The sequence below is a fragment of the Mytilus edulis genome, chromosome 10 (genome assembly GCF_963676685.1).
Source record: "Mytilus edulis chromosome 10, xbMytEdul2.2, whole genome shotgun sequence".
NCBI lineage: Eukaryota > Metazoa > Mollusca > Bivalvia > Mytilida > Mytilidae > Mytilus > Mytilus edulis.
Genome location: NC_092353.1, coordinates 21,203,315 through 21,342,675, shown reverse-complemented (window position 1 = coordinate 21,342,675; position 139,361 = coordinate 21,203,315). Strand labels below are relative to the sequence as shown.

The window sequence follows — 139,361 nt, the reverse complement described above, 5'->3', positions numbered from 1 at the left end:
CAAGACCTAAATAAAGTCAAAAGTAGTATACCGCTGTTCAATAGTTATGAATCGATTAAGCGAAAACAAAAGCAGGTAACAATGTGAACACGCAAAGAACTATATAACAAGTGATATTTGAAGAAAATAACTCCATTATATTCGTGCGACCGGCGGTATGTTAGATATAAATATACCAGGAACAGTAAAATTAAAAGAATATGCGAGAACATATATCAACGTATACATACGTAGAGGTAGCAACATATTTGATAAAAAAATGACAATAAAAATAATCTAAACCAACTTAAGTCAGCTTTGCATAAGGGAGCGAAACAGTTTGTAGTTATGTCAGATAATAGGGAACTAGACTAGATTTATCTTGGCACCGCTACCTACGTCATGGTCTATTGTATTTATCTAACATTGTTGAGCAGTTACGCTATGTGATTAGATCAGTTTAAGTTAAGCTTCTATTGGTAAGTCAATGACATTTGGTTTGCAATAGTATTAGCATTTGCAGTTATAAAATCAATGGAGATTTGTTTGGCCTCGAATATTCAATGCTGGTCTGTTCACTTTGAAACTTTTGCAAATTTTGAATGTTTAAGTTTTTTTGATTGGGTAAGTCTACGATGAAACTGTTCTGGTAAGTGATATTTGATAACTAGTTGTACTTGCATTTGCAAGACATTTCCATAATGATTAATGACGCCGCTTATTTCATTCGACTGTCATACTAGTGAGAGGTTTATCTAGCTAAAAAGGCAGGTATAATCCACCATTTTCCTCATAAGAAAATGCATGTACCAAGTCAGGAATATGACAGTTGTTATCCATTTTTTGTTTTTGCTCTGTATGAGCTTTTGATTTTGCCATTTGATTAGGGACTTTCCATTTTGAATTTCCCTCAGAGTTCGGTATTTTTGTTATTTTACTTTTTCTCATAGTCCAGTAAGTTTGAAACTTTAGGGTAGTGTATTTTTTATAATGGGTCAATAGTGTTATATTTAGTATGAAGTTGTATTGAATAAACGCAACAGTAGTAATCCGGTGTTCAAAAGTGGTATGTCGATTGAGGGAAAACAAATTTGGGTTACAAAATAAAACCGAGGAAAAACATCAACTATTAGAGGAAAACCAAGGAACAACAGGAACAACGAAGTGCTACAAGAACAAATGACCACATACATGTTAAAGAGTTATTTACCAACTGTCATGTTCTTGACTGGGTACAAAAATTTAGGAAAAATTGTAGGTTGAACCTAGTTTTATGGGTAGCGAAACCTCTCGCTTTAATGACATTCTGAAACATATTGCTAAAATGATAACACTAAGTTACAGATATACAGCACACACACATGCAATGACACGAATCACAGAGAAACGCACAAACTTATAACATCATAGTCGACACAACAGAAACACAAAACAATCTTCCATCAACGACAGACAGCAGGACATCACAAGCAGTGAGGCACTTACGTAACGAACATGCAATCTCGAACTTTATACAATTATTTTCACAATACCAGTCCAAACTATTTTTATGACAATGATTATATTGAAAGTACATTTTATAAATATTTGGAGTATAGACGATACAACATAACACATTATCCAACCGAAACCATAACAGAAAAATCAAAATTGAATTCATGAATAATGAATGTACAAAATACCTAGACAAGTCGTATAGCAATGCGAAATCACACTCGGAAAAGTCATATTCAGGAATAATTCTCGTTCGATACTAAGCAGACATACGACATAGTTATTAACCACACTAGGTGCAATCAGCAGTTTTTACTATGACATCATAATTGAAGGGACCATGCATAAGTGAAACTTAGTGGTGGGATGCTAAATACAGATACTTGTATAAAACTAGATATCACTGTAATCAGAATTTCTCTAGATTGTAATCTTGCTTATTGTTTATAAATAAAATGTACTTTTAAAATAACAAAAAAAAGTTCTATCTAGAGAAAATGGGGAGAACGTTGCCTTATCTGAACAAACAAAAACTGAAATCAAGTCATTTGCATACCCATGTAGACATGATACAGGCACATTAATTTCACATGCTCAAAACTGTATGAAATTGATAGGTTTTTACCTGGCCTTTCAAAAAAATCTCGCTTCATAGTGCAGTCTCCTGCTTCGAAAAGAGCTACCGTTGCTGCAAATAAAACCATTTTTAAATGTTCAATGTTTACAGTGTTGTCTCCCCTCAAACTTGTATATTCAATCTATTTTTAAATTATTTTAATCATTCAACCTGTGAAAGTTATTTAACTACTTTTTACAATGAAATAAAAAAAACAGGATTCTTTTTCATCAACTAAGTAAATAAAAAAATGGATTTACCTCTATGGTTATTTTTAGTCGGGGAATAACCCTTATTTATTTTTATACGAAACTGTGTATAGAACCCAATATAAAACGTGGTCAAAATATCATTAGTTAGTTTAGACACAGACACATCGTATAAATCAATCAATTCGTGATGGTGTCCATAAAACTTAGTTAGTGTGGATTGGTATTTCTCATTTTCATAGAGGTGATTTGGCCATGCACCTTTAGTTATGGTTTATTGACTTTGAATGTTTCGCATACTGCTTTTTTTCAATTTTTTTTTTATTGAGTTGCATAATTTGATCAGCATTGCATAAAGGCAATACATACCTTTCTGTCAACAGCGTATCTAATAATCTATCAGTTTTTCAATGAAAATGTAATAGCAAAAGTACTTGATGTATATGCCAGTACCGAAGCACCAACTACTTAGCATTATTATACAGCCAATGTCAACCTAATGGAGGATATAAACTAATAAATCTGAAAAACTGATCAGAAAAAGGTTTAGCAATGAGACAGTAATCTTGTAGATAAAGGACATCAAGACGATCAAACTCGATGACTTTTTAATTTTTTGCAACTCCTCTATATCAAGCTGCTGATCAATAAAAAGAATTTTACGAAGCGTTTCTAAGAAACATTTGACGAACATACATACTTGTTTGACGAATAGACGAACAACCGAAACGACTGGCAGAAACGGTCATTGTCATATGATCCCAACGTCAGAAGTAGTGTTATGATAGGGGATTTTTGAGGAATAAAGAAATTTACATTGTAAAAACGTTTGTTTGAGAAAGTGATCTCATATAACTAAAACCACAAAGACTTTTTTTTAAATGAGACCCTCAAAAATCATTAAAGCATCAATACAAAAACAAAAATCTTCTTTATTTGCATCTAGTTTTTTTATATTTAGCTCCCTTGTCAATTACCAGGTCATTATCCTCGTCTTTGTGGTGTGTTCATATAACAAGGCCTATAGATAGATATAGGAAGATGTGGTGTGAGTTCCAATGAGACGACTCTTCATCCAAATAACAATTTATAAAAGTAAACCATTATAGGTCAATGAATTATGTTTATATAAATCATCCTTTATGACCTTGTAAATGACCTAGTCATCATCATCGTCAAAGTGGTCTGTTGGTATAGCACTTTGAGCCAACTTTTTTATATATCGTCGTTAATGACCTTGGCGTTTCATAATCCCAAATATAATTTATACGAACATATACCAAAAGGGCTAATGAAGTTTAGTTTTTAATTTAAAAGTTACTGTAGGCAGATATTCAAATTTAAGTGTTAATTGTATTATAATTATCATTATTATACTATGTATATAGTATATTTCAACGGTTATTAAACTAGAAATCGATATGAGATCATATCTAGGGATTAATCAAACATCATCAACAGCTGAATTATTGTTATACTTATAGACTCATATATTTTTGGAAAAAATTTGTATTTGGAAAAACTTTTTGGAATTTTGGATCCTCAATGCTCTTCAACTTTGTACTAGTTTGGCTTTATAAATATTTTGATATGAGCGTCACTGATGAGTCTTATGTAGACGAAATGCGCGTCTGGCGTACTAAATTATAATCCTGGTACCTTTGATAACTATTTACACCACTGGTTCGATGCCACTGCTGGTGGACGTTTCGTCCCCGAGGGTATCACCAGCCCAGTAGTCAACACTTCGGTGTTGACATGAATATCAATAATGTGGTCATTTTTATAAATTTCCTGTTTACAAAACTTTGAAATTTTCGAAAAACTAAGGATTTTCTTATCCCAGGCATAGATTACCTAAGCCGTATTTGGAAAAACTTTTTGGAATTTTGGATCCTCAATGCTCTTCAACTTTGTACTAGTTTGGTTTTATAAATATTTTGATATGAGCGTCACTGATGAGTCTTATGTAGACGAAACGCGCATCTGGCGTACTAAATTATAATCCTGGTACCTTTGATAACTATTTACACCACTGGGTCGATGCCACTGCTGGTGGACGTTTCGTCCCCGAGGGTATCACCAGCCCAGTAGTCAACACTTCGGTGTTGACATGAATATCAATAATGTGGTAATTTATAAATTTCCTGTTTACAAAACTTTGAAATTTTCGAAAAACTAAGGATTTTCTTATCCCAGGCATAGATTACCTTAGCCGTATTTGGAAAAACTTTTTGGAATTTTTTATCCTCAATGCTCTTCAACTTTGTATTAGTTTGGCTTAATAAATATTTTGATATGAGCGTCACTGATGAGTCTTATGTAGACGAAACGCGCGTCTGGCGTACTAAATTATAATCCTGGTACCTTTGATAACTATTTACACCACTGGTTCGATGCCACTGCTGGTGGACGTTTCGTCCCCGAGGGTATCACCAGCCCAGTAGTCAACACTTCGGTGTTGACATGAATATCAATAATGTGGTCATTTTTATAAATTTCCTGTTTACAAAACTTTGAAATTTTCGAAAAACTAAGGATTTTCTTATCCAAGGCATAGATTACCTTAGCCGTATTTGGAAAAACTTGTTGGAATTTTGGATCCTCAATGCTCTTCAACTTTGTACTAGTTTGGCTTTATAAATATTTTGATATGAGCGTCACTGATGAGTGTTATGTAGACGAAACGCGCGTCTGGCGTACTAAATTATAATCCTGGTACCTTTGATAACTATTTACACCACTAGGTCGATGCCACTGCTGGTGGACGTTTCGTCCCCGAGGGTATCACCAGCCCAGTAGTCAACACTTCGGTGTTGACATGAATATCAATAATGTGGTCATTTTTATAAATTTCCTGTTTACAAAACTTTGAAATTTTCGAAAAACTAAGGATTTTCTTATCCCAGGCATAGATTACCTTAGCCGTATTTGGAAAAACTTTTTGGAATTTTGGATCCTCAATGCTCTCCAACTTTGTACTAGTTTGGCTTTATAAATATTTTGATATGAGCGTCACTGATGGGTCTTATGTAGACGAAACGCGCGTCTGGCGTACTAAATTATAATCCTGGTACCTTTGATAACTATTTACACCACTGGTTCGATGCCACTGCTGCTGGACATTTCGTCCCCGAGGGTATCACCAGCCCAGTAGTCAACACTTCGGTGTTGACATGAATATCAATAATGTGGTCATTTTTATAAATTTCCTGTTTACAAAACTTTGAAATTTTCGAAAAACTAAGGATTTTCTTATCCCAGACATAGATTACCTTAGCCGTATTTGGAAAAACTTTTTGGAATTTTGGATCCTCAATGCTCTTCAACTTTGTACTAGTTTGGCTTTATAAATGTTTTGATATGAGCGTCACTGATGAGTCTTATGTAGACGAAACGCGCGTCTGGCGTACTAAATTATAATCCTTGTACCTTTGATAACTATTTACACCACTGGGTCGATGCCACTGCTGGTGGACGTTTCGTCCCAGAGGGTATCACCAGCCCAGTAATCAACACTTCGGTGTTGACATGAATATCAATAATGTGGTCATTTTTATAAATTTCCTGTTTACAAAACTTTGAAATTTTCGAAAAACTAAGGATTTTCTTATCCCAGGCATAGATTACCTTAGCTGTATTTGGAAAAACTTTTTGGAATTTTGGATCCTCAATGCTCTTCAACTTTGTACTAGTTTGGCTTTATAAATATTTTGATATCAGCGTCACTGATGAGTCTTATGTAGACGAAACGCGCGTCTGGCGTACTAAATTATAATCCTGGTACCTTTGATAACTATTTATGGTGTTTTTTTTAATAGGTTTTGTTGTTTTTAAGTATCTAGTTCGTCTTGACTCTTTTGAAGGAACATAATTACAATCATCTTTTTAGGATGTCCGCAGATATATATTACAAAAAACAGCATAGGAGAAAATAACTAATATTCCTCAATTGCTCTGCGATAAAAGCACTAAATTTTCCTATTTTACGACAAAAAAACCCGCATCGAGTGGAAGCTCCGAAAGTAACAAATCTGATTACAAGAATTATCATAAGAAATGTTTATAACAATCTTTTACAGTGTATATCATCATTTTATTCTCTGTCAATTTTATGATATTGCATTTGGTCTTTTGGTTTTGTTTTGTTTTGTTTTTTTATTTTGTTTGGGATTTTTTTTTTGTTTAACAAAATTACATGTTCCTATAAGACAATGATAACATTCTTCTAAATAACATCATAAATGTAAAACGACTGCTACTAGTATCACATCTCCGTCTCCATCTTCGACACATACTGTTTATCAGTACGTGCTCCGCAATACTCCACTGATATATACGTGGCAGTTTACAGTTCGGCCAGCCCATTTTTTAACAGTGTGAAAGTTTTCTTTATTATCCATAGCGACAAGTAATGTGTATGAGAAAAACATAATCAACATCAACCATATAATTCACCTTGTGTCTCTTAATTCGTAGAGAAGAATAAAAAAACATGTAGAGGCTTCTTACGTCAAATAGAAATGTACTGTTTCATTAAGAACGCGGGAAATTTTGACGATACTCTCATATTCTATAAGGAAATCATTATTTGAAATTGATTTGTTTTCCTTATTTGTAATATATCGATAGACAAAAGTTATGTCTATTTTTATAAAGTAATGAATGTTGAATACAATGAGCACCGTTGCATTACTAGGGGAAATATTTTTGATTTTTTAGAATTTTTCTTTTTCCCAAAGTGTGAAATTTTGTGGAATGCCTCCTTATTCTGTAGTGTAACGCTGAACATATCCACTATTTGCCAGAGATTATAGGTTTGTTAAAACCCTTTAAATGTATAGACTTTTTATATTCGAATTTAGAAATGAAATGTAATTAAGTCATGAGCTACGTACACTAATGTGTTGTTCGGTCACTCGTTGTATATGTTTCTCTATTTGAATTCTTCAATTAGTTATTCTATAAATATTTCATGGTCAAGCCTTTTTTCAATTCAATGATGTATGTATTAAAATAATTTAAACCTTAAAGCAAATGTTTTTAATAAAAACGAATTTTGCAATACAACAGCTTGTTTTTTTCTCAGTTTAATAACAATTTTATAACCTGAAGCACGTTATATTAACAAGTTTTGAACTTTTGGACAGCTATATAAATGTCCAACTCCAGCAACAGGACACCAATTAAACACTAAAGATGAAGATCGCTATTGTATTCTGTCTTTTGGCTGCTGTTGTGACTGTTCAGGCAGCATATTCTTCCATGAGGAAAGCAGATTCCAAAGTCAAAGCATTGGCTGTTAAAGTGAGTAGAATTTATGTTATTAAAAAATATTAACACGTAATGATTTTATTTGGTTTACATAGTATTGTAATTAATTATCATATTTTTTATAATATTTTAAATTTTTGTAATCAAATGACAGAAAATAAAATTTGATGAAATTGGTGAATTTTACTATCATACAATACTTCTTCTCTTTGTACTTGTACTTTAAAATAAAGATAAACCTGCTTTATCTGTAACAATGCTGGCATGCACAACATCCATTTTAGTTGTTATGTTCCGGTGACATGTTTTGGAACAGGAGCTGACATTCATTATTTAACATTCTCCATGGGACTTATGCACCACATACAAATTAGTAACTCGAAGAATGCAATGTGTAGAAAAAGAATTGTTCTCCATTATTTTTTAACGTTCAGGTGTAATACCACCAAATCATGGTACGTCACATCTGGTTGTATACGAAAATAGGTCGAAATAAAATATTCCCTTGAACTTGACAGTTGAAGGTAATTAATCCTACATTTTATTGCAGTAAAACATTTCTGTGTCATAAACATATGTCTTGGGTATTCAAAGCACCATTATTTTTTATTTGGGATTTCTATAGAATGTTTTATAATCTAAAGGTTACATGGTGAATAAACCTTGTACACAAATAAAATAAGGGGATACATTTGATTGGTTAACTTTCAGTGATGGTTATTTTCTTATATGCAATGAAATGTTATGTGAATTTTTTCTTTTTTTTTCATGCCAAGTATTTCTTTATTTGAAACAAAGATAAATTCTGCACATTTTTTTTAAAACACTAATAGGGGAACATCAATGGTGGTATTACACTATTAACTATGCTTGACACTCAATCATCGAGTTCCTTTAATGGGTTCATATTCGTAAAATTTGCTCCTTAGCATTTTAATTATGTTTTTGTTTTAATATATTTATTCATTTTTTTATTATTTTCGTGATGTTTGACTTATATACTTTCAAACCGTTTAAAAATATTCGTTTCCTAAACATTAATCGATTTGGTAACTTTTGTGTAATTAATGGTATACAGTAATCTAGTGGTGAATAATGTATTAACTAAAACTTTCAGTCAGGATTCTACTTCTTTATGCTTATCTCTCTATTACTTCAACTAATATTGTGCAATCGTAAAATTTTAAGCCATAGTAGAAATGACGTTCTTTCAATTTAGCTCTTTAAAACCTATATATATATATTCACAAACAAATCAATTACCCTCGTTATTGTGACAGTTGTATTTTAAAAACAATTGTATTTGCAATTTATTTAGCATCATTCAATGTACTTTTTTGCATTTAGTTAACTTAAAACTATTGTATGATCCGTTGCTAAGGGTGATTTTCGAAAGTTCAAAAAGAATTTAAAAAAAAAATAATTTGATATTTCGTGAAAGAGTAGAATAAACACAGGCAATAGAAGTATACCGCTGTTCAATAGTCATAACTTGATTTAACTGAAAGAAAGTCGGGTCACAAACCAAAACTGAGGGAAACACATCAAATTTAAGAAAGTAAAATAACGAAACAACAGTTACACTGAACTGCCACCGAAACAAACACCAACACATAATGAAACGGACTATTTAATAACACCTGCCATGTGTCTTACTCGGCACAGGCAGAACAGTAAAAATGTGCAGAGGTTGAAGAATGATAATCTTAGATATCACATACAAAAAATAAAGTAATTTAGGAGTAATTCATTTTTAAGATCCAGGTGTAAAGTCTGTTGTCAAAGTATTAAGTAAACATTTGTTATTCAACCACATCTATTATGTTGTTAAGAATCATTGCAAAGGCATATCACTTAACCCACATATTTTTCAGTACTTTGAAATTCAAATATTATCAAATTATCCTAAATAAAAAATGATAGAATCTAAATCGAGATGATGTATCAAATATGTTTGTTTCATGTGTTTTAATAACATGAAAGTGAACTCAAACACAAAAAATGTGATGTTATTTCATCAAACATCTGATGAAATTCATTTATATGTTTTGGTTTTATGCATTTCCAAACAAAGGACAAGGTACGATAAGGCCTGTTTTTGGCCCCCCTATTTTCTCATTTTTCAAATTCTGTTTGGGAAAGCTACCTATCACGTTAAAAATATTCCCTTATGTTTGAAGTTTGTTTGGCTGAACTTCAAAACCATTTATTTTCAGAAAATGGGTGAGGTTAGGGGGTTAAAGGGCATAAAAAAACGCCAAAAGAAGGAAAAATTACGATTTTTGGTCATTGTTTCTTAAAATTTAATAGGGTGCGCCTACCTGACCCAGAGAAATTTACGTCGATTTAGACAGCAAAAACAGTGCTTATGACATTCGAATAAAAAAATCCTGGGTCACGTTGGTGCAGGCACTTAAAAACTAAAAAAAATGTTGTACAAAAGACCTGAAGAGTGAAAAATAATTGCAATATTTGAATAATAACAGGAAGTTTAGCCCCTCACCTCACTCAGTTGCTAAAGTTATTGGTTTTGGAGTTCATTCTAACAAGCTTCAAGCATTAGGGAATATTTTAACATAATAAGTAGCTTTCAAAAAAAGTAGGCCTTATCGTATCTTGTCCTTTGAAATACCTATACAAAAATAATATTCTTAGACCAAAACTTGACCTTTTTGTCCTTATTACTTTGGTTTATTTTGTAAATAAGAACAAATTTTTTTTCATATATATATATATAAAAAGAAAAGAAAATATAAAATTTGACAACGGCTTCAATTCATTTTGTTCAGGTAGAAGGCGAAGTAGAGAGTGCGATGGCAACTCAGTACCACGGCTTCATAATTATTTCCTACAGAGAAGAGGTATCTCGAAGAGGAACAAAGTATTTGCTTAAGGTAAGAAACGGTGAATTTCCGTTTTCTCGTAATAAAACAAAAAGCAAACACAAGCACCTTTATTCTTAATCATAATGTATCCATAATATGAATCATGAAATTTTGAAAAGAAAATACAAACTTGCATTTTTCGTATATAAATGATGGTATCTGCAATGGGTAATATCATCTTTAAAAAGGACACCACTATTTTATTCGCCGAATCAGGCACATTTCTGTGTCATTTGGTCACTTCTGAATAGTTGTCTCATCGCCAATCATACCACATCTACTTTTTTATATAAACAGCTCTTTTGTCCTAAGTTCAAATAAAGCGACGATCATTCCAGGTCAAAACAACACCATATGGTGTATTATACTGAATAAAGTCAACATACCTTTAATTGCATATAGTAGACAATAGTTATCAAAGGTACCAGGATTATAATTAAGTACGCCAGACGCGCGTTTCGTCTACATAAGACTCATCAGTGACGCTCATATCAAAATATTTATTAAGCCAAACAAGTAAAAAGTTGAAGAGCATTGAGGATCCAAAATTCCAAAAAGTTGTGCCAAATACAGCTAAGGTAATCTATGCCTGGGATAAGAAAATCCTTAGTTTTCGAAAAATTCAAAGTTTTGTTAACAGGAAATTTGTAAAAATGACCACATTATTGATATTCATGTCAACACCGAAGTGTTGACTACTGGGCTGGTGATACCCTCGGGGACGAAACGTCCACCAGCAGTGGCATCGACCCAGTGGTGTAAATAGTTATCAAAGGTACCAGGATTATAATTTAGTACGCCAGACAAATGGTTCCCTAAACTTCGATTTTACCGAAACAGGAACTTCAGATCTGACAAACATGACAAATGTACCCTTCTTTTTAAATTTCATGCAACTATTTTCATTTAAAAGTATAAGTCAAATGTTGTCTACAATAGTCACCAACAATTTAACTTTCATTTGATACCACAATTACCAAATTATTCCACAAATATTGAATGGTAAACCAATGCGTAGGAACTTTTTTGTGTAAAATATGTTCTTATTTCTGGTATGTGCTTTCTGACTGGGGTCGAATAAGTGCTGTTACACCTTAAGGGTCAATTACTCATCTATGGGTCAATTGGCGATTTCAACCATGTTGCAATATTTGTTGAACTTATATTTAAGTTAACCACAGCGGAAAGCTCATATGACAGTTTAGTTCGGAGCCATTAATTCAATGATTATCGTTTGTTGCTGTCTGACATATATGTTTTTATTCCAATGCCGTAGTCAACTGGCGAATTTAGTGTTACCCTTGATCGTCAGTCGTTTCTGATCCGCACACTCACATGTCTAACGTTATTGTCCTCCAAATTTTATGACACTTAATACTAAGAACCAAAACTCGCAGACAGATTTCGCATTCTTTGGCAGTGAGTCAGTTACTTTCTCAAGTAATGCCACCTTTCTGAATTGGAAAATTGCAAATATTTTCAACAGCTCAAATGACATTTCATTCAAAAGCTATTAATTCAGTGGTGTCGTTGGTAACTGTTTGCCATATTTGTGTTATGCTCCGCCGTAGGAAAGAGGGGCATAACGTAATACCATTGACAGTTTCGTTTCCACATCTTATTGTTATGAAACTCATACACAATGCTAGGAACTAAAATCCGTACACAAAGTTCGAATTATGACAGTAAATGACTTACGATTCTAGAGTTATACATCTATATCTTTATATAACTTATAGGTATAGCGGTAGAGTTCGTATACACAGACTTTTTCTTTTATTCTTTTAATGTTTTTGCATACCGATAGTATGTTTATCTCGAGAGCAACCTGTAACTTTTGTACACGCTCACACCTTTCAGCACTATATAGAAAGGGGTTTTAATGTGTTTTAAATCATTTCTGTTTCAACTAAGATATTTGGTGAAAAATTTTCAGATCTTGTCCAGCTTATTTTTTGGGAATGCTCATTTACATATGCAAGGCAGACTTCTTTAGAAGGGAGTTACTATATTCTTCCTGAACATTTATTTGAGAAGATAATACAGAATGTTCTACTTTCCTATTTTTCAGGTAAAGACAAAAAAAGTATACTTGCATGTAAAAGCCTTTGTGAGCACGAGCGGTGCTGTTTCGGCAGTTAAAGCGGTTCTAAAGAAGAAAAATGATCGTTTAGAAGATTTCTAATAAATTCAGATGTCGAAAAGCATATTTTGATGTTAGACTTCGGATTATCAATCATCTGTCTTTTTTTATTACAACAAGGTTGATACTTGAAATGATGCAAATGATAATGCATTTGATTTATTGCATAATTACTTTTTTATATTTCGGATATTTGTAATGTTGTAGAAAACCTGACGGAGAATTATTTTGATGTCAATTATTTTTCAAAGGAAAATGTTTGTCGTTTTTAATTATCTATCTTTAATATCTAAAATATCTTCTAATGTTCCATTTGCTTAATTCACCTTTACCAGGAAAGCTTAAACCTATCATTTTGATATTTTCTCGTGTTTTTGTCTGGAAATGCTCCGACAAAATGATTATATATTTTACTGTATGCAAGCTTAAGATTGTAAGTTATTGATCAAGTTCCAGATTCTTTCTGATTGGATAACATTTGTGAAAGATATTGCCCTAGGGAATTGAGAATTGTGCCCAATTTTTTTAATTTCTTACAACTTGTAAGGGACATTTTATTACAAGAGTACAATGATTAGACGTACCTTGCCTAAAGTCAGGGTTGGCTATTGCAGTCCTATGAAGTCCATCAACTGTTAACTTTTTTGTGATACAAAATATGACCGAACGTTGCAGCAATTTTCCTAACAAGGTTCAATTTTATTTCATCTTCTCAAAAAGCACAGACAAGACACAAAGAAAAACATACAGTTACATTCTCCTTCGAACATTCAGCTTACAACATATGTAGTTAACTTACATGAAATTCCATTTATATATCTTTTGAATGGATGATGTTATAAGTAGAATTTGTTTCCATGGTAACAATACTTGACGATGAAAAATTACAGTCAGAATCTATATATTTCTATGCATTTTCTCTAAGGTTTGGAAACAATTTAGGACATTAAAGTTTTTATACTTCGAATTCTACAAATAATAAGTTCGTTTCCAAGAAAAAAATATATGTTGCTATGTCGATAAAATTAAATAGGGTCCCAAGCTATATTTTATTTATCTTGTTAAAATAATATTCAAAACTAATTACTACAATAAGAGCTATGCTGTAGACATTTGCACTTCTCAGAGAAACACACACGAGAAAATTTGATAGTTTCACAAATTTCTATGATTCAGATAAGTAAAAAATATGCATGAGTAGCATACTATACGTTAGGTTCACTGCATCTGAACTACCGTGAATTTTAAACCAAGTTTTATCAATTTATCGTATAAACGTTATTAGAAAAGTAGTGATTTAGCCGAGTTTTGAAAGATTTTACAACACTTAACTACCAGAAATAAGAGTGTCCGTTACCATGGCAACGATTTATATTTTCCACTCAAATCTTATTATTAGCAGTATTCAATCACTGCTCCTACCAGTTAGTATATAAAAAAAACATTAAACTCTTCTATACAGTGCACTTAATTAATAATCACTAGTAATATATATGTCAATGCATGATAAAACAGAAAACTATGTACGTTCACAATACCATGATGCTGGTAAACACTGGGCTGAAATAAGTAACCTATTATACATGCTCAAACCCTTCATTTTGGATGTAAGGATGAATCAGACCTCAACACTCGACGAGTAGTAAACTAGAGAGAGACTAAGAGACTAGGCAAAATTCCTCTAAGGTCAACTTTGTCTCAGGGAGTCGGATCCTTATTTTGCGTACATTTTAAGTTGATAAATTGAAAAAAAAAAAATCTTAAATTTAAGTCCCTAAGGAAAATCTTGCAATTTTTCTGTAATTTATAATTACGATGCGATTTTCTGGATTTATCTTTATCTGGAACGCTCATACCAAAACTAAAAACTGGGGATGTATAATTTTTTTAGCACATAATGAGCCATGCGATCATGCAAAAAGGACATACAAGAATAACCAAATGGAATCTAGTTAACTTTGCATGAGGAAGTTTGAAACTAAATTTTTTGTCTCGCCCCTTTGAAGTTGTAAAATGGGTCTGAGGCGCGCTGTTTCTGGAGGAACGTCGCCGTTATCATTGTATAATTTTGTGATACGGTCAGTTTGAGGGCAACTATAAGTAGTTACACAATGGTATTTTTTAAATAGTATTATTATTTGCACTTCGTTATTTATCCCGTCTACCTCAGTCATGATTATTGACTTTGAACTTTTTGCTTAGTTCACTTGCTGGGATAAATGGGAAACCACTATTGATAAGTCAATATCAATTGGTATTCAGTTGTATAAGCATCGGTTTATTTTATTTTCATTTAGGATAAGTAAATTTTGTTTAGTATGCAGAACCAGGCGGGCTAACCAGGAGCGTCTGCTGTACACAATTTGAATGATGAGTTTAATTAATTATGAAAGGTTATTGCACAGTGGGTAGTACATTTGGTATACATATTCTATATAAGTTGATGAAGAGAAAAATAAGAAACTTTATTGTGCACTAGTTGACTTTGCAGAAGCAGTTTAATTTGTTTGCCGATTTGGTCTCTTGTCAATTGTTTTTAATTGTTTATCGTCAGAATATCAAATCGCGTATTCATTTAAGATCCGATTTTTTGCCTTGTTCCAGAGAAACCTTTAACCTTTGTGGGTTTTTTTTTTTTATCTATCTGGACATTTTTTTTAATTTCAAGAGGCATTTTGATGTCAAAAACAGGGAGTAAATTAATTGTAAATAAAAACATCAAAATAATGGACATGATTAAAACTAAAGTGAAAGCACATATAGGTCGATATAAATGTATAAGAGTAGCTTTTGGTTACAACTAGCTGTCAGCTACTTCAAGCATTCCCAGATAATGTACCTAGTGTCCTTTTTGTTTTTATGGATAAAGTCTGAATAGATTCCCTGCAATATCCGGTCTGTTTTTGTTTGATGTTTTTCTTTCTATGTATTGGTCTGAGTATCATCACTGTCTCCATTTAGGGGAAGCTTGAGTGCTCACGAGCATGTTTCACTCCACCATTTCTGTATGTGCCTATCCCAAGTCAGGAGCCCGTAGATCAATGTCTGTCATATTTGTTTTTCGTTAATTGTTGTTTTTTTTATAAATTAGCCAGCAATTTTTGTCAATTGAATTGCTTTATATTTTTCATGTCAGGGACTTTTATAGCTGATTATACAGCTTTTTCGCCTCATTGTTGAAGGCTGTACAATTGCCTAGAATTGCTAACATCCTTTTTATTTGAACTTTGGTGGATAGATTACTTATTGGCAATCATACCTCATCGCCTTATTTTTATATTACTAAGGCAATATAATGTTTATCTGAATCGGAAATCAGCAACAATCCTCATTCTAGACAAATCACATGGATATTAGTACTTTTTTACTTGTACTATAAAAGCAACTGTTCTATTTTGTAGAGGACATGGGTAGTATGAAAATATCTTTTACTGCATAGTTTTAAGTTGATATGTAATTTCACAGTTCCATTTATCTCTTTTTAGATATAGAATCAAAAATAGTATTTCATTGATAGAATTATGTTGGGGTTATGTTTTTTAATCATTTATACCAAAAATAATTTTATGGAAAGATTAAGATAGGATAATATTTCAGCTTTAAAATGAATTACGAATATCCTTAGGTAAAATTTTAAAAATCTAGATTTTAGAATTAAAATAATAGAAGAGTTACAAAAAGAGCGAAAAATAATGATAGGTTATATAGCTGCTTGAAGTGATATTTATTATTTTTTTAAATGGCGGGAAAGGCTTAATCGGACTTAAACCTTATATTCGCTTTGTTTATAATTTAGGTATCACGACCTTTTATGACATATTGAAGTCTTTTTTGAAAAGAAACATGAGTTTCGGGTTATGTTTTTTTACCCTGTTAAGTAGGAAAAAACAATAGTCCAAACATTTGACAAAAATTCCTTAACCTCATTTAAGCACAACCTTAAAGATTTCAAAGAAAACAATAAGAAGTTTTGAGGAAACTAATTTTTAAAAATTGAAAAGGCGGACTGTATTGTTACCTTAAAAAGATCAACAACAAAGTGTACATTACTGAGTGAATAAATTTAAATGTCTATATATGCTTTCCAACATTATTTGTGGAATTGTATTGCAATATGTAATCTCCACACTTTTGTAATAAATGTATAAGTGAACCTGTGCGCCTCTTCTTGTCGATCTCTTCTTATTTTCATATGAATCGGAGTTCCTCCAGACACTTGTCAAAACCAAGAGGATCAAAGAAGCCAGATTATTTAATTTCACTTTCAGATATATTGATGATGTTCTTTCCTTAAACAATCCGAACTTTTCTGATTGGGTTCCATTAATATATCCCCCAGGACTAGAGATTAAAGACACAACAGACACGGCTTCCTCCGCTTCATTTTTAGACTTATATCTCGAATTTGACTTACACAGTCATCTCAGTACCAGAATATATGACAAACGAGACGATTTTAATTTTGAAATTATAAATTTCCCCCACCTTAGTAGCAATATACCAGCTTCACCTGCATACGGGATATATATTTCCTAACTTATTTGATATTCAAGAGCTTGCAGCTCATACTCAGACTTTGTAAAACGTCATCAGTGTCTGAGTAGAAAGTTGGTGAAACAGGGGTATGTCAAAGAACGTCTCGTTCTTTTTCTAAAAAAGTTCATCAGAAGGTACCAAGACTTTGTTGATTAATATTCCGTATTCACAGATAATACACGATGTTCTTGATGTGTAGCTTCTGCGTACTGATGTTGTTTATCATCTTAACAATGTGTTTTATAGTTATTTGGTTTGGTCTTTGTTCTATTATTAATATTACTTTTGCTGTTGAATGGTTTTATGTGATATTCGTTTGACGTGGCTCGGTGCTTATACATCTCGTCAATGTGTTTGTATTGTCTTACGTTTTTTTGGTGGTGTGTTTTGTATATGCGACTTTTTGTATTTCTTTGGTTCTTATAACGTGAATCTGTACTTTAAAAGATCCCATCAGTATGATATTGTTCTATTTTATGTCATTATGATATATTTCTATTATGAATTACAATATTCGTTGAACCACAAACGTCAAAATCATTCAATCGCGTAGTGGAATTAACTATTTGTCGGTTCTGATAAATTCTATATATAACTTTTGGACTAGTTTAAATCTATTTCTGAAATTTATTCTTATACTTTTGATTTTTTAACCCTGTATGCTAACATTGCCTAGGTGAATTTTAAAATTGTTTGCATGCACATTGAAAGACAAATCTATGTGACGTATACAAATTTCTGACGTCAGACACACAAATCAATCATGTAGATAGATGTTTATGTGTTCTGTGAAATTGTTCCTTTTAAAATTGTTATACGATGATAACTGATGTACCCATATTCTGACTATTTTATTTATTGTGTCTGTTTAGTGAACGCATCAATGTAAATATAACGGAATTTGATGAGACTGTCGTCAAAGTGAGAGGTTAACGCTATAAAACTAGGTTTAATCCACCATTTTCTACATTTGGAAATCCCTGTACCAAGTCAGGAATATGACAGTTCTTGTCCGTTCCTTTTTTGATGCGTTTTGTTAATTGATTTTGCCATGTGATTATGGACTTTCGAATTGATTTTCCTCTAAGTTCAGTATTTTAGTGATTTTACTTTTTCCCTACATTTTACATATTGTTCATTTAACTACCACGAAATATGTTCCACTGCCTAGAAACTTTGAGTGCTTAACAATATCAACTGCAAAGTTAATTTTCAAACACTGCTTATCATTCATTACACTTATTTTGATTTTTTTTACAAAGTGTCAAGTTTCGCCACTGGGTCGATGCCACTGCTGATCGATGTTCCTTCCCCGATGGTTTCAGTAGTCCGATAGTCAGCACTTCGGTGTTGACATGAATATCAATTGTATGGTCATTTTTTTAAATGTCCTGTTTACAAAAGTATGATTTTTCGAAAAACTAAGGATTTTCAAATCCCAAGCATAGATTACTTTAGTCGTATTTGGCACAGTTTTTGGAATTGTGGGTCCTCAATACTCTTCAACTTGGTACTTGTTTGGCTTTATACCTATTTTGATCTGAGCGACACTGATAAATCTTATATAGACGAAACGCGCGTCTGGCGTAATATATTCAAAAAAAGTACCTATGATAACTATCTAACAACCTACTTTAGATTGATCTGGTTTGATGACCCAATTTGGAGTCAACCTGATAAGTAGCATAACAATCTTGGTGACGCCAACAAGTTCATTTCAGAAATTTCAAAGTTTCGACAAATAAAAAGTAGGTATTTGCTGGATCCGAAATTTGTTCACACGTTCCACCTCGTAACCATCAAGCTGCAGGGAAAGTGATTTCAGTCGGTTTAGAATTTTGGAAAAATAGTGTACCGGAAACTTTGTTGGGTGAATAGAGGGGTGGGCGGACAGAATGACGGAAGACAAAGTGTATTGAAATGTAGTACCAACTTTCAGAGTGGTTTAGGAGGTTAGAAAGAATAAAGAACTTGATATTGCGAATATATTGTTCTGATCACATCTGAGGTACACATACAATTAAGATCGCATAGATATTTGAAAGTAACAAAAAAGCACAAACAGAGAATAAAAAACTCTTCTGTATATTTGATTACGACCTTGATTACTAAAACATGCTTATATTCATAACCTTCAATACTATTTATGAGAACAAATGCCACAAGGGCAAATATAATATAGTTTTAAATTTAAAAGTTACCGCAGGCATTTAACACAGGCATATAAACAGATAATAATGATACTATATTTGATGATAATAATGAATTATCATTATTATTATCGAATATAGTATTTGTCAAGGTTATCAAAAGAGTAATGAAAAATAAAACAGCAACAGTAGCCCAATTACTTTGTTACTCGTGAACAGCAATATGATGTAAATTGCATAGTTAGTTGTATATTTTTATGATTTTTTTTGTACTCTAAGATTATTTGTACATAATGATAAGCTTATCAATATCTGTTTTATTTAAAGTGTTCAAAAATGATAGGTAATAAACCTTAATACATTAAAGTATTGTCCTTAAATTCAATTATCACGATGTGCTGTACCATATTTTTTTGTTTCAGTTATTTGTAAGTGTAAGAAGACACTTATCTTATTAGTTGTTACGGTATCATGAATTTTGACGTTACGATTCTTTTTTAATTTTGATCCAAAAAGGACATAACAGTCACATGTTTCTGTACCAAGTCATGAGCCTGTAATTCAGTGGTTGTCGTTGGTTTATGTGTTTGATCTTTGTTTTTCGTTCATTTTGTACATGAATTAGGCAGTTAGTTTTCTCGTTTGGATTGTTTTACATTGTCATTTCGGGGCCATTTTACAGCTGACTATGCGGTATGAATTTGATCATTGTTAAAGGCCGTACGGTGACCTATAGTTGTTAATTTGTGTGTCCTTTTGGTCTCCTGTGGAGAGTTGTCTCATTGTCAATCATACCACATCTTCTTTTTTACATTACGAATATGCCGAAAAAAATAAATTTATGTAGCAGTGGAAATTTGCATTTATAATATTTACAAAAGAGGGTTTAGGGGTCAGGAGTTCAGGGATTTTAGTGGTATGTCCGATTCAGGAGAAGTGTCAGCTAGTTATCATATAATTGAGTATGAAAATGGGGAATTTGTCAAAAAGACAACAGAGCCAAAGGTCACCAATAGGTCTTCAACACAACGTGAAAATCCCACACTCTAATGCGGGCGTCAGCTAGCCCCTGGACAGTGCGTACTAGTTCAGCGAAAACGGACGTCATACTAAACTCTGAAACAGATAAATGAAACAAAATAATTTTAAAAATAAACATTCAATAAAACAAAAGCCCGAGGTTGCTGATTTACGACAATCTTAAAAAAAATATTTTTGGTGAGATATCAACCTTCTACATTTAATATATATGAGTATAAACACACACAAAACAATACGCAAAGTAAAAATCAGTTTTCAAGAAGTCCGAGGCCGATGATAAAAAAGGTAACAAAATTAACTAAGCGTAATAAATACATACTTACAAAAGAATACTAGCAGATATTGGCACGCCAGCTCCAGACCTCAATCAATCTTATTGAAAGGTTATGTCCTCATCATATGAAAATGAAGCACAATTCATTTCGTGAGAAGTTAAGGATCATAACATCATTTATAAATTATACAAGAAGAGCATTATACGTTTCATGCCAACAACTGATTTTAGAATAATGTGTTTAATTGTGCAAAGTCCCTATGAGTGAATCAATACTTATTCCAAACAATCCAATCTTTAATGACCCTGACAACAGTATCATAAATTAACCTTCTGAATAAATATGCATATGTTTTTTATAATTAAATGGATAGTTTTCATTATAAAACTTATGTACATATACTTTTTTCTGAGGAAAATTCTTTAATTTGTCCAAATTTAGAAGAAGTTTGCTTATTTCTAATTACTTCCTTCCAGGAAGCAATTTGCCGACATATTTTCCGTATGCATAGTGACCTTAGCGTAACCCTCCTCGTAAAAATCCGGTCGTCGCAATACGCATGGATCTGTCATTAAAATAAACAATTCTCTGATTGTACATGTTAAACACGTGCTTAATATCCATGTTTTTGTTATTTGTTTACTATAAGGTGATAATCGGTAAACTTCGGCTTCAAAACACGGCATTTAATGAGCAGCCATATTTGTTAAATCATAACACACAGAGAGAAAACAAATTGACGATTCTACGTTATTTTTGCGTAAAAAATGAGAACATCACTAAGTTTTTGATATATACATGCATTAGCAAAAGAAATGGATAAACATTTGTTTTCACCACTCACTCGTTTCATATGACTTGAAAGGTTTCAAATTGGTTAGCTTTTGATGTGAATGACAACCTTTGCCAATGCTTACATTATAAAAAAAAAAAGATGAAGTACTGGGGTTTTTTTCATGATAACAATTGATACAATCTAGCTAATCCGAAAACGGTCCTTAAGTAATCCATATGTGCAAGTAATGCGTATGAGGCCAATTCATTGACCAAAATACAATAAAGGTTAGGGTGAAAATTAGCAACTATTTAACGCTATTAATATGAGGCCCTGTTATTGGTTGCGCTTCGGTTTGAGCCAAGGCTCCGTGAAAATGCCGTATTTTGACTTCTAATTGTTTACTTTTTTCACATTGGAACTTGGATGAAGAGTTGTCTCCAATTCCTTCAATTCGTTAAAACGGATTAAAAAAAAGTACTTGCAATTGTTGGCATCACTTAGAAATTTTGTATTTCAACGTTGGACTCATCTTATTAGTACACATGAAAATTTGAAAATACGCTAGTTGTTATGTGCTCACATTTTTACAACCAAAATTTATCGATTGTTCTCATTTGTAATAAATCGATAAAAAGTTCCTCCTATAGTTAGTTTTAGAATATTGAATAAGATGGTATCATAGCAATACTGAAGAAAATAATTTTGATTTTGGCTTGTCTAGAGAACGATTCCAGACCGTAAACAAGAGCTTCATTTGTAAATTTTTTATATTTAAAGACCTCTGTTTGAATATATGTATTGTGTATATGAGTTAAATTCAAATTAAGCACATTACAAATTGTTATTCCTTTTTTTCAAATTAATAAATGTATAGACTAAATTAAATTTCAACCTCAAAGCGAAATCCAACAGCTTGATTTTTTAATTAAATAACATTTCATTACCAAACCTCGATTTTTTTAGATTAATTACATCTTTCTCACCTCAAGCCCTCAATATTAACAAATGTTACAAATGTTAAACGTTATATAAACGTCGAACTCCACCAACAGGACACCAATTAAACACTGAAGATGAAGATCGCAATTGTATTCTGTCTTTTTGCTGCTTTTGTGTCTGTTCACGCTGTATTTTCCTCCGCAAGGAATGCAGATTCTAAAGTTAATGGATTGTCTGTCAAAGTAAGTAGAATATATTTTATAATACCTGTGTCATTTCGATCTGTAACGGTAAAACATTTATTATGCCCCACCTACGATAGTAGAGGGGCATTATGTTTTCTGGTCTGTGCGTCCGTTCGTTCGTCCGTTCGTTCGTCCGTCTGTTCGTTCGTCCGTCTGTCCCGCATCAGGTTAATGTTTTTGGTCAAGGTAGTTTTTGGTGAAGCTGAAGTCCAATCAACTTGAAACTTAGTACATATGTTCCTTATGATTTCATCTTTCTAATTTTAAAGACAAATTAAACTTTTGACCCCAATTTCACGGTCCACTGAACATAGAAAATGAAAGTGCGAGTTTCATGTTAAAGTTTTTGGTCGAGGTAGTTTTTGATGAAGTTGAAGTCCAATCAACTTGAAACTTAGTACAAATGTTCCCTATGATATGATCTTTCTAATTTTAATGCCTAATTATATTTTTTACCCATTTTCACGGTCCATTGAACATGGAAAATGATAGTGCGAGTGGGGCATCCGTGTACTTTGGACACATTCTTGTCATTCAAATGTTTTATTTGTTTGCAAAATGTTTTCATAGTTTAAATAAATTTTATAATAATTAATGTCATCATTTGATATTTTATTCTCTTTTACTATAAAAAGAGTAAAGTCTTGATTTATATGTAACAATTCTGACTTAATAGTTTTGATTTCAAACTTTGATGAGTAACTAGTTGTACTCAGGTGATGTATTTTAACATTCATTTTAATATTCAAAGATGACGAGGAACCTACCACCTATTTGTTCCCATTTCTCAGTCTTGATTTTGTTTATTAAATAAATTTTATCATCTAGGGTAAAGTATAACGAGTATTAGTACTAGTAGAACAGAAACGGTATATAACCCATAAGTTATAACCGTCAAAATTACTCCTACCTTACTTAACACAAAATAATTACATTTAGTTTGAACATCCATTATTAAATCTTGTAAAATCCATGTTATCTATTCATAGTTTTACCAAGAAATAAGGTGCCAATTTTTAATGTATGGAAAATCTAAAGGGAATCATTTGCCGCCAAATTTTCAATAACTTATACCTCAAAACTATGACACCAATTCTACATTGTTTCTGCATATCTGCATATTAACTGAAAACTACCATCAATTTATTACAGTCTTTTTAAAAGATTTTTATTTTTATAACTGAGAAACGGACATCCTTTAGACATTTTAGGTTTTTCTGGTTAGTCCTTTTTATTTTCTTAAACGTTTCTTTTTTAGTGGACAGTTGTCCCCCAGGGACTTTATAAAAGTAATGCCAGAAACACGTGCTGTGTACAATATAATATTATCCTAACATTTTAGTAGCACTGATATATGATATATAAGGATCAGTTAACATACCAATATGTGCTCACGGAAACATCGTACCATTATTTTTACTTATAAGGTACGTTTTATTTATGAAGGTTTATTTAAACAAAAAAGGTAATTAATGAATAATAATGAATGTTTAATGTTACAAGGGATTGATATTATCTATTTCAGTTTGAAAGTGAAGTAGAGAAATCTATGAAAACTGACTACAAAGGTTTCATAATTATTTCCTACAGAGAAGAGGTTTCTAGAAAAGGAACAACATATTTGTTAAAGGTAAGCAGCGCTGAACTTTTTGTTCTTTGAAATGAAAATACAAATACAAGTATATTTTTCAGAACCATATGATACCTATAATATGAATCACGATAAGTTACAGAAATTAATACAAACCAACATCTTTGTTTAAGCTAAGCAGCGCTGAACTTTCTGTTCTCTTGTAATAAAATGCAAATATAAGTATCTCAATTCCGAACCATATGACACCAATTCAATGGATCACGATAAGTCAAAGATAAATACAAACCTACAGAGAACAGGTTTCTAGAAAAGGGCACACCATATTTGTTTAAAGTAAGCAGCGCTGAACTTTTTGTTCTCTTTTAATAGAATACAAACACAAGTATCTTTATTCTGAACCACACCAATTATATGAATCACAATAATTAGTTATAAAAGGTACCAGAATTATAATTTAATACGCCAGACGCGCGTTTCGTGTACATAAGACTCGTCAATGACGAACAGATCAAATTAGTTATAGAGTCAAACAAGTACAAAGTTGAAGAGCATTGGAGACCCAAAATTCCAAAACTGTGTGCCAAATACGGCTATTCCTGGGATAAGAAAATCCTTAGTTGTTCGAAATATTCAAATGTTTGTAACAGGAAATTTATAAAACTTACCATATAATGACACTAAAATACACCATTGCTCAGTTTTTATTTTAGAATGCATAGCCATTAGTGTGAAGTTGAATAAATGTAGTTTCAATCATATTAACAGAAATCAATGTATTTTTTATATATACTGTGTTTTGTTTTCGATAACTAATAATATATAGTAGTTCGGGAATATAATTCTTCAAAATCATTAGTATAAATCCTGGAGGTTTAGATTGAACAACTTAAGAGAAGCTTTGGAAAATTTTGTTAAAGAAAATTTTTCTTGATATATGATATAAAGAAGACATGTTAACATCAAACTGGTTTCATTTTCTACCATACTTAGTTTGAAATATTTAAACATTTTTTTTTATCAATTAAGGAGTTTCTCCTGATTTCAATATTTACAAGTTTTTCGTTCTTATTTCCTTTGTTTTGAATCTTAAACTGTCGTTATTTATTCTAAATTCTACTTTTTAAAGGTTGTTCATAGTTAAAATGTTTTTGAATTAACGAATTATGATATATAAAGTATAACATAAATTTGTTCAGTATATTTTTCTTACAATGTGAATTACTATCTGCATTTCAACTTTCTTAGAACTAAGGTTATACATTCCCTCTGAACATTTATTTGGAAACATATCACAACACTTTCTACATAACTATTTTTCAGGTAAAGACAAATACAGTATACTTGCATGTAAAAGCCTTTGTAAGCAAGAGTGGTTCTGTTTCAAAAGTGAAAGCAGTTATCAAGAAGAAGAATGATCCTTTAGAAGATTTCTAATAAATGCAAACGTCCAAATGCATATTCTGCAAATGACGTTTAGTAATCAATCGTCTGCCTTCATCTTTTGAACAAAATTAAGAGTTAAACTAATGCGAATTATAATGCATTTGGGTGTGTGTAACTGTAATTGAGTGTACGCGTTCATGCTTTGAACAAGTTTTAAAATCTACTGTAGAAATCTGACTTTTGCAAAATATTTAAATGCAAAATGTATTGGTCAACAGAAAATGTTTGGGGTCGTCAATTTCCTGCCTTGGATTTTTCAAAATTTCCTTCATTGTTTAATGACATATCATGACAACATCGGCATTAAAACTGACAAATGTTAAATCATCTATCTTTCGGTCAAATCAAACGCATTATTAAGTTTAAATTTTGATTGAGGCTACAATAAGTGATCATATCCATTTTCGTATGACATGTTTTTTCATTGTATATCTTTTTTTTTCGAACGGGAAATGACGTACGAGTGAAAGTAGACTGCATAAGTCGTTTTTTAATATTTGATTTGCTTGTGCTAAAAATTAGGAGATGTGCTACGATTTCCAATGAGCCAACTATCCGCCACAGTTAAATTTGGAGGCTGTAGCTTGAAAGACCTCGACATGAAACATATAAAACAATTAAATCGATAAATCTAACGGCTTCTTTTATAACAAAACAATTAGCGAAAAACCAACTATGACAGAATTGACCAATGACAACCACTGAAATAAATGTCTGGACTCGGACAATGGTTTTACAGCACACCATAACAACATAGTATCAAATTCAGTTGAAAAGGGCTGCATCAGATCTATACAAATCACAAAACATGTTACTGTCAGCTAGTTAAAAGCCAATAAAAACTCAAATAAAAATAAAATATCTAAGACTTTCTTTTGACATAAATATGTGATTATAAGACTTACCGTCTTGTTTTGTCAAGACATTTGGTTTTATGAATATATAGCATGTATTACATTTAGTTTGTTTAATAAACTTTTGCTATGATATACTGAAAACGAAAACATTAATTGTCTTTTTTGTTTGGAACTGTAACAAATGTGTCAGAAGTAAGTTTTCAAAAGGCGGAATATACAAAAGAATGATACTGAACAGTCGAGAAAGACCCGGCATTATCAAGACAAAAACGAAAAGCAACACTCTATAAAACTGCACATAATAAACCACAGTTGGCTTTACTTTTTGTTTTTCTTATTAAACATAAATTCAATAATTTATTCATTACAGTGACAGCTGTTTATCACACCAGGTTTAATCCACATTTCTGCATAAGGAAATTTCTGTATCAGGTCTAGAATACGACAGTTGTGTTCCATTCGTTAGAGCAATTGATTTTGCTATTTAATTAAGGACCTTTCCGTTATGATTTCTCCTTAAAGATCTTTTTTTTTTCGTTCTTTTACATCTTTATATATATGTGTGAAGCCCAGATGGTCGTGTGGTCTAGCGGGACGGCTACAGTGCAGGCGATTTGGTGTCACGATATCTCAGAAGCATGGGTTCGAATCCCGGCGAGGGAAGAACAAAAAATTTGCAAAACCCATGCTACTGAGATGTCGTGACACCAAATCGCCTGCACTATAGCCGTCCCGCTAGACCACACGACCACCTGGGCTTCATAAAAATGAAGCTTTCGGTGGCCGGATGTTACATTTCTACGTCAGTTTTAATCTAGCGTCGTACTACATACAGTACATGCTATATAAGGCATGAAGATGTTATATATATGTGTGTACATATTTATAAGGAAAATACATCTTTTTACGTACGTCTGAACTTGGCCGGTTTAAAGGCATCGATTTATCGTTTACAGTTCAAATGTTTCAACTTACTGTTCGTAGATGAAGAAGAATAAGTATTGAAAAATTCAACATTTTTTGTCGGATACCAGTTCACAATAAACATAGCAATAACAAATGTGATTCAGTTAAGTCACGCCATCACCACAACATCTACAATTAATGCTGATCGTTCACTAGTAAACCGTCAAGTTTCTATCTATTTCATTGGTGGTTTTAGTAGCAGTGCTATGCTAGGTTTTATCTGATGAATGTTAATGATAGGAAAAAAGAAGTTATCTTATTTGTAGAAGTTTTCGGTTATCTGCTTATACTATTTCCGGATATGATGTAAATAATCTTGTTTTTGAAATATTCTTATTTATATGTTCACATGGAGATATAAGATTAAAGTTAACACTCTTATAAGGATTTTTGAGTTGATAGACATGTTGAACATGTATTTGAAACAGAAATTGAAGTATTTGCTACATATTTTTCTTCCTGTCTTTTTGTTTGTGTGTGTGTAATAGTACTTTTAGAAATCGAAGGTGCATTAAAAGTCCCGCATTTTGATAATTTCTGTTCACTATTTGTTGCTTTTGATATCAGGATTATCCGCACAGTCGGTTTTTTTTATATTTGGAATAACAAATGTTTTAACAAAACAACCAAAAAGATTTAAGTAATGTATATTATTCAATATCGATAAAAACACCGAGTGAGGGAACCAAATAATGGGGAAATTGTCCAACTTCCTAAATATGTATTCAAAGAACATAAAACACTGATTACACAACAATAACCGTTGCAAAAACAATGATCATATGATCGATATGGCATTGTTGGACTTACAATGACATTTGCACTTTGGTAATAGGTAAATTTCAAACATACCAGTTTTGTTCATGCTGAAGCACTTTTCCGACAAAGAGTATCATATACTCCAAGATCTTTCTAATGGAAAAGGATTGATTGAACAATGATCAATATTTTTGCGTTGTATTTCCAATTCTAAAAGAACAAGACCAGAACATCTGAATTGAAGAAAAAAAGACCGGAAAATATAGAAATTATCAATATTTAGTGTCAAAGGTTGAATATGGACTATGAAATATGACACGAATATACATTTCATAGAATACCAAATTGACTGCATTAAATAGGACATATGCGTTTTATTTTAAAAGATCTCGTTCGAACGATGCAAACTGAAATATAAATACTGAGAAACAAAGAAAAACGTTTACAAATTTCAATATATTTTATGTATTTGATTAATACACTTCACTGAAAGTAAAAGTCATGAAAATACTTTTTTAATACTAGGCACAACAACACTGAGTACATTACATTGCGGTTATGGTGATCCCATATTTTGAAATTTGTATCTATTATGTCTGTATATTTTGTTCACACGTTAATGTCAATAAAATTGGATTTTATTCGACTGTCATACATGTGAGAGGTGTAGCTAGCTATCAAACCCGGTTTAATCCACTATTTTCTACATATGATATGCCTATACCAAGTCAGAAACATAACAGTTGTTTTCCTTTTGTTTAAAGTGTTTGCGCATTTGGTTATGCCATTTGATAGGGACTTTCCATTTTTAATTTTCCTTGGAATTCTGTATTTTTTTTTTAAATTTCTTTGTGGATACAGATTTTGGTGTAATATGATTAGTTTTAAATGTGTGTTTTTATTGGGTTTTTGGAAGTTGTTTTTTTCATGTGAGAGAACTCTAAACCGACATTAATTAGGTTGTGCCCTGTATAGAAAACTTTTTTTTTAATTTTTAAAATTGACCTTCTCGATCAGAAAAGTGACATCTTCTTTTGAGTAAACCGACATAATATTGGTGCACCGGAGAGAGTACATAGGATGTGGAAATATTGTAAATTTTAGTTATGATTAAGCTTTTCAAAATAAGTTTATTGTAAAATAAGTTCAGGGGAAACCTACTCTTATTATTTGGTGAACGAACTTGACATTTTAACTAAAAATAAGGGATCCCCAAAAATCAAACATTATGAGCAATAAACCCAAATAGACACCAAAACACTTGAAGGAACATGTGTCGACTAGACTATGATGATCACCTTAAATTAAATAATGTCTGCATCTTTTTTCTGAATTTTCTTAAGTATACTCATACAAGTTTAAACTTACTCCACAATCCAATAGCGGATTGAATGGAATCAAATGAATACATTACATTTATTTATTCGTATGAAATATATATATATATATATATATAAAAACGGATTCTTAATTAAGAAAAATATATCTTTATTCAAATGAATAGTAAATGTGTATAAGAGTTGTGGCATATAATACATGCATTATGCATTAATGAGGTATATCGACAATCATTTTGTAAATACTTTATTTGCAAATATCAAGTTATCTTTTGGTCTATGATAAATAAAAGTTATATTGGTGTCCAAATATTTACGACCTATTTATCAATTGTATGCGCACAAGCAATTCAAAACTGATTGTGTTATTTAGCAGTGCATACATAACGTTGAACAAATAAAATATAATAACCATTGTCAGGTTTGACTCGTCCGCTTATTGGCTTTTAAAGACTGCAGTGATTTATTTTTTTGTGAGGGATATTATACCTTGTAAGATGCATTCTTTCTTCACATTATTTGATTAGATTGACCTAATTACTCCTAGTGTTTTAATGCTAAAACAAAATTGCCTATCAAACTACCTGTATAAGTATTAGAATCTGAGGTCTGACTTTTAATGTACTCCTTAACCAAAGTCAAAAATATTTTAAAAAAAAATGCGATTGCTGTATGGTTTTTCTGAAATGTGCATTCGAAAGTATTTTTTGGGATACTCTGTGCATTATTGTATTGAAATTGTTTCTGCTATTTAAGCAAAAAGAAAAACTCATGTCTATTGCATAATAAGTCTAAAGGAAATACATGTAATACCTAAGAATATATGTAAGAATGTGAACAGTAGACAGAGCACGTGTTAAAGAACACATGTTAAGGAACACAAGTAAAAGAACACACCCAATTAGTTATTAAAACATACCTATTTCTTCTTCCTAAATTGTGAAGAAATGAGAAAGATGGGGAAAAGTATCGAAAAAACCTCACATAAAACTAACAATTAATAGAAATAAATAAGTCCAACATTTTTTTGCTGGATTTTAGTTTGTTCGAAATTGGATTTTAAGGTTCAGCTAGTTTATTCAAAAACGAGCTGAAGTAGTCCTAATGGCAAAATGTTTATGAACGATCACTTATATCCGTTAATTATGAGTACATTCATGTTAAACCAGAAGACTGTTTCGGAACCAGCCGAAAATACATAAAATATGAATAATATGACAAACATGGCTGTTAGGCGCAAACAATGAACACCTATATATAATACTAAATAATTTTACTAGGTAACAAAGTGAGAACAATTATACGTAGAAACATAAAGTATACTAAAATATACATGAACATGAGACATAATTGACTAATTGACAAAGAAAGTTTGTCTACATTATGCGTGACAGGCGAATGTTCAATAGAATATATATTCACCATGTAAAATGAGTAATTTATAACTAAGTTAGGTGCAAATCTGTTGAAAGACAAGTACTATCTTATTGTATGTCAATTTGATCATTTATAGGGTGACACACTGATAGTTTCCCCTATATCGAACACAAACGCATTTCCTGATGATGAAATATTGAAAATGCACATATGGTAATTTTAAAAATATTGAAACAAAGACAGATGTTGTAATCTGATTTAATTTAACACACCAAGCTATTTATAACACAGGAAATACTTTAGACAGGTTTAGTTCAAAGCTGAAATGATAATAGTATTATCTGTAAAAAAAATTCTAAAGACCAATAGTCTTTGATATAACAAGGTTCAGAATGGGTCGATATAGAACTCTTTGCTGGTTAAAAACTAGAAATTCAAAAAATACTTTTTAATATTCTTCACTGTATCTGGTCCAACATATTTCTCCTGAACTTCAAACTGCCACAATATGCCCTTAATATTTATTATTATGTTCAAATAGATATAAAAAGATGTGGTATGAGTGCCAAAGAGACAACTCTCTATCCAAGTCACAATTTATAAAAGTAAACCATTATAGGTCAAAGTATGGTCTTCAACACGGAGCATTGGCTACACCAAACAGCAAATTATAAAGGGCCACACAAATTACTAGTGTAAAACCATTCAAACTGAAAAACCAGCGGTCAAATCTATGTAAAAACGAGAAACTAGAAATATTTATGAACCACATCAACAAACCACAACGACTGGAACGTCAGATTCCTGACTTAGGACATATGCAAACAATTGCAGCGGTTTTAAACGTTTTGATGGTACAAGACCTTAACACTTATCTGAAACAAAAGTGTAACAATACAACATAGAAAGACACACTATAAAATATCAATTGAAATGGCTTAACTCAATCAAACGACATATCAACACAAGTAAACAGACACTAAACTTAACAATTTGATCCATGATACAATGTGAATACAAAATTAATAGAATAAGGGATGAATAATTTAACAGTATTATACCGCTGTGAAATGTTAAACAATTTCAGAAAAACAAAAAATAAGCTTGAACAAAACTCCGCCATTTGCAATAATGTTAATATCTATATAACACAAGGAGCCGTGTTATGATAACTAATTAAACAACTTTACACCAGAAACTACAGGGCAATGACTGAAACAAATATAAACAACGTGGAAATCCCATACAGAATATTAAGCTATAAAAGATCATCATATGTCAAAAATATAAATAATTCAAAAGCGAAAACCAACGGCATAAATAAACTTATTAAAATAAACAAATAACAAATATACAGATAGATACCAACGACAATCACTGAATTATACGCCCATACTTTGGGACTGACAATTCTCCTCTAACCTGGAACAGTGATGTTACAGCACAGAGTAAGAACAAACTGTACAAGTCAACTGTAAAGATGTTGCTACATCAGATCGGTACAAAGAACAAAACACAAATTGTAAAAAAGACGAAAGAGTGAAAGCGAAGTTTCTGGAAGCTAGTTTAAGTCAATTACAGTTGATGTAGAAACTAGAACACACTTATGTAATTAAAAATTTATGATCATTGCAATATGAAATAAAATAAGTACATGAACTTCATTTTCACCTTCATTCGCAATCATTTACATATAATTAAACCTTGTGACCCTAATGGAATTAATAACATGCATGTGTCTGTAATGATTTGATCAATGTCAACCTTAATGTATACCATAATCAAATAATTTTAACGAATTTAAAAAAAGCATTTAAAAGGATATCAGATTATTTGTATGCTAATGTTTCCTCTATATATTTTTAAATCAATCACTTCTAGGAGCCAACAATATTTTTAGAGCCAATTTTCTATTTTCAATTTAAATACAGGATGATAAGCAATAGTCAAAACGTTTTTGTGTCTTTTATGGAAATATCGACCTTTTTGTAGTATTCGATTTTATCTAGCACTATTTTATCTAGCACTATTTTACCTCCACTTGAAGCACGGAATTCAGTTTAAAATACTACTGAGACGTTTGATTATTTGTCCCAATGTAACCACGAATTAGTCGTCTCCCTGTGCGGATGTTGATGTTGGTGTGTGTGATGATGGTTTTGATGAAGGTGATCAAATGATGAAAGCGGTGGCATATGTGCTGCTGCTGGTGCAGATGTTGATATAATTTGCATATGCGGATTAGTAAATACTCCACTAGAGAAGTTATCATCGTCAGTTCTTTGTGTCTGATGAACAACGACACCTGGTGGTACGGTAGTCATAAATAAAGAAGGCGATGTCATTTGTCTTACACGTAAAAGATTGGACAACAAAACCTGATTTTCTCGAAAGTTTTTAGAATTTGTTCCTTGTAATCTCGGCTGAAAAGTTGTAAACGACTCGGAATGTTGTCTGTGTGACGTTCTTCTCTCGTTTTCATCATCGGTATCAGGTTTCGTTTTTGAACCAGTAGCTGTATCATCGTTTGAATCTACTAATAGAATGTCAATTGGTTTTGAAATGAACCCATCTCCAAAGTTGATGTGTGGTGATTTTGCTGCTTCTGACATTTCTCGTCTCTGTGATAAATTATCCCTGTTCCCTACTATGACTTCTTTGAGGATATTTCGAATTGAATTAACCTTATTACTTTCACTAATAGTTAAATCCCTATGACTAATATCTTTGTCGTTGTCAGTATTGGTGTTTTCATCATTTAATTTGTCACTTTCATTATTTGTTATTTGACTATTATTGCTTGTTATACTGTCTTTGCTGTCCTTTTCACTACTGTCATCACTTTTATAAATGTCTTCTGTTTTGCTTTTCACACTGGTATCTTCCTGTTTGATTTTATCGCTTTTACTACTTGTACTGTCATCACCATTTTCTGATTTCAAACCACCATTTGAACTGTTTTCGGAATTTTCACTTTCATTGAGATCATCCTCAGTGTCGTCACTTTCGATCTTCATACTTTTTTCATTATTTTGGATTGTACTTGTATTATCTTCGTTGGTCCTTTCAATATTGCTACTGTCATATTCGTCGTCCGAAATGTCGGATTTTTTGTCTTTCTTCAAAATATTTGCAATATTACGTTGACCATTAGGATACCTTTCATCGGTAGATTCGTCATCTTCAACTAGTTTGTGAGCAGCTTTTGTGTTAATTAAGAAATCCGAAAGAGAAATTGTAGTGAGGACACCGCTATTACCAAAATTTAAACCTGCAAAATCATTGAGATTGTTGATTTTTGGTTTTTCTTTCAGAGCAAAATCGCTTTCTAAAAGTCTATTTATTAATTGACTAGCTACCATGTCATTGCCATTACTTGTTTTCATATCACCAGCTAAAGCTAATCCATTTTGAAAAATATTAATGTCTTGTTCGTTTGATACTGTACCTGTATCATGAAATGGAGCAACTACAGTTCCCAGTTCAAAGATTGATTTAGCCTTTACTTCACCGCTTTTACTGTCAGCACTTTCATTACTGGTCGGTTTTTGTTGTTGTTTTTCATGGAATATACCTTTTTCTTTACTATTATGCATCGTTGCAGTTTCGTGATTATCGATGTTTTGTTTTCTTTCAATTTTACCAAAATCACTTTTTGCATTATTCATTGTAAGCGAAATGAAATCCATAGAATTATCCTTTTCGTCAGACTCGGCAATTACTTTTCTATCATTTATATTGTCAAAACGTTCACTGATCTTATCATTGCCTAGTTGGATGATAATTGGAATGTGTTCATTTGAATCTGAATCAATTTTAAGTGATTTGGGTTCAACTGTTGACTCTGAATTAGACTCTATTTCATCAGAACTAGTATAATATGAAAATGAATCGCTATTATCTGAATTTGAATCGCGAATATCTGATTTTGTATCACTATAATCTGAAGTTGAATCGCTATTATTTGAAGATAAATCGCTATAATCTGAAGTTGAATCGCTATTACGTGAAATGGAATCAGTAATATCTGAATATGAATCTGTTTGATCTGAAGTTGAATCACTACTATCTGGAGTTGAATCGTTACATTCTGAAGTAGAATTTCTATTTTCTGATGCTGAATCGCTATCATTTGAAGTTAAATCACTATCATTTGAAGTTGAATCGCTATCATCTGAAGTTGAATCGCTATCATCTGAAGCTAAATCACTATCATTTGACGTTGAGTCAGTATCATCTGAATATGTCTCGGTATAATCTGAATTTGAATCACTATTTTCAGTACTTGAATCACTATTATCTGTACTTGAATCATTATTATCAGTACTTGAATCACTATTATCAGATGTTGAATCGTTACTGTTTGAATCGGTAGTACCTGAAGTTGAATCACTATTATCTGAAGTTGAATAACTATTATCTGAAGTTGAATCGTTATTATCTGAAGTTGAATCGCTTTTTTCTGAAGTTAATTCACTATCATTTGAAGCTAAATCACTATCATTTGACGTTGAGTCAGTATCATCTGAATATGTCTCGGTATAATCTGAATTTGAATCACTATTTTCAGTACTTGAATCACTATTATCTGTACTTGAATCATTATTATCAGTACTTGAATCACTATTATCTGATGTTGAATCGTTACTGTTTGAAGTTGAATCGCTGTCAACTGAAATTGAATCGGTAGTACCTGAAGTTGAATCACTATTATCTGAAGTTGAATCACTATTATCTGAGGTTGAATCACTATTATCTGAAGTTGAATGGTTATTATCTGAAGTAGAATTGCTTTGATCTGAACTTGAATCACTATCATCTGAATCTAAATCACTATAGTTCAAAATTGAATTGTTATCATTTGAATTGGAATCGCTATATTCTGAAGTAAAATCACTATCATCTGAAGTTGAATCGCTTTTTTCTGAAGTTAATTCACTATCATTCGAAGCTGAATCACTGTCATTTGAATTTGAATCATCCGAATTCGAATTATTCAGATTTTTATCAGATGATATGGTACTTTTATTGAGTTCTGGATTATTGGCTATATCTAAAACATTGCTTTCTACATTCATGAATTCTGCCATCAGTGCTTCAAAGTTTAACTTGACAGATTCCACGGGTGTATTTTCGTCGCTGTTATTATTGACATTGTCTATTGCAGTACTTTCCTGATCAGCTTTGTTACTTGTATTATCTATATCAACTTCTTCATTGCTGCTTTTTTCGTGATTTTTGTTTTCTATTTCAGCGTTTTTACCTTCAGTTACACTGACGAGTGAATTTTCATTTATTTTCTTTCTTGTAGATTCATTACTATCACTGTCTCGATTACTTTCGCGGTCAGGGTGTAAATCCTTCTCATTTGAATTTGAATCGGTTTCATAAGTGTTTGACACACTTTCATCTGAACTGGAATAGTAATCAATTGACTCTGAGTTTTCTTTATCCGAATTTTCATCTGTTTCATGTGAATTCGAACTGGAATCTACTGACTTTAGATCTGTTTTACTTGAAACTGTTTTGCTTTCCTCCGAATTTGATTTACTTTCTTTTGAATTGGAGCCAATCTCATTTGACTTTGATGAGTCATTATCTAATTTTGAAAAGTCGGAATCCGAATTTGTGCCATCAGATTTTGAAATATCTTCTTCTAATTTTGAATTGTTTTCATTAGACTTTAAGTTGTCTTCGTCAGACTCTGAAACGTCCGTTTCTGAATTTGAAGTATCTTCGTCTGAATTCGAATTATCTTCGTCTGATTTTGAAGTATCTTCATCTGAACTTGAAGCATCTTCATCTGAAGATGAGCGGTCCCGATTAGAATTTGATTTTTCTGTTTCTGTACTAAAGCTGCTTTCGTCGGAATTTGAGTCTTGTACACCCAAATTAGGAATGCCTTTATTCAAATTTGAAATGTCTTCATCAGACTTTGACTTTTTTTCATCTGCATTTGAATGGTCTGCATCCGGCTTTGAATAGTCTTTATCAGATTTATCCTCATCTGAAATTTTAGTATCTTCATCTGATTTTGAGCTGTCCTCATTTGAATGTGACTTGTCTTTGTTGGACTTTGTTTCGTTTTCATCCGTCTTTAATATGTCTTCATTTGAATTTCGATTTTCTTCGTCTGAATTTGAGCTGTCTTGATTTGTAATTGAACCGGCATGTTTGGAATTTGAGCTTTCGTCATTTGAGCTGTCTTTGTTTGAATTTGAGCTGTCGTCGTTAGAAATTGAGTCGTCTTCATCAGATTTGGATTCGTCAGTTTTTGATGTGTCTTCATCAGGCTTTGCCTTGTCGTCATCTGAACTTGAACTGTCTCCATCAGACTTTGAGTTGTTTTCATTTGAATCTGAAATGTCTTTATCTGACTTTGAAATATCTTCATCTGAACTTGAATTGTCTTCATTAGAATTAGAGTTGTTTTCCTTTGAATTTAGGTTATCGTCATCCGAATTTGAATTGTCTTCATTAGTTTTTGAGTTGTCCTCATTAGACTTTGAGTTGTCGTCATTTGGTTTTGTGTTACCTTCATCTGAACCTGAATTATCTTCATTAGATAATTTAAACTTTAAGTGGTCTTCCTGTGAATTTAAATTATGCTCATTCGAATGTAGATTGTCTTTATTAGACGTTGAGTTGTCTTCATCTGAACTTGAATTGCCTTCATTAGACTTTGAGTTGTCTTTCTTTGAATTTACGTTATCATCATCCGAATTTGAGTTGTCCTCATCTGAACTTGAACTTTCTCCATCAGATTTTGAGTTGTTTTCATTTGAACTTGAAATGTCTTCATCTGAACTTGAAATGTCTATATCTGAACTTGAAATGTATTCAACTGAACTTAAATTGTCTTTATCCGAACTTGAGTTGTCTCCATCAGACTTTGAGTTGTCTTCTTTTGAACTTGAACTATCTTTATTTGAACTTGAAATGTCTTCATTTAAACTTGAAATGTCTTCATTTAAACTTGAAATGTCTTCATTTAAACTTGAAATGTCTTCATTTAAACTTGAAATGTCTTCATTTGAACTTGAAATATCTTCATTTGAACTTGAAATGTCTACTTTTGAACTTGAATTGTCTTCAACAAAATTTGAGTTGTTTTCACTAGACTTTGAGTTGTCTTCATCTGAACTTGAATCGTCGGTGTTGGATTTTGATTCATGTTGATCAGAATTTGAATTGTTTTCATCAGAATTGTCTTTATCCGAATTTAAATTTCCTTCATTAGACGAATCAGATGACTCTACAATGCTTCCACTCACGTCTTTATCAAAAACAGTGTCAAGGTCACTTGAAACATTTGTTTCCGATATTTGTGAATCTTCACTAGAACTATTTGTGTCTGATATTTGTGAATCTTCACTAGATGTATTTGTATCCGATATTTTCGAATCTTCACTAGAACTATTTGTATCCGATACTTGTGAATCTTCACTAGAACTATTTGTATCCGATACTTGTGAATCTTCACTAGAACTATCTGTATCCGATACTTGTGAATCCTCATTAGAGCTATTTGTATCCGATACTTGTGAATCGTCATTACTATTGTCATCAGCACTTAAAATGTTCAAATTTTCTTCTGATTCATTCAATGGGTGATTTTCATTGGAATCTTCAATATCTTCTTTGGATTCTGAAATTGATTCCGATGTTTTTATTTTACTTTGTGCTGAGGCATGTTCAATATCATTTTCAGAAACAGAATCCCCATTCAATTGACTGTCGCTGCTGTCCTCAAATTCGCTATCGTTATTTTCACTTTGCGATGTTTCTATTGAATCATGTGTATCGTCTGCGGAATTCGAATTAGATGAATCATCAAAAATATCGTTTTCATCCTTTAAACCCTCTTTTAAATTGGTGACTACAATATTTGAAACAATATCATCCAGTTTTGTATCTTCGTGTATAATTTTATTATTTAAATCAACTTTTGATTTTATTGTTCTTTCTTTTTGAGTTGTTGACAACTTTTCTTTCAATAAGTGGTTTCCTTCTAATTGTGATAAATGAACTTCTGGAGGTTGCTCTAGAATTCCATTTAGTGACTTCCTGATATGATCTGTTGTTGGATTAACGGTGACTGGCAAAACAATATCCTGTAAAAATTAAATCTTTATTTCAATTACACACTTAACGTAACAGTTTTATAAGCTTTAAAAGGTGATAAGCTTTCCGGTATAGAAAAGAAATGAAGGAAGTGAAAATACATCTAGAACAACCCGGTTGCTGTAGATATAGATATTTGTTGAAAATTGACCTATTACGGTATGAATCTTGCTTGTATATTTTCCATAAAAGTACACTTTTTAAGATAAACTGAGGTACGTTATGTCGCTGGTTATAGTAGTATATATATAAAGGCATTAGTTGTATACCGCTGTTATGTTAATAGTATTATTTTGATTCGACAATTTTATAGGAGTTACGAAACGTTGATCATGTGACATACACAGCTTTTGAACGAACTCCTCTTGGACGGTTTTACATAAAACTTTCATACTAAGGGGATTGTTCATGTGCAGTGTACCATATCATACCGTCATTTTTATTTGGCCATTTTATATTTCCAATAAACCAATTATGAATGGTAATGGGACTTAGTTGGGTTTTTTTTTAATTTTAGGAACATTGGTACATCTTGCACGCAAACCACATAAAATCCTTGGACAAAAGCCCTCATACTTGACAGGAATATTTTCCACCATATGTAATTGATCACATTTTACTGGATTTTGATAGAATCCTTTTGGGAGACTTTTACCCACAATGACACTTTGTAAACGCATTTGCTAGGATAATTGGACAGAAAGTCCCATACATAATAGGATTGTTTGCCATCATTTTTTATTGATCATGTTAAATCTTCATTTTCAATCGACCATTTGTGTTTGTTTAGGGACTTCCACTATATATCGGACTACATCCCACATCTTGGGGTGGGCGTGGGCATTTCCTATTTATTCTTTAAATAATTTGGCATAACCGGGGGGAAATCAAAGTACAAGTTATATTTTATTTAACTTCATATCATATAACAAAAACTTACAATTGGCAATAAATTATCGTCTAATGTTCTTGAATCTGTGTCATCGTTTATCTTTGATCCATACAGTGCATCCTGTCCATATCGTGGTTGGTTCTGGAAATAAGAGACTTATATTAACTTTTAAATAACATGCACTGATTTATCAATTCTAAAAATCCTACATTAATTTATAAAGAAATTTATTGATAACATTTTTTTTTAATTTACTGCAAGATTAAAAACAGGCATATTTGCGTTGCGTTGACACTATTATAGATACATGTCTATATGTTGTGTACAAGTTATCATTTTGTACAAATTATAATTTATATTTTAACTATGTACAAATTATAATTGATATTTTAACTATGTGCAAATTATAATTTACATTTTAACTATGTACAAATTATAATTTGTATTTTAAATTTGTATAAATTGTAATTTGTACAAAAAGTGTTTGTACATATTACAATTTGTACAAAATTCGACTAAAACTCACTTACAACTTACAATAATTCAAAGTATGGATTTTTTTATAAAAAAAATAATACATACACACCATCACTTTTTTATTCAATCACAACACAATAAATCTTGTTTTATAAAATACCAAACATACTGATATATGTCAGTTTGCGTCTTCGAGAATGTTGCTTCATCTATATCATGTAAGGGTAATATACTCTATTTGTTCTATGTATGATCAAAATATTGCAGTCTTTCCACTTTTTTCTTCCAATTTTAAAACATTCTACAAGGCAAGTTGTTTATGGCACGTACAGCAATGTGTAATATGAATTTATTTATTTAACAATAATGTTTATTATTACATTTATTACATTGTAACGATTGTCTGTATTGATTTACAGCTTGATCGATATTTTGTCTAGTTCCGGGACATGTAATGCTATTATTATCATTGGATACATTAATAATATGTTAATTGTTACGTCATTGATGTTGCGATATAATTTACGTTATTGTTTATATAAAATCGCTTGGAAATTTCCCAAAAACAAAGTTTTTATAAAAGCTAAGATTAACACTGACTAAAAATAAATTTAAACTGTTCACATTGTATTAAATCTAAACAGGTTGTGCCTGTTGCTTAGTCACTTTTATCTAGGACTATTGTACTAGTGTAATAGTCCCAGCTTTTTATACTAGTATAATAGTCCTGGCTTTCATCTACTTTTATAATTCATTGCATATGCTCGAATTAAAATTATGATCTGGGACTATTATACTAAAATAATAGTCATAGCTTTGATCTACTTTTTAATTCATTACATATGCTCGAAATAAAACGCATTAATCGATAAATGTATAGCACAAAAATATTTTGGTATCAAGAGTAAACATTGGTTACAAGACTATCAACTCTTATGTAGTTTTAAAAAAAAATCATCAAATGACAGTTGACAAGTTTAATTGAAACATTTTCTCCTCAATCGACATTAACATCCTTAAATTAATTGAATATATAAGTAGATATCAACAAAAAATTATCAATATCTATTTAACAGTTGTCATAATCGTGACCTACAAAACACATTTTAAGTATCAGCTGGTAATTGTTTCTTGTCAAGATGTACACAAAATGCGTAAAACATGTTCGGAGATAATAGCATATTGATAATACCATGACATCGTAGGTTGTCTTTCTTAAAACACATGTAGTTATTCTTGAAAGTGAAAGTAGATGTCAATTAATATATCTGACACAGCATTTTGATATTTGTCAATTGATGTCTAAGTTCTATGCCTGATTAGTTCTTATTGTATAACAGTTGTATAATCTTTCCATTCTCATACATTGTGATCTATTACATAGTGCCTTGTCCCATTTGTTTAATATCTCATATTTATTTCAATCCTTCATTACTTACAGCTATCTGATTATTTTCCTCCTGTGTTCTACTTAGGTTTCCAGTCAAATACATTCCAACAAGGATTCCGGTCACCGCAACAACAGCTAGACTCCCAGATATAACTGTGTAAGCTATCCATCGTTTAGCTTGGGCGTGAAATTTTAATACAGTTTCCTGTGACAAAAATAAGATATAAGATATAAGATATTTAATTTGAACAAATCAATATATATAGTCAACATTTACTCGATCATAATTTTTTTCTCAATACTTCAGATGACATATCTGAAATTGATATGTATTATTATTATTATTTTTATTTGCACAATTTAAGATAATTCATTATAATCGTTTATAACTAAAATAATTAAATTTTTGTTGTAATTTCGAATTCGAATTTTTCCTCATTAGACATTCAGTGAAAAATAACGCAATAAAAATAGTTCTGACTTTTTAACGAAAACAAAAACATTTAATTTACATAAATTTACTTCACATCCTTGTTTATCGTTAAATCTAATTTGATTTATAACAACTTTGACATTATGATAGTAAACGACAAAGTTTCCAATACGTAGAATGTTAACTTAATTTTCAAGACCTCCCGTTACCTCTTAAGATGAGAAACATCTTTTAAAATCATATGACGTGTTATATCATTTACGAGAGTATTAATAAAATATTCTGATCCGATGCTTTTTCAAACATTTTTATAAGACAGAATCAATTTTTAATATATTTTATCTGTTTATTTCTACATTATGTTGCTAGTATACTCTACTGCAAGACTTTATCGTACATTATCGTACATTATTTAGTTATATTTTCACACAATTCAAGAATGATTGAAACCACAGGTATATGAACTCATTTGTATAATTTAAAAGTGTTGAAAACGTTTTCTTTTTACACTAAAACTTGTGACAAGGTTGTCCTGTTTGTGTTCTCTTTTATAATATCGCATAAAACAAAATTTCTTTAAAAAATTTCTTTGTCAGATTTTTTAAAACTTAAAAGTTTCTAAACTTGCAACCAATATAATCAACATATTGAAAAGAATGACGATATACATGGAGAATTTACTTTTAACTATGCGGATTGTGAAGCGCTGTGTTACACAATTCCTCAGTCTGTGATTAATGTGCAATATGATTTAGTATGGTGATGTCAAAAAGGTTGTAAAAAACGGTTGTGTGATGCGTTATAATTTAATTTCGAATCACTTTCGGATTCATTCCCTTTCAAATTTTTATTATTCAATTCCAATGTTAACGTAACTAAGGTTTGTATTTAAAAAGATTTTTTTTAAAGGCAGATTTGTAAAAATAAACAATATTTTCATCCTTTAGGTATAACAGGTTCTTGTTGCTAGTCCTTTCGTACTATATATATGTTTTATAAATGAGGGTAAAGTAGATCGATGAATTCGTAAAGTGGGAATCAGTTCTGGGTTTAATGTCTACAAGTTTCTCTAGATTTAATTCTCTAAGTGTATTTAGCGGGTTCATAGTTGTCGTTGCCAGTAAAAGTTATATATACAAGTCACCTAGAGCAATTATACAAGGCAGTGCATTTTTCATATATAATAAAATAGGATATGCGGTAACAAAGCTTTCAAGTTGACAAATACTTCTAATATTTCTTATATGAAATAAGACCAGAAGGCGAAATTTTTTACACGCTATTTTATGGGTTTTTTTCAAAAAAAAAATTCTCAAAAAAATGTTTAAACCGAAAGAAAGAAATATAACGAAAATACCAATCTCAAAGGTAAATGTATAAAGGGAAGTCCATAGTAACTGATAATGTTGAACGTTATTTATCAAGTTTACAGGGTTTTTTCGTTTCGACTGTCAGAACTTAAAACTTGAATTTAAAGGGTTTGATAACAATTTGGAATGTCTTTGCAGTTATTTAGATACTCTGAAATTGAGTGCCGATTTTTTTTACATCAATTACTGTAAAATTTTGTCAATAACACGGTCTTTTTGCACTTTTTTACGTGGCCAGAATGCATTTACTTTGCAACTTAATCTTTTTTCTTTTGATAAATTAACAATTTTTTCCTTTTATATATTTTATGATAAGTTGGAGTTCAAAGTCGTGTATCGTTACTTTTGTTGACAAATATATTTGTACTACAACTGTGTCATCTTGTCTGTCAGTTGCATACGCCTATAAAAGATTTAATTACAAGTTGACATGATTGTTGTTTGTGATGTAAACTAATTATATTTACAACGTAAAATAATTATGTAATATAATTAATCTTAAACACGCCCCTCAAAGAAATATTACGGACTTTTATACATAGTCTGACAATTTCATGTTTTAACCATTGATTCTTAGTTGGTTGAAAAAAAGTTTGCGTTATTCAGGGAAAAGTAAAATTATAAAAATACTGAATTCCGAGGAAAATTCAAAAAGGAAATTCCCTATTAAAATGTCAAAATTACAAGCTCAAACACCTCAGAAGTTATATTAAAGACTGCTCAGCTAAGGGTCTCAATAATGATAATTAAAACGATGTGTCCGGGAGGAAAGGCACGTTTTCCTGACAGTGTGTACTGTTACCCTTCGAAATAACACGTGATAATGCAGATCAGTGTGTTGCTCTAGTACAAGACGTAGTTGGCATTTGGCATTCGAAGTTGAACATTCACCTTTATAAAATTCTTCGTAAAATAAAAAATAGAATGCTACCATTTATGAATCAGAAAAGTGTTATGTTTGAGAACAACTTTGACTGCAATTCAGAAATATAAAGAATCAAATAAAATAATAATCTTATTTTGTACAACGGTTTGCATCTAAAATGATTCCAAAAGTAAAGCTACGAACAATTTCCAATGTATAACAATTTTATTCTGTAGGCAAAGGCTAGTATATATTGATTAGTGCTTGTTATAATCAAGTAGCAAATATTTCTGGCATATATCGAATGAGAACAAATTATCAGTTGACATAAAAGGTTGTTCCTGTAAGGTATAGGCTATGATGAAGGGCAGCCAATTCGGACTACCACTGGAAAACAAAGAGTATGGTGTATGGGAGCAAAAATGTTGACTTGCAACTTATTAGCTATAGACAATTCGAGGAGGGTTTTTTTTTCTTTTCTTTTTTGACACTCTCCATTCACGGGGCACTATGGTTTAACATCAACATTTTGTCATTTTGCTATTTATCAAATACCGTAAGACGCATTTCAAAAGTATAAATACTGTCAGTTTATTTTCGATTTATGAGTTTGACTGTCCCTCTGGTATCTTTCGTCCCTCTTTTATATCTTTCTTGTCATCATCTGAAAGTTGTAATTTGATAGATATATTATACTTTTTATTTTTTTTTTAAATGGGCCAAAATGGTGAATATGTAAACCTTGTCCTTTCCGCCTTTATCCCTGTCGGCCTCATTAACAGGACCTGCTTCTAATTGTTAATTTGGGTTTTTTTCAGCATACATGTTAGTGAAATATTTGCCAATTGTCGTTAAACTAACAACAAATAATCAATAGTTCGACATATATTTGAAAACATTTCCAATATGAAGAGTTTACATTTGAGGGTGTGTACCTTAAACGATTTCCGAAATATCCAAAACCGTTGGCATCATGCGCGACGTGAAAGTATGTTAACATCGTTAACTCCTACGATTTAAGTGTGGGTGCAAGGATATCCATTACAACAACGTATTTACATAATGTTGTAATGGATGTGGTTTTATTTTAACACGATTACAATTATCATCAGCTCAGTAGTTAGTGCTTTGGTTCTGAAAAAATTCATAAGATATGTTTCTAATATTTTTCGCTGAATTTGGCTAGGGTGGGGACGACGATTGATTTAAGCGTTTCATGACAACAATTTTGTTTACAATATTATTGTAAATGATGGTTTAAGTGATCCTATGGTTTAATATGAAGGAAGAAAATAAAACGTCCTATTAAAAATTAATAATTTTATTTCAATGTAAACTCGCTTACACGATGATAAATTAATTTGATGCTTCGAGCTTGGTACGAACAGTAAATGGTATCATGTTCCAGATAACATCCAGTTAATTAGTATTTGTTTCACTGTCAAAATCAGATACGTGTTGAAAGCGAAGGAAAAGTTAATATCAGTGGGGTTTAATAAGTATCCGGAGCACCTGAGATCACCCCTAGTTTTGGTGGGGTTCGTGTTGTTTATTCTTTAGTTTTCTATTTTGTGTCGTGTGTACTATTGTTTTTCTGTTTGTCTTTTTCATTTTTATCCATGGCGTTGTCAGTTTGTTTTTGACTGTCCCTTTGGTATTTTTCGTCCCTTTTTTACTTGTGTGTTACTGTTTATTATTATAGTTTGGTTTGGGTTTTGTTTTGTATACAGTTATTCAATTATTTAATTTTTATTTTTTTATTATTTTTTTTTTGGGGGGGGGGGGTGTTAATATCTGATATCAAACGATCATGACAATACATAATTTTAGAAACTTTATGATCGTATTTTGCTTTAAAAGGACATATTTTGATTTCGATAATTACTCAATTTATTATATTTGCAAATCTGAGCAATCTTTCTGCATTTAAAATTTGTTCACATGGTCAAAATATTTGAAATTGTTGGAATATTTAAGTTCGCACTTCAAAAGTTAATTTAGTATTTGAAAATAGACTTTATAAATAGTTTGATATAAAAATAAAATTTAAAAAAAGATATTGGGCAATTGGTTCTATCTCATTTTAAATCGAATCCATATTATAAAACTATATCATTTTTGTCATAAGTCAATCTATATGTATTGATTACCTGTGTCTTTCTGGCAGATTCCACATCATCGTAATGACCAGCTTTCATTTTTCGAATTATCCTTTGAAGTGTTAATTTAACTGTTTCATTCACACAAACGATGGACAGCCACTTATGTTCACACACCACTTAAGTTAACACCAAATGTTGACAATTATAAATAGATAAGACACCATTAACTAGTCGTGTTGTAGAGGCGGTGCCATATATAATGATAATATGTATTTTGACAATTAATAATTACGTTTGATTGATGTTCAGGTATACAAAAGGGAATTCTTGTACTGCATAGACTGCGTACAACGAGAAAGACGTGCTAGTTTGTAGTCTTATTATTATCTTGTTATTATTACTATTATTATTATTATTATTATTATTATTATTATTATTATTATTATTTTTTTTTTTTTTTTTTTTTTTTAACAATTTCAGATGGATTAAACAGGGTGCTACATTATAACACTGGATAGGTTAAAAAGAACAAGAAAACTAGATGTATCAATGCTCTATATTTTATTTTAACTTTCTTAGAACCTACCATTTCAGGCAATCTCAGAATATAACAATACTGATTTTATGTCATAAAGCAGATTCTCCGTCCTACAGTTATCTTAGGTGTTCTGTCTGTTTCTATGTTTCCAATTTCATAAGTAAATGTCGAAGTATGGTTTAATTTCTTTCTCCTCCTAAATTGTTAAATAGTATTTTTTTGTATTTGTTCATCATTTTAATACTAGAATTTAAACATCTTATTAAATATGTGTTTCCAAAAAAGATCTTATTTAATCATAAGTTTCATATGAATAATGAACTTTTCTTCGCTAAAACATGTAAATTTACCTGTAATTATTTAAAAAAAATAAAACAGTATATTTTATAATTACATCTTTTTTTTCTTTCCTTGTTGGAATAGAGAGAGTGTAAGTAACACAAAAATGGGGGGTTGCAGGTAAACTTTCTTTAATTTTACATTGATTCACGATTTTTTTCGTCATCATTAATATATGTGCATAAAATGTCAGTTGTATGATATTTGCAGGTGAATAATCAGCCACACATTCTTCTGATTCCCTAGACAAACATTGTAGATTCCTCCCCTATAAAAAAAATAGCACTTTGTAAATAATTAAAACTGTGAGTAGTCGTTTTAATTCAACAAAACTGTATTCCCATTCAAATATTGCTTCTGAACTTCTCGTTAAAATGAATTATGATTGAAAATATGTTTTAGCGAATAGAAAATTTCAAATTAAAAATATGTTTGTGTGTGCCTTTTATTGATTTATTTTACTTTTTTATGATGATTCTTGTGTACACTGGATAGCAAAAAAACGAACACAATAGAGAATACTTTTCAGCCATGGGTCATCTTGATACTCATACTGATACCAAATCGAATGCCAAAAAAATGTCTATCCAATTTATTTATTCATTTCGTTTCTACCACAAGTCCAAAACTGTCCTTAACATCAAAGGGTTAACTGTTAGTTATCCGTTTGAAATTAGAAAAAAATAAAATCACAAAAAACTGAACTCCGAGGAAAATTCAAAACGGAAAGTCTCTAATCCCTTATAGCTGTGTATGTGTGTGTGTCTTTTTTGTGAGTGTATTCAATTTCTACTTTCGGTGCCTTAAGGTGTACACTACAATCACTACTGTCTTGAAGAAACGTCTGTTTGGCAATGTAGGATATATAAATATTACGACAGTTATAAAACATTGACTTTAAATGCATATGCGAGAGAATAGCAGGGTGGGTTCTGTAATCGCACAAAGATATATGATAAATAACTTCGAATATGTTCATTTTTATCATCATTTCTACTAAAATAAAAAAATAAGTGAAATTGTTTTATGAATATAAGAAAAACTTTTCAGATTTATCTAATTAAATATGTTCGTGCTTCTTTTAAATTTATGGTCACAAACATTTAACCACCATTACGTCATGAAAAGGGCTTTGGTCACAAGCAAGTGTGTTTTTCTCACAATATGAATATTAATATATAGCCACATTTACCATGCGTGTCAATAATAATAGAAATCATGTGTTAAAACTTATAACCTCGTGATGTTTTACATGACTTTATATTACCTTAACGTATTTACAATATGTCACTGGTACAGCTAAATATTCGTCTACTTCAGTTCTAATGACAGAAGATTCCGGATAGAACAGGCGAATATACCTCACAGACAGATATTAACTTTTCTAAAATAGTCCCCAATTTATTTTTTTTAACTTTTTTTCTTAAGAGAAAGGTAATTATTGTGAGCCAAAATAGATACACTAAATAAGCGTTGATACGGTAAAAAAAAATGTCCTGAGCCCAGACGGCAAATGGCTTATCCACTGTGATGTTTATTTTAACTATTGTCATGAACTTCCTAATATATTAAATCCCAAAATTTTCAAATAAAACATAGAAATACACCCAAAAAAAAGTACGTATAAGTGAATATTTGGGTCTAAGAAAAAGCTGTATAGTTGTTACACTTAGCACAGTGTTTTGACAATCTATATACAAATTTCCAATGCGAAAGTTATTATTTGTAGTGGTAAAGTGATTTCAATTACACTGGTATTAAACTAATAACCGTAACTGGAATTACGACTATCCCAATATGGCGACGGCAGATATAGGTAAAATCTATACAGTCATTTTTCTCAAATGTAGCATGTTTTTGTCAATAGTTACTCAGCTGCAAGGTTTGTCTATACCATTACATCATATTTGAATCGTAACGGTGCACTTGAATTGTCTAAGCGCTTTGAAAATTTCCGTTGAAAAATTCGGAACTGTCTTCATATGATAATGCTGTTAGTTGTTTAGGATTTTAATAATGGCCATTTTCTCTGTAGTAAATAAACTCATCATAGATACCAGGACTAAATTTTGTATATACGCCAGACGCGCGTTTCGTCTACAAAAGACTCATCGGTGACGCTCGAATCCGAAAGGTGTGTTACAAGGATATCCATTATTACCCAAAATATTTTGATTTTTTTTGAAGGAATTTGAAGTCTACAGCTTATTTTGGCTAAAATTTGAGTACGCTCATTAATCTAGTGATTGTAGATGACACAATTATATTTTCTGTGGTTGTTGACAGAGCTACATGTATTGAATTCACTTTATAACCATCATTATAAGTATAACCTTAATTACTGTACACACAATTTGAATTAAGATAGGGGTTTTTTCAGAAATAATGGTAATACTGAAGTAAAATGCCAAGGGATGAAATGATTGTATAAAAGCGAAACGATTGAATTTGCTGGTCACTATTTACATTTTTGAATTACTTTTCATAACCACGGAAAGTTTAAGCAAACAGAATAAAATACAGCTGCTTAATGAAGAAAATGTTTAACTAGAATGGATGGTTTGTGGTCAAACAAAGCATACCGATATCTGTATGAATGAGCACACAAGTATGAGCTTATAGGATTTTTACATTTAACTGGTATCATCAAATAAGTTCGAAATATGGGATTTTTTATGATGCATCGGGTATAGACTCAAACTTGAATTTTGTAAACATATTTTGACTGTAGAAAGCAACATTTTGGAATGTTTTCCCTTTTGTTAACTCGCTAAAAAAAACAATGCTAGTAATGAAACTTGGATTCTTCTGTTACCATCGTAGTATTATTCGAAAATGATTAGATTGATTAGAAATGGTAAACGTAATTTTGTTAACCTTTTTCAAGAATAAACTCCTGCACAAATTGTTAAAAGTCTATTGAAATGGTAATAAAGACCATTGGTCAGAGAAAAGTAAGCAGTTCGTTCATATTATAAGAACCTTATGAGCAACGTCATTTTTAGTTGTATTAGAACGGTGAATATATATACAGATCATAATGTTGAACAATGACAGAATCTCTAAATATTTGACACGATTGTTACTTATACCTTATACCGGGTACATAGTATTGTAAACTAACCAAGCATATGTTTTTTCGAGAAATTATCCTTTACGATCCGATACTAGGATTTTCATGCTCCCGATCGCAACATTAATCACCGTTAATTATATGTATCGAGTGACGGTCGTGTGACTATACGGTGTACAGGTATAATAAAGAAAATCTCCTCAACATTTACTAGGACAGTCATAAAAATTTCATTGTGTCTGGTTTATCCGATTTCTTTTGCATACGGGTTGTCGAATTAGGCAAAACATTACACAAGAATGGGTATTAATATATGTGTTGAGTTAAGTTTACTTGTAATATTAAAAATAGTTAATTTCAAACAACACAAATGTTGTATGTAAATAAAGGCAACAGTAGTATACCGCTGTTCGGAATTCATAAATCGATTGAGCAAAAAACTGAGTAAAACTGAAGGAGAAGCATCAAATATAAGAGGAGAACGACGACACAACAGACTTGGTACATGACATGTTAGTAGAAAAAAATATGGTGGGTTGAACCTGGTTTTGTGGCATGCCAAACTTCCGCTTTTATGACAATATTAAATATAACATTAAAATGACAACATTACATGACAGGACTACAATACAAATAAATGGGAGAACATATAGGACAGAGAAACACACGAATAATAGTTAAATAAAAATAAATCATAATCTTTTGGTTAAACCTTTAAAAAGTTCACATTAATGTCTGTCCCTTTTAATCACAAAAACGTGAAAACACGAAAACAAGTTCAAATCCGCCTAGGAAATAATCCAAGGAATTGCATCAGAAATACAAGAATAAAGATATAAAAAGTATAGGAGTTTTGATCTTTTAGTCCTCTATATCCCGCAATAGATAAATACCAGCTGAAAAGCTATCACGAATATAAAAACAAATATAAAGCATTAACATCGGTAAAATACACGAACGAACTGTTGACACAGATATATGCCTCGCCTGTCGGCATTGAATTAAAAAAAGACAATCTGGTAGACAGCAACTTTGTTGATTATTTCCAAGTCGCTGGACCATGAATTAGTTGACAGAGCCTCCAAATGGTCAACACACTTAGATGGACTGACACTAAGACATGTATGTGACTTTATAGAAAATATCGTTGTTTATGTTGAGCAGTTTCTATCAAACTAGTTTAAGCAGAAAACTTAACATTGAAAATTGGTAATTAATTGAAAGTCACTGGATCTTGAACTTTGGGGAGCAGGACCTAAAATACTCGGCAAACTGAAATGAACTGATGATGGCAATTCTATTGTATATATAATAACATTGATCTATCACAAATAGTTCCTATTAAACTAGTTTACAGCAGATTCTATTGAGTGTGTAGCGAAAGGTAATATCTTTGGTTAGCTTGCTTGTTAGCTGAACCGTGAAGTCATTATTAGGTCAGGTATACTACCCTCTTTTCGAAGTAGCATAGTCCAACAGACCGATTGATTGGTTTTTTGTCGGACTAGTCTATTCTTAAAATAGGGTAGTTAACCTAACCTAACAATGACTTCACGGTTCAGCTAACAAGCTTGTAGGTGCCAACGACTCTGCATCGATACTATAACACTGATGTATGTCGCCTTCAAGGACACGATGCCTTTGCAATCACGAGAAATGTTGCAATTGGGTCATCTTGGTTTTCTAATTTTTGTAAGATTGAGAAAATTTATTGTATAGGCAGCCATGATTATCAATTTGCAGACATATTATAGATGATTTGTTTTACATAAACACCTAAAGGATGTTCATGGCTAGAGACATTTTTCTGCAAATGCTTATTTATTACTTTCTAAACTGTAGTTGAATATCAATTAAGTTAACTAAAGAACTGCAACACTATGACAAGGAGACTCACAGGATGTGCTCCTTATACAAAAACTGTTCTATATAGTGACGAGGGAAATAAACTGAAATTGCAAAGCTTATAATTTAACGGTAATTTTCGGGAATTAATTGATCTATACGTTGTGTCGGCGTTGTCTCAACTCACTTGCGACATATGTTAACGTTGATTTAGGTCTTCATATACCGGTATACTAGTTATTATCTGATCTGTAATTTTACCAATTATTTCCTGCTTCAACTTCAGGCATTTTGACTGTGTGTGGCGTCATATGCATGTTTAGCAATAGACGCTTACCCTACCGGTTTCGCTCCATGTGAAATTCAAACCTCGGCGTTACCTTTTTATCTCGATTTGTCTCTCCTTTATCGATCTATGATATTATATACACCGGTGAACTACTATTGTCTGAGCAGATACCTGTACTGGCAATTTATCTGTAGAAACGATGTGTCTAAAATAAAATGCTGCTAAGTAAAAAGTAATAAGTAAAATCACAAAAATACTGAACTCCGAGGACTATTCAAACCGGAAAGTCCCGAATCAAATGGCAAAATCAAAAGCTCAAACACATCAAACGAATGAATAACAACTGTCTTATTCCTGACTTGGTACAGAAAAAAGTGTATTGAACCTGGTTTTATAGCTCGCTAATCCTCTCTCTGGTATGACCAATTTTTCGAAAAGCTAAGGATTTTCTTATCCCAGGCATAGATTACCTTAGCCGTATTTGGCACAACTTTTTGGAATTTTGAATCCTCAATGCTCTTCAACTTTGTACTTGGTTGGCTTTATAAAATTTTGATATGAGCGTCACTGATGAGTCTTATGTAGACGAAACGCGCGTCTGGCGTACTAAACTATAATTCTGGTACCTTTGACAACTATTTGAGAACCTTTTGAATAGGCTGCTGATAAAAAAATGTTATTAGTCTTTTGAAGTGGTAATAACGACCATTGGTCAGCGAAAAGTAATTTGGTTATCCATATTATGATAACATCTGTTTTAACCTTATATATGTCATTGGAATAGTGATGAGCAATCAATATTTTGTAGTTTTATTAGAATGGTGTATGTTTTATCATCTAAGTTAAAAAAAAAATAAAAAATCCTGTTTACAAAACTTTGAATTTTTCGAAAAAAACTAAGGATGTTTGTATGGCAGGCATAGCTTAACTTAGCCGTTTTTAGCACAATATTTTGGAATTTTGGGTTCTCAATGCTATTCAAATTCATACTTGTTTGGCTTTTTAACTATTTTGATTTGAGCGTCACTGAGGAGTCCTTTGTAGACGGAACGCATGTCTGGCGTATAAAATTATAATCCTGGTACCTTTGATAACTATTTACAGATCAAAATGTTAAACAATTTGACAGATTTTTTAATTTTTCACATGATTGATACTTATAATTCAACAATTGTATTTTAAAAAAATCTCCTTAACATTTACAATGATGGCCATAAAAATACCTAGTCCGAGATAACTCTGACTTCCAATGGCTGTTTTGTCAGACAAGCTGGGGTCAGAATAATCTCGGACTAAAAGATTTCTATCTTTAGTCATATTTATCCCACAAAAGATAAATGTCGTCTGAAAAAGTTTCACGAATATAAAAACAAAGAAAATGCATCAACATCGATAAAATACACCAACTGTTGACACAGATATATATCTCGACTGTCGGCTAAAATAAATCTTTAAAAAAATCTGATAGACAACAGCATTGCTATTAAATTTATTTTAAAGTCGCTGGACTATACACTTGTTGGCCAAGCCTTGAAAAGGTCAACAAACTGAGATGAACAGACAGTAATGTGACTTTAATGATTATATCGTTGTCTATTGAAAGCAGTTCCTATCAACCTAGTTTAAACAGAACACTTATCATTGAAAATTGGTAATCAATTGACAGTCTGGACCATGATCTAGGGGATAGGGCATCTAAATCGTTGTTAAACTGATATGTCCTGATAGTAATTCAACTATTTTAACAAATATTAATGATTTATCACAAGAAGTTCCTATCAAACTAACTAAAGCAGACAACTTAACAAATGTTGGCGTCGCCGAAAAAACAACCCCTATGTGTCGCTCTCCTCGACTTTCGTCTCAGGCGACACAAAAACTAGAGGTGCCAATTACCCTGCATCGATAACCTTGATTTATATTACCGTCAAGTACTTGATTCAATTACAATCAGAAGCAGTCTGCCTTAAAAGACGCAGTGTATTGCTTGTCACTTGTTCTCGATATAAGGTTTTAAATTTCTATTTTTTCATGAATTTTGTTGCAATTGGGTCATCTTCGATTTCCAATGTTTGGTATATTCTGGCTATTTATAGTAAAGGTAGCAGTGTTCATCAATTTGCATGCTTATTATAGTGTTTTTTATTTACATAAAAACATAAGGGATGATCGTAGATAGATACTAATTTTGCAAATGCTTATGTATTACTTTCTACAAGGTAGTGAAATATCAATGATGTGAACTAAAGAACCGCAACACTATCACAAGAAGACGAATAAACAAACGACTTCGTTTACAGGGCAAGGCGTACATCTGATATGATAGAACGAGTTGGAGGTCCCTTGTTGATGTCTTATGTGTTCAAGAACATGAAGAGGATTAAGAAAGAGTACATCTGCTACATGCAAATCGGTTGACGCTTTCCCTGTCGACACTCATAAGTCTCGTTTCCAGTCTAGCTCCTTGTAAAATTCATGCTATTTCCTCAATATTAGCTTATTATCTTGATTTGTCTCTCCTTCAACAATTTATTAGATTTTAACACCGGTATTTAACTACTATTCAATAACAGATACCTGGACTTGCATCTATACATTGACAGTAAGTGTCTGCTAAGATCTTAACTTTACCTTGCACCTACATACAGTCCTTATATCTCCCGGTTATTGAGTTTCCATATGATTTTACAAATATATTTGCTGCATCTAACGGAAGGATTCGTACCTTTAGTTTTTAATTGCAAAGTTGAAAAAGTTTTACTTGCAAAGAACAGCACGATACGTGTTACTACTGGAGCAGAAACTGCTTCCCCATTCCCGATTGTGACATGTTGAACGAATGTGGATTTTTGCTCCTATTGGGAGGGGTTCATGAAATTTCCGTCGCTTTTTGTTAGTTACTTTGACTTGGTCGTATCCTATCGATTTGTGACATTTGAACATCTGTAAACTACTGTTGCCTCAATTCACCATTCTGCTTACCAGAGTGTTGTTCGGTCTTATTTTACTATTGTTTGCCAGTTTGTTTTGATTTTTACTTTTAATAAAACTTTTGACAATCAATTACAAACAAATTAAGGTTTTTCACAAGACAGATTTGAAGAACATCTGAGTTTTGCCCTGTGTGGAACAGTCATTGTTGTCATTAAATGCTACAGAAGGTATATAAGTTGTGATATTTACATCTACAGCAGTATTCCATCTACATTTTTAAAACTTTGCCTTTGTGATCAAATGGAGAAATTGAGGGATGTTCTTTAAAACAGCACTATCAGACAGGTTCAGGCTCGACATGGGTTTTGAATTAGAATTGGAACAGATAAATTAATATGGCTAAGTTTGACCATATGGTTTTATTTTAAATTTTCATGCCTTTTTATTTCTATATCGATTTTGAAATTCCAGTTACACAGTGCACGAGGCTGCCCATTTGAACAAGTGACACTAAATGTCGACATTATACTTCAAACAGGTCAAAAATGGAAGTTTTGGTGAGAATTGACAAAATCGACTGAATTCAACCACATTTGGCCTAGGAAACAGAATACAGAATTCAACACACAAATATGAAATTTATTTTTTCCAAAGATCTTTTTGGTTGACATTTGCCCTTTATGCATCTACACTTGAGATTGTGGGTTTAAACTCATCATATGGCAGATGTATTAGACCGCTTTCAAAATGAAAAAAAAAATGTCAAAGATTTCCAGCCAAAGTGTTTGGTTCTCTCAAGGCTCCTATATCAATTCAAACTGACCACCATGATAATGCAAATAGTGTTGTGGGTGGTTTGTTACACTAACAATCAGTCAATCAATTTGGACAGTTTTAATGTAGTTTGTTATAAATATGGGTTGTATATAAAGTCATCATAGATACCAGGATTAAATTATGATATAGGCCAGACATGTGTTTCGTCTATTAAAGACTCATCAGTGACGCTCGAATTAAAAAAAGTTAAAAGGCCAAACAAAGTAAGAAGTTGAAGAGCATTGAGGACCAAAATTTCTAAAAGCTTTGCCAAAAGCAGCTAATATATGTTGATGTTATGTTACATCTTACAATGTTTACCCAGTATTAGTTTTGCTAAAAATTCCTCTCAAGCCTTTGCTAGGGGGATTTTTTTTGGCTCTGAGTTTAAGGTTAATTATGACTTTGAGATGAAGTTAAGCAATAAAAAAAGCTGTTCCTATGCTTTTTACATGTTTTTGTTGTGCATGTACTGTTTTTGTGCCATATTCTCTATTTTTCTATTGTAACATACGTTTCTGTGAATTCTACAATTCTACAATTTCATTGTATTAAGTTTTTTATAAGTGTGAATCAGTATGTCTATCAAGAACAATTCTGGGGTAAATGGCCATGACATTGATAGAAATGATAAACAATAATTACACCACAGGAAAAAAATCAACAATAATATAGTTTAGTAGAATTTTATTTCTTGTTGATAATTTGCATTTCATCATTATAATTAGATATGATAGTGACAATGAGACAATGGTCTAGTCAAAACACAAACAGAAGCTTAGTAAAAAAAACATCTTATCTAAACTCTAATAGGTGGTACTTCAATTTCCATTTATTTGATTTATGGCTGAAACAAAAAAAAAGTTAGCTTCTTGAAAATATCTAGAACCTTTATCATATGTTAATATGACAAATATCTAAAATTTCAGGAGTTTTATTTACAAAGTTTTGAAGACTGAATAATACTCAAAGCAAAATAGACAAATCAATCTTAACCAAAAGGTGTCTTTAAAAACATAATTCCAAGCCAAATAATGTCAGTTCCAGAAACAGTCAAGATACGATAAAAGTTTGATTATAGGTGTTAGCAATTTTATACGTTTGTGACTTTACAGAAAACCAGCATACACCATGGTAGACCATACATCCCCGAGACAGAAAAAAGATTATATAAACTACTCCTCAAACAAATAAACTTTTATATATTTGATATATATATATACCACACAATGGAATGACAAGTGAATTTGTCTAACTTTAGGCAAAACTGGCATTTAACTAAAATAAAATCAGTACAAAAATATATTTTTCTTCAAATTATCCAGTTCTGCATTTCTTGTGCCATTATCCACAGCTGTGATACTAGCTCACAACATACAAAGAATATTTCTTCAGCATGCTTAATAAAACAACAGATACTTATTCAATAAAAGCTGAATAAATCCTCGGGAATTTTAAGTCAATCAATTTGAAAAGTTTTGTTATTATCACTTATATCATTTTTGTCGAGAATGCCTTATACAAACTAGCCGAAGCTAAATAAAATCACAAATGTCAGTATATAATAAAAACTACAATGTATAAAGCTTGCACTTTTATGTCCTAGCAGATAATGAAAATGAAATGATAGATTAGACAAAAGATATTAATCAATTTTATAAATAATCAAAAATAAAAAGAAATTGATATGCACATTAAATTCTGACCTTCTTGAATGAGAATAAAATGTTAATCATACAAGCATTAAATTATAACAATTGGTTTCTAATATACATTCTATATAGACTAAGTACAGTTAATTTTGTCCGATTACATAGATTTATTCGTTTCAAACAACAAAAAAAGTTTTTTAAGAGGATATTACAACCAATAACTTACATATTTAGGCTAGCCTACATCTTATTTCTGAAGTGCTTAAATTTTCACTTTTCCTGTAAATAGTTACATTGCATCCTTGCTTAAATTATAATCCTTTCTTGAAAACTCTAGGCTGTTTAGTTATAATCAAATAAATGCATAATTCTCAAGCCGAATAAAAAATTGCCATTTAAACAGTAGTTTTTATACTGTGTGTAATAAAATTATAATAAAACTCTAGTCATGATCTATGTTTATTTGACTAATTAAATGCATTGTACAAATGAGATATAATCCTGATTACTTACTTAAAGATCAATCAAAACTATAAATAAAATTCTACTTTCATATTTATGAGCACCATTATTAGCTGCAGTAACTAAGAAAAAGTGAAATTTTGTATAACTTTTTCCCCACAAAGTATCCAAAACAAGCCTCATAAATCATCCAAAATGAAACTAGGTAGAATTCAAAGCAATTGAGACGATATTTTAGACTTTAAAGTCATCTGGCATATTTACACGTGGCTAATATCATTAAATTCCAAGCTGTCCCTTATTCAAGAGAATATTTCTACTTCCTTAGTATTTTTTTCAATATTTTTAGTTACAAAAACTATTTAATATGGGAATGCAATGAAATATTTGAACACAGGCTTTTTGAGATTTGTTGCACTATTGTATCAGCATAAATATATAACTAACAGACTTAAACAACTTCTTGAAAAAAAGAAACTCAAATTTCATTTGATACTTAATTTAGGCACAAATCTAAATGATAACATAAGAATTTGTTCATTTCCACACACAGAAAGTGAAAATCCATAGGATTATGTACGCTTGATCTTTCATACATTATACAAAACAGCTTGGTAAAAATATGCAATCACAGTTTTTGACTTGTTTATATTATAAAGTGTACACTTTTTTACATGCTTTCAAATTCGTCAATTCTTTTCTTGGTATTTCCTTGTCGTATCTGCTTCAGTGTCTTGTACTTGTCTCGTCCTTGTTTTACATTTTCAGCATGCAACAAATCAGAGGCTGTTTCTTTGTCATCTATTTTTGTATTCTGAAGCTCTTCTTGTAGTGACTGTAAAGAAATAAATTGTATTTAGGAAACTTATACCAACCTATCACTAGATACTAAGAAACATTATAGCGGTTTTTTATTCAATTAATTTGTCAAAATCAGAGGACCACCTTATCATGGATAAATAATATTGCTTCGTAATTCATGTCCTTATGGAAACTTTATCCTATATAACAAGAGCAAGACCTGTTTTAAATAATAATCAAGAGCAAGGTAACTTACACAAATTTTAGGTTAAAACACTATACAAGAAAAACTTTGTTATATAGTGAATCCACATTTCTGATTATAAACTGGGATGGTTATTTTAAACAGAAACAAATCAGTAAGAAGAAACATCAACATTCACTGATATGGTATAACCGGTTGCCTCTATAATCTGAGTATTTTGTCTTAGTCATATGATACCTTAAATGTAACAAAATAAATGGGGAATGTGTCCAAAGGACACAGATGTATGTACACAGATGATGCCCCAGCTTACATATCATATAAAGTTATAAATGAACATAACTGAAGAACGGTATAAGTAATACTACCCAAATGTGTAGTTGATCTGGGTTTTGTGGTAATAAGCATCATGTAAAAGTTTCATAACATTTGGTTGAGGCAAACTTAAGTTAGTTGTAAAGGGGCATAACTCTAGAACAATAAAAATTCAAATTTGATCTGTATTTTGTGGTAATAAGAGTTGTGTATAAGTTTCATAACATTTTGTTGATGCAAACTAAAGTTAGAGAACAGAAACCAATAATTCAGCAATATTTCCATTTGTAAAGAGCATAACTCTAGAATAGTTTAAGTGAGGCCACCAAAATTCAAACTTGATCTGTTTTGTGGTAATAAGCATTTAGTATAAGCTTCATAACGTTTGGTTGAGGCAAACTGAAAGTTGAAGAATGGAAACCAACTTTAAGCGTATGGACGGACATATGGAAAAAGGTCACTTATAACCCCTTTGCTATGGCTAGGGCATACAAATTAAGAAATTTAATACTTGAATGGCTTAGTTTTACTATCAAACATGTGTTCCAAGACTTTCTTCAATTAAAAAGAAATCCTTTTTTTTCCCCCCAACTCTTCATAAATGTCATAAATACTTGCTAATCAGTATTCATAAACAGCTCTAGACATACAGAAATAAGACAATGTTTTTTACACATACTTCAGTTATGAAACTTTCTAATCTTTCAATAATATGTTGTTTGACAATACTGAAACGTGTAAGACAAAAGTCACCAATCATACCTTAAGTTGAGCCTTCATGCGGTCATTTTTCTCAGCTTCTGTAAGTCTTTCTTCCTCGGGTCTGGGTAAATCATCTACCTGTTCATAACTGGCTAGATCAGCACCTAAAACAAACATTAATAAATATTAAATACCCATTCATACTACAACAAAATAAATTTTCAAACTATAAATGACCTTTTATAGCGGACTCTGTGATATGGGTTTTGTTCATTGCCTCGTTTGGATAGTGGTCTCATTTAGCAATCATACCCATTATTCTTTAATTTTAGAGTTTAAATTATCTATTGTTGTACTTAACTGCATGTAACTTCACAATGTAATTTCTATTAAAAACAGAGGATTGCTTTACTTTTCAATGAGATATGATAATAATGAGCTTTTGAGATCAAGCAATTCAATCTATTCCGTAATTGCCGAAAATTAACACTGGTATAAGAATTATTGGATTCAATAGTCCTTCCTTAATAATTTTTTTTTTATTATGTTCATTAAACAATCACTAGCAAGATTCAATCAGGATGTTCAGAAGACTAAATATAAAAATTCATTTAAAATTTGATATAAAACAGCGGTTTAGATCTTTATATAAATACTGGGGACCTGAAGAAATGTGCATGAATAAAAGATAAATATGTGGGGTTTTTTAATTCAAGTGCCAGAACACCATGGCACTCACATACAGAGATTGTGCTCAAATAAACAGAGTGTCTGACTACTAACTACAAGTATGTGATAGGAATAAAACAGCTATTTATGTATCACATTTAGTACAATTGTATAAAACTGAAATATGTGTTTGATAAATATTCAAAATAAATTCAACCATAAATGCAGGTCAGGATAACTATTAGTTATCTCAAATATTTCAGAAAAGATATATTGTTGTAAAAAGTCATAATACATGTGGTTTGGCTGAAGATTATGCTCCATCCAAAGACTTACAAGTTGTTCGTGCCTTTGGTATAGTTTAAGAAAAAGATGCAAACCTACATTAAACTTAAATTCATAATGATGATGAATATACAAAGATGGATTGAAAAAAAAAATGAAAAAAAAGTCATACTAGACATTTCTATTCTATAATATATCAAGCAATTGATAAATAATGCTGATAAGCTAAACATCTCTTAAAAATATTGACATGCATTTGACTGAAAATGTGTACATGTTTATGGCTTCATGCTCTTATTAAAGGAAAAAAACAATCAAATATTTGATATTGTATTAGCATGCTTTAAGTTATAAAACTTGAAGAGACAAAAAAAAGGTCAAAGACTCAAAGAAGAATTTCACTCATGCATATATATGTACAATTTCATGAACAAACAAACAACCTTGTTGGCTGTGTTTCCATGACAAACATGACAAAGGGGATTCTAAAAATTGTATAAACTTCAAGCTTAAAAGGGGACATAACTGTTAATGATGAATCCTCCCTTTGATAATTGATTGCTTGCTGAATATTCAGTGGCAAATATTTCAAGCATATTTGAGATTCTAATGTTGATATTTCTAAATCCTAATCCTTTATTATTAAACCAATAATCTATCTTTTTATTTTCACTTTTACTGTTTATAGGTTTTTAGTATTTTCCAGGAAACTCTAAAATTGAAATTAAATACAGCAGTTTATCTGGAAACAGTACGATTAAATTTGAGAGTATATGTTTACATTCTTTACATGCTAAATAAATACATAAAAAAATGAAATTCTTAAAAAATTTACAAACTTGCTTAACTTTACACTTATCAATCACTGAAGTCTTTAAAGTTATTTTTGACAAAGGCATTTTTATTCATAACAAATTAGGCCATTTTTTTAAATTTTCTTTTTTACATATTTCTTTTCAATTCATTAACTATTTATTATAATGATTTTCAGATACTTTCAACTGAAGCAATCTTACATAAATTTTTTAAATGAAAGCATAATGTCTAAAAGCATACCATAATGTTAAGATGTTAATGTAATTTGACTGTACCCTGAATTATACTAGACCCACAAGTTTTAATTCTTAAATACTATTTATTACTTATTATACTTCTTATAGCAGGAAAACTTGCAACCTAACAGGACAAAATATACTTAATCTTAACAAAGCAGTTTTCACTTACATCTAAATGCTCCAAGCTTGGCAAAGAGGTTAGTCTTTGCACTTCCTTCTAAATACTGCATGATGGACGGCAATTTGGAGTTTATTAATAATTGACCCCACCAGGTGAAAAACTCATGAACCGAATAAGAAACAGAGCATGCTTCTATATGAACACAGAAACAGTAAAATATGTTATCTAACTTCAATCTGTTTGAATTATATAAGTCTCTGGGCATTAGAATTACACCTTTATCTCATTTTACAGCAATGAATGGTTTATTACAAATTTGTAATGTGTTAACATTTGTTAAGCATTTGATTAAAGCAGATCCAGGCTGTGCCGATGGTTATAAGGATCAAATTTATGTGCAATATCACTTTAGAATTGCATTTTGTTTCCTATTCAAATTTCCTGAATCTACCCTAAATCTGTTAACATTAACTTAGTATACTGAATACAAATATACTTTCAAATTTATATTGTTTACATCTTTTTTTTCAAAATTTACCCTTATTACCTGAAATACAAAAACAAATCATGGTAAAAGATACTTTTTGTATTCTTATTACATAATGTAATGAACATTTATTAACTGATAATTTCCTAGGAATCTTATCAATTTTATCTAAACATTTATTTACATGGCTTTGGGGAGATAGAAATACAAATTTATGTTTTCAAAAGTTGAATGAGTTTATAAAATTGTATATAAATCTCTACTTAAATTTTAATGAATTAGCCCTAAGAATACTTTTTAATTTAATTTAACACATAGATCTGTCTCAGACAATGCATTGATCTTAAGGCACAAATAGATAACTGGTTGCTGAATAATTTTATAATAAACAAAGTTCCTTTTAATTCTCAAAGTCTAAAAACTTTAACCATATTTAGTTATATCAACTATAAAGTGTTACTGATGAATTGAAGGCTTCTGGGACAAAATATTTAATAGTTCAGCATTTTTTTAACATGCTACCTACCATATTTGCAACTTTCAAACAAACAAAAATGGATCTAAGAATTTTTCAATGTTAAATGGTACTATTTTTCCACTTTGTTTTAGAATATAATCAAATGATGAGATTAGAATATTGAAGTGATAACTAACATTGGTAATCTTGTATTATTAATGATATCTGAAAAAGCCTTAGAAAATAGTAATTTATTGTAAAGTACAAAAATAATCCACATCTAAAAACCGTGTTCTACCCCTGTAAGTAGTAGCCTACAAACATTTGTTTCTGTACGACAGCTGAAGCTAAAGGCATTAGTGCTGTCACATGTTCACAACCAACTTACTGTATTCATGGTTCATTTCCTCAATTGTGTTTTCCTCGTAATCATTTTCAAATGTCATTTCAACGCTATGCATGGTGTCCACTGATGACTGAACGTGTTCGCCTATTTTATCAAACAGAAAGTAAAATTTGAAACACATTCAGCTCTCTGTAGTGAATAAATGCATATTTGCACTTGAAACACTCAGAGCATTTCTGGTCAAACATATTATCTAGCAAAATGTGCACTTACTGTTAACATCAATTCAAGACAGCTTGAATAAATGTACATATTTAACACAAGTTGGCTTATAATCTGGCAACTAAACCCCTGGCTTCTACCTTGTGCAGTGATGTTCAGATTTCTGACTGAAATTTGATAATTATGGCAAATTTCTTCTATCAAGCCATTTGTACAAGTATTGTACACCTCCCTACAATACATGAAGCTTTGCCTTTGCACCATATAAAACAAAGACACGTTTCAATTTTTGTTTTTAACTTTTGTAAGGTTGACATGCAAAACAATGAAAGGTCAAAGGTTAAATTTCAGGAAAAGGTAAATATAAATCCCATTCTGCAGTTTAATTTGATTAGCTATTGCAATAAATTCCATGCAAAAAGCAAATAGGTATAGTGATTTTCATGCTTACAATTTTTTGTAATATTCTGATATGCATGATCATACAAGTGACTTGAATTCTCATAATGCTATTTAATGTAATCCCACGATGTGTTTAGTCAGAAAACTAGATTGAAATGTCTATAAAAGTATGACAGCAATTTTCCATTCTAATTAAATGCTGTGAATGTATAAATTATCCAACAAGTTATATTTTACAATTTTTCTTGTCTGTTTACAAAAATATATTTCCATTGATCTTCAATTACAGAAAGTAGGTTTAAAAAATATATGCTTTTAAAGATAGATATTTGCTATAAGAAAAGTTAAGTTATGGAAAATTGCAGTCAATACTATGGAATGGTATAACTTAGCCAGAATTTTCAAACTGAAGATGAGAATGTATATACATATATATAAATCAAGGCCAGACTTTAAAATGTAGTTATGTTTGCCATAGCCTGACTGTTATTGGATATATTACATTATCAGACCAAAATTCAATACAATGTATATAATGACAGAAGAATAATATGTGAACTCAGAAATATGTCACACTTTGGTTATATAATCACAAACTTAAATAATTGCTCAATACTTGAAACAGCATGCTAAAGTCAAAAGAAAAAATAGAGAGAGAAAAAAAGTAAAATAATTTTTATTTTATGGTCAGACTATGGAAAACATCTTAATTCTAATCCTGGCCTTGTACAACACCAAAAATATAAGGTATACTGAATTGACTTGGTTAGTGCAGTGCCCACAACTGCTATACTTTCTTTGACCATTTCCATATGAAAACAACTGAGTTTGTGAGGTAGAAAATAGTTAAAACACAAATATTTTTACATTCAAACCTGCCAACAATTTTTTTTTCTTTCTTTCTACATGTATAATTATTAAACCATTTGATTTTTTTAAATTTTGAATCCTATAAACTTAGCAAACATATATTTTTAGCAGTAAAAACCTAAAGTCAACATATATCTTACTGGCACAAACAACACAATGGTTATTTGTAAAAATGCATGCATTTAAGTACTAACTTTTGAGTGAAATCCTAAACAAAAGATGAACTTGAACCGGGACCATTCTCTTGTTTGATATAATTTGTGTCCATAAACCATGCAAATAAATTGTACTTTAAACATAGCTCAAGTGATATATGTGAAATAAAATCAGTTTCTATTTGCAGTTAACAATAAAATATTTTGAGGGCAGATTTGAATATTGATATCTGTCTGGCATAACCATTTGTATACCTCACAAACCATAAACAAAACAATTAAAAACCATGGTAACAGGTGATTAATGGAGGCTTACTATATTCATGGTTAACTTCCTCTACTGTATTTTCTTCATGTTCTGTTTCACGGACATGGATAGCATTCATTGCTTCAATCAGAGCTTGTTCTTTTTCTTCACGATCTCTCTGTGCTTGTTCTAAGCTTGACTGCATAACATTCATCTCAGATTCTTTTTCTTCCAAAGTTGCCATACTTCTCTGAATTTCTTCTTGAGCATCAGCATATTGTTGGGCCTAAAAAAGCAAGATATTGTTATAATTCACTGTGTTATATAAGTACTCAAATCAATGTATGTCATTATTTATATTATAATTCAAGTTAATACCGAAAGTTAATATTAAACTAAAATATTCGTTAAAAATATGCACTTTTTCATCTGAGGGCTATTCCAGTAAAAAATGTATGGGGGGGTTGGAAGGCAGATTTTGTCAGCACCCGCCACCCATACAATTATAATTGAGAATTATAGTGCATTATTGTGTGAAAAGTTGCTCTGATACCCATCACCCATGTATTATTAATACAATGTGCCTTCCAACCCCCCCCCATACATTTTTTTCTGGAATAGCCCTGAGCTCAAACAGAAACTTTTATTTTGTCCTTGTTCAATCCATTTCCAGATCTAAAAATCAAAATTTTGAAATGATACCCTATTACAACCTGAAAATAAGATTTCTGCAGACATTACCTACTTTTTCTACACATATGAAGTGGAGGTGAATCTTATGTATAGCTTTACATGAATGAATGGATTACATGTGCAAATATATTTGTTATAGACAAAATATTTATAGTTTGTTGTTCTGCATCTGTTAGTCTTAGTCAATATAAGATTTCCATGATAAAATTTTAATATTTAAATAAACCATTCTTTCCATAAGTCATGCAATATAAACATGATACTGAAGCAGGAGTTATTCAGGCAAAATACTTGTTACTAGACCTGGCGATATATTTTTAATCAAATCTAAATAATTTACCAGTTATCTGCCCTTAGATCATTCAAGCAGGGTTTTTTTCAACAGTTCAAAAATTAAATTTCAAATGATTCAACTTTTGAGCAACATTACAACATACATATTATATTCCTTTGAGGTTTACAGCTTCAGTAAAATGTTGTAGTACATGTATATATTTTGTTCCAATATATTTACATACCAATCTTTTTTTTTCAGCAACCTGATCAATCTATAGCAATAAAGCAACTTTTACCAATTTTGTTACTAAAACACAGCTACTATTGTACGTGCCTAACATTCATTGCAATTAATGTTTGAATAGTCCTTCAGACTGTTCAGCTGCCAGAACTGTAAAAAGCAACCAATCCCAAGCAAAGATAGTAACAATTTAGGTCAACTTATGGCATTACAATGCATTAATGATGAAAACTGGTCTCTAAGCATTTATCAAATCCAAATGCAGATTTTAAGACCATATACCATTTATTTAGTAATCAAGTCCTAGATTAAAGCAGACCTACTTTTAATTGTACTTCTAGTTTTTTTTTTATTCTTAATGCCTATTATAGGGAATATTACAATAAAGCCTAATAATACATACAAGTCTGTCTTTTTCTTCCTGTGCCATGTGTGCACTTTCTTCATACTGTCTACGGAGCTCATCTGCGGCTCTTCTCTGTTCTTCAAGCTCTTCTTGTTGTTTTTTGTAATTTTCCATTTCATCATTCATGTCTCTTAATCTTTGTTCTTGCTCAGCCATTTCTAAGAAAAATTCAAATAACTATAATTATCACATTTTATTCACAAACATGAAATAAATACATACAGAATGAGTAAGTTGAGATGTTATTAAGAAATATTCAGACAGTTTGATATCATTAAAGAGAAAAACAAAAACATATTCTTACACAATTTAGGGAGTAGTTTATTTTCATGTTATAATAAGACAATCATATTTTTTCTTTTTATCAGTTGTAAAACCAAGCAATTAAATCTAATTTTACTTTACATCTATTGTGTATTCTTTTTCATAATTTTTAAAACTTTCTTCGACTTGTCTTGGAACTCTTGATCTTACTAAAAAGGAAGGACAATCAAACATCACACAGATAGTTTATCTAATGGTTTTTTTTTAAACCAGGAGAAAAATTTTATACAGACTCTTATTGGAACAAATTTAGTAAAGCAGACTGGAGAAGCCAATAGATATATGAAGATGTGGTATGAGTGCCAATGAGACAACACTCCATTAACATCATAATTTGTAAAAGTAAACCAAGCCTACTAAAGGACTCTATATTAACTTACCTTTTCCTCGTCGTTCACTCTCCTCCTCAAATCGCCGTAATTTTTCTTCCATTTCTTTTTGTTTCCTTTCTGCCTCTTCTCTGGCAACTCTTTCTGACTCTAACCTCTGTTTTTCTTGTTGTTTTGACATTTTATCTTCCTTGGCTTGAGCTTTCATTTGTTGTACTTCAATTGTATCGGGTTTCCTTCTCCTCATATATAGTTCATGATTACCCATACATAAAGCTAAGATTCTTTTGTTTATTCGTAGTCTAGGTGCATAGAACACAAAATCCTAAAAAGAATAACAATGTAAAGAATCAGTAACTATTTCTGAATTAAACAATTCAGAGGTTAAATACTCAAAATATGATCTGTAAAAATATATAACAGTCCATTCATTTAAAGGATACCTTGCAATATATATTTAATTTATTACAGTTTAGTGTGAACAGACTTCATACTTCATTTTTTAAAGTGATTTTAAAGATAGTCCAGTTACAGCTGCTTTTTTACTGCTCCTGTTAATTCTTACCAAATATATAGTGTTTTCATGATTTAATTTTTATAACATTATCCTGTGGATGTTTTTTTCTAATTTGTTCCCCAACATCCTCCGAGGAATTGTCGTGTTCAATCTTTTAATATATGTGCTATCCTTAATTTTTTCTGTGTCAAGTTATATGTGTGATAATCTAAAGTGTATCAACCCATTATTATTTGTATATCTGTTTCATTGCATTCTTGATATTTTTTAACTTAAGAAATTCAATACTTACTGGAGCCTTTTTGTCAATTGGTTTAATTACAAATTTCTTGTCGTTAAACGAAATATTTCTAATTTCACTCCATGGGAAACCTATTTTTGGTGAAAGTCTGAAAAACAAAAAAACATGTTAAAAAGTATAATTTTATTAAATAGATTGAAGAAAATTTCAATGTGTTTATAAATGACAAAGATTGGAATCTAAGAAATGACTGACATAGAGTAACATTTTATTACCAAGCACCTTATGTATGTAACTGGTTAATATCAATCCGCAAATTTGAATGATTTAACATTTTTACAGGAAAACAATGACAAGAATATGGACGAAACAAGGTTATAGTGAAGCACCTGTTACATATGATATGTTTAATCATCTGTATACTTACTTATCATCTTTTTCATAGACATTGAGACCAAGAGCGTCTACACCTAATAACAGTTCTGTTCCTTTTTTGTTTTTGATATCAAAGTAATTAACTCCATACATTTCTAGATCTTGGGCTATTTTTAAATATTCCATCATAGCATCTTCCCTGAAAAGAAAGATAAATTATTTGACAGTGATCATGGTGATATTCAAGATTTGGTCAACAGTTTTTTTTTTAATTATTTGTATCAAAATCAAGCTCTTTCAATAATCACCTGAGTCAACAAATGAAATTGTAATTTTACACTTTTGTTGATTTTATCCAAAAATATTAGCAAATAAGCTACTTGCCATAAGGGCTATTCCAGAAAAAAATGTATGGGGGGGTTGGAAGGCAGTTTGTCAGCACCCGCCACCCAGACAATTGTAATTGAGAATTATAGTGCATTATAGTGTGAAAAGTTGCTCTGATACCCATCACCCATGTATTATTAATACAATGTGCCTTCCAACCCCCCCCATACATTTTTTTTCTGGAATAGCCCTAAGTAAATCATATTCAAAACAAACTGAATTTTCTGCACTTTTTTTTATGAACATGGAAAAATAAGTTTTATTTTGATGTCATCACAATGCTTTACATTACTCTGAACCTATCTCAAGTTCTCATTTACTTCAGATGACTTGCTTGTGAATCAAGGGTATAATTACTTAACACCTCAGCACAAACTTCAGTTACACAGCAGGTTCAAAGACAGCAACCCAATGATGTTTCATGTTGGCTTTTTTCATACGTATTACCAGTAAGTTTCTATGTATTGATTTCAGCAGATTTTCAGAATGTGTTATATAAATACCAGAGCATGCCTTGATGTTATATTTGTAATACCTGAGCATGCCTTGATGTTATATTTGTAATACCTGAGCATGCCTTGATGTTATATTTGTAATAACTGAGCATGCCTTGATGTTATATTTGTAATACCTGAGCATGCCTTGATGTTATATTTGTAATACCTGAGCATGCCTTGATGTTCACTCCACCAGTTTGTTATTCTTTCTTCCCACTGTTCTTTGGTCATTTTGTGTTGTTCCATCACTCTGTAATATGAAATAAATAAGGTCAAATACAAGCAATTATCATACTCAGTACCTAAACTGATCCTATTTATATTTCACCCAATGTTTTGGGTATTTGATTAGGATAGCAGGCTCAATCATGCACTATAAACATTTAGAAAAATTTCTGTTTCAAGACAACAAAAAATATTTTCTACTTTTCATCTAATCCAGAATGCAGAAACTACATTTAAGTATTTTGAAGCATTTTGTGACATTTTAATAAAGCACTCATAAATATAAGTATTTCGTATTTAGGATAAAAATGAGGCCGGTTCAGAGTGTTTTTATGAATTATTTTAACATTTACTTAAGTATAATTTAATTTTGGATGTAACACGTCTTCTGATTGGCTGACGTTATTTTGCTATCAGCCCATAGACATAATTTAGTCATATGACATTGATGTCAGCAACGTTTTTTCATGGTTTTCTACGGTTTAAAATGGAATTTAGAATCAAATTTTAAGAAATTACTGTAATATTTTTCTGTCTATTCAAAATAACATAAAAAATGTGGTGCACACTGTTAAATAACCCACTACGCACGTTATTCAGTGTGCACCAAATTTTTTATGTTATTTCTTCATAGACAGAAAAAATATTACAGTCATTCCTTAAATAATATAATATGTAAAGTCATTTTATATTGACCCCTTTATTATAAGGCTTTTTGACAGATTTTGCAGTAGGCCTTTTATTAAAGGAAGTTACTTACTAAATTCATATTTTTTTTATGAATATAAAGTAGCCACAATAAGTGACTAAACAAACTTTTTGTTTTCTACATGAAAAAAAAAAATTTCCTCATTACACACTAAAGAGAATAAATTTAAAACTGATTAAATATGTATTTCAATTTAAACAAAATACATAACAGCTTTTTACACTTGATCAATTTCTTTATATCAATTTGACAGTAATGATGATTTTTTATAGTTCTAATTTGACAGCAACAATGATCAAATTAAAAACCTAATAAACATTTTTTTCAAATTGACAGCAATAAAAAAATAATAAATTTAATAAAAAACAGTTATCCTTTAAAAAAATTATACAATTCATCTTAGAAAAGGTAACCCCACACACTGAGACAATTAGAACTTGCTTAAGTCTTACTACATAACCTTAAGAGAAAGGAATTTACCTAAAAAATGAATATAGCTTTAGCAATTTCTTAAAGGAAAATTGGAAAAAAAGTTTCAGACAATTATACCCCTTCTTCAGCACAAACTTTAAAGTCATTTCAGGATATATGTGTTATTATCGTGTTTTTTTTCTTTTAACCATCATTGACCATCAGTGCTTTCAACATAACGATATATTTGTCATTTAACAGCTAACAGATAATATAGCTTTTCCTGATAGCTAATACAATTTGTATGTACCTTTGTGGTAATAATCTTTCATTTGCTAAGAATCCATTAGGATGAGTTTCTTTATTGTAGTCAGCAAACTTAGCCTGACAAGCATATGATGCTAATAACACTGAGGTTTCTGGTGGACAGTAGATCTCATCACTTAAAATACAGTCTTTTACTTGTAAGAAAAACATTCTCTGTAAAGATAAATAATTGAAAATCACTTGAAAACAATCTTTCATACATAAGAAAAGCAGACAATACACAAGGTCAGCATATTCTTAATCCCAAGAACAATCTCTAATCTAAGAAAGGGCACATAATTTTTTTTATGAAAAGTCAATAAGTATTTATCAACTTTAAGGCACCGTATTTAAGAAAACAAAAAATAAACATAAATCATTTATCCAGACAACAACTAAACTGCATGACTACAGGCAACTGAATTATTGTAGTTCATGATAAATGTTGAAATAAAATGACATTAATTGTTTGAATTTTTTTTTTGGAGATTTTTGTAACTTAAGTTTAGATACCAATATATATATTTAACTAAAATCTATGAGGTTTAACTGGGATATTAACATATAAAGTTGAGATTTCCCACATCTCAACAGTAGGACTCAATCTGATGTGATGCAATTTGGCTGTGCAGGATATAAACTGGTCAATTAAAGTGCAATTTAATCAGCCTTAATGAATTCATAAGCATATAAACACATTTTAATAAATTCCGCGAGGTGAACCAACGCCTGTGAAATCGTTTTGGTAGAGTCCCTGAAGTGGATACCTTGGTATGCCGGGTTGTCAAATCATGCAAATGAATGCAATCCTTAAATAATAATTAAAATTGACAACAACACTACATTTTAATAAAGTATAACTTTTACCCCCCCCCCCCTTTTTTTTCATCATAAAAAATAAAATATAAAACAATTAATAACCTGTGTGATATCTTGAATGAGTTCTTCAGACACATCTTCTGGGAAGAATTTTGCTCTAAATTTAAACTGTAGAGGTGTTTCTCTTTTAACATCTTGACTTAAAACCTGAAAACATACAAATAATCATTAGTGCAAAAAGGGTGGATAATTTTCAAGGTTGATTAATAATCAATAAATAACTGCTCTAACTTAAATCATAATATCAGATTTGATTTATTGCCAAAAGCATCAACGATTTAAAATATAAGAGAGGTGTTATGGCCATCTTAACTTAAAGATATTTCAGGTGATTTCTATACATGTACATATTGTGTTGCATGTAGAAGTTTGATGTCTTTCTATGAACGTCCTTCTGTAAAATTGTCAATCAGCAAGCAAAGTGATCTATTTTGAATGTCTTCGGAAATACATGTGTACTAAATGGATAAAGGTATTGATAGGGAATAAAGTACTCATGTGTGCTAAGAAAGGGATTTAATCTGTTCTGTTTACCGATAGACACATATCATGAGAGTCTTACATTCTAAATGATAGGGGCACATTTCATCATTTTTTCTGGATGCTTTGATGAGTCGGTTGACTGCAGATTTTTTTTAAGTGAAGATCTGTTGTGTTTGTTTTGTAAAGCTTGTGTTCTTTCTACCATTACTGCGTAAGATTTTGGCAGAAGTAATACACCCTCTATGTTACAGGTGCAGCTGATAACTTGTTATCATTTAATACAAAGACTTTACCCATTCCTGGGTTTAAGTAGGCCGATTACATTTCCTTATCTCTCTGTGTGTATGTAGGTTGTATGTTATTTTCCCTTATTTTTCATATAATATTCTATGATAAGGGCTGTTCTAGAATTAAAGAACCTTAGTGAGCACGCTCACATACCCCACGTCCCCACATTGTCATTGGAGAAATTAAATAAGTATAAGAAAAAAAATTATATAAGAAAAAATATTGAATAATAATTTCCTGTCAATATACATAATATGTCCTTATTATCTACAAAATTTCATGAAATTCTGTTGTGTGTTTTCAGAGGAGTTGAGATGAAAAACTGTTGCAGAAGTACATTGAAGCAAATAAGTTCAAAGGGGCATAACTCCTAGAAAAAAAATTGAACTGTAATTTCCTATTGATATGCACATCTACATAGTATGTCCTTATTATCTACAAAGTTTCATGAAATTCTGATGTGTGGTTTGAGAGGAGTTGCGATGACAAACTGTTGCAGTAGTACATTAAAGTAAATAAGTTCAAAGGGGCGTAACTCCTAGAAAAAAAATTGAATCGCAATTTCCCGTCGATATGCACAACTACATAGTATGTCCTTATTATCTGAAAAGGTTTCGTGAAATTCTGTTGTGTGGTTTGACAGGAGTTGCGATGACAAACTGTTGCAGTAGTACATTAAAGTAAATAAGTTCAAAGGGGCGTAACTCCTAGAAAAAAAATTGAATCGCAATTTCCCGTCGATATGCACAACGACATAGTATGTCCTTATTATCTGAAAAGGTTTCGTGAAATTCTGTTGTGTGGTTTGAGAGGAGTTGCGATGACAAACTGTTGCAGTAGTACATTAAAGTAAATAAGTTCAAAGGGGCGTAACTCCTAGAAAAAAAATTGAATCGCAATTTCCCGTCGATATGCACAACTACATAGTATTATCTGAAAAGGTTTCATGAAATTCTGTTGTGTGGTTTGAGAGGAGTTGCGATGACAAGAAACAGGACTGACGGACGGACGGACGGACAGACTGACGGACTTCGTTGCGTTGGGTATAATTAAATGCATGGGGCATTGGAGTCACTTTTTCAAGAATCAAGCCTCCATTAGTTTCCATTTTACTTATAATTCTTAAACAATTCAAGGAAAATGCAACTAACTATATTAAATCATTTTTTGTGCCTCCCACCACCCCTCTGGATACATTATGGAAATGCGCTAAGTGACTCATGTAGATACAAACCTTTTTGTTGAGTTTCAGCCATGTGGTATAACCTTTACTATCAACATACTGTAGACCAAAGAACCAAATCTCTCTCAGACCGATTGTTTTAACAACCTGAAATTTCAAAAACACAAATTCAAATAAAGATGTCTTTACATACATGTATATATTGATATACATTTTTTTTTAAATGTATACACTATGACAAGTTGTAACACTTATTATAATAGAAAGCCAATAAGTTAAACTATTCTTGTACAACTCATAAACTTGAATAAAGTATCTGGAGTTAATTGTCTGTGAACATTTTTAATGTAGTTTTTGTACACTTGTGGTTTATTAGCTTACATCCGTAATATGAATAAATGGTTTTGTCCTTAATTCTTTTCATTGTTAAACAAAATCTTAATAAAAATTCTGCAGGTTAAATGCATACACTTATATTCTTTTATTAAATCAAACTTATAACACAAATACTTTACTTTGCCTGAATTGTACTGAATAAAACCTGATCTTTTTATGAGAATTTCATTGAAGCAAGAAGTTTTGAATTTCATTTGAGGAAATGTATATAACTTTACACTTCAATTGTGGGTATTTAAATGTCCCTAAAGAAGAACTTGTTTATGTTAAATACTGACAATATATTATAAACTGCTGAATAAGTGATATCAAGTCTACATATAGGTTATAACTTTGAGGACAGTTGAAATCAGGTCTCTTAAACATGTGCATGATAAACATGATAAAAGTATGATGTAGCTAAAAAGAAAATATATGTATTGTCAAAATGTGTTTTGTTGAACAGAAAACAGATAAATTAGGATCAATAGGTCACCATTTATTATATAAAGGAGTATCTTTAACAATGACTACTTTGTACTTTTCTGAAAATATGTTCCTGTCAACAATGAAAGATAAGGAATGGTACACAAAAACTAAACAATACTGATATAAATCATAATTCATTTTTTGCTAAACCTGGCTATGTCTAACAATAGTTTTCAGAGAAGGTGCATAGTCATATTAATAAACAGAAGGCTTTAAAATTTATTGTTTGTAAGCCATACCATAACAGACCAGAGTTCATTCAAGTTTTTTAAGATGAGAGGCCTTCAAGGACATCTTATATTAACTGTCAATATGCTTCACTGCACAATATATATATAAGATGTGGTATGAGTGCCAATGAGACAACTCTCCATCCAAGTCACAATGTATAAAAGGTTAACTCTTATAGGTCATAGTTTTTCTTCACTAGGTGCTGATCTTAAACTAAAGGTCTGTGCCATAAAACGGACATTTCTAGCATCATACAGGTCCTAGAAAAATACTTGTTTTGTAACATGTATATATGTATCAGAAATAACTCCAAAATTATTATTTTGCTCATGGTGGTTGGGATTTATAGGAACAAGCTTCTTTTCAAGTTTTGTATAATTCAATTCAGGTCCGACAAAGTTTTTCAAATTTACAAATTTAAACCACAGACCAAACCTTAAAATGTGGGCTGGAAAAAACTAACAAAATTTACTTGTAGGGAAAAGGTTAAAGATGGTTTAAAAACTTTAATCATAGACTGTATATAAGTTTAAACTGCAAAAATCTAAGTGCATAATTCACAACCAAATTCAGGACCATTGCCAAATAAACCACTAGACCTCATTTAAAATATATCAGTAATAATCAGGCATTCCCAAATACCCAAATAAACCCCTATACCTGAACTTATTCAATATATCAGGTAAACTAGATTTTCTCCCCATTTATCAATACAAGTATACAGATAAAATCATTTTCATAGTGTAAACATAACATCATGAACTGAATTAAACAATCAACAGTTGAAACAATTCCATATATGGTAAATTGTACAATCATACAATGCATATATAAATAGATTTGTAAACAGGAAGCTTTAATTGCTATTGGGTCGATAATTTTAATAAAAAGTCACATTCCTGAGACAAACATACAAGGTTGCTTGGATAACTTTCAATATCTTGATTCTGGGCACTTCTTATACAGAAAATTCAATGAAATTATCAAAAGAAAAGATAACACATGCCTGATTAATTCAATAGCAAGCAAACTCCTGTGTATAAATTTAAATCTGTCAAAAGGCCTGTACAACTGGAACAACCACAAATGTTATAATTATATCAATTCTTCCTGTTATGGTAATAAAAATATTTTCATAATAATGATGTTTCATCCTTTATATATCAAACTATTGACATATTTGTCATAAATTTGATTTTTGTAAATAGAATTACAACAGCCTGTCTTTCATCTGAATTAATCAAACATAGAAATAAGAGATATATATATTATTTTATAGATGCAGTTCTGATGAATTATTACATTTATATTAAAAATTAAAGGTCATCTTGCAAATTTGTAAATCAAAGAATCATTTTTATTATATCAATTTTCATTAAGACTGATGAAGGATTTTAAAAGTTTTGTAATGTGTTCAGAGCACTTAAACCCCCCTACCCCCTCCCCCAAAAAATGTAGGGATAATGTTTTATATATTTAAATTTTATGACTATCGGCTAGACTAAATTTCAGTATCTATGAGAGACTATTCAAAGTATATCATTTCTGCTTAACCAGTTGTATTTGTTTTCGGTGCAGATTTAAATTTGCCCAGCCTATCAAAACTATTGTTATCACTTTTATAGTTGGATATGGTTGCCAAGTACAGTACGCTTAAATCCAATATACTTTCAAATAGGAGGACATTTTACATCGAATCACTTGAAAGGGGGAAATAAAACCAGTTGAACAATAAAACCTAACAACATAATAAAGTCCTCTCAACTATTAGTCAAGTAGCCAATACATTTTAAAGTATTTTGTCCCTGTAAAAGAGGTGTTCTTTCTATGTACCTGATCAAAGAGCTGTTTGCCTGTGGTACTGGGCTGGATGGCAAACTCCAGCTCAGCATCCATGGTCGTAACCCGCACATTGACCTGAAAAAGAAAAGAAAAAAAAATTAACAGTCAACATGGTGAACAACCTTTAAACTAAAAAAATAAAATAACTTAATCAAGTTAATGGCAACTGTACATGTCATATAATATTTTAAGAGCATCTAATGTCATATCTTAGGATTTAATTACCCAAGTTTCTCTCAACAGGAACTGGTAATGAGGGCCTGTCATTAGTGTTTGGTCTCAATCAATATTAAAGTATATGTTAAATTCAATTTATCTACCACAACTCTTAATTTAAAATCAATAGACGAAAAGATGCGCTTTAGAGACATACTATTATATAAGCCTAAATGACATTTCTCTTTTAGACTAACAATGAACCATGTGAATGCTGCCTGCTCCATCTTAGCATTTAAGTGTATTATATTTCCTCTCAAAATAACAAGATCTTGTCTGACACTGAGAGTTAATTCTTAGTTAAATTTGTATCATAACATAGTACTGAAGGATGAGGAAAAAAACCTGTTTACATCTAAAAAAAAAATTCATATTAAAGAAAAGATGTTCTGGAAAGACTAATATACTATTTAGTACAGGACCATGACCTTGAAAGTTTGGTTGTTAGTTACATGTATTCCTGAAGTACAAGACCATGACCTGAAATGTCTGGCAGATGAACAGGTATAAAGCACCTGTACAGTAATTACAGCTTTTTATACAGATATCTAACATCCTTCCAACCTAAAGGAATACTTGTAAATTATAAGATGTGGACAATACTGAAACTTAAATCTTGTTTAAATTAAAACTGCCATTAGCAAAGGTCAAATAATTCATAATGTCACATATACTGGTTTTTCTACCTTTAGGCTTCTAATGACATCATATTATAGCCCAAACAAGTGTATCACATCTTTGATAAAATCATTAGTAATGTTTAGGTTCTCCAGGGGGAAGCTTTTACAAAAAACATGCATTAATGTTTTCCTTAATTTTCAAACATACAGGTTAGACTAAATAAAGTACCAAATAATTTTTTTTTTTATCTATATATGTCAGAAACTGGTTGTTCAAAGGGCAGTAAATCTATTACTGCCTTTATGATACAGCCAACTTGTCCACAAGGAAGCAGGAAATAGAATCACATTGAAGAGAAAAATATTGTTTTCAATTAATAAAATAAGTCAAATAGCAAACATCCATTTCATTTGAACTCTGTTTGATATATATAGTTGTTTCATTAGCAACCAGACCAGGTTTCCTTTAATTTTGTGTAAAGGAAACGTGGAAACGTGGAAACGTAAAAAACGTCATTGCATTTCACATTTCAACCTTTATCAAATCTGATGTGAAAATAATAGTACATGTAGCACAAAAATGTAGACATCCAAAACTCATAAGGCAAAATACAAAACGTTCTCAAAACTCTACATAGAAACAAGACTGCAATATATGAGCCCAAATAAAAGCTGCAATCAACAGTCATAGAAGTAAGTATTTTACGACCTTGGGAAATGTGGTAGGATTAACAATGGGACATCAAAGGACATTAGGCAATAAGATTGAGGGTGAAATCTCCCCATGGTAACCCTCAACAAGTAATGTATACTATAAAATAATTATATAGACCAATCCATCACCTACTCAAATTATTACCTGATAATTATGTTATCTTATACAAGGTATTTCTGCTGATAGACAAAATTATTAATATCACAAACTAAATACCCAGATCTATTTGTTGTATATGTTATAATCTACCTATGCAATTATTCAGGGTGTGTAAACGTTGATAAAACTTTATCAAAGTACTGCAAATTCTGACAGCCCAATACTTCCAGAAAACGAACAGTTAATTTTTTATTCATAATATAAGGCTTTTAAATAAATATGTACAATATAGGTACACGTATATTATTTCATGAGGGTCATTATTCCTAATGTGTTTCACAGAATTTGTTCCCTTATGGTGTTCATATATGGGCTATTTCAAAAAAAATGATGCCTTTCCTTTAAACCTTTGTCAGTCTCTTGTATGATACTATATATGTAATGTTTTTAGGTCAGATAATGTATTATGATTAGTTGGTCCTGACTACCAAAGATAATAGCAGTATGTGCTCTGTTTAAAAAAAATTGTCCAAAATTGTACCTCAAAATGTCAGGAGTGTAACGCTTTTAGTGTGACATTTAGAAGAGAGCATGTCCATTCATTGATGATATAGAATAAATAAGGGCAGATACAATACCAAACAATATCTTTCATCCAACTATTATATCTTGACTATGATTTCTTGTTCAATTCTTCCATATATTTACATTTTTATGAGCCTCATAAGGTAAGTCAAATAAGTTTGTGTAAAAAAAAAAATGTTAGTAAAAGTCAATATGCTGCCAGAAAATGTCTTTGTAGGTGAAATAACATGTTTCTGTACATCTTGCACGGTTTATTTTTTTTGTTTAGTATCATAGCTTGGCACAGGTGCATCCAATTGACCCTGAAGTTCTACTACTGGATTATTATGGTTACAATAAGAGGACTACCCAGGTCTGTCAGGAGTGTAACAACTGGGTTAAGATGTATTTTTTTTTAGAAATAATGTTGTTATAGTTGTTGTTTTTTCTTGAATTTCAGTGAACATTACCTGTTACAGTTTATCAGTAACAAACATGCCATTATTATGGCCTTCATTGCTTTTGTATGCTCAATACTTCAATGTCAGGAGTGTAACACAAAAAAATGCCTTATTTCAATCTTATTAGCAAAGGTAAGTTATTGGAAGAAAAACAAGCTGACAATTATTATAAAATGACATTACCACACCTCAGCTTAACACAGAATACAAGTCTACATCATTACTTTTGAAATGTTTGAACTAAAATTGCAATTGAACTAGCTTGTTTAAATGTGTTACAGTCCTGACATACAAGTATTGAGCATAAACAAGCAATAAAGGCCATAATAATGGCATGTTTGTTACTAAAAATATGCAACAGATGGTGTTCACACTCAAATTCCAGAAAAAGAAAACCAATAATAACAACATTGTTTCTATAAAAAATAACATGAATGTTAAACATTTTAAAGCGTTACACTCCTGACATTTTTGGGAACATTTTTGGACAATTTTTAATATACAGAGCACATACTGCTACCATCTTTGGTAGTACGAACAAACTTATCATAATACATTATCTGACATAAAAACAGCATATATATAGTATCAAACAAGAGACTGAACAAGGTTTAAAGGAAAGCCATTTTTTTTTTTTTAAATAGACAATTAGCAAAATTTGTAAATATGTAAGAAGTATATAATTTTTTTAACCTGTTCTTAATTTGCACTAAAATAATATGTGAAATATAAACACTCTAAATGATTTCAGGTCAGTTTCAGGTTAAAATATGGTAGCAATAAATTATGGTCAGGAGTGTAACATGTGTTACACTCCTGACAAGTTTCTGATGTAGCTTATCTATAACAAAATTCAACATGATTCTTTATTAAAATAATTGTAACATCTTTACAATGTAATGAGAAAGCCGATCTGTCTTGTAAAAGTGATTTTTCTGCACACTATTCACCAAAGATTCTTAAAAATTAAAGTGTAATTCTCATTAAACATGTTAAAAGTTTGCTCTTTGCTCAGAAATCAAAAAAATATGTAATCAAATATCTAATAAATTTATTTATTTGTGAGATTGTAAATTTAAAATAGATATCATTACTGATTTTCTAAACATTCCATTAAAAAACAGTCTTACAGTTACTGAAAAAATATGTCAGGAGTGTAACAAAAGGATAAAAAACACATGTTTGTATTTTTTAAATGAAGAAAACTTAGAATTGACTGAAGCAATTGTTGTGAAATTTTCAGAGGATGTAATTAGATCATATATGTTTGCTTCCTTATACTTTTTATATAAAATTAAAGCTTTTGCAAAGAGATATAAAAACTTTTGAAATAAGATATTAAAGAATACACTAAAAATTGGTGAAATTTACATATTTAAAAAAAAAAACTGTTTATAAGTAAAAAAAAATTGCAGGAAAATCATTTAGTACCTTTATTGCAACAAACAAAAAAATTACATTGATATTTATATTCTTATTTATGTTTGTCAGTTGATATTATTATTGTGTTGTTTCCTTTGAAAAGTGGATGAATTCTTATGAGAAAAATGTTGTTAAAATTTTTGTTTTTATTATTTTGCATTAACCCTTGGTAGTTTTGTAAACTTGAATGTCTCTGGATTAAAGAAAAATTATAGAAAAAAAATTAGCAATGACTTAATTTTTTACCATGTTTGTCACACTTTGGCATCATTTTTTTTGAAATAGCCCATATGGAATTGTAATTTACTTATTATCATTAGGAATAAAGAGTCACCCTAACACTAAAGGGGTCAATTTTCTTCCTGTTTAACACTAATTATTACTTGTCTGACAGGAACAATTACATGGTTATATCAACAGCTGTTTACGACATAATAATGTATTTTTTGTCTTTTACCTTTTTCCCATCATGGTAGAAGAGATTTATGTGTAATTTATGCTAAGTACAGCCTAACTTTTGATTTAATCAGGTATAAATTGCACACTTGGATTATTTCTTATTCAGTGACTTCCTCTTTTCTGCTTAAATGAATACTTTCACCAAAATTATTATCCTGTTACATGTACTTGCCGTAATTAAACTTTACCACAAATAAATACACAAAAGCACATTCTGTGTATTAAACAAAATGCCCCAGGATGATTTACTTCACACTGATTAAAAGGTCCATTAATAGCAATCCACTCCCTTTGACCACTACCTTTTACAAATTACACTTTCAAATTTGTTTAACCTCTTTTGTAAAGCCTACAAGTGGTTTATTTAAATGTATATAAAAAATCGTTGAATTCCAGTGGTTAGTAAATATATATAAGTATATATACCTACAATGAAGATTGGTACTTTATGAGATACCGGACTGAAAGGATGAACTGGTGGTTATAATCTTTTTATGGGAAAGCCTGTTCAAACATGTAGTATAAAATTTCATTCATATTTTCTTCAACCAGTTACCTTAAACAAATATACATCAAGATACAGGGTCATACCTTAAACTCTATAAGTGTCTGCACAGGTGAACTGTTAAAAGTGACACTGTTATCAATGATTTTGCCTTTTAAAAATATACAGTACTACATTATTTATACTTATATGTCAAGAAATATTTGGATTTATCATCTAATACATTGTATTGCAATTAATTAGGAACAACTAAATTTAAAATATCTTTTGTTAGTAAACTGATCATACACAATGCTGTCAGTTTTTCATTAAAACGTTTGATGTCAGCTGGCTTAATCTTTTCCTGCATGTTGCAGAACTACAACCATATAATGTATTTCCTTTCTCTCCACTGTTGGATGTATTCCTTAAGTTACTCAACTTTGAATTTAACAACTTTTGAAGCATTATGTTGTACCATACATGTCTTTGTACTTTGTACATGTCCAAACACTATCTTGGCATTGGCCTTGTTGGTTCTTGATTTGTCAAATAAAACATTTATATTGTAATGGACTAAGTAAGTAGGGTGATTGAAATGAAAACTCAATCAAAGGGGTTCCAAACTTTTTCAGGTGTGTATGTACTGAAACCATTTGGGAATTACTAACCAAAGGTACCAGTTTCATTAAATAAAAGTTCAGGTGCTAAAAATTTGTACAGGAGAAGAGATTTTCTGAAATTGAATTCAGCCTTCATGTAAGGACACAAAGTTGTTAAAAATTTATATTGCTAGAGATCTAACAAAAAAACAAGGCAAGAAAACTGTAGAAATCTATCAACCAGCTAAGCCCAAGGTTTTTTTTCTTCAGATTTGACCTTACAGGACAAAAACAGTAGTTACAACATGTAAATTGATGTATTCCATTAATTTGGTCATTACAGCCTTGACAGTGAAATGACAGTTTATATGGTCACTACTAAAATATATATTTATTACCAATTGATGTCCTTAATACAATACATGAGTACTGATATTAACCCAAGTTTTCAATTAATTAATGCACTGACACATTTAATCACTTTAAAAGGAACTTATCAGATTGATTTGAATTTTGTATCTGAAATCAGAAATTTCCATTTGAAATCACCTTGAACATGTAGAGATAGATTTTCCAACTGTATCAAGCTGTAATTCCAGTGTATCTAGCAATTAATTCAAACTTGTCATGCTTCAGTGAATCTCTTCATAAACAACAATTTTTCCCACAAAAGAGGGGGGGGGGGCTTCACCACCCTAAATTTGCCTCTGGACTAATTTGAATTATTTTGGTAAAAAAATTAATAAAATTAATGTTGTATGTCATATATGTGTAAAACTATTGAAAACTATAAATGGCTAAAATGGCACCAATCATACATCGTGACAAAGATTTGACTCAGTCCTTAAGTTAAGGTTATGACACACTCATGCATCATCTGGGTAAACAGATGTGGAAATACATATGGCTGAGATCCAATCATCCTTTACATGACATTAAGGTTTAATTTGCATGACAAAAAAAAGTGAAGAAAATAAATATGGCCCAGATTCAATCATCCATTACACACATTACATCGTAAATAATTGAATAGCGGATAAAAGTTATCATTGCATAATCAGTCTTACACATTTTCTACACTAAATCTACATGGATGGAAAGACTGACTTAACGTTTTTTTGCTAAATCTGTACCTTTCTCTGGGGGAGTATGATTTTTAAATATCAAAAGTCTGAAGGTATTACAAATCTGACTTATATACAATTCAATTCTATTTTGTGATGAAATCTTTTAAATTTGAATCATCAAACCTATTTTGGCGGCAGTTTAGAAGTTGAATTACAGTACATGTTGTCTGCTCGTTCATTTAGTTGTTCAAAGAATATCTTCTCCAGCAAGCTATATGTATATTAAGACTAAGCATATTTTTGGCAGAATGTTAGAGGAAATGATGTTTAAATAACTGACACAGAACAAAGAACAATGGGAAAATACTTGATTAAACAAGCTGTTTTATTTCCTACATTTACTGTCAGTTTCATTAAACAGTGAGGTTTCTTCTGTGAAATGAGATCATATTAACATCCTCCTGCACTTACACTAACTTACACCACTTAATGAGTAGCATGACATCATCTTTTTTTTAAATAAGCTGCTATTGTACAAAACTTTGGATTGATTACAAAAAAGTGAAGTCTTTTCCACTACAATATGCTTGTAAAAGTTGGACTTTATAAATAAAACAAGATTTCCCACACTACCTCAATGGCTGACAAAATTGTACTTTAAACCGGCTATACCAACTTGTAATCTATCATATTAACTAGAAACCTTTTGAAAACAATAGAGATGTTATGCACATTCCTGACAACATCTTTGCATAACATAATTAGGGAGGGGGTTAACAACTATGACTACCCAAAATGTCTAACACAGTTGGCAATTATATACACAATATACAAAACTATCTCAGTTTGTGTAAAATTCATCTCATTACAAATGTATATGTTTGTATGCACTTATCAAAACAGTTTTTTTTTCTTTACAAATAGACCCATTGATGATTAAGAACACATACATTGTGTACATGTATAAAATTGTCACCAAATGTTAACACATTCTTAGAAAACTTTTTGATTTACATGCCTAAACATGCTAAAATGAACTTAATTCAAATGGCTTGTGAGGCCTTATAGTCAGGGTAACTCTATCGTAACTTTTTAGGATATGACTGTATACAGCATTGTACAATATATCCAATCAATTGATTTAAGCAATAACAGAAAAATTTTGGAAACAGTAAATTTAAAGAAACTATAATAGATAAAGAGCTGTTAATTAGTATATCTGTCCTATGTGCCAAGGGTATAAATTATTAGAATATGATAAACATTAAAAATATTTTTTTGCTATCATTTCATGTGTTACCTATTCTGATCATTCCAAAATGTGTTATTTTTGTACTTTTCTGTATCATACTAACAAAAAATTTACTCAATTATAACTTGACTATCCACAGCGGTCACAGTTATATTTGCCTGATCATATAACTCTTGATCACTATAATATTTGGCTAGGCTACCACTTGAGTATTTAAATTTCCATCCCTGATTCATGTAATGTGATTTAAATTTTTGATGCATTGTCCAGTTCAGCTTTTGTGATTTCATATCATAAATGTATTGTTCCTAAACCAAAGTATGCTGCCTATACATGTACATGTCAATCTCAAAGGCATGTGTCATACCAACACTTTATAAAACAAGAACACAACCATTTACAGCGCAATTTAAAAAGATTTTTTTCAATGAGTTGTGTATTTACAAATGGACGGTGACCTATAGTTGTTAATGTCTGTGGTCTCTAATGGAGAGTTGTCTCATTGGCAATCAATCACATGTATTTTTTATATATAGATTTAACTACATTCTCTATTTTGAAAGTCTTTGTTTTGATACCAGAAACATGAATAATCTCAGATCAGAAATTAAAATGGCACAGGCCCAACCATTTGTAATATTTTGAAATTCATATTGCTTAAATGCATGTTAGTTTTCCAAACAAAATCAGTAATACTGAGGACTTCTACATTATATCTGGATGACTATAATTTACATGTACATAAATAAACAATCTGTTACTTACTGCTTTTGGCATTTTGTCTGTTTTGTTTTATATAAAGTAACTACACACAAATAAAATCTGTAAATCCCAATTTGGGAGCGTTAAAAACTCCTGCTACTCCTAAAAATATAAATAAATAAAAAGTTTTAGGGACACGGTAACAGAAAATATTTAACAGTAACAATATATCATAGTCACACTTATCTAAATTCAGCCTCATGGGGAAAAAAATACAGACAATAAATTTAAGTGTAAAATTGATTTTTCTATGTTAATGAATTTAATATTAATTTAATGTCATGATTCAAAGTTAAAAGCAAGCAGTCAGGAGCCTATAATTCATTTGTTGTGTTTTTGCTGGTTTATACATATTTTTTTTGTTCATTTTTTTTTAACATTAATTCATATAATTAGGCATTTAATCTTTTGTTTGAATTTTTTACATCTGTGTTTTCTTGGTCTTTTGATCGGACTATGCTGTATGGGCTTTGCTCATTGTTGAAGGCTGTACGATGACAATAGCTGTTAATTTTTGTGTCATTTGGTCTCTTGTGAAGAGTTGCCTCATTGGCAATAATATTAAACCAATCCAATCCATCAAGAACTGTAACTCCACAACAAATTACTATGAAAAGCAATATCAAATGATTAAAATGAATCTCCATTTTATTATCAGTTATAGTATAAAAATCAAAAAGCTCATGTCACAGTCTCAATTAATTGCATGGCAATAAGAGCTGGAGCTGCAATTGCCTACATTAATAATCTAATTGTTCTGTCTGATAAACCTTTAGATATTGAGACTGAACGCAAAATTCTATGAAAGGTACATTGTACATGTACATCTGTACATAGAAATAAGGTCAATCACACAAGTAGAGGTACACATGTGGATACTAGCCTATAGTTACACTTTTATTTATGTTTATGCCCTATTTAATCTGATTCAAGTGATGATAAATACCATAGCATTTTTATATTTATGTTAGAAATATAGAGCAGACATAATTTACATTTGTACATGTCAGTCACACAATGAATATGAATTGTTGATTCAAGTGTCCTTTCCAGTGGAAATCTTTCTAAAACATCAACATTTATATACAATAACTTATTTGTTGAAAATTGTGCAGGTATTATTGCTAAACTGTTAAAAGTATAAAAAAAAGTCTGACTTAGGTCAGCGCTATCACAGTTTCCCACTGTTCTATTGCATTAACTGCAGCGCTATCTAATGCTAGCACATTGCTATATTATTTTCGTAATTTTTTCAAATTTCCAGCTTATTTTTCACTTCAGATCACGTGATAGACTGGTTTACTATTTCTGAATGAATTATTTCTGTTGTATTAAGTTACTCGCAGGACCAGTCTAATAAATTTTACAAAATTATAAAAATGGCGACTTTGAAAGATCAAAATAAACAAAGATTTCAACATAGACGTCTATTTTTTTAATTAAATGAATATAGAGGCATAAATGAATGCAATGAGACAAGAAATAAATTGACCACATTTCCCGACGACACTCACAAACTTGTTTTACGAACTTTAAACAAACGATGATTTTAAAAACGATCAAACACAGGGGTTTGTTACAATTTGCCGGGCTTACTATCCATAGTCAGACCAAATGACCAGCAAATAGAAAACCACCAAAACTTAAGGAAACTAGCAGGTATTTATATTGTAAAATCTGATGTACAATGCAGAAAAGAACTTTTTTTCAGGAAAATATCCAGGTCTAGGTGTTAAGTTCAATAGTTATGATAGTGGCAACGTTGGTTAGTGACTAATACTAAATTGACATGACAGATTTTAAGTTGCTGGGTGACCCCTCTGATTTCCTCTGTATTCCGAGGTGTAAATAAACCTGTGTCTTGTGTTATAACACACCCTGGGTCTGCACTTAAATTACTAACCAAACAGATCCATCTATATATACTCAAGCTACATGTAACAAGAAAGCAACCTGAACAGGAAACATGAACTAATTTAGTTAATTTGGATACTGTAGAAGGCAGTGATTTTGCTAGCGCTCGTCACTTTCGTATTTTACGAAAAGGTTTTAGAAATGACGAAAATATTTCATATCAATTTCGTCAAAAAGGTGTTAAAAGTTGTGATGACAAGTAATCCGCCTATCGCCAATCAGATGGGTCACTAATCCCTTAATTATCATTATAAAACCTCATAAATGATCATCATAATAATCTATTTAAGTTAAATCAGTCAGTCAGCTTTTCATTTTAATCATTTCTCACAGTTCAGTTGTATTTTCGTCATTTGAACAAAATTGATAAACTTCCCGGACATTTCAACTTTATTTTATTTTCAATATTTCCCTTACGATCATAATTTGCAGTTTGCTTGTCGTAGTTTCGTCAGTTCAACGTATTTTCGTCATACTTTATATAAATATTCATTAAAAACTTTCGACAACTTCGATTAAAAAGAATGAACTTTATTAAAAACGTAAATATTTTCACTTGCAAACAGGTGCTTCCTGTTCTATGCATTGCGCATGCGTTAAAGTTCGAAAATGAATCCGGTTTTGTTCTGAAATTATTATCCAATTGTCACTTCCCGTTTTCATTTCATTTTGTTTAAAAATCGAAAGTAAACGTGATCTAGTCTACAGTCATAAGAATCGTCACATTAAGTATAGATGCAGATTCTTCTATCCAATATTAAAGAAATTGATTCCAAATAGATATTAAAACGTATTTTCAAGGATATAAATGATTGTGAAGTGAAAAAGTTGTTACAAGTTCACTTGTACAGTGGTTAAAAAATAGAGGCACCCAACTTTTGTTGATAATTAAGGGGTGTGCCCTGAAAATAACTGAAGTGAAGTTTTGATCTTATTACCAGATCCCTATTCTTATCTTCATATCTTAGCATCACATCAGTCAATTCATTCAATATTGCCAATAACTGCCTACCTAAGCAATCCTAAAGTCTTCAAAGATCCTAGACTAGTCCTTAAAGGACTTGGACATATATGTATAGCTAGTTTGATAAACATCCTAGATCCCTTGCTTTATAAAAAAAATAAGGCTGATTTTTATCGCGCAAAAGTGACTAAAGCCCTCAAAATCCTAGCTAAAACCCTGAGAAGGCACATGTTCGAGTTGCAATAGTTTGTTAGAGTTTATCTGCATATACTTAATTGGGCTTGATACTTTAGGGACTCTTGTTTCTGAGGGGGTCAATTTGGAAAATTGCTCCACTCAGAATCCCAAAACGGGATTACAACCTACACTGTACATGTACATAAGTAATAGTTCAAGTGTTTAAATTACAAAAAGCCCATTTTTAACTTGCTTATTAGTACGACTATGTAATTATAAATGTTAAGTTTCATGCTACAGCTACATTTTTGTATATACCTTCCTCATGCCTTTGGAATTCACCTGTTAGTTTGACAGGTGTGAATGTTTAACTGACCATCCGTTATTTTATTTATTATAGAATTATTGGAGTGATTTGTGTGAATTTCATTTACAATTTAAATAAAACTTTATAATGCAAATATGAAGACAATCTGTGTTAGTCCTTCATTTAAACATTCCGGTGTCGTTTGAATTTGTATGTGGACACCGCCCAGGAAAACTATAAAGTTGTTTTTGTCAACTGTCATTACGCTAAAAACTTGTTGACAGTAATGCAATTCATTTTATTTCTTACATATATGGATAAAGCAACATTATACAGTGACATTTCGTCTCATAAACTTACCCTTAAAAAACCTACAACAATACTATCCACTTAACCAATATTGAACTCATTCACTGCTATTCGACCGGTTTATCAAAATGGCCGCCAGGGTGTGACACGAGATATTGCTAAATTACTCATACCGCCCTCTAAGAACAATTCCTTCGGATTGCTCTCGACTATTCGACCTAAACAATTATCGGACTTTTCCCTTAATAGTTGTGTTATAAGGCCAAGTATCTTAAAATAGTGTTTCACATAAAACCAACAGTATATCTAACATATGTTCCTCAGTTTACAGACGGCATATTATATATTGAAACTGGGACTATTATACTAAGTTATTATAATAGTACCAGATTGAAAGTATAAAAAAGGAATAACACTTTAAATATAAACTAAGAGGTCAAAATTGTAAAAAATTGATTTGGCGAGATAGAAAAAAAATATGTAGAGTGGGGTGCTCATTTTCGCCATATCTTTTCATGTTTTCTACAGTTTATGTTCAGGTCTATATGTTTTTGAAGTATACTGATATTTCTATATGAAGATAACTTCAAATGCAAAACATTCCTAAGCTTGAAAACATGTTTGTTTGAAAATAATCATCTGTAAAGTTAGATTAAAGGGTGTTTGAAATTTCCTGATGTTTTGTCAATGGGGGACACATATTCGCCGTTTTTACACCTCTATTCAAAACCAAATAACTGCAGCTTTATATAATATTTATCAAATAAATTTCATTATAGATGAACAGCAGACATTTCAAAGATGTAAAAAACAGAAATTTAGGCCAATCAGTCAAAAAATTACAAAGAAAAAATTCTTTGAAAATCCTGTTTTTCATTCAGGAAATTGACCGAAAATCGTTGTCCGTTTTTCGGCCCTTTTGCAATAAGTGCCGTAATTTTGTTTAAGTTTAAACAATAATCATATTTGTTATAAAATCCTAATTTATCGGCATATTTCTTCCATTTCAGCCATCCTTTGAAGTTTTTACATCCCAAAATCATAAAACGGCGAAAATGTGTCCCCGGCGAATTTGAGCCCCCCACTCTATATGACAAATAATTCAAAAGAAACTTAGCTGAGATTAAATTTAAGTAGGTGGGATTAAAGGCCATATAATTTACAATTAAATGCTATTGACTGAGTATTTCACTTAAAATGATGTGAATAATTCGCGGTAACTGGGTCTATATTATACTAGTATATATATAATAGTCCCAGGCGGTAAGCAGTTAAGAAGGACCTCTCAGTCACATAGACCATGAATTGCAAAGTTAACTTGATCGTCTAAAGTGTCTATATATCGGAAATATGTTTGGCCAACAAAAAATATAATTAACCATCAGGAAAATATATTATCTGACATGAGAGAGTCATAGAATTCATTTATTGGCAATTGTGTATGTGTTTGTGGTGGGGGGGGGGGGGGGGAGAGGCCTCAGGCAAACGAGCGAGACAGATGTAATTTTTCTTATTAAAAAAAAATGCTATATAGAGGCGGATTAGAGGGTTTTCCATGTACCCCCTTTTGTGGGGAAAATTGGTTTATTATTTAGGAAACACCAGTGAAACATAACTGGAGACCGTAAGTGCAACCGATATATATAGCAACACACATTACATTTACGAACGCATTTTGTGTTGCGTTTTATCTTACTCGCATTTTGAAGTTTTCATGGACCAAGTACGGACATGTTCAGTTTTTCGTTTAATGATTTGTTTATTTATCTTTTTTATTATGGATATAATTTCAAAGTTTTCAAAAATGATATTATGAAGCAAAAAGGTTCTGCTTCAGGATAAGAAACGAAAAACGCTAATGTACGATACTAACTGTCCATACTGCACGTAACTGCAATACATTGGCCTTGATAACCTGAAAGGTCACGTTTGAGAGAAATTACTACTGGTCAATTTTAATCTAAATTTTACAAGTTTATATTATTACCACAGAAGACGGCCTTGTCATGATTTAATAAATAAAAGATAAATATGTAATTCATATCGAAGTTACCAGGCAAAACGGAGGCGTGGTCACAGGTAAAGTAAGAATGTGAAGACATTATATCAGAATTGGTCCCACGTATAAGGGCATGTAGGTCTGCATACTTGTGGTGTGTTATACAGTCTTGTTTTGTTTTAACCGGATAAATAATATATACATAGAAGAAATATTGCTTACTTCATTTAAACATGAAATCCAAGTCAGTTCATTGTCACTTTTAACATAGTTTTTACTATCTATATCTTTATATATCATTATAACAGGATATAATTGATAATCTCAGTTGATAATTCTCAAATGTAACATTTGTGTTGCTTTTTCTTACATTATGTTGAGTGACTTTTTCTTTCTTTCCTTTTTAGAGGAGGGGGGGTGGGGGTTGGAGGGAGATTGTCAGTATATTTGCATCATATAATGCATTTTGTTTTTACGTTTACAATTGCTGAGATTATATCAGACTATCTTGGGAGGATTCGACTCAGTTAAATAATGTTCCTGTATACATTTGGTACCACACTGACAGAATTGACAATATAGACCAATAATGTATACAATACAGTTGTGTGTATATTTGTTTGAGTGGTGATTTGATTTTTTGCACTTAGGAGTCCTATACGGTATAGAACAAATGGATTTAAAATTGTTCTAAGTTTTCATCTGTCATAAATACTTTTCCCGCCGAAATAAAATTTAATTTACTGTGACGTGACGTTCAAATATGAGCAAATGTTTATATCATATCACAACCGAAGGCTTATAGCTTGGTAATTGTATCGTGTTTACTATCAATATTTTTTATTAAAACTTCGTCAACATATTAGTGGAAACTTTTGTTTGTTCATAGACAAAAGACGAAAAATCACGACTTTAATTGAATGATGTTATAACCGTATTTGTTGCCTCTATCCATTTATTTTATAAATTCAACCCATATGATAAATTATATTCGTTGACGTGAATTAATTTTGGAATCTCCTACATGATTATTCAAAAGAACTGATAAAAGGCTTCTCTTTCAAGTTACCTGATATTACCTCCTTTTTGGTTCGTGTTGCTCAATCTGTAAACATATATAGTTTTATTATCTTGTTTAAAAAAATGTTGAATGTCTATACACAAGTTTTCTATTTTGACAATGCATGTTGTAGTATAACTTTTTTTCGATTTTTCTTATGTTTTTTTTAATCTGTCTCCGTTTTTACAAATACTATATACTTAACCTTTGAATCACAAGTCGTATACACTGTCCGATCAATTTATAACCTGATAAAATCTATTGAATTCCAATGAAAGCGTTATACAATAGAACTAAGCATTTAAAAATTGTCGGATTTTTCTTTTATTCATGAATTATGAGTAAAATATGATTGATACTACAGATAGTATAGGACAACCTGTTGCATACCTAACGGTTTTTATCGTATAGTTACAATATGAAAGCACACCTTTTGTATGATTCATGTCAAAGGGAGATACGACATTAATCTACAATTTTCGGTCAAAGGATATTGTACTTTCGATTTCTGATACATTAATAGCGTAATCAATGGTAGTACACACGCCCTTTATTACATAATAAATGTACACCCACGTTTACTTCTAAAATGGAAATGCTATATAAGAGTTGTACATTATATTCCAGTAAATACTTTCTCTGCAATACATATCACTGAATATCATTTGGAAGGTGTTTCTCTTTTACAAAGCGGACGATATAAGTGGTGTCCGATTTCTAAAACTCTCAGATAAAACTGTCTTCATAGTCATGAAATTTTGGATTTAATCAATATATAAATTCTTTTGGGGAGAACAAATCCAACTTAATGTCTTGTTCAAATATGCACTACATACACTGGAATTTAATCGAGACTTTGTTTTCTTGTACACACAAACATTTGTAGGTCACATTTTATTCATATTGAATTCCATTTGATCGTATAATAGTAAACCTGTCAATAAATAATTCAGTATCTATGTATGGTCATAGATCATGTACATACATATATATAAGTAAAAAATAACTGTGTACCGTATAATGTATTCATACTTGTGTATCATATAGGTCTAGACTAGCGTATCACAGTTTTATTGTTATATGTTTCGAAAGTTTGATGAGTGATAATAAAACATAGTTCTCTAATTTTAATAGTTATATTCCTACATATAAACGAACACAAGAGTTAATATAGATCTGGATCAGAATTTTTACCAGATTGATAATATTAGACATTGTAAGATCCTTTAAAAATGTATCTAAAATCGAAACAGAAAAATGTGATAATTTGCGTCAATCCAATGTAGAATGACAAAAAGAAAAACATAAACGTCAAAATCAATTATTCAAACACATGATGGAAGTTTACTGGTTCCATCTCATTTTTGATTTGTCAACATAACACACTCATTGAGTAAACATGACTCCTTTTCGTGTCTGTCAATCAGTCCATCTAGCCATGCTCAGTGATATAAGATATCTTTACCATATGCTTGTAAAAAACATTGAAAAAACACTATCGTTTTTAATTTTGACCATGCATCCCTTTCAAAAGACATAAGAAAATGTGGTATGAGTGCCAATGAGACAACTATCCATCAAAGTCACAATTTGTAAAATAGTAAACCATTATAGGTCAAAGTACAGGCCTTCAACACAGAGCCTTGGCTACCACCAAAAAGCAACATATAAAGGGTCCCCAAAAAATAACTAGTGTCAATCCATTCAAACAGGAAAACCCACGGTCCATAACCTATATGTAAATATGAGAGAGAAACGGGAAACACTTAGGAACCACACCAACTAGAGACGGCCCACTGAGAGACAACCACTGAACGATAGGTTTCTGACTTAGAACAGGTTCAAACACATGCATAAGGGTTTAAACGTTTTTACAGGAACCAACCTCCATCCTAACCTGAAACAGTAGTATTACATTACTACATAAAAAGACACACTATAAAATATCAATTGAAATTGCCCTTCTCAGTCAATGATCTATATGACACAATATAAATACAATATGTAAAATAAGGTCAAAAAGATAAGAGGGTGGTAAAGGGTTATTTTCGTGCAACGTTTTCAGCCTTTTTATTTCACGTATTTTCGTGTTTTAACGTGTTATTTCTCGTGTTCTCGTGTTTGGCTCGATTTGCGTGCTTCGTGTTTCCCCTTATTTATTTTCCGTGTTTCGTGTCAGTGCTCTTAATTTCTCGTGCAGGTCCCGAATTTGATTAAAAAGTCAGTGTGTTATAACTGAGACTACTATAACACATATGTTACAGTAGTCTCAGGTTATAATACCTTCTGAAACTTCACGTCTTGTGTAAACTTATAGAAATTGATGTATATATTGTTACCATTCTACTTTTGGTAATTTCACTGAATCACCTAAAAACTTTTACAGTCATTGCATTGTAGATTGATAGTAAAGCCTCTACGTCCAATCGAGTTTTACAGTTTGGACCTCAGAAACTTTGTTTAAGACCACCACAGTTCTAATGTGTCTGTCTCAATCCAGCAGTTTGAAGTACAATGAGAGCTATGGTGATTGAGCGCTCACAAATGTTTTGTTCCACCGCCGCATTATTCATTTGTCCATTATCAACTATATGAATTCAATTTTTTATCAAGTAAGATGCAAGTAGCGGACGCTAAAAGGTGACCGCAAGGTCTTCAATGTTCATTATTAATGGCTGCATGATCTACAAGAACGACTGGATATAACTTCTGGTACTTGTTTCCTTCATATTTACGATCTTATTTATCGTGCTTCGTTTTTCCCGATTTTTATTTTTCGTGCTACGTTTTTGCGATTTTTATTTCACGTGTTTCCGTGTTCAGTACCCCCCTTCACCACCCTCAGATAACTATTACCTAGTTGGGACCAAATGGCGTTTTAAAAATAAAATAATGTAGTTACGTACACAGGTAGCTTTAAATATAATTATTTTGTTGTTAGGAGCACGGAAATATTTCTTACAAAATAATTTCGTTGTTCATAGTACGAGAACATAAGTGAACATTAATCGTAATACTCAAACATTTATAAAAGCTAGAACATTAAAAGATAGCGAGACGAGACATAACACAAACACAAGAGAACATTGGATAACAAAAATGCATTACAAATTGTGTCACTATGTCAAATCAACACGAAAGTGCGATTCGAGAGAACTCGCAGTTACAGAAAGCTAGTTAAAGCCCAAAAACAATGAAAAATTAATAAAACGAGCGTTTACACATTGAAATGTCTCGCCTTCTTTACTAACCATTGATATTATGTTGATAGACCTGCATATAAAACGTTACTACAACTATTACATAAACTTAACATGATCCAACTTGAAAATGAGATCCGGCAATGTCAGATAAACCAAACGAGAAATACATGAACACCTTATAATCATTCAATACACGAAATATAGTTGACATATTGCTTATAGTTTCTAAGAAAAAACTTAACCATGAAAACAAAACATTGACCAATGAACCATGAAAATGAGGTCAAGGTCAGATGACCCATGCCAGACAGATATGTCACACCTTGCAATCAATATATGCATTAAACATATACTTTACTTATTGCTTATAACTTAGAAAACTTAACAGTGACAAATGAACCATAAAATGAGGCCAAGGTCAGATGCTACCTGCCAGACAGACATATAAAGCTTACAATACTTTCATACAACACATATAGATGACCTATTGCTTGTAGTTTAAGAAAAAACACAAAACCTTCCATACATCAAATTTACTAGACCTATTGCTTATAGTATCTGAGATATGGACTAGTGAAAAAGTGAAAAATGCCTGGCGGGCATAAGGACCTTGCAAGGTATGCACATACCAAATATAGGTATAATATTACTCATAATAAGACAGAAGTTAACATTTAAAAAATTCGTAACTTTTTTTCAAGTAGTCACTGAACTATGGAAATAAGGTCAAGGACAACGCAAATGTGACAGACGAAAAAGTTTGTAACATAAGACATCTATATACAAAGTATAAAGCATTCAGGTCTTGCACCTTCTAACATATAAAGTTTTTGTTAGAAGTTAGATAACGTCACCGCCGCCAGATCACTATCCCTATATCGAGCTTTCTGCGACAAAATTCCGACAAAAATCACTCATCAATCAAAACACATCCTTTGGATTTAGTGTTTTAACGCCAGGGACAGTCAAAGAAGACATGTCATCTACTTTTGATACTTAAGTAACTGTAAATTTCAATGTCTATATATGACTATAATGTCATCGTGATGCAAACAGGAGTGGCAGTATACGCAGACATGTCATTTTGCCCCAGAAAATAAATGTATAAGGTCTCATCATAGGTCAAGGCCAAACTATGAATAAAAAGCTGGCAACCCTGACTCATAATCTTATATATGCAGTTATTGCAGGGGCGGATCCAGCCATTTTAAAAGGGGGGTTCCTAACCCAGGACAAAAACGGGTGTGTTCCAACTACATGTCCCCATTCAAATGCATTGATCGTCCAAAAAAGGGGGTCCCTGAACAATAATATACTATAGGACTATCTAATCACAAATCACTGTATAAGTGGTCGACTCGATTTCAGTAGCAGTTTATTTTATAGAGAGAAGAAAGAGGTACAATTTGTAATCGGTTTTCGTTTCATTGAAAGTTGGATTATTTTATACTTGACGGAAAGTAATCACTAATATACAATCCTTTTTAACAGCGTGTGTCGTTTGTTGTTATTTGGACACTTTAACTGTCTGTTGTGACGGAATAAAGTAATGAAAGTGGCAATATAACGGTGTAGATCAATAACTCGATTTAATTTTATAAGTGAAGATTGAAATATTAAGTAGGATCGCATCAAGGACGTATAACTAACATACGTCCTTGGATCGCATATATATACTGTACACCTCTAAAGTGCTATAGCTACAGGTGTAAATAGCGGTGACATCCTACCAAACAAGGAAGATCAGAGTTCCGCACAAGGATAAATTTAAAGAAAAGACGTTGTGTGAAGAGTCATACCTTTGTTTTATTGAACTGTTACTTCAAAGATGGGAAGAAGAAAAAAAATTATAGTTCCAAGTTCCATGTAAAATAGGGTTAACGACAAAGAAGGCACTAGTCTCAGCCTTAAAAAGCTCCCCCTTCTTACGACCAGCGTTTCTTTTCACTCATCATATTGCCTGTATATTTCACAACTTAATTCTACGGTTTGATTACTAGAATGTGTTCTAATGAGGACTGTGAAGTGACAAAAGCAACTAACTTTTAAATAAAATTGAACATTTTCATGAACACCACGACGGGTGCTCATTGTGGAGCAGGATCACCCCTGTTTTTTGTGGGGTTCGTGTGGCTTCGTCTTTAGTTTTCTGTGTTATACCTTGTGTACTCTTATTTGTCTCTTTGGCTTCATTTTTAGCCATGGCGCCTGACAAAATTTTACATTGTTGATATGCCAACGTATATTTGTTCCGGCTAACAGAAGTTCGGAAGTCGATGAAGGTTTGCCAAACGTTGTTGATGTCTGAAGAACTTTGACGGTGGTATCATATCTTAATGCTAACTGTGTCCATTAGCAGTAAAATACGGGAAATGGAAAGCAGATATTTTCAAAAACTAAATTTTGATACCGATCTTTATTATAAAAAATCTTCAGTCCAAGTTTCATAGAACTATTAAACGAAGGTTGACAAAGATAAAAGATAATTATCTCAAGTCAGGCCCTATACATGTTGACAATGCTGACGACGGATCGATAAAGGATCGCTGTCTCGCAGGCCCGACAAAAATGATGTATTTAAACTGAAGGAAGGTCCAACAACAATTGTCTTTTATGCATGGAATGTTTATGATTTCTGTTAGCTTGATGGTTTCAAATACTTGCTTACATTTCACAAAATCTGCTGATTTCAACCGGTTAAGATTCACGATAATTCTGATTTTTCTTTTTATCGAGCGGCTAGTTTCAACCAAAAATGCTGATTTCAACCGGTTAAGAGTCACGATTATTTCTGATTTTCCTTTTTATCGAGCGGCTAGTTTCAACAAAAAATGCCGATTTCAACCGGTTAAGAGTCACGATTATTTCTGATTTTTCTTTTTATCGAGCGGCTAGTTTCAACCAAATAGTATAAGGTTGGATACTAGTATATTAGTTTTACTGTTGAAGTAGGCACAGTTGACCGTAGTTTCAAAACTTTAATCAATTAAGTGCTTCTTATTTTTATGTCCGATTTATAGTAACCATCATGTTGGTAGGTGCATTGCGCAGGTTTTGTCGTATTATACTTTTTCAACTTTCGGTCTTGATAGGCAAAGGAATAAGTTTGTGTGCATATACAAGTGATTAAACTGTACAATGATCGCCTCTACAAATCTGCTATTCGTTGTTTTTCTTGTGTTTGCATGGTCGTATTTAAAAGCGTCTGTTGTACGGTCTTTTTTGTGTGCGTCTGTTGTGCTGCCCCTTTCTCTGGTCAGTTTGTTTTATTGTACTGTCCAATATTCTAGTAATTCAGTACTGTTACGACGCCTTTAATTTTGAAATGACCGAATCAAAACGTTCAGTAAATAATGAGTCACACGTAAAACCCTAGATGAAAATCTACGAGTTGAGAACGGGATTAACAAGTGAAACTGAGAGCTACTGCTCACTTATGATACCCTACCATAATATTTCGGTAAGCAGGAAGTTGTTGAGTGACGAATCTGAAAACACATCACACGGATTATATAAACCCTAATTTCAGAAATCCTTGTATTGTAGTTCCCGAGAAAAATGTGACGGAAATTTTCAACTTTGTTATCATGTGCAACAAGATATGTGTTAGTTATACTGTTCCCAGGTTCGGTAAACTGGAGCGGACTTAAATAAACCCTGAAACAAAATGTCAGAAATTCTTATGGATGTAGTTCCTGGGAAAGATGTGACGAAAAATATTCACTGGACTGATGGAAGAACAGACAGATAAAACAGTATATCCCCTTTGTTTTTAAGCGGGGGTATACTTATGGAAGGTTTGGCGAGGAATGAACTGGAAACATGTACAACCCGTATGATTACGATAGGGAAATAGTGTTGAAATCGCAGAATTAACCAAATGACACGCTGAGAGTACTATACAGTCTTTAACAATATACAGGAGTATATAAAATACGATAACTCTGAACCATCCAGTGTATAAAAGTTGAATAAATTAAACAGAAAAAGGGACTTTCTATTTTCTATAGTATAGAAAGTCCCTAACAGAAACAACCAGTCCAGAGATCAACACCCGTTCTGAAAATAACCAATACACATACACAAATGATCAATGAAAATGAAGTCAAGGTACTGGTAAGGTGCATCTTGCCACACAAAAAAATGATATACCATATATTCATTACAGGACCGAAATACATTTAACCTACTGTAATAGTATCTGTGAAAAAGAATTGATCACAAAAAAAGAATGAAGAATAAACCACAAAGTGGAGGTCAAGGCTAGACGAACCCCACCAGATAGACATGTGAAGAGTTGTCTAACTGGCTATCACACCACATCTTTTTTATATGAACACCTTCCCATTAGTCCATACATAAGTTATAGCTGAACTCTTACTACCATTATATAAGAATCTACCAAACTTACAACAGACTTTTTACATTGACCAATCAACCATGAAAATGAGATCAAGGTCATATTACATGCCAGGCAGATATGTAGTTGACCTATTGCTTATGGTATCTGAAAAATTGCTTATAGGAAAGTCATATTCATGGAGACAAAAGATTGAGAAATAAACAAAAACAAGGGCAACATCAGATGAACTCTAGCCGATAGACATCCACTCATTACAATCATTTAATATACCAAATATAGTAAGACTTATTTCTTAGTTTCTGTGAAACTTACCCTGTTGATCTGAGTTTTGTGTATAAAATTCATAATATTTAGCAATTTTTCAATTTGTATAGGGGCATAAACTAGAACGGTAAAAGTGACGACACCAAAATTAAAACTCTTATTTTTTAGTGGTATGAGCATTATGTACAAGTTTTATTACATTTGGTTGAGGCAAACTAAAGTTAGAGAACTCAACCAGTTTGGATGGACAGAAAGATATTTGTAATGCCACCTCCGCTACAAATTAAATTTATGAAAATTATCATGAGATTATAAAAATGTAGCTTTCTTGGTGACAGTTGTTTTCTGGCAAAATTTTGACACTTACCTTGTTCATCATTTACTGTGATCATTTACTGTGATTTAAAGGTCTGCTTTATGGAAACTATCAAAGACCAGACTTTATGCATTGACAATCATCAGCATGTGTTCCTCCTTTTTAATCTATATATCTGTCTTTAATAGTTTTTGTTCTTTAATGGCATCTATTTACATTGTAGAATGGTTTGAATGTAAAAAGCTAAACATGCAAATTTGTTAATGGACAATAATTCTTAAATTGATCCTCCATTATTGCCGTCTCATTGGGATTTTTGTAAATTTTGTTTTCTGGTTTTTAATTTTTTTTCTTATTCGAAATTAGATTTTTAGATACTTTGTTAAAATAACAATAATGTATTAGGCATTTAAGTTAAGTTTATCTTGTAGCTAACATGTAGTGTTGATCCAGTAGCCCTTTTCACAAAAAAAATCTGAAGTGTTAAATTTATCTTACGATAAAAATATTTAGTTGAATTGTTATGGAATATTTTAGAATTACGATAAATTTTACACTTAGGATTTTTATGTGAAAAGGGCTACAGAACTTTTAATAAGGAGGGACACTGAATGCCATAAGAAGGAGCCTGCTTGTCATGCTATAGTGATTCCATATATAATCAACCAAAATTTTCCTACAAAAGGAGGGGCCTGTCCCCCCCCCCCCCCCCCTATTACACCTACCCCCGATATGTGATATTTTTGTTGCGTGAACAAGTGTTGACAGAAGTTCACAATTACTCATTAGCAAGGCACTAAATTGAAATAAAACATACAAAGTTGAATGGTAAGCTGCCTTTTTATTGTTTAATGACATCTTTAGTACAAAACAAACTGTTAAAACCCCCTCTCCCTTAATGAAACTGACATTCCCAATTCAATTCTTCATGAATCACTTATAATATGCATATGCATTGTAATTACTTTGATCCAAGTACAAAACAGTACATGAAACACTTAAATATAATCTGTGATTTTTACCTTCAAGTTCCAACTCATATTTGTATGTCATGTTTTCTGTATTAGATATCACTTTCTTAGTCATCTTATAGATATAACTTAACAAAACACATTTGACATACACCTATATGAATGATTCCACAGATAACGGGTCACTTAATACATTTTTGTAGTATCTTAGAGCTTGTCATATGGTGTGGGTCATTGCCAATTGAAGGCTGTATAGCAACCAACAGATGTCTATTTTTTCTAACATAAGTGTTGGGTTGTTGTCTCATTGAGGTCAATCCTAGATCTCTTTTTTTCTCTCCCCCTTAGTAACATTAGTACTGGGTCAAAAATGCAATATATTGGTAAGAATTTACATTTTTATCCAAGTCATGTCTTCAGGTTCTGAACTCAACAACTTTTTTCCAAGGCTAGACTTTTTTGTCAAGAATAATTTTCAGTAGTGATTAGCATTACGAAAATGACAAGAGCTGCACAAAAAGCCTACCTTTAAGCTAAGTAGGTATAAAATGTATAGCATATGGAAAAGTAGTTTGTAAATAAGTCAATTCACGATGTTCACAGATTGGTTTCACCTCCAAATGCAAATTTTCTTCCCCGACATGAAAAAATCTTTCTTGTGTAACAAGTTATCCTAAAGTAAACTTACCAATATAAAGAACATAATATATACACTTGATATTTTATATTTAAACATGAAGACAGTATGTCAACTGGAAATTCAAAATCTATTGCCTGAATTTGACAGTACCATTTCTACAAAAATGTTATAGTGATTGTCCATTTACATTATTTTTTATCAATATGCAAAATTTTCTATGGCTACCGTAATAACAAGGACACATGTTTGATGGTGGCTGGCATCATCAACAATTAATCTGAAATAAGATTATTTAACTATAGTTGACAGCAATTGACTTGTTTCCAGATAAGTCCTTTCCCCCCCAATTTCCTAGTTTTTATCTTTTCAAAATTTCAAATAATTTCTGAGACGACAGAAAATGCCCACCAAAGTCAACTTGAACTTTATTTTCAGTTGCCTTCCTGGAATGATCCATTAAAATGACCTAAAATTCTCTGACTGTAAACTGTCAGATATCGATTTCTGGCTAGTAAGTACTATTACAGTTGATGCTATAATAAAACTCTTGACTTGCTTCATTCAAGTTCATTGTATAAAAGATTCTATGTTAGTCAGGACATTTTTTTTTTACAATCCACTCACCAGTCTCATAAGTACTCCAACTTTTTAACATATCACAAAAAAATAATACCCTTCATATAATACCCATAACAACTTTTTTCACTATGCAAATTGTACAGTATCTTTAAATACACAAAACAACGTTAATTCTTAAATCAAACTTTAAGAAATGAATCAATTTTGATGTACCAGTACATACTTGTGAAGTTATTCTAAATTCCAATCAAACTTATCAATAATTGTATACATGACTAACATTATACTTTAATAACAAACATTTATGTATCTTATGAAAATCTTAATTTAATATTCTCTTCTTTTCAAATGAGGCAACCAACTATAATGCAAAAGAAGTCGGGGGAAATAATGGTGACAATTGCCATCCTTTCAGACAAGTATTTATTATGCTGTACATCTTACTTAAACTCAGTTCATGTTATACATGTTTATAGGGAAAGTATGAATGTGACCTGAAGCATGTGGAAATTAACAGGGTCACTCTCAGTTACAAAAGTCTTTAAATGAGATAAAAAAAAAAATGTATAAGACTTTTTTGTATATCTTGATGCAAAACCAACTTTGTTTTGGATACACATAGATAACTAACCTGTCTTTATAATGAAAACAAATAAGTAGTAACAAAACAACTAACACATGATAATAGGACTAATATAAAACAAACTTTGTAAAGAGGTATTTTGCTTTTCGTTCAATACTTCTTAAAATCTAATGATAGAGGTAAAAGTGATAGAAATTATAATAAGAACTGATCTGGCCACACTCATTTTGTTTCCTATGACTCTCACATCCTCTTGATCTGTTTAAAAATTCAAGACAATTCAAATAAACAAGTCATTATATTTCATGTTTTTCAACAATTTATAGCAAGTTAAAAGGAATATAAAAATATTGCCCACTTGCCCTTACTTTCAACAGTAAATCTCAAAAGGATAAGAAATAAATTAAGCGTGGTCTTAAATTTAAACTTGTTTACTCTCAGAGTAAATCTTTCACAAAGACTATTGTGTTTAGATGATGGCACATATAACAAATCTGTGCTGGATATGATTGCTGTACACAATTTAGAGCTAAATTTCAGTAAATTCTTTTTTCCCCAATTCAATATAAGTTAATCAACAAATTCTTATAGAGGCCACAGAAAAATCTTGGTATTCTTCAAATATTAGTGGACCCTAGGTTGAATGCTTCTTCTTTAAAGTTATTTAAATAGTGAAAATTTGAGTACAAGATGGTTACTTGTAATAGCAGACAAATAAGTCTTTTAAAGATTGAATATAATATTTTCACTTCTACATGACTTCAGTGATGAATGTCAATAAATTTTAGTTGTAGGTGTAACAATAAAATAGATTTCACCAAATTTAAAAAAAATCCCAAATAACTTCATTTATGTAGCTAGCTTATTTGCATAAATTGATTTACTACAATTAAAACAATGATAATGAGTATATACAAAATAGTCATGTTTCTTCAGTACATGTGTACTACTTGAATATTTTATGAGTTGTGATGTGATAATCCTATCACACTTAATTGTATGCAATCAATTTCATTTTATGAAGATGATCAAGTATACATTGAATGCAAAGACAACAATTTTTTAAGGAACAGACAAAAGTCTACCTCTTTTCAGTAACAAATGACACATTTTTATGAAAAAGGCAGCTACCAGGATATACATATCAAAACATTGTCTTTGGACGATTTTCAATTATTTCAACAAAAAATTTCATGTCTATGATGAAAAAATGGAAAAGAAAATATGAAAAATTCTATTTAAAAATGTTTTAGATGGTTTGAATGACCACATGATTTAATGAATTACACTTGCCCCAATGTCTCTTTTTTAATTGGAGTCCGGCCAACACCGTTTCTCAAAATTTCATTAGAACAATCTTTGTCACTGTATCTATCTAATTCTGGAGTCTTATTTTCTACATCCCTCTTACTTTTTGTTTTATTGTATAACGAGTCCTTGGACTCATGAGTCCGTTGATCTGGGCTCCTAGACCAGTCTCTTGACAACTCTTCAGAGCTATCATAGTCCCTAACCAAACCATGTGATCTTGGTGAATTTGGGTTTGAGCTACTAGTCTGATTGGATGATGGGTTATGATTAATTTGCATATCATGATCATTATTCGTTTCTGATTGGTCTGTTTCCATACTTTCGTGATCGTCTTTAGGTTCCTTTTTTATGCTGATTTGTTCTGAACTGTGAGATGTGTATTCTTGTGATTGATGTTTATGTGGACTATGTTTTGATGGACTTTGTTTAAGTCTTGAATTATCTTCCTGTAACTGTGTAATCTGATCTTTACTGTCTTTAAGCTGCTGTTGTAAGACGTAAATCATACTTTGCATGCCTTCTACATCTTCTTCGACTTCACCAAGAAACTCATCAAGCTCTGAAGAAAATGCAATATTTTAAAGATGAAATCATTTTGAAAGGATCCATAGATGCCAACCCCTTTGACACAATCAGTAACAAACTATCAAATTTTTCGTATTTTTGAAAAGTTTTCAGTAATCATTCATAAACGTGCATTTACCAATAAAAATTACTGACGAGTGGTTGCAAAGTGATGTACACTAAAATTTGTCATTTAACATGTTGTCTGTAGTATGTATTCCATTCATTAATTGTTCAGATGTTCTCGACTCAAACATTTTTGTTTTGTCAAGGAGAAGTAAAGAAAGGGGGAAAGCTACTTAATAAAATGCAAGTTTGCCTCTTCGGAAGTCAGTTGGTTACCCAACAATAGGTTGATTACTCCCGAGAAACCGGAAGCATTACATTGGCGTTTCCTAAATACTGGACCAGGACGGAAAAGTAATGATAAAAATCCGCGTTTTACAAAATTGAACGTCGATGATTGGGAATCCGTAACTATTCGACTTTGACCGTAATAGCGTAGTTTTTATCGCAAAATCGGAAAAACTACGGAAAAATCGTAATGGTTGGCATCTATGAGGATCTTGAAATTTAAATTAATATCTGCAAAAATAAGCCATTTTAAGTATTAAACATTGAAAAATAAATATATTTACATTTCCATTAATTTTGCGCAAAAACCTTTATCATATGGGACGAATACATTGTGTGTGTACAAGCTGCTATGAAATGTTTTATATAAACTGTTCAGCATAAAAATAATAGTAAAGCATTTTTTCAAATTTTTATATTTCATTTTCAGCATCAAGTAGATGGTTGAATCTCACAAACATGTTTAATCCATTAAATTTTTTTCTTCTGTAAATTCAGAAATTATTGTGTGCATTTATTATTGCGATTTTGTTATTTGAGACTAAAATGTGATTTTAATTTTTACAATTTGAGAAAAATCCTGTTTAATTCATATAAAATATTTCAAAATGCGAGTTTCAATTATTTGCGTTTCCAACTCTGTCACAATTTTCACAATAATAAAAACCTGGCAATAATTTCTGAATTTACGGTAGTTGTGTGTGTCCCAAGTTAGAAGTCTGTTATTCAGTCAATGTCCTTGATATATGTCCTTCATATTGGTTTTTAAGAAAATTGTTTTGTTGAAAATCAGAGTTAGTTGTTTCTATTGAATTCATTTCACATGTTTATGCCATCACCTATTATAAGGGACTATACTGTACAAGTTTTTCTGTTAAAGGTGATCTATATTGCATATATAAGGTCATTTGAACTCTAGTGGATAATTGTCTCATTCACAATTATACCAGATCTCCTTACTTTTATAAAAGACCAATGCAAACTTCAGATTAAAATGTAATTCCAAAGCATAAGGATTTATACTTTAAACAGGTTTCCAGCTGAAATATATTTTTTGAGACATGTTTTTCACAATAAATCTGATGAAATTTCCCTATTTTTTACACAACACCAATATACCCTATTGATTTAACAGCAACATTTAACTCTTGAGACTTACCCTCTTGATTTTTCTTCATTTCCTGTACCATTGTCTTCTGTAATGAAATCTCCCCTTCCAATTTAGCTGTCCTTCCGGAATTAATTGTTTTTCCTAATTCTTCGTTTTCTTGTAATAACATTCTACATTTTGCCATAAGTCTCTTACCAGTTTGACTGAAAATGAAAAGAATCCTATTGTTCTACCTGTTTTCCCTATCCATTTTTTTTAAATATGAAATAAAATCTTTAGATAATATTTTATCTACCTATTAAAGGACTTAAGGATGTACTTAGGTGAGGTTTAGGAATTTGTGTCAGATGTTTGAACTCCTTGTTTTTCCCCCATCAATACAGGGCAAAATATTTTGCCCCATAATACCCATTTTCTTCATTAGCCCTTAAAAGCCAATTTTTCAAAATTTAAGCAGATACTTGATTTGTTTGCATTCAATTTGAGACCCAAATAATACTGTTGCAAATATAAGGTAAAAGCTTAAGTTCAAGTCAGCCTTTTCAAGCCGTTTTTTTGAAAATCATAATATCTCGAAAAGGAACACCATAACCTATCAATATTTTTAGCTTATTTTGTTCCTTAAACTAATACTCTTCCGACTTTATACAGTATCAATTTTAAATTCTTGATTTTTAAAATTTCTCCCAAGTACATCCTTAAAATTTACATATTCAAGAATGCATGGAATTCATGGTGAAACTGAGAAAACATTAATTACGAGTAGGTATAACCAACAATATGAATGAATTAAGGATCTAATAATAAATTTGTTTTTAATGTATTTAAAGGTATTTTTCTCTGTCATATACCAAGAATGTCATTTAAATCAATACTTGTACCAAGTTGCTTTCAGTTCGAATCTTGATTAACAATGATTAGAGTGGAGAATAAAAATACAAGTGCTGTTTGTTTGTTTTTCTGTTTTCTCTAGTTTCTGTACGGATTTTTGTGTCATGAATCAAATACCACTAATGTGTTTCTTTTCCATTACCATTTGATTTGACAGTCTACCTTTAAAGAATCGTTCTAAAATCTTTCATCCATTCACCTCATTTGACTTGTGTGGTTTTTTTTCAGTTTTTTTTCTTTTTTTTCAAAGAATGATAATGATAAAAAATGAAAGACAGACCAGGTATATGATGATTAACAGATTTGCAACTACCAATGAACCAGTGACAAAGCATGCAAACCATGTTATTTGAAATTTTACCCTAAGATAAGTTTAGTTTAAAACATTTTACAGTGTTAGTCATAAAACAATCATTAAGAATCAGCTCTTTATAAAAAAAAAATTGTTAATGATCAATTTGTATTGTTATTGTTTTGTGAAAATAGTAAGATCTTAACAACATGATACAACTATAGTATGAATAGCTTGAAACAACATTTTTTATGCTGTTCAAATTCACATCTATCTGCCAAGCTGCATAATTTCAGTATGTTACACCCAGAAAATTTGTTGCATTCTTCATTATCACCCAACAGCAGTGAAGATGTAATTTTAACTTAAATGTTCAATGGTTTTCAAAATTGAGTACAATAATTATTGACTTCTACTTAATTTTCACATTTAATAATGATTCCACAGCAGAGAAGCAATACAAACTGCATGTTCTATCAACTTAAAGACATTTTTTGTTAGAGTGTTTGTCAGATTTAATATCAACTACTGTTGTCGTCTTTTGTCTTATTTATTGATATGTTTGTTTGTATTTTCTAGTATTGTGTTGTATGTCAGTGATGTATGTTTACAAAGTTTTGGCTACTAGATCTAATTATTGTAACTTAAACCAATTATATAGGTTTTGGATGCTCAATCAATTTTGTCAATATAATGGAACTATAAACGCCTGTAATACAAGTGAGAGATTTCACTAGCTATTAAACCAGGATTAACTCATCTTTTCGTCAGAAAATACCTATTTACCAAGTCAGGAATATGACAGATTTTTTCCATTTGTTCTGTTGGTTGACACAGTCGAAAAGTTGATTTACACAATTTTCATTGACTTCTATCCTTAAGAATTTCCTTGGAGTTCAGTACTTTTGTTGATGTTTTTTTAATGGCATGTGTATATATGGATGGGAAATACATGATGTTCATCTTTACTTGAAATTAACTAGGTATGGTTCAATTCCTAGTATGTTTTATTATCCTACACAGAATATTTTAATACTCATTTCAAAATACTGCAATCAAGCTTAAAAGAAGCTGCATTGAGTGGTCCTTTTGCTTTGGTAAATGCTTGAAAAACAGAAATTTTGCTTTGTACAGCTTGGATGTCAAGTGAATGTGTGTTATTTATTTTGCCACTTTTGTCTTCGGATTCAGGCATATTAACCTAAGCTTAACATAATAGACACCTCTTTTTACCAATATACACATCAAGTTAAGCTCTGTCAAATTGAGAACAATAATTGACAATATCCTGTCCTTTGTCGACACATGACAAAATATGATCACACAGTGGATAAATTTTTGGGTGTACATATTGAAATTGAATGCAAATATTCTCATTGTAACAGAAAAAGGGTGGTAATGTGTTATGTTTACCATAGGCTTCATAAAATGATTTACCAGGACAGCTATCATTACAGATTTGTAGAAAAATTACACATAATCACAAATATCAAAACTCAATTCCATTATTCTGGGATAAGGCCAATTAAAATTAATTGGTAGATTTTCATCCCCGCCCGCCCCGATTTTTGTTATTTTGAAAATTTTTCGATTTCCGGATTTGTTCATCTCCGTTTCCGGTAACCGTCAAAAATTGTGTTCTTCCAAAATTCCGGTTTCAAATTTGGAAATAAAAATTAAAAAATAAAATCCTCCCACCCGCCCCATTTTTTTCAAAAATTTGGATGAAAATCTACTAATTAATTTTAGTTGACCTAACCTGCTTACAATATATATACACGATATATGTACACTGATATTGTATTTAGGAAGCAATCTTTGCATACAACATAATGTTGTTATGGGTGTTTCAATAATATTTGTTTTACATTTAATGCATATCAATATGCAATATACTATTACAAACTGCTGTTGGAAGACCTATACTAGAATTAAGTGTATCATAAGCATTAATAACCTTTGAAACGGCTTATAAAAAAATATTACACCTTCTGAATACAATAATGTGTTAAGGAGATATTACATCACATATATCTTCTCATGCTTCTATCTAAGAATGTTCCATAAAAAAATTTGTAAGGGTTCCGCGGAACCCAGTGTCTCGCCTATTTTTGCTGTAAATCACAGGCTCAACAACAATGAGGAAAAAAATCAATAAAAATATTCCTCTTGTTACTATTTTATGATTGTAAGAAAATCTAAGTCCATTTGAAAGTAAATTACAGAAAAAAACAGAGTAATCTTTTTACAAACTTTACTTCTGGATACAATCTTATGATCATAAATAAGGTTATTTCCAAGTTTGGTACAAACCCAGGATAGTTTAAGAAAGTTATTTAAATTTTAAAAACTTTAACCACAGAGTGAATGTAATGGTTCCCTGCAGAAAAAACTAAGTCCATTTATAAGTAAAATACGGAAAAAATTGAATTTTATTTTTACAAAATTTTCTTCTGGATACTATCTTATGATCATAAACAAGCTTCTGTCCAAGTTTGGTAGAAACCCAGGATAGTTAAAGAAAGTTATTAAAATTCTAAAAACTTTAACCACAGAGTGAATGTAATGTTTCCCCGCAGAAAAAACTAAGTCCATTTATAAGTAAAATACGGAAAAAATGGAATTTTATTTTTACAAAATTTACTTCTGGATATTATCTTATGATCATAAACAAGCTTCTGTCCAAGTTTGGTACAAACCCAGGATAGTTTGAGAAAGTTATTAAAATTCTAAAAACTTTAACCACAGAGTGAATGTTTTGTTTCCCCGCAGAAAAAACTAAGTCCATTTATAGTAAAATACGGAAAAAATGGAATTTTATTTTTACAAAATTTACTTCTGGATACTATTTTATGATCATAAACAAGCTTCTGTCAAAGTTTGGTAGAAATCCAGTATAGTTTAAGAAAGTTATTAAAATTTCAAAAACTTTAACCACAGAGTGAATATTTGTTGACGCCGCCGACGACGCCGACGACGACGGAATGTAGGATCGCTTAGTCTCGCTTTTTCGACTAAAGTCGAAGGCTCGACAAAAACATACATGGTACTCACTTCAAATCTTAACCTAAAGGTGGATGTCAAGAATATATTGAAAATTTTAGTGGAATTTTGAATTTGACTTGAAGGTGGTTGCCCCATTTTGAAAGTTCTCTACCATGGAACCTTGTATATCTAAATATGATATGGAGTTGTTATCCGTTTGTTTGGTGTGTTTTAGCTTTTGATTTTGCCATTTGATTATGGACTTTCCATTTTGCATTTCCTTGGAGTTCAGAATTTTTTTGTAATTTTACTTTTTTCCATTACCTAGGTACCGGTATATTTTGGGTTCTTATTTACATCTTTAAATCCATTTTTTGGTGAGTGTATAAATAGTACATAATGTTATCAAATACATTTGTTAATGTTAAACCTTATCGTTATACACATTTACAAGGTTCCCAAAAATTTACTTGTTTTACATGTAAATCTGGGTCAAATTTGTATCCTTATCATGGCAGTGTGTAAAACTTTTAAAGCAATAAAAGTTCTGATTATGATACTATTAAAAAAATTGTGAGGAAAGAAAAAAATACCTCAGAATAACGTAAATTGTTAGACTGTAATAAGGGCAGATAATCCAAGACACAAAAAATGTATCTTCAATCAATGAGCATATTGATTTTTTTGCGAATCCAATAATAATAATCCAATAGAGAAACAAAAATGTTTATAGAGGTTCAATATTATTGAAGTATCTTAGCTTGCAATGCTAACAAATAGAATAGAAATCAGGGATTTAAAAGCCTTGCATATAAGGTTACATTGTACATCAATTTTTGACAGAAGCATAAAGTTACATGTATGAGGCAAAGATTTTATTTGAGATTTAAATCAGATTAGAGTAAACATGGTAAATGACAGTCTGTAATACAGTAAAATTACAAATATATGCACATAAGTGGCGGTAAAAGTTGCCAAGCCACAATAAACTTTTAGCAGTGTTTCAACAAAGAATGGTAATATCCAAATATCTAAACATTTTTAAGTTGTGGTTCTTGTAACCTGCCAAGGATTAAAAACATGCACAATAAGACCATTTAAAATAATATGGTCATTGTTTTTGATGATAAAGAAGTAGATGTTTGCTGTAACAGTACAGATGTCTATGACAAATTAGCCTCAGTAATAACAAAATTCATTTGGATTAAATATTTATCATTAAAGCAATGTATATTTTAAGTTGTTTGACCTTATTAGAAAATTTAACCTTTGTTTGCAGTGCTCAATTATATAATTGACATTGTCCTGTATTACAAATTGCCTTGTCTGTTTGTTCATCTCAAATTTTGATACATTATAAAAATGTTACACAAAAACTACATCTATCAGTACCATCAAGTGAAACCATTCCAAGTTTATTTTTTCTATTTTTATCTATCTTTATGTTTATTTTGTGAAATCCTGAGGAAAAAGAAATTGTGTTCATTACAAGGCAAATTGGTGAAATTTCATGAAACTTTTTAAGTTACCAATTATCTTTATATTACAAATAAGATAAAAAATTGTTAATACATTATCAATTGGACTGGTTTCACATGTATACATTATTTAAAATTACAATACAGTACACTCAAACATACAAAATTGATAGACTAATAGGCAAAACTGCCCATTTAAAACCTGTCATTACCACACCCTTAAACCAGCTGTCAGTACTGTAGAAATAACAGGATCAGTGTTCCTGGATACTGATTACTTTCCTAAACAAATGTTTTACTTATGTGCAGATTTTTGTGTTTCTAATTGCCATTGCAATAAAGTGGGTTTTGTCTACTGTAGATTTAGATATGTGTTACACATAACATCTGCTTCTGATAGTTGGCAATAGGGTGTGGTTACATTTGTACATTTTCATGAGGTTATCATGGTCATATTATTAAAGATCTAAGGAAATACAGGAAATCTGATGATTTATAAATAATATTTATTTTATATAATAACAGACAAAAAAACTTGAACATGTGAAAAATAGAATGCGAGAGGGCTGCCATATAAATCTCCATGGAAATGAGATGTGTAAATGTTTTATAAATATAACTGCATACAATATATCATTCACTAACATTTAATTGAAATCCTAAAACTGACCTAATTTTTTATGTATCTGCTTGTCCCAAGTCAGGAACCTGTTATTCAGTAGTTGTCCTTCGTTGATGTGTTGCATATTTGTGTATCTTGTACATAAATAGGCTGTTAGTTTTCTCGTTTGAATTGTTTTACATTTGTCATTTCAGGGACTTTTAAAGCTGATTATGCTTATTGTTGAAGCCTATATGGTGACCTATAGATCTTAATTTCTGTGTCATTTGGTCTCTTGTGGATAGTTGTCTCATCAGTAATAATACAACACCTTAGTCTAGCCTTCACAGCTTCATTAAGGTGAAACAAAAATTATAATATGAGTACAGAAATATCATATGAATATCATTTATCTTTCAAAAAGAATTCAATAAATTGTATTGTGTAAATAGACGTTTTTATAAATTACACTGTAATACATGTACATATCCAATCGAGTTTCCTTAGATCTTATTATGATAAATAAATATATATATATATACATCTGATCATGGAAGTATTCTACTGACAGGAAATATAATGATTTATAGGCAAAAATGATAGAGCTTGCTGTAGAAATTTAATGTCAAAGTAGTACTTTAAACTCCCAAATAAGCGAGATCAGGAAAGGACTGAATTTTTTGGGTAAATGATTTTCCAGTTTCTATTAAATTTATTTTAACTCCAGGTTTCTTTGAATATAATTGTGGACATATCTGAAAATGCGCAATTTCGCAGTTCACCAAACAATGATGTGTTGATAACCTTACAAAGATTTCATGTTGGAAAGGCAAGCATCATCAGAGTTTACACATTTGAAGTCCAGTTATCATGGTTCTAGTCTGTATATATAATACTTCCATCATTTGAACAACTAACAAAACTTTTTAAAACTGATTGTTCTACACTCATTGAAAGTAAAGGTATGATATGGTCACTTTTTGGTCATTTGAATTTGAAAATACAAAAGTTGTATATCTATCTATCAAATAACATCATTTGGGTATTCACAAGACATGTGTCTGTCAGACAACAAATGTTAAAATTTTTGAATTCTACTTCATTTATTGGCAGATCAAAGGAATTCGAACTTAAAATATTAAAAAAAAAAAACACCAAAACTGCCAAATAGCCTCATTTATTAATGTGTGTGAAAAATCTTTTTAACCTTTAATTATAAAAAGTTGTTGTTCATTTGTATTTTGAGCTTGAATAGGTTTGCCAGTTTTTTTTAAATTTAGGGGCCAAATAAAAGCTCTTATCAAACCTTTTACTTTCACATTATTAATATATTTGATGAATTAAAGTTCCTCACAATATGTCTTTACTTAATTATCACAACTAAAATACCTGTGCAGCTAAAAAATATTACAATGTAAGATTTTGCATTTACACCAGATTTATTGTCCTGTCTTGCCTGTATGAATATGGTAAAATTTCCATTACACACAGTTTATACTAGATGTATTTATAGTTTCTTATTTAGTAGTGTTAAACCTCTGTCCCAGGTTAGGGGATGGCTGGCACCTTCAAACTACTTTAACCCTGCCACATCTATATGTGCCTGTCCCAAGTCAAGAGCCTGTAATTCGCTGTTGTTCATTTGTTGCTGTATATATCATATTTGTTTTTCGTTCATTATTTGTACATAAATCAGGCTGTTAGTTTTCTTGTTTAAATTGTCTTGCATTCGTCTTGTGGGGACCTATTAAAAGCCAACTAGGAAGTATGGGTTTGGCTCATTGTTGAAGGCCTTAAAGTAATACACAGTTGCTAATTTCTGTGTTAATTGGGTTCTCATGGAGAGGTGTCTCATTTTCAAATGTACCAAAGGTGTCATGTTGCTACTTGCTAAGATTGTTTTTTTCTGTGTAGTGTTTTTTGTTCTTATAATTACTGTTCTTTGTTTATTTATCTTTTTCTTTTCACCATGGTATCGCCCTTCTTTCTTTAACTTCTATTGTTTCCCATTATGTATCTTTACCCCTTCTTTATGATTTTATGCAGCTACAGGAATTTAAGACTTCAAGTTCATCTTGATTGTGGCTATTGGTTTTCATTATTTTTACTGCTGGCTCTATCTAAATATGGGGGTCTGCTTACCAAATTCCAGATAATTATTAGATTTTCTTGACTAAGTGTATTTATTTTGTCTACTATTTAATTTACTTTATAATTATTTTAATGTGTTTTTTCTTGACTGACACATTGTAATAAAGGTTTTACATCTGAATTCAAGCATTTGCTAAACTTGTGGAGGTGTAAAATTTGTTTGGAGGTGTAAAAGTTGTGTGTGCAAATACATGTAGCTTTGCTTTCAAAAAATTCTTAATTACAAAAATAGAATACATAAAGCCTTGAACATTTTTTTCTTTATCTTCATTTGACACCACAGCATTCTTTTACTCCCTTGGATATTGGTTATCTTTTCCAGCATTCATCCAGATAGAATTATTCTTTCAACACATTTTTTATTTCATAATCGAAAAATTTGCAATCTAGCTATGACAAAGAAATCCAGCTTTTGGTATACAGACTTTTCTTTTCACTTAACTACATATTTCATGTATTACTTTTTTTCGCTTTCAGTTTTTCAAATTCACAAAAACAATGAATATACAACACTTTTCTGGCATAAAATGCACTTATATGATTGAACTGCAAAAAAATGCACTTGCACATGTTGAATGACTTGTATGATTGAACTGCACACAACATACACTGAAATAGCACTTTTCTGAACCGCAGAATTTCATTCTGAAGTTGTGATTTTGAAATATATTTAACACTAAATTTAGGAATAACACCACAAATTGTCTTCCATATACATCATGTACATGTAAAGTTCACACAATCTTCTTTCATGGTGGTCCGTGAAGAAAATCTGCTGGCTCTCACTATTATTTCTATAGCAAAAATACCAATATTGTGTCGATCCTCTGCCAAATTTTTGTAATCGGGACCTTCAGACCACCACTTTTTTTTAGAACTCTGTACATGTATAATAAGCTATTGCACTTGAATAATAACCGCTTCAATGTTCTCTATCATGGCATTTAAGATGAATATAAATTTTTGTGGTTAGGACCTTGCAACTGCCACTTTTTGAGAACTCGGTTCATGTATGAAATGCTATTGCACTTGAATTTATAACTACATCAATTTTCTCCCTGATAGCATTAAGGATGATATAAAAACTTCAGGGCATCAATCATAAATCTAAATGCAGTTGGTCTTCTTCCTGATCCATGATAAGATATTCTGATGAAGGATTTCAATATCTAATTCTTACAATTCAGTAATCTTTATTTTCCTCTTCTTTTGTTTTTGGACGGTCAATATTTTAATGATAGCAGCAAATCATATGCAATTTCTTCCCAGATTATACAAATAGTTTGGCATATATTTATTTTAATACAGCAGAACATCTCATGATCTCTACTGATCAAACAAAAAATGTCTTAACACCAGATAATATAAAATACCTGGAAACAGCTTTTCTCCAAAGGATTTTTTTTCTCTGGCATCACAATTTATAATTAATCTTGAATTGTCACTTTCCTTTGAAATGGAATCTTCCAGCATCCACAAATGAATTTCATCCCCCTTTTTTTGTATATCACAAAAGGATACTATATCATCTTTAATTTCACAGCATTAATCTTCACAGCATTAATCTTCACAGCCTTATTCATCATTTGAATTTTATATATCACTGAATTTCCCCAAAATATTTTAAGGACATTTTTAATGGCAATGATCATATATATTTTAAATATACATGCCATTTGTTTAATGGTACATATCATTATAAATCTATATATACTATGACTGTTATTAATGTTAAGCATGGAAGTTTCTGAGCTTAATCACAATGAACAATTGTATGCATGATTGGAAGGCACTCTGAGCGCAACAAGAAAACATTTGTATTTTTGAAAGGCTTTTTTTTTTTTTTTTTTACAATATTCATTTTTATAGACAGTCTACTGAATTTTTTAACCAGGAACAGCAATTTAAGAACAGACTTGTTTTAAGGCTAGCAAAAACTGTATAATCAGTATATTAACATGATTAGAGTATTCTACATACATTTGTAGAACACTTTATCAATTCAAAATTGAAGCTTGAAATGGACAATCAGATGTTTTTTCCAACCATACATATTTACTGTGGATTCATTAATACTTGTGGATCTTATGGCCATATTTTGTATTGTTCTATTACATTGTATACTCTAACGGTTTGTTTGCAGAATTTGTATAAACTATGCAGTTGTGTATCCAATTCCATATATATAAATTTTGTCTTAATACCATTAAAATATGATCGACATGAAAATAAATGAATCCACATTGTTCAATGATTTGCTTTCAATCCTCATGCAATCATTTTTTTCTACAAATACTTTGACAGTGATAGCAGTCAGTTTTCATTAACTATAGGTAATTACTCTCATTATTCTTCATTCACTTAAAAAAAAACACTTTATCCTTGATAACAAAATATATATATATATTGAAATTCTACTGCAATGTATCATACATGAAACATCTTTTGATTGGATTACATTCGCCTTTAAACATTGTATAATTACAGCTGATGTTTTAGCAAATTGCAAATGTTTTATTTTGAACATAGTATGAGTATTGCATTAGAATAGCAATTATAGCATTGTATTTGAACAGTTGCATATGTCAGTTTGGAATCTGATGGTCTTAAATATCATTTTTACTGGCTCAGTTCTATGTCGCAAGTACAACTGCATTTCAGACCTTCAAACCAGCCATTGACTGTGGCAACTTTTCAAATACAGCAATGTTATTCCTTTAAAAAGTGTTTTTAACAAACTTTTATGCCTTTAGAATACTAGTTCAGAAAAATAAATCAAAATTACACCTTGTATGAATTTACTGTTCAAAACATGTTTTGCTTGTCATTATACCTGTTAATTTCTGGTAAAAGCTTTAAGAATGAACCATCTTATCTATATTCCTATGAACAATGAAGAATCTCACAGACTTGTAAAAGATAGCGATTATTCTATTTTTATAATGTTACTTCATTTACTAGAGCACATTGCACCAAGAAGAGCACTGAATTCAATTCAAACGGTTAACATCTGATGTCAATTTCAGTAAATAGACCTTTAAATTTAAACTGGCAAGGGTTTTGTTGAATGGATCACATACCAGGGTATAAATAATATACAAAGGCCTATTTTAAAAGGTATTAGAAAAGTCTATTCAAGTACAGAAATAAGAACTGACCCCTGGCATTGGGACACATACAAAATACTTTCACTTAAATAACTTATTTCTGTCAATGCTCATGTCTGTATAATGGTACAATTCATTGTTTGCTTATGAATATTTGCTGTTATTTAAGTATAAAAATAAAAGTCTTAGTCTTGAAACTTCTTAAAAATTTACCTTGGACATTCTTAAATTATGTGAAAAGATTTTGTTCTTCCAGTTTTCTGAATCTAGCATTCAGTAAAAAAATCATAGATGCAGTGCTTTTTCCTTTGATAAAACAAAAATGCATACCAAATACATTACAGAAATGTAGTTCTGTAAATTGAGTTTCTGAATGGCAAAACATGATTCAGAAAACAGAAGGAATTCAGATTCAACTAAGAATAGATAACTAGACATCTTCGCAACTTTTCTATAGCGTACTTATGGCTCATTATATTTAAATGGCATGCATCACTTAACTATAAGGTGTTCATTATTTTCAGTATACTCACCATGTGCTATATGTTATAATGTCTAAAATGTTTGTTCGATCAACACAAATTATCTAAGGAATACCTTTCAGAGTGTCACAAACCCTGAAAAAAATGGTGTCAAGTCAAGAGTAAAAATTTAGAACAACACATAACACTGGGGATGGTCAGGAGTTGAGTCAGTCTACAAAACGAGTCTGTTAAACTCACTAACTCCAAATTTGACTGCTTGAAACTGGCCAAACGAATAAGTTCAACAGTCAGCTTCTGCAAGTTCCCATTTTAGTTATAAAGTTGACTCCAACCAATGGATTAAGAGTCTGAGGGATGCGTTTTTGTGCAATGTTTTGGCACAAGCATTACATGTGATTTAGATAGCTGGGACTAATAAAGCCAGGTTTATGTTACCATAGTGGTACTGAGATGAGATTTATAAGCACCTGTCCGGAGTAAATTTCCAAGCACTGAGTTCGTTTTGAGTTTGTTTCAGTTTTTCCTGGCTTTCATCCATTTCTTTTGCCATTCGCTGGAACACGAGATTAACAGCAGGGTCCAACAATAAAGATCTCAACTGTGCTGTATTCTGTGTCTGTGCTTGTTTCATTTCTTGAATTTGATTCTGAAATGTGAAAGATATTCAAACAAATTAGAGAATTAGGTAGCAATTACACTAAAATTTTGTTTCAATTGGATCAGTTGTTTTGACAAACATCTGAAATTCTTTTAGGTCCCTTAAAGCCAGAAGAAACTTTTCCTTATGACTGTGATTACAAAGCACCTTCTTAGTACCCAAACATTTCTACAAGATTTGTTTTCAATTCACTGCATCTGGTCTTGCATTTTCCTACTAACAAAATTCAGAAAAGAATTTGTATGGATCATTTCTGACAATTTTGGTTTCATTCTATTCAGTGGTTTTCAAGATGAAGATCAAAATGTGAACTGGTAATTGGTGAAAGATGGATTAATCAATGAAAAAAGCTCTAATAGCATTGTCCAAAAGAGCTTGAACGACTTTCAATACAGAAATTGAAAAAAAATGTTCTGCTACTGGTGTTAATTTCATTAATTTGTATTTTATTTTAACCCAATACATGTTACTTTTATTTCATCATATCACCTTAAATTCAGCATAGATCTAAACTAAATGTTCTCAGTTCTATTCATCACATTTTCAAAATCAAAACAATGTCAAAAAGTTTTGCAACTATTCAGCATATCAATCTTATTTCTGTGGTTCACTTACAAGATAATCCTGTAGTTCTTGCTCTTTAGTTGTTAGTCTGTGCACAAGAGTATTTTCTCTACGTGCTGCTTCTTTCTGTTGTTTATGCAATTTTTCTTCCAATTCTCTTATGATTGTATTGTCATCTAAAAAAGATTCAAACATATTAGATTAATATATGTTTTAAGAGTCGTAGCTATATATATAGATTAACATAAACATCTCTATATAGAGGTCTTTATAAATACTAGTTTTCTCAAAAACATACATAGCTAAACTTTAGACTTTACATAGGTATGAATTTTTTTTTTAAAACAGTGATATTTAGATTGGCTCACCCTATAAGTGGCCTACCTTGGGTCCCTTTTTAAAAGTCTCCAAACTAATGCCGGGTTTTAGCAAAATATTCTTTAAGATTTCTGCTGCATTAATACGTAATGATATGCACTTGTTTAAATTTTTGTCTGCCTAAATCATCTGCCTGTGAACTATCGCAGGACTTCTTAACGCTCTACCCAGCCCTTTAACTGCCGGGTTATATTTAGTTGTAAAAGTCAACTGTATATCTTTCTTAGTGGTCTTTCTAGTTAATGTATTGCAACGTTTAACTTTATTGCATGCATCTGAAATTAGATCTCTAGCAATGTGTTTATTATATCCTCTGGCTGCTAATTTTGGTTCAAGGTTAATTAGATGCTTGTTCAAATCAATTTCATTATTATTTTTTCTAATGTGCAATATTTAGTTTCTCCCACAGAGGCCACAGTGATACTTTTAATAGTACTCTGTGGATGAGAGCTATTAGGTGGTCAATATTGATAAGTTTCTGTCATTATAATGTGAGAGTTGACATCCAAGATTCCATTTATATGAAATCTATCACCTTTATAAACCTCTAAATCTAAGTTGGTCATTAACTTGTCAGATACTTCATATGTAAATTTTAACTGACTGTTAATCTTGTTAACAATGCTAAAAAAATTCTCTATTTGTAATATATTACCAGTGAAGACCATAAAGCCGTCACCTCTATATTGACAGTGTAATTTAATGAGTGTTCTGTACTGTAAATCTGTGCATGTAGGCGGTAAAATACCTCCCATGGGAGCGCTTATTATCTGTTTATAGATGTGTCCATTAAATCTAAATACATTGTTTTCTAATACTATTTTAATCAGCTGAGCTAAATCTGCTGAATTGAGGATTTGAAAATCATATGATAACTTGTCAAAGAAGAATTGTATGTAGTTAGCATTAGTTTAGTACCATGTGGGGATATTAATGTCTATTTTGATTTAAAAGTTGTGTGATTGAGCTTTTCTGTTTGATCTTCAACTCATATACCATTTTATCAATATGAACATGATGAAGGTGAAAATTTTGTAGATGGTCTATTGAATTAGACTGACAGATGGAGAGAGTAAAGACCTGTAGTTCCTTTATTTTTTTACTAGTAGATGACGAATCATTTAACTATAATAAAATTGAGAATGGAAATGAGGATTGTGTCAAAGAGACAACCCTACCATGAGCATACCATGCATACCTTTTTTGCTCTTTTCTTCCAAGGACTTCACATACTTGTCCTGATCTCTCAATCTGTAAAGTAAAATTGACAAGATATATAATATATATATATATAAATTTGTTTATTAAAGTGTCACATATTGATTGCCATAAAACATATACAGATAACTAACTTAACACTGACTATGGTATAATATTTGTCATTTAAAAATTTGATAACTCATTAATACATTTTTTTAAATAATGTACATTTTCTGTGTAACCAAAATCTTATCAACTTTTTCAGTATACAGTATAATATTGATCCTGTGGCTTCAGAGGATTTTGAAAAATTCAAAAACAGACATAAATTGTAAAAGTTCACATTGCCCAGATAGCCAGGTGATAAAATTCAATAACCTTTTTTGAATATAGGGTGCATGATTGTCCTTTTTAAAACTTGGTAAAATATCGTTTTTGGTATTTAGAGGTTGAAATTTAAATCCATCTTATATTTCTGAAATCTCTCTTTAATAATAGTGTATAAAAAGTCTTACCTTATTACAAGTTCTTCCCTTGGCATATCATCTAGAGCCATCATGTCTAAACGAGCCTAGAATATAAATTGAAATTATTAATATAATTAACTATGGGGCAACCAAACAACCATTTGTTCAGAAAAACAGTCAACACCAAAAATCAAACGTTTTCATTACAACAATTATTACATCTTTCGATCAGAAATCTAATGTTCAAAATTATCACTCAATTTTTCTTCCAGTAGATTTTGTCAAAAAAGCAGTATTTTTATCAATTGATTTGAATGTTCGAACATGGTGTATCTAAACATGCAAAATGTGACTGTTTAAATTTTATCAGTATTTTTATTATCTCAGTGATTTTCCTGGCGTTTAAGGGAAGGGTCCTGGGGCCCATGCAATTGGGAAAAAAATTATGGTTTGGGAAAAATATGATTTGTCTTTACGACGGCGGGCACACGGCGCAAGACGTGTGCGCCTTGCTAGGGGGGTTTGGGGGCATGCCCCCCCCAAGAAAATTTTGAAAATTAGGTGCAAAATCCTGCATTCTGAGAAGGATTAACTGCATGAATTGCCTACAAAATAAGCTATCTTTTTAAGGAAAAGGATTAAAAATAAAAGTCGAATGTATCTACGTTCATTTTGTTTACATTATGTCTCATTTTTTTGCTTTGTCATTGAATTATTCATTCGGATGTTTCAAGCGCAAACGTGACCAGAATATCGTAGATTGCAATGCAATCCAAAAAAGATTGCAAACCAATCATCGTCTTAAGTGAACGATAATGATAACTCCCGAAATACCCAGAACGCTCAGAGATTTGTCAACAAAATAATACACGATACGGAGATACGACAATAACAAAATCTCGCGACGATGTCCATATACGATTGGGAATTTTAGAGCTGAAAATTGGGAAAAAAAGAGCATATTTCTCTTTGGGAATGGGGCCGAAATTCGGCCCCAAAATGAGGGTTGGAAAATCACTGTATCTGCATGATGTTTTTTTTATTATATCATTATACATGTTATATAGTGTTTTACATATTTGTATCAGCAATAATAATTAGGCATAAAACTTTTGGTTTTAAAATGGTTTATTTAAAATCATTGCAAGTTTGAACAGAAATTTAAAAACTGTCTTGACAACTTAAAAACCAGACAAAAACATGATAAAAGAGGTGGTTTTACACTATTGAATTCTCAAGTTCTGGTAGATGAACGGGTTGAACCAACTATTATCAACTGTATTTTTAACAACTTTAAACATGTTAATTAATAAATTTTCTTCATGACTATCTAGTGCAAATAATATTAGTCTGTTGTCATTAACATACATCTTTGCAATATCCTATAAGAGGAGAAAATAGGTGTTCAAAAGTTAATACTTGCCCTTTTAGGTGAAGCTGAGCTCTCAGACATTTCTGTAAAATACAAAATGTATAAGATGCAACATCAACTAAGCATGAAGAATATATGATCAAAATGCTGCTGCAAAAATAGCATGGAGGGACATGTTTTTTTTGTTATTACTTGCTTATTGATTGAAACTTTAAACAATGTTCCTTTAATTGTTATTGTCAGTAAAAATAATTGTAAGAATCTCTTGAAAATAACATTTGCTTAAACAATTGTTAAAAGTATGGAATATTTATTGATTTTTATCCCTTTGTTAATATAACTTGTAATGCTTGCGTCTATGTTCAGCAATCTGGAAACATAAATTTTATTGAATAAGTATAATGTAATAGTGAAAGTATAAATGGGAGTATTTATAAGTGCATTGTGTTTTGATCCAATATATATCACATATCTTCAGTAACAATAGAATACAAAGATTAAACCTAAAACGACAATAACATAAATCAATGTAATGAATCATTTACTTTTCTTTCTGAATTTTTTTACTTTTTCCTTGTGCAATTCCATTTTGTCACTTGGGTCATTTGTCAAGACATCAGGCTTTACCCTTTTCCCTGTTAAAATAACATTAATGCTGTTTGCCATTGTAAAGCAAATTTCTTTAGCTGTCCTCTCAACTAACCAAACACCTATTTTGTATAGGAAGGTATTTACAAATACTTTCACTTTTGTTTTTGGTTTTCCAGGAAGTGTTTTGAGCATGTGACATGTAAAATGGTATCTATTGGTTAGCTTTTAAACGAGCTGATAAAGGATTATGCCAACCGTGATTACCGGTTAATTTCGGAAAATATGTTTATTTCTTGGTTGTTATTTGCATTTTCGTTTCGGTACTTCGTATATTTGCGTCTTTGAGTAATATGTGAATTATGCGAAATGGCATGGCCGACATTTTAAACTCAAGATTTTACCTGTACGACTGTACGAATTTGTGTGCTTCTGCACCCTCAGTATTCAGTTCAAAGTTGTGATGCACAAAGAAAAGAAGGTTCTGTATTCGTTGCTAACTGCTTTACTTAGGTTATTGACTGTCAGCAATAAATTTAGTAGAGAATTTTCACCCTTTTTTCATCGAAAGGAGGCTGCCATTGTAATTATGTGAACAGAGCATTATGGGATAGCATAGTAAACTGTTACCAAGTCATTTACTTGTACTTTAAAGCATAATTACACTATTTAAACGGGAACCAGTAAAATCGATTAAAGGCCATACCTATTTATTTTTCTGTTTCCTAAAATATTGTGTGGAATTTAAAGATTATATAATATTGAATGTGAGAAACTACGGAAGCGTATTCAGGACGTAAAAATTAAATTGGCAATACACCTTTTTAAAGTCAAAATTTGCAAATCTTAAATTTTGACTTTGACTCGAAATTTTAACTTTCAAATCTCGAAATTTTGACTTTTTAAAATCTTGAAACTATATGACTTTAAACTAATTTCGACTCTTTTACGAAACAAAAATTCAAATTTAATAGTTTTAAAAATTTCGCTTTTGAAAGTTATGGTGGTATGAAGTCTAAATTAAAGATGATAGAATTTCTTCATACTTTTCCAAAACGAAGTATATAAATAGATAGATGCTTTATTTCCATAAAATGGGCTCACAAGGAGCATAATATAATATCATTGTAATATTCTTATTTTACAAATATAATAAACAATACAGTATACATAGTTACAAACACAAATAAGAAACAACAGTATATATATTGATATATGGAAAATTATAGGTCACCGCGCATTTTCCCAAGCTACAGCTTGTGACAAAATAAAACAAACATTTTGTATAGTTTATATACAGGAAAAAACATCATTATGTGATTAGAAGCTAAACTAAAGGATAGAATTGTAAAATAGCATAGTCGAAGATAACTGTTAGACTTGAAATGCTTTGAGAATATCAAACTGAGAAAAGATAGGGTCACCGTGCGTTTTTCCCGGCTAAAATACAAATTAACAAAAAGTCCATCTAGATTCCTTCAGAAAATGTACTATTTCAGAGTTACCTCCTCTTAAAATGCCAATTCAACAACATTAAGAATCAAGCAAAATATAATCTACACTTAAAATTAATTGATATTTATAATTAAGTAAAAATCTTATAAATTTGTTTTTTTAAATGCAAATTCACAATTGTTATCTGCATTTCTGCATCAAAATTTGCTAATTTGATTGAAAATCTGGACCTTAGATTCTCTGATTTTTGCAATCCAAGATGGCGAAAGACACCCGATGATACCACCTAGAAATTTCTACTTTAAACTTTGATGTTAGTAATCAAACACAATTTGACACTTTAAGAAGGAGGGGACATGGACGCATGTTATCAAAGCGTTACCCACACATTATTAAAGCGTTACCCACACATTTTAGCTATATGTTTTTAGACATTGGTTTTGTTCATAGATTAGATAGGTACTTGGCCATGAGGACAGGACAATTTTTTCTCTCTCCAAAAATCAGTTGTATATATTTTTTATGATTTCCGTAATTTCGATTATTTTCGTGTTTTATTGGATATCATGAACATAAAGTACTAGAAATAACTTGTATTTGCAATTCACTATCAATTTTAAGTTATTATTAACAGCGGTCACTCTATATACTATATAAAGCGAGATGAACAACGATAATCTTTAATTACCAAAACGTGCAATACAATAGTGTAGTCGTCAAGGAGAGACTCACAGCTTTAGTCATATCCACACAGTCCCAGTTATGTAAGCGAATCTATTATATTTACTATTACAGAAGAAAGCTTAATCACATTTGCAATCACAATTTTCAAAGGATCATTGTTTGATTCGATAAGAAAACTTTAATTAATATGGCTGATAAGGATTTTTAGTAGTGTTGTGCAGAAAGTTGAAAAGTGAAAACTGTCAATTCAATTGAAATTAGTGTCAACGAAAAACTAGTCCTGGTAAAATGTGTCTTATGTAGTGGACACTTGGTCTTTTATATACAAGAGGGGCGAAAGATACCTTAATATACGGTATTTTCTCGTGGTGAAAAGACGAACGGTTGCCTACAATTGCTTACATTTTCTTAATATGAACCCCGCCACATTATTTATGTATGTGCCTGTCCCAAGTCAGGAGCCTGTAATTCAGTGGTTGTCGTTTGTTTATGTGTTAAATATTTGTTTTTCGTTCATTTTTTCATAAAAATAAGGCCGTTAGTTTTCTCGTTTGAATTGCTTTACATTGTCATATCGGGGCCTTTTGTAGCTGACTATGCGGTATGGGCTTTGCTCATTGTTGAAGGTCGTACTGTAACCTATAGTTGTTAATGTCTGTGTCATTTTGGTCTCTTGTGGACAGTTGCCTCATTGGCAATCATACCACATCTTCTTTTTTTTTTATATTTGGTGGCTAGTTGTCTCAATAACCTACTTTCGAACTGCATACCACATCTCCTTATTTTATACAATTTGCTAGAAAAATGACGATGGCATAGATTTCCAGGATTTCTATCCGATGTCAATTATGAAAGGTGACATATTTATCACATTGAAAGTATCCCGCGGCATACATTGTGTGTATACCTAAAAGTTCTTTTCCGGAAAGAAAATCTTTTAGATGTATATTACGTAGACATTCCAATTATTTTTCCAAAAGTTCCAAGAGGAATAGATAGTTATTATCTGGATACAATACCAAATGGCTACCCAAAAACCAATTTATTGACGGAACTTTCAATAATGCGTTCACTGTTTTTATTTTTGTTCAACTTTTTCTTTGTGCTTACTATTAAATAGAGCACAGCATGCAGTTATGATAGTAAGTTAACAAAAATCCAGTTGTTATCTCTTAGGTTGAAACAGAGGGTCCGGGAACACAGTACGAATATAGTCCCGGACCTAGTGTAGACAGTGTGTTCTTGCCATTTTTATACCCTTTCCAAATGTATTTCTCTGTCATGTTTTTAAATACCTTAAACGTAGTGATTTGGTCCAGCAGAAATTATACAGGATAATAGTCAGTATTCCAAAAGCTGTCAAAAAATTCAAGACCCCCTTAAAACAAAAATTGTTCATATTTTGAGTTAGAGCTGATGAAGAGTTCTATTATTTCGATATAATATGTCTCAAAAGTAGTGCATCACACTGTTAAAATTCTATTGAGAACGCTCTGGTGGGATTTTTTTGAAATTTCCATTTATTGTCTAAAAGAAATGCACTACGAAATAACTGGAAATTGAAAAATAACTGCGTTATCGGGCCATAAACATATATAATACATGTATTATATGTCTCTGGTTGAAGTGCAATCTAATTAAAATATTGATCTCTGATTACGTTATACTGTAATCAGAGATCAATATTTTAATTAGATTGGTTGAATATGTATTATAACGTAATCAGAGATCAATACTTTAATTAGATTGGTTGAAGTGATGTCGCTAATAAGGCCGCAACATTTTAATAAGAGTTGATGAAATAAATAGAAGTTTTTGTATAATTTTTACTGGACTTTTGTAATATTAGACATGTTCTACATAATATATAACAATAAACTAAAAGAAAGAAATTTTATTTATTTATCCATGTAACCAAAACAAGTAGAAGTATTGCCATTTACATCCTAATGCGGACATTTTTCGTCTTCCTTTTCTACTTCCAAGGCTTTTCAGATATATTACATTAAGGATAATTAGTATGGTATCTTTTTGAAGGTGAGAAAACATAGAATGTTTAGAACAAAATTTTCAAAAATAGGAATAATTATTCGAAATCTTAAGAGCCTAACATGCTGTCTTTAGTATAAAATTAACCCCCCCCCCAAAAAAAAAAAAAAGAAAGAAAAGAAGACAATAACCGACAGCCACATGTGCCAAATGCACATTGTACTTTACATGGACTATACCATACATTTACAAAGTCAAGATAAATTTAACATGAGATCTATTTCAGATAAAATTTATTTCCTTTGATTTAAATCTGCATTATTTTCATGCATCTAGAGATTTAATTGCGGTGGTCCTGTTTGTAGACATGCAAAAAGAACAATGAATAAATAAACATACAATTGGTATAAAAATTTAAAAGAATAGAAAAAAGGAACGACCAATCTAGGATCATCTAACATGTCTAATTTTTTAGACATCTTACAGTTACTCAACTTACTGTATCACCTTCGAAATTTTTGTTATAGATTCCGAATCAAAAACCTTACCTTACCGTGTTAGATCCCGATATTATAGTTTCGAGAGTTCAAGGTCAATCAAGGCTGTGTGGCGAAGTCAGAGCAAACTATTTGAAAAATGCTTTCTTCTTCAGCAACAGTTTTAAGGAGGTGACAGTTGTATATTGACCATGCATTAGATACAATAATCATTTGTGTTGCATACAATAATGATTTCGAACACAGTTACTTGTCATAAATTGATTGCAATTAGTTTTTTCAGTGTTTTACACCACTTAACACACCTCAGACATAGACCATGTCTGAGGTGTGTTTCCTAGCAACTTGTACAATGTATACAGAAATGATAGACCAACAAAAAACAAAAATCAAAGCCATGGTGGTGTTCTAATAGCTATCACCAAAGAGTTTATTAGTTCTGAAATTGTAGAACTAAAAACAGATTGTGAAATAGTATGGGCAGAAATAAACATCTCTGGCACAAAAAAGATCTGTGTTGGTAGTTACTATAGACCCCCATCAGATAAAGGTACATCTCTGGAACAACTCAACATCTCCTTAAATAGACTAGATAATACAACAACCACAAATATATGGTTAGGAGGGGACTTTAATCTTGGACACATAGACTGGTCAATACCAGCATTCATCTTAGGCAAACCAGATGCTAAACAACATCAGCTGTTACTAGACATAATATCAAATCATAACTTGCACCAAGCCACAGACAAACCAACACGTAAAGACAGAATATTAGATCTCATTCTTGTAAACAATCCAACTAGTATAAACAAACTCAACACTTTACCACCTATTGGCTCAACGGATCACAATATAGTTTATGTAGAAATGGACACATGGCTTAAAAGAGTAAGAGAAACACCAAGAAAAATACTTAAATATAAAGAGGCAAACTGGAACAACATGAAAAATGACCTTACTACAACACTTAATACCATCAATAATATATATGACTCGAGTGATGCAGATACACTATGGAACACCTTCAAACGATCTTCTCAAATCAATAGAGTCAAATGTACCTCAAAATATGCTCACATACAAGCATAGACTACCATGGATAAACAACAACCTTAGAAAACTCATTAACAAGAAAAATAAGTGTTATAAAAACAGAAATAAAAATCCTTCCAAATACAAGAAACTAAAACAAACAGTTCAAAAAGAACAAAGGAAGGCATACTGGAACTACATAGAACAAATTATTTGTGATTTACCAATCAATGAACCGGACCAACATCAGTCCACAAACACAAAACCAAAAAAGCTATTTCAGTTCATCAAAAGCACTAGAAATGATAATGCAGGAATTGCACCTCTGAAAAAAGAAGGTGTACTTGTTACAGACACTACTGAAAAAGCAGACATTCTCAACCAACAATTTCAGTCAGTATTTACTAAGGAACCACCATCTAATATTCCTGACAAGGGTCCAAGCCCATACACAAAAATGCCAGATATAAACATCACTACACCAGGTATCGAAAAATTGCTACATAAACTAAATCCACACAAAGCAAGTGGTCCAGATAACATCAGTGGACGTGTATTAAAAGAACTAAAAGCACAAATAGCACCCATACTTACCACCATATTTACCAAATCTCTGGAATCGGGAAAAACACCAAAAGACTGGAAACATGCAATTGTTGCACCAGCATTTAAAAAGGGTGAACGATACAAGGCTGAAAATTATAGACCGATTTCACTCACTTGTATTTGTTGTAAGTTGATGGAACATATAGTGACAAGTAACATCATGAACTATTTAGAGGCAAATAACATTCTTTACGACCTCCAACATGGTTTTCGAAAATCCAGATCATGCGAATCACAACTTATTCAATTTATACAAGAACTTCATAACAACAACAGCAAAAATATACAAACAGACCTGATTATTATGGATTTTGCCAAGGCCTTTGATAAGGTTCCCCACAAACGTCTACTCTATAAACTAAAATACTATGGCATTCGAGGTAACACTCTAAACTGGATTCAGGCTTTCTTATCAGACCGTACGCAAACAGTGGTAATAGATGGAATAACATCAAATACAGCACCAGTAACATCAGGTGTCCCCCAAGGAACTGTCCTTGGGCCTATACTCTTTTTAATATACATTAATGATTTTCCAGAATACCTGGAACACAGCAAACTACGACTCTTCGCTGATGACAGTATTATATACCGAGAAATAACATGTCAACAAGACTGCACAAATTTACAAAAAGATCTTAACGCAGCAGCGAAATGGGAGGCTGATTGGCTCATGGCCTTCCATCCTGGAAAATGCACTATCTTAACCATCACACAAAAAAACCAACCATTTAAACACAATTACATCCTTCATAACCATACTTTAGAACTAGTAACATCTGCAAAATATCTTGGTGTAACCCTACAGTCTAACTTAAAATGGAACATTCACTACAACAACATCGTATCAAATGCAAATAAATCTCTTGGCTTTCTTAGGCGAAACTTAAAAATTTCTAACTCCAGTATCAAATCCCGTGCTTACCAATCAATAGTGAGACCAAAACTTGAATATGCCTGTAGTCTATGGGATCCACACACAGCAGATTATAAAAATAAGCTAGAAATGGTACAGAGGCGTGCGGCCCGATATGTATGTAACAATTACCACAACACCAGTAGTGTTACATCCATGTTAAACGAACTACAATGGCCCTCACTCAGTGAGCGCCGCCTCAAAACCAGACTTATCATGTTCTACAAGGTCATCCATGGACTCATTGCAATCCCATCACTAGTCCTCATACCATCAGATACTAGAACAAGAAAATTACATACTCAAACATTTCGGCAAATATCCACCTCTAAAGACAGCTACAAATGGTCATTCTTTCCGCAAACAATCATTCAATGGAACATGTTGCCACAAGTTGTGGTAGCAAGTCAAACCATTGAAATTTACAGAGATCAGTTGACACCAACTGTTCTCCACAACATAATTTAATTCTATAAATAACAATGTACATATTTTTTAATCACTTGTTGTTTTCTTTCATGTAAATATCACCAAGTATTCTACTAAGTTAAAGATAAATTTTTGTTCATATTTTTTAATCATATACTCCGCGCATGCAACAGTTCGTAATCTTCAATAATAATGAAGCTGTAACTGTATATCAGAAGAAGAAGAAGAAAATTTTAGAATTTTATAGTCTTGCCTCAAACTGTACTCAAAATGTTCTGTTATCTTAAAAATGCATAAAATTGAGAATGGAAATGGTGAATGTGTCTGATAAACTGTAAATTGAGGATTTTTCTCAAAATTGCAAAATTTAAATAGCATTTTAGTCTAAAATGACAAAATCACAATAATAAATTAAAGGCAGTGTCTGCGCGTACCCGCATGCGGGTACGAATAGTAAAACTGCCGTTCATAGGCTATGCGTACCCACATCCGGTTTTATAATGAAATGCCATCGGATTGGGAATAAAACGTGAAATATATACAGAATGTGTCGCAATTAGTGAATAAATTGATTAAAACTACTCAGAAGTTTTATTAATATTTATATATGGGTAAGTGAACAGTTTTTATTTCAGTTCATAAAATTTTTAACATTCTTAAAACGGAGAAGTCTAGAGTGATATACATGTGGGGAAGACATTTCATATGTATCATGAATAAGAACAGTCGATTAATTTTATACATTTAAAGATTAACAGAAAACATTTTTCATGTATTCATGGAGGCAAAAAAATCCAAACAAAATCGATAGGAAAAAGGCCTATTACAAGGTATTTGTTTAAAAGTGTAGTTTTAATTCGAATTTGCCGCATTTCATTCATTAGTCAAGTCTGAGACTACTATGTGTCAAGTTTTTATTTTATTCCGAATACTTCTAGTTTTCCTATTTTAAACCGTTCTTAACAGAAAGGATATGCCTACTTTTAGTAGACATTCCAAATGGAATGTCCTTTCCTCTTTAAACTTGGCGTGACTAAAGATGGACAAAACCTGATTGCAAGGGAAGCAAAATGTTTATTTGAGCATCTTCTGTTTTACATTTTACTAAAAGATTATTTTTAAATCTCATATGATCTCATATGGGAATTTTTCAAATTCCGTAAAATTTATTTTTTCTAATTTGCATTTACATTTTATAATAGTATTAATTTTTATCATGTTTCAAATTCTATTTACAGGGACTGTACAGTTTCATTTTCCATCAGTGTGCATTTAATTTGCAATGTTTATAATGCATTATTATTATTAAATAAATACAATTTGGAAATATCATTTTTTATACTCTTCACTCTTTCTACACGAAATCCCAATATTATCGATAATTTCCGCTTATATTTCACGTTTCATTCCCGATCCGATGACATTTTTGTATAAAACCGGATGTGGGTACGCGCAGCCTACTGGTGGTAATTTGACTATTCGTACCCGCATGCGGGTACGCGCAGAGTCGCAGACACTGCCTAAATTAAATGCAAGCAATAATTTCTGAATTTACAGTACTGGTACCAATTAGCTTTATTCATTGCTTCTGGTTTGAAATGAAGTTAAATGTGGATCTGAACTTCAAGGTTGTATTATGTATATAATACTATTATTATTTTATATATTCAGTGTCCTGACAAAGGCTGCTGGATATGGAACAGCTGTAACTTGTAACAGAACCAAACACACCCTGCCTGACTTGCCATATGATTACAATGCCTTGGAGCCATATGTTTCTGCCGAAATCATGCAGTTGCATCATTCAAAACACCACAATACCTATGTTAACAACTTAAATGTGGCTGAAGAAAAGTTAGCTGAAGCTGTGGCAAAAAGTAAAAGAATTATCACATTTTATTTGTATTTAAAAGTAACTCACAGCAAGTATATAAAAAAGAAGTTGCGGTATGATTGCCAATAAGACAACCCTTCACAATGAAACCAAATGACACAGAAATTAAAAACTATAGGTCACCATATTGCCTTCAACAATGAACAAGGCCTATCTTATTGCATCTAAAAGCGCATGTCCTTTGACACAGAGAGACAAAGAATTGATAAAAACTGTTGCTGCATGTAACTGAATCTGAAACACATACAAATGATTTTGATACTTTTAAACTAAAAGTTAAAAGGACCAATGCAAGACTTCAAATTTTGATTGCCTGCTTACGATTGAAAAACCGTATAGCAGGTTATTTTCGTGGGGGTGCAAATTTTCCCGGATAGAACATACAAAATCTTGCAGATTTTATTGGATATCTCAAGGTGCCACAATCAGGACAAAAGTATTCCCAAGTTCAAAAACGACAGCCTTTATCAAATTGGCAAAAATATCTCAGACTTTTATTAGATTGCCAATATTAAATACCAAAGACAATGACAGTCTTTTGTGGCTTATTAAATCATAGATCTGTGGCACATTTCTGTTGTATTTTTATCAGCAACTACTAGTCATTGATATATAGGAACTAGCTTCTTCTCATACAGCCATACTCTGTGATTTGTACAAGTTCCTTCTATATATTTGATTTCCCGTTTTCCTGGAAACTCAAATCTTTTAAAATCTTCTTGAACTTATATGGAAATTTTCAACACATTTTATGCAACAACTTCAACTAGATAGCATGTCTTGTTGTATATATAGCATCACGTTTCATCTTGTTATATCATACTCATACCTGTCAACTGACCCGTATTCTGCGGGTGTGACCCTAGATTTTCACAATTCTGAGGGATCACCCGGGACATGCAAAATTACTTAACCAAAAAAACATGCATTGATGTTTTGGTATCTTTGATATACATTATAAGAAAATGTACCATAAATACTAAAATTCAGCTCGAAAAAGTTCGCACGCGTTATGACCTGAGATTTGATTCTTCAATGCAGGTCATGACCTGCATTTTCATCGTCACAGGTTGACAGGTATGATCATACTATGCATCACTTTGAGGTTTCTTCTCTAAGAGAGCAAAAGCTCAAGCTACATGTTGTTTTTAACACTGTTCATATAACTTTTGTCTCACTTGCAACCAATTTTCTAGAAAACATGTAAATCAAGCAAACTTTGAACTTTGTTTTCTATATACTTTTGTTCAAATGTATAAGTATATATATTTATATTGAAGCATCAAATTCCTGTTTTTTATCTGATCAGATTTTTAACACATACATTACTTTCGTTGTAGATAATGTCAATCAGATTATCCAATTACAACCAGCTTTGAAATTTAATGGAGGAGGGCATTTGAATCATTCAATATTCTGGGAAGTGTTAAGTCCAAGTGGAGGAGGGCTTCCCTCAGGGGATTTGAAGGAAATGATAATTCGTGATTTTGACTCGTTTGATAAAATGAAGAAACAAGTTTCTGATGCAGCAGTAGCAGTCCAGGGATCAGGATGGTCATGGCTAGGGTATAATCCAGTCAGTGGTAGATTGAGAATTGCAGCCTGTGCTAATCAAGACCCTCTACTACCCACTACAGGTACATACCAACAGGGGTCAGATTACTGTAAATTCAGAAATTCTTGCGTGCATTTACTATTGTGATTTTGTAATTTTAGACTAAATGGGATTTTAATTTTTGCGATAGTGAGAAAAATCCTGTTTAATTCATAAACAAAATCCTGTTAATTCATGTATACAAAATTTCAAAATGAGAGTTTTAATCATTTTTCGCCATAATAAAAACATTGCAATAATTTCTGAATTTACAGTACTAAACAGTCAGTAATACACAGAAAATTTGATCATTTTATTTGTCCAATCGAATACAGTCTTTATGTTATTGAGCAAAATAACCACAAGAGTTGAAATATCTCCAGTATCTTATGTCATATAAAACAAAATTCTGCGTAGTTCAGGCTACTTTATTTTGACATTTTCACAGAAATTCAGAACCATCTGAATAAGTGACAAGAAGAAATCACTACTTGTTTAGAATAACAATTTGTTGACTATACAATTGAAATGATTAAAAAAAACTATTAATCAATGAAGTAACCAAGATGGATCAAGTTGGGGGATAAAAAGCTTTTGTCAAGTCCATATTAAAAGTTTAATACCAGCAAATAAATAAAAACAATTTTCTCCGAAATTGTAATGGATTATGTGTTGCAAAACCTATCAGAAAAAAGTAACCCTCAAGACTATACACATATTATACAAAATTTGTGAATGTTCTAGACTAGTATCTGGATCTTTTTAATCATAAACATTATTAGCACACCTATAATTCTCATACATACATATAGGTAAATGGAGTTTTACTCCTTAGAAAAGAAGCTTAAATCATGCTTATATGTATTATTTTTTTTTATTTGGTGAAATTATTTTAGGAAGAGAAACTATTGGGGGTATGGGCCCTCTCTTTCGAAGTGACCCCATTATATTTCATCTAAAAGAAATGATACACAGAAGGTAAGAAGGTAGTGTATTGATGATGTATTTTCTATTTTTAGGTTTGATTCCATTATTTGGTATTGATGTCTGGGAGCATGCCTACTATTTACAGTACAAGAATGTCAGACCAGATTATGTTAGTGCCATTTGGAATATTGTTAATTGGGAAAATGTTGCTGCAAGACTTCAGGAGGCTAAAATGGAAAACTAAATGTTTTACTTTGTAAACTATCTTGATAAGTGGGCATTTGTTGTTGTTGTATTTAACAGAAAAAGTTTCTTGATATGATGAAAACAGGAAAGATTTATAGACAGTATATTATAGATGACTTTATATTAATGAACTAATTATGTAAATAATCAGGAATTAAAGTGCTAGTCATTCAGCAGTTAATGCCTATTGTTCAATAAACTTAAAATGTATGTATAATTGAATGTGTTCTGATTTAGTTTTATTCCAATGCAAACTTAAAGAACATTTTTGTATGCAGTGTATTGTTCAGCTATTTTCCTTGAATATATTTTTGTTGATTTCTGTCCTTGGACAACAAAGAATCTTTAATGATTAAAAAAAGACAACAACAATTAAATAAAGTGTAGGCTAATATACACTTAACATAGTGTGTTCAGCTACTCATATAGAATGTAATACATATGCTGCTTTAGTATACTATTTCAAATATATGGGATTGTACAAACACATTCAGTTTACATTGGTCTGAATGTAAAGAATTTATGTTATAGATGTTAATTGATGAGCTTTAACTTTAAGAGCATTTATTGTGAACTTTTGAGTGTGGTATTATGTGAATTTGATTTTTAATGACCGAATAAATTTTGCAAATATATATATATATTTTTCCTGTTTTGTTTCCTGCTATTGACAAGTTTCCCTTGTTGGTTTACAAATGAAACTAATTTAGATATAAGATGAGGGAAATTTAACAAACTGCAAGCAGCCAGACCAAATAGAAAATAGGTAAGCATAGACGAAAATGTAAACTCCATTTAGGAGTTATTGCCCTTAAATGAAGTTTAATTTGTTGCTAGACTAAAGAAAATATAGCTTAAATTTTGGGATCGTATAATGGTATGATGTCGTCGTCTGCGTCGTCGTCCGAAGACACATTGGTTTCCGAATAATAACTTTAGTTTAAGTGAATAGATCTTCATGAATTTTTTTTCAGAAGGTTCAATACCACAAATGGAAGGTTGGGATTGATTTTAGGGATGAAGGTCCCAACCAATTAGGAATTAAGGGCCCAAAACAAGCATTTTTCTAGTTTCAGGATAATAACTTGTGTAGAAGTATTTCAATTGCTCTGAAATCATACTGCAATGTTTAAAACCACAAGTAGAAGGTTTGGATTCATTTTAGGGGTTATGGGGCCAAAGTTTAGGAATTAAGGGCCAAAAAGGGGTCAAAACAAGCATTTTTCTAGTTTCAAGACAATAACTTATGTGTAATTGTATGGATCTCTCTGAAATTGTACCACAATGTACCATATAACAAAGGGGAGGCTTGGATTAATTGCCCAAAATATGTTGGAATTAGGGGCCAAAAAAGGGCCAAAAAGAAGCATGTTTCTTGTTCCCAAACAATCATGACAATAACTTGTGTTTAAGTGTATGGATCTCTCTGAAATTGTACTCCTACAAGGTTCAATCCTGCAATGGAAAGAATGGGATTGAGTTTAAGGGTTATTGCTCCAAGGTGGTTTCAAAAAGTTGGAGGGGGGGGGGGGGTTTGTTTACCATTTTTTGAAGGGCTTCCTTTTTTTCAAAATTTTTCAAATTTCGAATTTTGAAAAGTTTCAAGAAGAAATCTTCAATTGCACAGTATTGTGCAATAGATTTGTTAGATCTTTGACAAGATTAATTTTGGGACAAAAACCTAAATTATGTCAAAAATTTGATCACAATCCAAATGCAGACAGAATCAAGCTTGAATATTGTGACCAAATTTGCCCCAACTGTTCAGGGTTCAACCACTGGGGTTGTATAAAGCTGCGCCCTGCGGAGCACCTGGTTATGATTTGAACTAAATATAGATGATAGATATAAACTGTAAACAGCATAAATGATCAATTAGTCAAGATCTACAAATAGGTCAATCTAGCTATAATTGTTACAATAAAATATAGAGAAAAACAACCAATGAGATTAGCAAGACAAGACCTACATAGAAAAATTGTGAAGTGATTCCTTTTAGAAGTTATTTGCCTTAAGTGATCTTTTTTGGACACATTTTATGTTTTGGGCTATAACTGTAGAAGACAGAGAGAAACTTTTAACAGTTAAAATGATCCTCTAGACAAGATCTACAAATTTATATAATTATGTTATGTTTTGGGCTGAGTTATAAGATAAAGAAATTGTAAACGATTTTTTTTTTTATCAGAAACACAAAAGATTCCAGCAATTAATTTCATTCTTTTAAGATCTTACAAAAATAAGAAGATGTGGCATGAATGCCAATGAGAGTCTTAGACAACACTCCATCAGGGACCAAATGACTAACGGTTATTGTAGTCACCGTACAGCCTGTATTTACATTTGTATGTCTACATTATTGCAAAGTGGCTGTTGTTGAAGATGGCAACACATCCTCTTGGAAGTGAAGATATCTGGTGTGTATCAAAAAGAGTATGAATCACATTTTGTATGATTGTTCATTATGCGTCTTCTAATATTGCAGATCCATCATTATGAAAAAGAGGGAGGTTGTTCCAAGGCAAAAGTCTTTGCATTTATCATATAGGAAGCTATGAAAAGGGCGGGAATAGACCACCTTATTTCCACCTCCGTTCAAGGTTATGAAGTATCAAA

At 31.2% G+C, this 139,361-nt stretch overlaps 6 protein-coding genes across 8 annotated transcripts; 3 read left to right on the top strand and 3 right to left on the bottom strand.

Annotated features, from left to right (window-relative positions):
* The first annotated feature begins 7,452 nt into the window (after positions 1-7,452).
* LOC139492381 (cystatin-A2-like) lies at positions 7,453-12,696 on the top strand. Its single transcript, XM_071280587.1, has 3 exons — positions 7,453-7,605; positions 10,362-10,466; positions 12,529-12,696. Exons 1-3 carry the CDS (start codon positions 7,498-7,500, stop codon positions 12,640-12,642), a joined length of 327 nt encoding a protein of 108 aa, XP_071136688.1. The 5' UTR covers positions 7,453-7,497; the 3' UTR covers positions 12,643-12,696.
* Positions 12,697-22,392: 9,696 nt separating this feature from the next.
* On the top strand, positions 22,393-25,643 carry LOC139492380 (cystatin-A3-like). The gene is made up of 3 exons (XM_071280586.1): positions 22,393-22,561; positions 24,090-24,194; positions 25,479-25,643. Exons 1-3 carry the CDS (start codon positions 22,454-22,456, stop codon positions 25,590-25,592), a joined length of 327 nt encoding a protein of 108 aa, XP_071136687.1. The 5' UTR covers positions 22,393-22,453; the 3' UTR covers positions 25,593-25,643.
* Positions 25,644-32,915: 7,272 nt separating this feature from the next.
* Positions 32,916-46,761, bottom strand: LOC139490616 (dentin sialophosphoprotein-like). Its single transcript, XM_071277510.1, has 4 exons — positions 46,599-46,761; positions 41,830-41,985; positions 39,962-40,054; positions 32,916-39,011 (listed from the first exon to the last, which is right to left on the bottom strand). Exons 1-4 carry the CDS (start codon positions 46,644-46,646, stop codon positions 32,982-32,984), a joined length of 6,327 nt encoding a protein of 2,108 aa, XP_071133611.1. The 5' UTR covers positions 46,647-46,761; the 3' UTR covers positions 32,916-32,981.
* Positions 46,762-57,056: 10,295 nt separating this feature from the next.
* On the bottom strand, positions 57,057-90,158 carry LOC139490615 (radixin-like). 2 transcript variants are annotated; one of them, XM_071277508.1, is made up of 15 exons: positions 89,990-90,158; positions 86,271-86,369; positions 77,536-77,619; positions 74,659-74,754; positions 72,696-72,800; positions 71,779-71,948; positions 70,290-70,373; positions 69,292-69,438; positions 68,916-69,012; positions 68,158-68,431; positions 67,451-67,611; positions 65,907-66,123; positions 63,984-64,085; positions 60,582-60,685; positions 57,057-59,333 (listed from the first exon to the last, which is right to left on the bottom strand). In XM_071277508.1, exons 2-15 carry the CDS (start codon positions 86,280-86,282, stop codon positions 59,169-59,171), a joined length of 1,818 nt encoding a protein of 605 aa, XP_071133609.1. In that variant the 5' UTR covers positions 86,283-86,369; positions 89,990-90,158; the 3' UTR covers positions 57,057-59,168. The 2 variants fall into 2 exon arrangements, with proteins under 2 accessions (XP_071133609.1, XP_071133610.1); XM_071277509.1 differs by lacking the exon at positions 63,984-64,085.
* An 11,806-nt stretch (positions 90,159-101,964) lies between these two features.
* LOC139490614 (pre-mRNA-splicing regulator WTAP-like) lies at positions 101,965-125,101 on the bottom strand. 2 transcript variants are annotated; one of them, XM_071277507.1, is made up of 8 exons: positions 124,878-125,101; positions 123,937-123,968; positions 122,562-122,617; positions 122,045-122,097; positions 120,520-120,644; positions 119,714-119,892; positions 107,305-107,459; positions 101,965-105,786 (listed from the first exon to the last, which is right to left on the bottom strand). In XM_071277507.1, the coding sequence occupies exons 2-8, from the start codon at positions 123,964-123,966 to the stop codon at positions 105,200-105,202; spliced, it is 1,185 nt and encodes a 394-aa protein (XP_071133608.1). In that variant the 5' UTR covers positions 123,967-123,968; positions 124,878-125,101; the 3' UTR covers positions 101,965-105,199. The 2 variants fall into 2 exon arrangements, with proteins under 2 accessions (XP_071133608.1, XP_071133607.1); XM_071277506.1 differs by lacking the exon at positions 124,878-125,101 and adding an exon at positions 124,431-124,657.
* A 4,056-nt stretch (positions 125,102-129,157) lies between these two features.
* LOC139490612 (superoxide dismutase [Mn], mitochondrial-like) lies at positions 129,158-137,380 on the top strand. The gene is made up of 4 exons (XM_071277504.1): positions 129,158-129,269; positions 133,756-133,961; positions 135,319-135,615; positions 136,592-137,380. Exons 1-4 carry the CDS (start codon positions 129,238-129,240, stop codon positions 136,741-136,743), a joined length of 687 nt encoding a protein of 228 aa, XP_071133605.1. The 5' UTR covers positions 129,158-129,237; the 3' UTR covers positions 136,744-137,380.
* Positions 137,381-139,361: the final 1,981 nt, after the last annotated feature.

What these genes read in the sequence shown, in the direction of transcription:
- LOC139490612 (XM_071277504.1), top strand. Translation starts at nt 129,238, where the DNA reads ATGCTTTCTTCTTCAGCAACAGTTTTAAGGAG. An exon ending in AGCTGAAGCTGTGGCAAAAA is followed by an intron (nt 133,962 to 135,318) that starts GTAAAAGAATTA and finishes CTTTCGTTGTAG; the next exon opens with ATAATGTCAATCAGATTATC. An exon ending in CCCTCTACTACCCACTACAG is followed by an intron (nt 135,616 to 136,591) that starts GTACATACCAAC and finishes TTCTATTTTTAG; the next exon opens with GTTTGATTCCATTATTTGGT.
- LOC139490614 (XM_071277506.1), bottom strand. Translation starts at nt 124,551, where the DNA reads ATGGCAAACAGCATTAATGTTATTTTAACAGGGAAAAGGGTAAAGCCT. An exon ending in AGGGAAGAACTTGTAATAAG is followed by an intron (nt 122,098 to 122,561) that starts GTAAGACTTTTT and finishes TTTACTTTACAG; the next exon opens with ATTGAGAGATCAGGACAAGT. An exon ending in AATGAAGAAAAATCAAGAGG is followed by an intron (nt 105,787 to 107,304) that starts GTAAGTCTCAAG and finishes CATTTTCTTCAG; the next exon opens with AGCTTGATGAGTTTCTTGGT.
- LOC139492381 (XM_071280587.1), top strand. Translation starts at nt 7,498, where the DNA reads ATGAAGATCGCTATTGTATTCTGTCTTTTGGCTGCTGTTGTGACTGTT. An exon ending in TCAAAGCATTGGCTGTTAAA is followed by an intron (nt 7,606 to 10,361) that starts GTGAGTAGAATT and finishes CATTTTGTTCAG; the next exon opens with GTAGAAGGCGAAGTAGAGAG. An exon ending in GAACAAAGTATTTGCTTAAG is followed by an intron (nt 10,467 to 12,528) that starts GTAAGAAACGGT and finishes CCTATTTTTCAG; the next exon opens with GTAAAGACAAAAAAAGTATA.
- LOC139490616 (XM_071277510.1), bottom strand. Translation starts at nt 46,646, where the DNA reads ATGAAAGCTGGTCATTACGATGATGTGGAATCTGCCAGAAAGACACAG. An exon ending in AGGAAAATAATCAGATAGCT is followed by an intron (nt 40,055 to 41,829) that starts GTAAGTAATGAA and finishes TCTTATTTCCAG; the next exon opens with AACCAACCACGATATGGACA. An exon ending in ACGATAATTTATTGCCAATT is followed by an intron (nt 39,012 to 39,961) that starts GTAAGTTTTTGT and finishes TAATTTTTACAG; the next exon opens with GATATTGTTTTGCCAGTCAC.
- LOC139492380 (XM_071280586.1), top strand. Translation starts at nt 22,454, where the DNA reads ATGAAGATCGCAATTGTATTCTGTCTTTTTGCTGCTTTTGTGTCTGTT. An exon ending in TTAATGGATTGTCTGTCAAA is followed by an intron (nt 22,562 to 24,089) that starts GTAAGTAGAATA and finishes TATCTATTTCAG; the next exon opens with TTTGAAAGTGAAGTAGAGAA. An exon ending in GAACAACATATTTGTTAAAG is followed by an intron (nt 24,195 to 25,478) that starts GTAAGCAGCGCT and finishes ACTATTTTTCAG; the next exon opens with GTAAAGACAAATACAGTATA.
- LOC139490615 (XM_071277508.1), bottom strand. An exon ending in GGAAGTTAACCATGAATATA is followed by an intron (nt 64,086 to 65,906) that starts GTAAGCCTCCAT and finishes TTGATAAAATAG; the next exon opens with GCGAACACGTTCAGTCATCA. An exon ending in GCATGAAGGCTCAACTTAAG is followed by an intron (nt 59,334 to 60,581) that starts GTATGATTGGTG and finishes ATTTCTTTACAG; the next exon opens with TCACTACAAGAAGAGCTTCA.